At 46.5% G+C, this 144,179-nt stretch overlaps 1 protein-coding gene and 1 long non-coding RNA gene across 5 annotated transcripts; one reads left to right on the forward strand and one right to left on the reverse strand.

Moving 5' to 3' along the window:
* Positions 1–4,858: 4,858 nt before the first annotated feature.
* ZHX2 (zinc fingers and homeoboxes 2) lies at positions 4,859–72,706 on the reverse strand. Of its 4 annotated transcripts, XM_083823815.1 has the most exons (6): positions 72,481–72,695; positions 44,405–44,473; positions 22,631–22,716; positions 21,279–21,412; positions 10,153–12,854; positions 4,859–5,068 (listed from the first exon to the last, which is right to left on the reverse strand). In XM_083823815.1, the coding sequence occupies exon 5, from the start codon at positions 12,653–12,655 to the stop codon at positions 10,157–10,159; it is 2,499 nt and encodes an 832-aa protein (XP_083679941.1). In that variant the 5' UTR covers positions 12,656–12,854; positions 21,279–21,412; positions 22,631–22,716; positions 44,405–44,473; positions 72,481–72,695; the 3' UTR covers positions 4,859–5,068; positions 10,153–10,156. The 4 variants fall into 4 exon arrangements, with proteins under 4 accessions (XP_083679941.1, XP_083679943.1, XP_083679942.1 ...); XM_083823817.1 differs by lacking the exon at positions 22,631–22,716 and having other exon boundaries at positions 72,481–72,706; XM_083823816.1 differs by lacking the exon at positions 21,279–21,412.
* A 23-nt stretch (positions 72,707–72,729) lies between these two features.
* On the forward strand, positions 72,730–113,864 carry LOC310894101. The gene is made up of 4 exons (XR_014579558.1): positions 72,730–72,807; positions 102,960–103,141; positions 109,730–110,285; positions 113,329–113,864. It is a non-coding gene; the product is annotated as an uncharacterized lncRNA (long non-coding RNA).
* The last annotated feature ends 30,315 nt before the right edge of the window (positions 113,865–144,179 follow it).

The following is a 144,179-nucleotide window of genomic DNA, read 5'->3' on the forward strand; positions in this document are numbered from 1 at the left end:
AGAGGGAATGGCCTCAAGTTGTGCCAGGGGAGGTTCAGGTTGGAAATGAGGAGACATTTCTTCTCAGAAAGAGCAGTCAGGCATTGGGACAGCCCCTGCAACAACTTGGTTGCAAAATGAGTTTTTTATATGTAAGCAACGGATTTGTGAAAAGCAATGTAATTTAGGCTGCAGAGAGATTTATAGGCTGAGATTTCTGCTCTGAAACTTTCCTCCCTCTGAAGTTCTTGACTCTGCGGGTAGCAGATGGGACTGTGTTTCCTGAGCTCTCCTGCACGATGTGTGCCAACAAAATGTGTCACAAGTGATTGCTGGGGCCAGTGATGCCTGGTGGCACGTCGCAGCCTTGCTGCGTGTGTCAGCAGAGCTTTGGTGGCTGCCCAAGGATGGCCCTCGGCTGAAGGCAAGCACGAGGTGAGAGGTGTTATCTTCATCGATTCCTAGGCAGAACTTCCAAAAACTACAAAATCCAGTCTATGAATGTTTGAAATCTAACCAGTGTTCAGATTCAGGGCAAAATTTAAAACTGGCGTTGTTATGCTTGGGTGAATTCACAATGTATTTAGCGAATATATGCACACAGTCTGCAAAAATAGGGGAAAATGTAATTCCTCGGGGAGCAGGGCAAACAGGGGTTGGAGGATGCCATGTGTTTGGCACCGCAGCGAGCAGAATGGGGAAGGGCAGTGTGGGGCTCTGGGTGGGTTTCTGCATCATCACAAAGGAGATGTTCACAGCACCTGATCTGTGCTCCCTCCAGCAGGAAAACCGGCTGCTGGTAACTCTGAGATGGGAATTTCCCTGCCCAGTCTCCAGATCAAGTGTTTGTTAATTAATTAATTTTGACACATGGAAGACTTCAGCCAAAAAGCCCTGAATTACTTCCATAAAATCAGAGTAATAAATTCTGCTCCCATGAAAAACTTCTGGGGGCGTTGATTTAGGAAAGCTCTAGTGCCCTTCAGGGAAAGGACATTAGGAGGAAAAGGGCCTGTACCAGTGCTGCTTTTCATCACCCCTAGGAAAATGCACCCAAATTTGGTCAAATTATAAGCCACTGGTAGCAACAACAAGTTCCTATGTGTTATATGGCTGAGCATATAGTGGATTGCCAGGGATTTTGTGGCATGTGTTGACGGGCTTTTGTGTGGCCAACTCCCTATGGGCTCTTCGTGCAGTCTGGCCACCGTTGTCCCATGGACTCCTGCCAACATCCCCCAAATATTCAAATTTGGCTTCTGGTTTCCTCAGGCAGAGCTGTCTGGTGACTGCCTTGCTGAGGGCCGGTGCAGAAGATGAAACTTGGCTGTTTTTGGTCCTCCTGCCCAGTCAGAACCGCAGGGCTGTGGGCGAGGAAGCAATGCCGAGAAGAAGGTGGACTCAGGTCTTCACACCCTCCACTTGGCAGTGGTGGCCGTTTGGCATCAAACTTTGGTGAGATGCTCCTTGGTTGCTGGATGTGAACGTCTATGATTTGTTTTGCAGGCAAGGTGAGCGCTTGAGGTGCAGCCAGGATCAGTGGTAACCTCATGTTATACACTAAAAGGGCTAGAAAAGGCCAAGCCCAGCAAAAACACCTGCAGTCCTTGGCTGTTTTCAATCACGTTCCAGTACTAGGAGGGCCTGGAAATGTCTGTGCTTCAGCTTCCCCGCTACAAGAGGGATCAAGGCCCAGTCACACTGCTGTGAGTTATTGAGGAAGCTCTGTAACGGTGGTGGAGTCCTGAGCTGCTGAGACATCAGTTATAGAAAAAAATAATAAAACAAAGAAATCTATTTTTCTACGCAAGGCCCGAATAACGACAGCAAGAAGCAAATGGTGTCTCATTTACTGATCATCTTATGGACCAGGCAGGGAAAGCCATGTGTGCATGTAACCAAAAACCATCCTCTTGTCAGTGCACAAGCAGACTAAATTAGAAAAGCACAGTCCACCTAATTCAAGTTCCTGGCTTCTGAGTGATGGATTTTTTTTTCCCCAAGCAATATTTTTTAAAAGAAGCACTGCACAAGTGCCTGCCCTAGCCAGGCCATGGAGAGGGGAGGCAGAGCTGTGCATGGGGAAAGTCAGCATCAGCAGCCTGTTCTCATCCATGCGCAGTGAAACCCCGTGCCCAAGGCCGTCCCCGATCACAGCGGAGCACGAACAACGTCCTGATTGTGCCTCGCCACTTGGCCTCTCCTAGAGCTTCAGTCACCGTGTCGTTATTAATTACAGCAAAGCCTGCTCGCAGTGCCCTCTCTGCAAACTTGCTCAGGCATCCCCCCTAAAGCAACCTTTGTGTGGCACTGGGGTGCTTTTGCGTAAAAAGGAAGTGGGATTGGTTTTCCAGGAGGAACCGTGGCACTCGGAGGCTTGCCCCCATCCTCAACCCATGGCCGTGCGGCCGGCGCTCCCGGCCGGGGCTGGCAAAGCCCTGCTGCTCTTCTGCAAGCATGTTTGTTTGCTCTGGGAGAGCTTTGACTTTATTATCTCTGCAATAACAAACTCCAGGGCTGCCGCTATTGTTCTGGTTGAATTGCAGTGATCCTACTGAGCCCCAGTCCCCAATCCCATGGCGGCTGGTGCTGTGCAAATACAGGCAACCCAGGTGGGTCTTGTTCTGCCGAAAACTCCCGAGAGCCACGGGAGCGCTGCTAGTTAAACAAAGTAGGTCAGCACTCCAGACACACATACTTACACGCACATCAGCCAGAAGAGACACAAACTGGAATATTAAGCTGCCAAGTGGCTGTTAAAAACTGTGCACGAGGGCAATTAAAATATTAGCATCCTTTCATGTAAGCAAAGCAGGCAGAAGTGGCAATTAGCTTCAGCTACAAGTTTGCAGCCCTGGAGGAAAGCCATCAGACACGTTGCCTCCTGACACACACATCCAGCCATCCGACAGCCCATGCAGGGGGGACAGAAGGGGCTGCACGGGACATCGGGCTCCATGCAGGCAGGATCGCCCCATGCAGCCTCCTGCGCCGTCGTGGTCAATGGCACAGCCCGTGTGCGTGCTCACCGGCAGGCTGCAGGTGCTGGAGGAGCAGCTGGGCTGCTTTCTGTACCTTTTGCCATCAGATTTTGGTGTAGGATCAGGGTGAGTGCAGCCACTGCAGTGCCCAGCCCCAAAAGGAGATGGGTGCTGGTTCAGCCCCTTTCAGCAATGTCCTGGACAGCTTTATGGTAAGAAAAGTCACCGAGTCCTCCTCCCTACTTACTGTAAACGGCCCTTGATGTTTAAATGTCATGGGCAAGGTTTCTTTCATTCGTTCCTTCCTTCATTCATTCAGGTTGTAAGGGCAACCGATATAAAGGTACCCCTAAATCCATGCATGCCCCATGCATGGGGCAGGGGCTTGGTTCCCCATTCCCAGGCACTATCCGACCCCCTCACGTGGCGTACAACTGTCTGACACCAGGAAAATAAAAATCAGTAGTGGACTGAGCTGTTCATTTTAATCTGGTTAGCGTTTGCCAAGCCGATTACTGCAAAACCAGTTCCAACCCTAATCGCAGCTCTAAAGCCCCTGAGCTCCTCTGCACAACGTGGAGCTGGCGGCGGCCGATCTTTGTTTTTAATTAAGAAGATTAAAAAAAAAAAAAAAGAGACAAGAAAAAGGTTACCAAAATGTCTAGCTTTTGTTTTATTGAGTTACAACAAATGAGCAACAAGTTAGAAAAATTGGATTTATTCAAACTCCCTAACGCATTGTGTTTGTGCAGTGTACTGAAATATGGGTAAGGTTTCAAAACGCAGCTGGTCCGAGTAACCGAGCGGCCGGCTCCTGCATCCGCACGCATGCTCCAGCTCTCCCTCCTCTTCTTCCTCCTCACACCCGCACGTACAGACACCTCGCACAAAGGAAAATGAGCGGTACTTGAAAAAAGTGCACTCAGGAATCTAGAACTGATCTAAAAATTTAGTGGCAAGGGTTAATCAGAAATTTCCGTTGTGCGCTGCAACATCTAAAGCTGGCGGACAGGCTTGTGTTTATGCTGTCCATCCTTGTACCAGCCCGAGAAACGCAAACAAGTTCAGATTACGAAGCATCTTCATTTTCTCACTCCAACCCCTCCGGGGGTTGCGTGTTCAAACAAAAAGTGCTAAAACCAAACAAACAGGAAAAAAAAAAAAAAGGCATTGTAGCGAAGATCGTCAGAGACCCACGGTCTGGCCTCGTTTGTGAAAAGTGAAGTACAGGAGCTGGAGAAGACTCGCTTCATAGGAGCACAGGAAAGCACAGATTTAAATATTTCAACCAGTAGAAGATGGCCATAAAACAAAACAAAAAAGTCAAAACAACAGGGAAAAAAAAAACCAAAGCCCCAACCAAGGCAGACCGCCCCTCCCCTCCCCAAACCCAAACTGCATTGCGTGGGCTGAAATGTAAACGGCTGCTGGGGCGGGAATCTGGGATCGGATGTCGATCGGCACCAAAGAGATTCCTAAAATTGCAAATCTTTCTTCAAACACTTCCGAGAGGTTGTAGGGTCTCCCCTGGAGATCTTTAAAAGCCGCTTGGACGTGGCCCTGGGCACCCTTCTCTGGGCGTCCCTGCTTGAGCAGGGGGGGACCAGGTGGACCCCAGGGGGCCCTGCCAACCTCAGCTGTTTTGTGATTCGGTGATTCGGAAAAAAAAAAATCTCCTCTTCCCCCCTCCCCACAAAAGACACCTCCCTCCCCCAAAACCAACCCTAAAATTTTGCCATGGTGTTATATGCAAGAATAACTTGCACCTATTAAAAAGTTAACAAAATTTCCACGTCGTACAAATCTGTTCCAGTACAGGAAGAGGATGGGCAGGAAAGTGGGTGGGAGAAAAGCGAAGGAGAACCCTATGTACAAGGACCCTTTTTTCTTTCTTCCTTTTCCTTTTCAATGCAGTAGTAGGACTTTGGCACTATAAACAACCCCATGACGGTGCTCCACAAGAGTATTTCTCACTGTGCCTCCGCGAGCACGGTTTGAGACTTGGAGTCGCAACACGCTATCTCACCCCAGGCAGGAAAATAGATTTTTGTTCTATTTTCAGGCAGAATTCCCCTTCATTGTCAGGACAGTGCAGCTGATGAGTACCCCTGCAAAAATTAAAGAAGAAACATATTACTTTTAAAGACACCACGATCAGCTACTTGGGCTGTTGATTAATGCAGCACCCGATTTACATCCCTGCAGCTGCCGTGGCCCTGCATTTGGTACTAACCATCCCCTGAAGCCTGTCCCTATCACTGGTGCTGCAGCAGGGTGCCAGATTTGTTTTGTTGTGCCCAACAGCCAGCTAATACCCCCTACAGACCGCTGATGGGGACAAACGGCCCAGCCTTGACTCTTGCCGATCGCTCGCTGCTGCGAACACCTTGGGCAGAGCCTGCACCGGCTCGTGGGTGACACCCGAGGGCTGGGGGCAGCTGCTTTGTGCCCACAGGAGAGATGGAGCTAAAGGCAAGGAGACTTCAGACCTTTCTTCCACGGCAAATCCTCTCATTATATGGCACGGATTTAGAAAAGAATTATACAAACTCGAAACCAGCCCTCGAACAGCTGCCTGCCTACACACGGCCCTATGAACAGATGGGGACACAGGGCGAGGGCGCTCCTACAGGGAGATGGCAAGGGATGTCAGCCCTACAGGGATGTCAGCCCTACAGGGATGTCAGCCCTACAGGGATGACTTCCAGCGTGGTTTTCCCCATGAGTAAAGTGTGAGAGTGCAGGAAGTGTGAGCACCGGCCCAGGCTGCAGCTGCAGGCGGCAGCACGGGGTGGTTTCTCCTGCACCAATGCTCACCGCAGCCCTTATTTCACACCTTTTACGAACGTTGCTACTAGCTCTGTCGTTTCCCACAGAGGCACTGAGCTCTGTCTGGCATCTGCACCTCAGAAAGCAAAGCGGCCCAGCCCAGCAAAAGAGCGTGGGTTTGTGCCAACACGAAAGGAAAAAAAAAAACCCTCGTCCCTGCAGCCTTTACTCAGACAACCTCTCCGTGCCTTCTAAAGCACTGCAGATTTGTAATTGCTGCTTTGGGTTTTGCTTCTCCCTCTGAAGTCCTTCATTGCTGGGTCTCCAACACAGCTTACTGGTTTTAGGGGAAACGGCGAGTCCCTAAAATGCTTCAGTTCTGCAAAAACCGCTGGGAAGTCCCACGCTGCCTTCAGGACGGGGGCCGTGGAGCCCACCGTCGGCAGCAGGCGCTGCAGCCAGCTTCACGGATCGAGCACCAAACCACAAGAAAAATGAGAACTCGAACAGAAAGGAAGGGAAACCCCGGTGCTGGGAGCTTTCACCAGTCTCAGACACCGAGGAATGTGCTGGGCCACCAGCATCCGACTGATCTCGGCTCCCACCGCGGTGTGAAAGGAGCTGAGGGCACCGGGAGGGCCCAGACTGCTGCTGATGCTCAGCACCACGCAGCGAGCAAGGCCTGGCTTCTCTGGGGCCTTCTGGTGTGCAGCTCCCAGATCTTGGCCTTCAGCACAGCTCGGCCGAGCTCCCTGGGCTGTGGAAGGGCGTCACAGCGACCCCGGGGAGCGTTCGTGGCCCTCGAGAGCATCTTCTACCTCGGTAGAAGGCCTCTGGGCCTGAAATGGAGGTTGTGAGAGCAACCCTGAATCAGAAAGTTTTCGGTGGAGAAAGTGGTGGTGGGGAAAAAAAAAAAAAAAAAGTACATTTCTGAGAAAAGACAAAAGCTCTGGTCTGAGGAAATCTTGGGAAAACCCCCCGGGGAGATAATGCTGTGAAGAAAGCCAGCAGAGGCTGCCAGCCGCTCCGGCATGCTCTGCTCCTGCTCCCGGGGCTGAGCCGTGATGTGCTGCGTTTAATTCGAGGCGGATTTCTGTTCGTCAGGCTTGCGCAAGTGGTGACAAGAGACCTGGTTTTGACCCACGCTGTCGGAAGGCAGGAATCTCGCCACGGATGGACAGGGAGCTAAGGCTGTGCCGATACACGAGGGATGCAAAGCTTCGTCACGCAGCAGCCGGGGCATTTTTAGTGAGGGCTTCTGCGCGTCTTGCAGCGGCCACTCAGCATCCCGAAGGTGCCCTACGGGGACAAGTCTTGAGGGAGTGTTCAGGAAACCTGACTCTGCTCCGTGGAATTCATCCGGTTTTGGCAAAAGCTTCAGATAGGCAGAAGCAGGCTTTATAACAGAGACCCCATTAGCCTGCGGATGGTGTGGCCAGGAGGCCACGGAAGTCCAGCAGAAGCAACTGAAAATGCATCAGTTTTGAAGAACCCATTTTCTCAGGCACCAGGTCCATCGAGGCTGTAATATGAATACTCCCTAATGGTTTCAGGAACTTATAAAACTACCTGGGGGAGGCAAAGAGGGATCTCAGAAGTTCTGCAGCACTTCAAGTTTTGCAGAAGCTGCACAACAGAAGTACGGGGACTGAGCGCAGAAAAATGTTCGCTTTAAAGCGCTCATGTCAGGCTGAGAAAATAGCAACAGCGTGAATATCAAAGGAGCACGTTTCTGCACAAAGTGAAGCGCAGCAGTGGAAGTTTCACACCGCGACTGCAGCTGTGCAAGAGCCAAGAGGAGGAAAAGTCCCTTGTCAGCAACTCAGCGCTTGGCAGCGCCTCCTGTGTGCAGCCAGGATGGTGACACGGCCCCTCGAAGGCACCGAGGGCTATGGTGTTAGGAAGAATCAGACTTTTTTACATGAGAACACGCAGAAACAAGCTCACCGTCAGGTCTCACACGGTCTTTGCTTTTGAGTCACACCCTGGGTGTCACCTCGGGTAACACCTTGCTAGCTCAACTCCGAAGTTTCAGTTCAAAATCAAACAAGATAGCCAGCCTTCGCAAAAACGAGAGCGACAGTTTATCCTGAAGGACAAAGAAGCTGGGATTTTTCCACAGGTCCCATCAGTGCAGGGGATAAAGCTCCTGGCTTTCACGTCACCACGGCTGTGACAGCGCCTCCCACCCAGGCACTGGCACTTCTGGGCTGAGATGTGCCGGGAAGACGATGTGGAACAAAAGAGAGAAAGGCTTTGGGCTTTTGTCAAGTCGCCAGGTTGGGATGCTGAGAAATAGGCGAAGTTTGGAGGACAAAATGGTCGTCTGATCTTCCGGAATTGCAGGGAAAGCCCTGCTCTGGTGCATCTTTTCTCAGCTGGTGTATTTTACAGCAGGCCCTTGGAAGGTCCTCACGAAAAGGATAAACTGGTGAAAGTTTATCTGAGAGTAAAGTTCCTATTACAGTTCCTCTCTGATGACCCTCAAGCACCTCCACAGCTGTGGAGCTTCGAGGGCAGCAGCAGGGCGTGATGGCAGAAGTTTCACCCCAATTTATCCTGCTAGCACTGCAGTGCAGGCACCAACCTGTCCCTTGGGAAGAGGGCTGAGGCAGGGCTCGGTCTCACAGCACGAGAGAGTTGTGAGAAAGTGGTGCCAGGTCCCCTTCCCTGCTATCTGCCCCCCATTCCCCCTCCTCGCCCACAGCCTGCTCCCTCCCCTCGGTTACATTAGGGTAACTGTTTGTAGCTGGAACGGCAAAATGATCTGGAATGACAAGCCCTGACAGAAAAATATAAATCCCATGGTGCACTTTTACATTGCTCATGTGATCAGATCCTGGGTCTGGTTTCGTACGTGGCTGCAGAGCCGTGGCACCCCTGTGTGCCTCTGCAGCAGCCACAGCAGCTCCAGGTGATGTCCCCAGCCCGTCTTCCTCCAGTCTCTGTGCTTGCCACAACCCGCTCCTCACACCCCCAGCCAGCAGCTTCTGCAAGCACAGCCCAGGACAGTTTTGTAGCGCAGCCTGGAGCTTTAACATACTCCGTGGTACGGACACAGTGACATCTCTTGAATGCCCAAACTGTAGTTCAAAATGCAACCACTGCAGGGTTGGAAACCCTTTTTGAACTCAGAGTGTCTAGCAGACTTTTGCATATACATGCAGCACAAGGAGAAACCGGAGGGTTCTAGGCTGGCCAGCAGAGATTGCTAAGAAAAAACCTGCACTTCTGCAACACGAAGCAGTTCAACCTGAGGCCTGCCAGCTGCAATAGCAAACGTCCTTAGTGCAAGGGTAGGGACTTCCTCTAGTCCTGGCTTTTGTATTTCTTTTTTTTTTTTCTTTTTAATATTTTAGCATATTATACTTATTAGACATCAGAGGTGCATTAATTCTGTCTAAAATCCAAGTTCTCTAATTGTTTGTCAGTGCGTGGTGCTGTGCTTTCTGTTGGGTAAGTTGTAGCATAAAGAGACTCCAGCTCCGGAAAGACGGGCTCTGATCTCGGCTGTACCATGCACAGAACGTTAAAGGCTCTGGGGAACTCAACACGCAAGTCAAGAAGCCCCGACAGAGCTTGCTCCAGATTTATACCTGCGTAACTGTGATCAGAAACAGGCCTCAGGTCTCCAAACAACACATCCTCTCATGTTGTGAAAGCTCACATAACTCCCCAGCCCCCTGAAGAAAAGACCCTGCAGCTTGCTTTTAAATTCAGGATCCTGTGAAGAAGAGCTGCTAAAACACCCACACAGCTTAGTCTGGAGCATTTCCTAAGCCTCTACAGTGAGCAAGCAGAACAAAGCAAGGCTGGAGACAGTTCTCACCTGCAAGAGGAAGAGAGCACATTTACATGAGCCGCTTGAGGCCCCACAGCATTTTTTGCTTGCTGTTGCATAAAGAAGCATCGCTGGCCCGGGCCCTTCCCGCAGAGAGCTTTTATTCTGCTGCAAAGGAAGGAGCCGAGGTGCAAAACCAGGCGCTGCGGCCTCTGTCCGTGGGAGATCAGTGATCTGTTAGCAAAAGGGCTATCGGGAACTAGTATCACCTATTATTTCTTTGCATGGCTCCACTGGTGTGTTTTACATCAGGCTCTGCAGAGGTTACACGGGTCATTTAAAGGCAGAAGTTCAGGACTTAAGCACTTACTGCAAAAAAAATAAAAAGTAAAATAATGCCCTTAAACGGGAGTTGACCCAAAATGAAAGGAGAAACCTGGCGCACAGCACTAACCCCTCCCTGGCAAGCAACTGCTTCAATTTACAACCAGGACAGCTCTCCCTTGTGCTCAGGCATCCAGCAGGCACCAGGATCCGGCAGGGACGGGCTTTTTGGGATTTGCACCGAAAAGGGGCTAGGGGATGCTGGAAGCACACCCGGCCTGAGGCCGGCCCAGAGAAGCAGGGCACCACCAGCATTACCTGTCTATACGTGGGCATTGTCTCCAGATATACTTTCAGAGTCAAAGTCCGCCAGCTCCGCCTGCCCTTCGGGCGCCGCCTGGCTCCAGCTGTCCGTACAGTCCGATGCGGCGTCATCCTCGCCCACCGTCACCTCCACCCAGTTGACCTCGGTCGGCTCCTCGTTCTCCTCGCTGCCGTGGCCGTCATGGCTGTTGCACTCCAGCCTCTCCGCACCCTCCGCTTGGTTCCCCAACAAAGAGTCTTTCAATGGCTCGCAGTCCCTTTTGGCTCTCACCACCATTTTCCCCGCGTTCTCTTCGTTCAGCTTTTTATGCTCCTGGTAATGCTGCCGAGACACCTCGTTACCATTCTTTGGACTCTCCGTGAGTTTTGATCCCTTTTTCTGGTTTTGCTCGTGATGGCCATCAACAGCGTACTGCTGCTGGTACTGGTCAATCCATTTAAGCGACCCCGTTCGTAGCGAAGACCGGTTTTCCTTGAACCAGCGAACTATTTCAGTTCTTGTGAGCCCAGTCTGAGATGCTAACTGGTCATACTCCTGGGGTGATGGCCACTGAGTTCTTGCAAATGTGCTTTTCAGTAGATGAATCTGCTCCTGGGTCTTCTTAAATGTGGCAGAGGACCCAGACAAAGCACCGGGGAGCTGGGAGCTATTCAGCAGTTCTGCTTGGCTTATTGCACCGTTGGGAGTTCCTTGTTCTTTAATTTTTCTGTATGATCCCATTGAGTCCAAGACAGCTTGCTCCATGCTGTCCCTTATCTTTCTCCGCTCAGAGAACCACGAATCAATCTCCCTCCTGCTCAGCTTAGTCTCCACTCGAAGCCTGTCCAATTCTCCTTGGGTCGGAAAAGAGCATCGTAGGAAGCTCTCCTCAAGGGCCCTAAGCTGCTCTTGGGTTTTCTCTTTGAACTTCTGGGGTGCAAAATCTGCATAGGGGTGGAATGAGCGGCCGTGCCGACCCAGTGAAGGTGCTATTTGATCTTTCCCTAAAGCATCGCCGGTGACGTGCACAATGCCCCTCTGACTTCGATACCTGTGGTCGCTGAACCACTTCTTGATCTCACTCCGGGAGAGACCCGTTGCCTCTATCAGCCGGTAGACTTCTGTGTCGTCGGGAAACTGGCTTGCTATGAAGCTGGCCTTCAGCTCTGCTATCTGCTCCTTCGTCTTTTTTCGCTCGCTGGCTGGCGTCAGCGGTACGGCGGTCAGCTTGGCAGGACTCTCGGGCACCTGAACTACGTGAGGACGCTTGGCCTCCGGGACACTTGCTAGGGTCTGTATTGTCCTCTTTTGCCCCTGGTTTGGGGCAACAGCAAGCGTAATTGGTGAACAGGAAACTGCTGAACCGTTTGACACAGGGGTTAAAACCAGACCAGTCTGGCCCAGTATCTGACAGGGCAAAGCTGTTTGGATGATGGGAGGGGGGATTTTTGCCGTTGCTAAAGGAGCTGGCAGGACGGTGATGGTTTGGGGAACTGCCTGGATAGTACCGTTGAACATCTTCTTTCTCGCCTCCTCCACTTCTTCAGGAGACCAACTGATGCCATGCTTCAAACGTTGCGTAGCAAACCAGATTCGGATCTGTTCTTCTGGATGTTTTGAGGCTGCTGTCAACCATGACAATTCTGCTTGCGTCGGGTAAGGGAATTTATTAAAGGAGTTGATCATGGTTGCGTTAGTGTCTAGTGCAGAGTTGTATTTGGTACTATTCAGAGGTACCGGGACCTTGGGGACAAGGTTAATATTTGGCGGTAGCTGTACAGAGGGCATAACATGAGCTAACACGTCATGGAGGAGGTCTCCGTTTATACAAGCAATAGCTTCAGTGGCTTCAGTTATGATGCGGGGGAGAGCACCATCCACGTGGTTTTCCGTAACTCCCTCTTCTGGCTTTTTGGGACCCTTCTTGGTTTCCCCCTTAGGCTTTCCCAACTTCATCATCGGCGTTTTACTCACACTAATTCCCCCATGAAGCGAATCCTCACACTCTGCATTTTCTAGCCCACTGCTCGTGACAGTGACATCGTTAGTGGTGGTCTCAATGGACTGCTCTAAAACAGTCTGGTTATTCCGTTTAATTAATTTCAGTTTAAAGTTACTCTCTCCCGGGTGGTATTTTGTGTTGTGGTCAGATAAAGAATCATATTTTTTGGTTGTGAAATTGCATTCGGCACAGACATACAGGGGGTTGAGAATGACATTTGGATGCTGAGTGTCAACATGCTCTGTAAATTCATTTAAGTTTTGTGTAGAGTAAGGGCAGTATTTACACTCATAACCGCCCTGGGGTTTCTTAGACTGATTTTCAGCTGGGGGCTTTGCCTCGACCACTTCACAATCTTTTACCGAGCTTTCTGAAGGCCAAGTTTTTTTAGCGTCCTGCTGCGGTGTGCCAGCCCCCTTCTCTTTCGGAGTTTCTACGCGCTCCGTGACTTCCTGTTCCACCACTTCAGAAGTTCGCACCATACAGGGAGTTGTTGACTTTCTTTTGCTAGCCATGGCGGCCGTTTGCAGCAGGCTGTGGTCCCAAATGGTGACTTTTTTTTTTTTTTCTTTTTGGCAGGGTGAGCAATAAACTCAAAAGATCTTGCAAATGGCTCCAACCTTCCCAGATTACTTGACTGTTTTGTTTAATAAAGGATTTCAGCCCTGGCTGTGACCATCAGCTCGGACGGCAGACCCATCAGCTGCATGACACCTGTGAAACAAAGCACACACCATTAGGCACTGATCTGTAAAACATGGACTGAGCAGAAAGCCACAGCTCAAGATATATACATTTAAAATAACGTTTTGGACAATGCTAAACTCTTCCCCTGCTACTCTCCCCATCAACTTAAGAGGCAAAATCTGCCCACAAAGAATAAAAGCAGTGGATAATTCACAATGAAGTGCACCACAGGTAGAAAATGACTTTGAAACAAGGAAGATGAACAGACAGGGGATTTTAATCTCCACTAGAGTCAATGCATTTAGCTGGAAAAGAAAGAAGACACTGCTATAAATACTGTACCTTTTTATAGAAGCTGCAGTTTCTATTAATTATTATTTTGAAGCATGCAGATCTGAAATTGAGTGTGATTTATATTAAACTTAATTACTTCCCACTGTCACTTACCTTGTAAATATGTCTACTAAATGATTGTGGTTACTAATGATGGGTGATTTCTAAATAAAGCTATAGGGACTGCCTTGCTTTTAAAAGTAAAGGCAGAAAGAATAGTTAATGCAAGTCAACATTTTCAAAGGTCTGTGTTTTGATGAGAGGTGGGTTCAAAGAAACTGCAGCAGATCTGTGGAGGCCTATCAAGTCTCTTCTGGAACAAAAGTTTCCTTAAACTACCACTTTTCACTGAATATTGATTCTAAAGGCAGCTAGCAGAGGTCACAGGCATCCTTAGATCCCTTTTAAACAGGGTCCCTTCTTGTGACCCTGCTGATATTCCCATTGAGTCCTGATCTGTGCGCTTAACTGCCTACAGAATTAAAAAAAAGAATCACTTTAAAAACACGATTCACGTGGTGAAGTGGTTTTGGAAGTTCTCAAATGTAAGAATTCCATAAAAACATATGCATTTTAAAAGGATCTGAAGTCAACATCAGTCAGCACAACCACAAAAAAAAGAGAAACTACACCAGCTGTGTTATAATCTACCCGTGCTCATCGGGGGGGTGTGTGTGGGGGGAGTGGAATTCCATTGTTATAACAGTTTCAAGAGGAAAAAAAAAAAAAGATGTCTCTTTCCTATTTCACAAGACGCCTTTTCTAATCAATTCTTAACTTTAATTTTGCTACTCTTCTTGATCAGACGGGCTCTGGGTTTGTAACGCTTCCGGACCTGATGCGAAACTCATCGTTTGACATCAAGGAGTCCATGGGATGGGATGTGGGGGGCACCAGGGCTTACAGACTTGAGGAGGATGGAACGCGGGTAGGATCTGTGTTGATTTTTGTAGAAGCACATTAAATGGAGAATCTGAATTAGAGATCTTATCTCTAAAAAAAAGGCAGACCTTTTTGTAAAGCTTGTAAATGATGAGCAGTGACTGGCACCTAGCAGAATCACCAAAGTGAAAATCAAATGAGGTAAATCCCACTGCAGTTCCCCCGGACACATCCAACACCAGCGGGCAGTTTCAGACCACCTCACTGCTGCCCCTGAACCTGCTCTTTTCACCTCTGCATTGGCATGAGAGCCAGAAACAATTTCTGCTCACGCAGATGCTAACTGCTTAGCTCTGTTTGCAGTTTATCAGTACTTTGAAAGTCTCTAGAGCATAATCCTGCTAGTCTGCCCATTGCAGATCATACCCCTACTGCATTTACGGAAACCTAAAGTGATGTACTGACAGAGGAAGCAGCTTTGTCTGAGGATAAGCACAGGGATGGCAGCTTCCAGCTCCATCTCCCCAAAACCCAGCGTGAAGTGCTTCTCTGTACATCACTTCATGAAGCACTTTCGCAGGTAAGGTTCTGCTGAAATGTAAGCTGTGGAATGGCAAAGATGCAGGATGGAGGAGAGGCTGTCCGGAGATGTTATTTGTTACACTGCAGCTGCCTCGGCCTACACGCGTGGTGCTCCATGCTCACGGCCACCGCCAAAGGCCTGACCAAGACTGGGGGTGCTCCTGCACCCTTGCTCCAATTTGGTGAAGCGCTGCAGCATCGGGTTGATGCTTGAGGGTGCATTTAAGCTCTGGGAAATGGCACATCTTCACTCAGCTCAGTGAAGCATGGATTGGTCTGTCCGCAGCATGATCTACCTGAAAGGAAGGTGTGGGGAGCTGGGGGGAGCTACCTTCTCACAGGTAACCAGTGATAGGACCAGAGGGAATGGCCTCAAGTTGTGCCAGGGGAGGTTCTGGTTGGAAATGAAGTGACATTTTTTCTCAGAAAGAGCAGTCAGGCATTGGGACGGGTTGCCCAGGGAGGTGGTGGCGTCACCGTCCCCGGGGGTGTTCAAGGAAAGGTTGGACGTGGTGCTTGGGGACATGGTTTAGTGGGTGGCATTGGTGGTAGGGGGGTGGTTGGACCAGATGATCTTGGGGGTCTTTTCCAACCCTAATGATTCTGTGATTCTATGGCCATGCCTTAAACATCTACCTTGGTCAGGATGACATGGTGACATCTCCCTCTGACCTGGGATCATCAACACTCATTATCATTCCCCAAGGCATCAGCACCTCCGAGCCACCCATGCCTTGGGTTTCCACCATCTCTGTTGCTTTTTTTTTTTCCTTTCTCCCTTTTAATAATAGGCAAGCAGATGAACAGTGGAACAAATGATGCCTGGTTTTCTGCAGATTTGTGCTGACTGACCTTTAAACTGGATTACTCTGAATATTCTCTGTTATTTCCACATATTCCTTCAAAATTTCCCTCTATTTCCCTTCACAATCATCCTCCCACAGAGTATTTTGTCTGTGGTCTGTCACTTGCTGTGTCCCACTGCAGATGGGATCAGAAGTTAGACACAAACACACAACTGTCTGAACACCCAACTTCCTGGCCAAGCATTTTTAATGAAGCTTGCAGAGCATTAATTATCCCGGAAGCTACTTTGCTATATCAAAACTGGTTGAAATGGGTCAAAAGGTGAGAGAAGGGGGTGCAATCGGCTGCCTAAGCCAGGCTGCTGCTGGAAACGGGGTGAAGGTAATGGGGTCACCTCACACTGCCCTGCAGATCCCACTGCACTCCTGACATTGATGCTTGCAGATGAGGGAAGGGAGGTGCAACGCAGCACCCTGGGAAAGGCTGGTGGGGATGAGGATGGAGCCACAGCTCCCCGATACTCCTCTGCTGCTCTCCCTCCCTGGCCACACAGCTTCACTTAATGGTCTGCTCCTTTTCTGATGTGTGACCTTCTGCAAAATTCATGTGGCAACATCAGCAAAAGGAAGGAAATGAAAAGACATCAAAGACAGGGAAAGGCTTACTTATATTTCACTGAATATCAATCCCCCTCTCCCCCAAAAAGGAAGAAAGGGCTAAGAACAAAAAGATAAAGGAATGGGATGGGAAAGAAAGCCTGTAGAAAGAGAAACATCTAGGTTACTACTTTGGATCAATCAAATGTTTCTTAAAAGTCAGGCTAAATGTCTTGAATTCCCCATTCTCTGGAAGCACGGCAAGCTCTCTGCCACGTCGGGTTGCTGTGCCAAACTCCCACCTCTCACAAGGATGCAAGGATCAGCCCCAGGCACGGATGCTCTGATACAGAACGTGGGCCAAGGTATCTCCAAAACATGTATAAGTGGGTGGATGGATAAAAAATTCTGTCCGCTACAATTTTACTGGGTATTTTTACATATCGCTTCTTTTCCTCCGTTCTATTTCGCAGCGTTTTTCTGTATTTCTAACCGCTGCTTTGTGCTAACTCTACACATTGAACAGTTTTTCTGCCACACAAGAATCCCTGCACCCTATAGAAACCAACCCCAAGTCAAATGCGGCTTTTTGGAGGTCAGTAACAAAACAAATGAGTTTCAACCCAAGATGTGCTTTTTTTTTTTTTTTTTTTTTTTCTTTTTTTTTTGTGGGAGACCACAACCAGCGAGGGACCCTCCTTGTCCCTTTGTCCCAAAACAGGGGGAGGAAAGCGAGGCGCAGCAACTGCGTGTATGAGGGGTTTATTGGGACCTCCAAGCCACTGCTCCTCCAGGACCTCGGTAAGTGCCTCACCCAGGATAAATATAAAGTTGCTAAGGCATTTCTCGTGCCCTGGAGCTCCCGGTCACTCCTCACAATGAATACAGACCACCCATGCCACATCTCTGTGAGACGGGCAGGGGAACACACAAACCTGACTGCACAAACCACCGGCTTTTACCTGCAGGTGGCTGGTCCTCCAGCCAGCAGCGACTCCCCAGATTTGGTGATACCCCTCAGCAACAACCAAGGCTCAGCAAGCAGCATGCTGAGATGGCAACATAAGTCACACTTCACCAAGCCGCTGTTCAGCTTGTTCCAAGGGCCAAATTCACATCTAGTGCCAGACAAACAGGGCTGCACTGGGTACAGGCTTCTCCTGGCACATACACGATGATCTCTGTCGCTAAAGCCAGCCTCGTTCGCTGTTTTTGTTTTATTATGGATGGGACCTAGGACCACTGGCCTCCATTTGAGCTGCTGTCACCACCATGCATGGGGTGCAGAGGCGCTGCTGGCAACTGCCCTGCGAGCAGCGAGTGCCCAGGCATGTGGGAGAAGGCAGCCCTCACCCCTGCAGCTGACCTGCCTCGTCTCCTGCTGGGCTTGCCATGCTGCAAGGGGGGAAAACAGCAGAAAAAAGAAATATTTGTTATGCTTATTTTTTATTTTTAAACGAGCAGATGCACAAAGCAGCCAAAGGCAGCCAGGTTAAAAACAAAAGCGCTTGCCTCCAAGCAGACAGCTGCCTCCGTGAACCAGGTCCAAACCAAACCACAGAGCCCGTCTGCAGTAACAGGAGCTTTCGATTTGCTTTGCTTCTGCAAAGCAATCAGGACGGGAGCACGCAGGTCAGAAGCAATGTGTTCTTTTCAGCATCTCTGCTCAAAAGTGCATCGTGGCAGTTATGAGAGAGGCCCCAGCCTGGTTTTGTTTAATTTCCAAGAGCTAACGAACTAACCCAGCCACAGTCCTCTGATCTTTCAAAGCCCTGTTCAGATGGCTCTGGAGCATCAGACAGGAGAACAAAGTGGCAACTCATTTGGTGACTTGGTGCATGACCAGGGAAATGCCAGATTCCCTCGCTGCTTGCTGGCTCCCAGGCTGGGAAACTGCAGAGAACTATGCAGGGAAAATAAACCATGTTTTTAGGTCTGGCTGTCCCTGGAAAATGTTTGCTTGGGTAGCAATGCCACCTTCCAGCAGCAAAGGATAATTCCTGCCTCTATAGGTTTCTCAAGTGAAGTAAGTTTGGGCAGTGAAAACACTTTTATGCTGGCAAAGCTGTAACTATCCTGAAGCACTTAGCAGTTCAGAGCTGTTAAAAATAAAGCTCCAGGGCAGTCTGTGCCAGTGGTACTAAGCTGACTAGAACTGCTCGTGTGGACTGGCTTTACAAAACAGCACAGTTCAAGCAAAGGGCTGGAAAAATAAATCACAAACCTTTCTTGTGCTGAATTTTGCCATCTTTTCACTTTCTCCCATTTTTCTTTTGTGTCCATAGCCAGTGTTATACTACCTCCCAACAAATTAAAAGGAAAAAAAGCAAATATTCAAGTAGAGGCTGAACTCCCTGTCGCAGGACTCTTCCCCCTGGGCTTTGGTGGCAGGGTCCCCAAAAACATGAGGAAGTTTGGGAAAGGTTGTCCAAAAGCTATCCCAAACATAAGCGATGTCAAATCAAAAATACAGATGGAACCTTAACTGCTGCAGAAACGGAAAGGCACACCAGAAATGCCACTACTTCACACTGCATCTCACTTCCAGTGCAGAGGAGCCAGGACTCAATGAAATGGATGCAACAGAGACCCCGAAGGGGTTGAAACCCCCACCCAGTGCAAATGGATCTTTGCTTTTCACAGATATACTTTTTTTTTTTTTTTAAACCAAACAAACTGTAGCGACGCTAGTGTGATTTGCCAACAGATTCCTCTATTTTTCATCTCACTGGAAAACTTGCTCTGCCCTATGCCAGCACCTGGCTGCAGCCAAAAGCAAACAAAAACCCATGTCTGAACATGACGTTCGCTATCACAAAGGTACCAACTACTCCTCGCAGCTCTCCCATTCCCCCTCCCCAGCCTGGGGACACAGCAGGAGTGACAGCGCAGCACCCGCAGGTGCTACCTGGAAAGGACTTTTTGGTCACAAGCCTTTCTGTCCCTAGGTTTCGGGATGTTGCCCTGCTTTATCACACAGCAAATCAAAAAACACTTGACTCCAACCGAGATCATGCCCACAGCTTGGTTCTGTGCAAGAACCGCTATTGCTGGATGACCCTGTAACTCCCCTATGCCCATTTATTCCTCACCCATGGAGGTAGCTGCGGTGCAAAGATGCAGAGTAAAGCAGAACTGCTCTCCTGCTCCCTATCAAAGAGGGCAAACTCATGTTCATTAGTGTTGTGGCAATATTATTCTCCTACAAATGCAAAGATGAGAGGTGATAGATACATTTCATGGTGCAAAGAGGAACACGCCTTGGGTGATGTTTTTCCTTCCTTACAACTGTTTTTAGCATGCAGCTGCTGCAGCAATATCAAAAAGCACATCAGCTAGCACAGCAAAAATGCTGTTGCTCTCCACTGTGATAACACAGTTAAAAACACTGCTTAATTATATGCAGGAGAATAAGCAGAAGCAAACCAGGGCAAATAATTCCTACATGATGGATCGGGACTGCAATGATTTACAAAGGGAAAACCACAGAAAGAAAGGAAGGTTTCTGAACTGCAGAGTTGAGCTTTTAAACAACGTTTAAGTGAGAGCAGCCAAGAGCTCTGACTCCCTTGCTGTTCTTTGTAAGCTGAATAAAGCAAAATTAATGGGGAGGTATACAGATTGCCACAGCAATAGTTTTCTGAGACACGAAAAAATAAATTTGAAAATGCTGTAGATTTTTAATTCACATATGTTGATGGAGACATTTCTAATTAGAAAATAACCATGCAGATGTTTGAGGCCCATCATGATGGCCTGGCGCGTGATGGCCATGAATTTTTGTCTGCATGGAAGAAGCAAAGTGTATTTTTTTCTTTGCTTTAAGAATCAGTTGCTCACACCTTTAACATGCGAATAGCAAAGCAAAGTGCCCCCAAGACTCCTGACCCGCATCAACATGACTCGTGAAGCTGGGTGCCAACGCCTCTGCGAAGCAGGGCAGGAGCGGCCCTGCCTGGGAGAATCCACGCCTGCAGCACGGCCACCAAGAGGCAAAAGTACACACATAAAACACCGATGGGTGGTGGTGGTGGGGATGAGCTGAGGGTGGGATGAAATGCAGTGCTCAAAAGGTGCTAAGAGTAGTAGAAAACCCCAGAGAATGGTGTGCTGAAGCCAATCCACACGAATGCTGCCTCTTTGCATTTACAGCTCAGGGTCTACGTGATCACGGTGTGGAGGAAAGAGATGGAGAAATTTATGCTGGAAAACACAAGTGTTGTGAAAAAAAGCTCAACAGGCTTTACCAGAGTGAGCTATGTCAGCCAGCATCGCACACTAGACGTATTTCAGAGTATATTGCTCATGGTATGTTCTTTGAACTAAAACGTTCTCATTCACACCACTGCAAAGCCAAAGGCATGGTAAAAGCTGCGGGTTTTCTGTGCTGCTGGTTGTATGAACACTAGTGGCCAACCCCTCCCAGAAATGGGCAAGTTGAACATTTTGTGCTGTGAATTTTCTATTTTAAGTACTCATCTGCAATCACTGTTTCTGTTTTTTTTTAAATTCCCTATTTTAAATGCAGGTTTAAGTTTAGTGGCTAAAATGAGGACTAGGAAAGTGATAGAATAACCTACCCAGAATGAAAAGCACCACCTTACAGACTGATTCAATACTTGTATAGCAGCAATGGCTACTTTCCCAAACAAGAGAGTGGCCTTTCCCTCAGGAAAGGCCTCACAGGAATTGTCCCTCTCCAGCTCCCGAGGGGATGGGACAGGCCCGGGAGAGGCAGGCGAGCACCAGTGATGTGCTCGGGTCTTGCACCTGTGTTGGAGATGGGGACAACATCCAGGTTTCCTTGCTTCCTGGCCACTGCCATCTCCTCTGGAAAATGGGTTGGCAACCCACAGCTTGAAGACCAAATGGGGCATGTGGGCAACCACCACTGGCACAGAAGGGCCGTGCCTCCCACTGATTATGAACTTGTTTCCCTCAAGGTGTGTGCTTCTGCAAGATGCATCTGCCCTGGGGTCCTACTGAACACACATCTTGCTGGTGCTCTCTGATAGCAGGGGAGAGGATATCCCTTGCTTCCCACACGCGGAAGGAAGGGTTCCAAAATCCCTGTGGTGTCTGCAGCTGCCCATGCTCAAAACTCAGAAGGTGCTGGTGGGTGTTCTCCTGGGGCCTCGCTCTCCCGCTGGGGAGGGAAAAATGCAGTGTGACCTCCTCCAAGCAAGAGGATGGATGAATCACGCCCCCCCCCCCCAAACCAGTGGTGGATGCATCAGCAGTTGTTCAATACCTGCACGGGGGTTGAGCCTCTTCCCAACACCCTCCATCGATGGCTTTCAGGGGCAGCGAGTTCCAGAGATTAGTCACGCACCATGTCAAAATTATCTCCTCTAATCAGCAGCATGTTTACTCCTAGGGTGGGTACTTGCATGTTCATCAGAGAGAAATAAAGACCAACAGATTTCTTAAGAGAGAAATAGAAACACTATAAAAACATTCATTCTAATTAGTTTAATTACTTGTCTGTGCAGCTCACTGAATCCTCATCACTGGAGTGGATTAAAGTCGCTGGATTTAAATAATTCTTCATATTGAGCTTTTATGTAGAACCATGTGGTGGGATGACAAGAGATTCACAGACACAAAACAAAAATTATCTGTACACAGTACCTTCAACTACATGGCCAAAACCTGGATGTAGCCACATTTGATTTTACACATTAAAACCAGTTTGTTTTGTTTTAATATTCAGTGAGTTATTTTATTTTATTTTATTTTATTTTTAGGTATGCCTTTAAGGAGTGAACAATTCCTAGGAGGGTTAAAAGTGGTGCTCTTTCCTCTAGTGACTTCTGGAAATCATTTCCCATTCGCTGGGAAAAATAAACCACGTTTTAACAGCAATGTCTGCTCCCCTTCTTCCTTCCTGTGATCCTCCACCTAGGCAGGGTACAGCTTTATATATTGATATATTCCTATATATTTCAATTATTATTATTTATTCTCTCTGTTCAGACTTATGGTTATTATAGGGACACTATCAGTTAAATGCCTGCAAAGAGGAAGAAGGTGGGTGATTACAGAATCAAGGCATTTGACTTCTTTACACACTTGCAAAACTTAAGCAATAGCACAGAAGTTTTCCTGCTTCAGGACTTCTCACACTGCTCGTTTCCCTCAGCAGTTTTTCCTGCCCTGGGAACCACAGCACCCATCCTTTAGTCAGCTGAGCAGCAAGTTTTTCAAGTAAAATTAAGGCCCTCACAAACACTTTTGAGCTGCATAGGGCAAACAAAAATCACATGTGCATACTGGGTGTTCTTCTTGCGTGGCTTCAGGACAGAAATAAGCTCTAACTTTCTCAAAAAAAACCCCAAAACAACCAAAACCCAACTTAATTTCTCTACAAGCAGCCCCTAAATCTCTCTCCTCCTGACACAGGCAGCACACATCACAGCATGAAACACCAAGCGAAAAGTGCCCAGAGGACTTGATGGAGGGGAAGGAACACAGGCTGAGGGCAGGAGACAATTGGTGACCGCTTCTCAGCAGGGTTTAGATTTGAGGGAGAGGAAAAGGAGAAGAAATCCAGACAACCAGAGTGCTGAGCCTGAACAACAGAGGCAATACAGGCAGACTTACAGGATGTGTGGCCAACACTATTTGTCCGACACGGGGAGCATCCCTTGCATCAGCCTCATCCAACACAGCAGCAGCACTGGAGGAGTCTACGGAGTTCCCAAAAGAGAGGAAGGAGCTCAACAATTAACACAAAACATTAGTAACCTGCGTGTCTATAGCTGCACACCTCCCCCTTTGACTCATTCAAGATGTGGTAGAAAAACGCAGATGGTTGTGATTTACAACGCTGGTGAGTCACTGCACCTCTTCCCTTTCCCCCCACCCCCAAGGGCTTCTCTGTGTATCTTCATGTTCCCAGATGAGGAGTACAGATCAGAGGAGAAAACACCACAAACAGACTGGTGTCACATCTCCCTCCCACAGCATGGTTTTAACCTTGCTCCCCAGACCCTCCTGTTCTTCTCTCCTGCCCCCATTTCCCTTTCCACTCATCTGTGCTCCGTTGAATTGAATGGCTATCACTTCTTGTCATTCAGATTGACACTGTCTATGAAGTCTGAACCTTGGCACCACCAAGAAAAGCTTCAGAACACAGTAATTTCCCATTTAAAAACATTAGGTCTGGCTTACAATTATAATACCTAAAAATATTCTCCATCTGAATGGAAAGGCCTGAGCTACGGTGCCATAAACTATCACAAAGCAGGGCTTGGGGTATGAAGCAGTGCCTGGGGGCCCACCACACCGAAGGCTTGCACAGCAATGTACAAAAACGTTCACCTTGAGATTCCCAGAAGCAGGAACTTCAACACACCTTCAAAACCGAACCACCCCAAAAACTGCGAGCCAGGTCTTCAGATACCTGGACACTCAGCGTCCCCCAGGTGAAGGGGGGATATCAGACAAACCTGGTGCCCCACGCACTTCAAGACAGCTCCAATTTTAAGCAGATGAAGAGTCAGCCTTTGGCCTAACTCACATGGTTCAATACCCTGATGAACTGAGGAGGCAAACCTGAGGCAAAACCCCACACTGAAATGCCACGTGTTGGTCTGGGGGTGCAGACAGACCCCACCACCCATGCCACGGCCGGGTCAGACAGCGTGTTGCAGACCCCCACGCTCGCCCATGCTAGGTGTAAAACCAGCAGGTCACACCTCTACGTCCCCATTCACAAGAAAGTCGATGGCTGCTGGTTATGAGGATTTAGGTGCTTAAAAGAAGCACCGGCCTACGCAGTGCTCCGCGTCCATCCACCTGACCTCCTTGTCTCCGTCCAGCCCTGGTGCTGATGGTTCTGCTGAGGGCCTTTCTGAGTACCTGGGTGTAAAAAACTCTCATCCTGTCACGTTTTAAATTACATTTTCTTGTGCTCTACTTCTTTAAAGTTCAAGAGCGGCCTTGCCTCACGCCATGAAAAATGTAGTTCCCCATTCAGAGCCGTTTCTTCTCTGACAGCAAACACATGATGTCCACCGAGTGTGTAAAACAGGTAGATTTTTTAGGGCCTTTCTCCTCATGTAGGAGCCCGCCTTAGGTAGTTAATGACCAGCGGTGTTCAGAGGATCCCAGCAGCCCAGCATCTGAAGGCTTTATGGCTGTTGAGGCACCTATCCTCACAGCAGGGCTGTGAATTAAGGCAGTGCCGTTATCCCCATTGCTCAGATGGGCAATTAAGGCATGAAGAGATCGTGGCTGAGGCTTCATTAAACGGCCAAGCCAATTTACAGCTTGCTGCTGCCAAATGGGATGGAGTAAAGACGATGCGAAAAATCATGCCCTACCCACCACGGTCACATGGGAAGTCTGCAGGGCTGGAAATTATATCCAGGTGGTCTGTGCTCCAGGCTACTGCTCCGTCCTCCCATAAATTCAGATTATCCTCCTGGCTCATGAGTTAAAAATATTTAACAGCCAGTGCAGAAGGAGCTGGGACTCTTAGTTTAGGTCCTAGTGAACAAGCGCTGAAGACGCAAAACCACCACAACTCTGTGCAAAAAGCATAAGTCTGAAGATCAAAGGCCCGAACTATCTGCCTTCCCTTAGAAATCACTCATCGGGCCAGGCTGCAGAGAAGCCTGTCTCTGCACGTAGGCTGCAGAGAAGCCCCTCTGCTTCTGACATCCCTCTGTCCTTACAGAAGCTCAAAGTTACCTTCCTCTGCAGCTGCAGCAACATACATTGCTAGCAAAGCTGCACCAATTCCTCCTGGTCTTCCTTTGCTTGAATGCTACAGCTCAGTAATTCTCCTGCCTTGATATATATTTAAAACATATAAATAAATATATAATAAATGTATATATGCCTAAATTCTGGAAAATCCAGTATTTTAGGGAGGTTTTCCATGTGTTGAAGACCTTCTCATGACAACCCCCTCTCATCCAAAGCCTGTGGGTACTGCCAATATATTTGTTCTTTCTTGCTGGCTCTGAAGGCTTTGGAAGTCCTGTCCCAAAGCTGCTCTGAGTTTACCCACACTTCCCACATGCCTTTCAGTCAAGGGCAATTGAAAGGGCTCCTGCAATTACTGTTTAGATCACCTCTGCACATCATTCTTCCCTTATATGCTTCAATTTTTATTTAATCATTTTGTTTTCAAGGTGTATTTAATTATCACTCTTTTTCTTAGTAAGCACCCAGACCTCATACCCATATAAAACACTTTGCTTTATATAATCCTATGGATGGTACGGCAGAAGCAGAAGACCTACCACATGTTCAGCAGAAAAGGCAAAGAGACAATAAACAGCAAGTCTGACAAGACCCTTGGAAACATCTGCACGCGCCCCTTCCACTGCAAGTCACAAAACATTTTCCCGGCCTTCTGGGTATTTAAGGCATCTCATACAAGACCAAAGCCACCAAGCATTCGTTATCCATCAGCAGAAGCATCACTGATGGTCCTGATGTCCACACCATCTAAAGTCTGAAATTAATAGTAGCTTGGAGATAAAGTTATTCACGAAATAACACATTATCGTTCTGTACTGCTGTTCTAACTTCTGTCATCCAACTAATATGCAACTAATACCCTAATATTAAATATAAATATTTACCTTCCTTAGGATAATCACAGATCATACATACAACTTTTTTAAAGAAAACCCAAACACACAGAGTTAAAAAGCCTTTCTAAACCATGCCGGCTTATGGGGAAAAGGCCCGTCTTGCTCTGCCCTACGCTGAGATTTCAGGTGGGTGTGCAGGTTACAAAGCGTCCCTCCTGGCGCCTACTAGGCAGGATGGCAAACAAATGCGTTTTGCCCTGGGGATCTCGGACCAAATGAGCTCCCTTTTCCTCACCACATCACCCTTTGCTTCTCCGATTTGTCACAGGGCAGAGCCGTTGCCCTCTGCACACAGTGACAGCTTTGCTGTTGGGAGAATTTGGCAGGGCCACAAAGGACCTTTGTTCGTGCCAGGACCTGGGTGCACAATGCAATCCTTCCCCCTTGTCACACACTGTCGGGTTTCCATGGCTGGGCCAGAAGCACTCCCCCGCTACCGCAACGTTACCTCCTTCTTCCCACAGCGAGTACTGCGGGACAGAGGAGACAGAGGGGAGCCAGTCACTGCTTTTTGGGGCACGAATTCCTGCAAACTCCAACCTGACTAGCAGCACAGACAGCAGATCCGAGAGTGTCAGAGCTCTGCCTCCAGCTTCTTCGCAGGACTTTCGCTACCTGGATGCTGCAAAACCTCCAGCATAAGGCTCTCTGATTTCCAGGTACATTCTTGTCCTCGAGGCCAGAAACGTGGCAGATAGATGTGATGTAACATTATTCCTCCGTGCCACATTTCTCCGTTTGCTCTAAATCTGCCAGCCTGTGTGTGTATGTCAGCACAGCAGGGCTGGAGCAGGGCTTTGAATCCAGCCTGTCCCACCTTTCCCTGCCCTGGCTCTTGCAAGAAAGGTGCCTGGGTTGTGGATGGGAGCTGCCAGCACCTGGGAGCTCCAGGAAAAGATGCCAGTGGTGGGGCAGGGGATGGAGGGTGAGCACAGCCTGAGCGGCTGCTGCTGGAGAACAGTGGGACTTGGCAGGACGGAGTGTCTCCGTATTTTCATTTCACCCATGAAATACACAGAAGAGATGATTACTGGATCACTCCCAAATTATTTAATATCCCAGTTTGAAAGAAACAGTGCTTCTTTTTGAAAAAAGCAGAAGAGAGTGAAAAGCATCTTTGGAAGTAAATGAAGTTTCGTAAGATCTGACCACGTACTAAAAACAGCTAAGCGACACCTAAAGTATGATCAGACTAGCCTGATCCACACCTTTGCAGACTTTTGCCACAGAGAGAGCCACAAAGCAGGGCACATTTCGCTTCTTCCATTTCTCATTTAAAACATCACGGGACGCAGAACAAACCAGTTCCCATTTCCAAAACCGAGTCTGATTTGGAACACACAAAGTTCAGATGCTTTGGCATCTGGCTGGAATGCCCCTTACACTCCCAAACCACAGAGGGACAATGTTTCACCCAGACAGATTATTACCATGCCAAAGAATAAACTGCCAACGACAAGAAGAATTGGCAAAACCTTCCATTCATTTCTTTCTTACCAGTGTAACCGTTTGCCATCAGGACACCTTAAAACACAACGAAGTGTACTTGACAGTTACCTCCTCCTGTCTCCTCCCACACATTTTTAATTCGGGCATACTCACTGCTTCCTGCACAGAGCCGGAGTCATTACAAGCATCAGCCTTTTTGTCTCCCTGGATCCCCCTCCGGCTACTTCATAGCATGTCCAGATGAACAAACTGTAACAATGGCTCTTGAGCAATACTTCAGAAATGCAGAAGAGAACTGCTCGTTACAACAGTGTCTTACTGAGGAATATTTGTCTAAATCCTTTTTTTTTTTTTTTTTTTTGAAACTGGGTTTCTTCTCCTCCCGTTTCTGGTGAGTAGGAGGGATCTTGGTTGAAAAAGCCAAGGCTGGTTTATACACATAAAAAATATCTCCCTAGGGGAACACGTCTTAGTTGCCTCTTACAAGGTCAATCAATTATTTCACGTTGCCTTTTGGTATGTCAGAAATCTTCCATTGAGCAATTTTGCTCCATTAAAAAGTATCCGAAGGAATGATTTTTGAGTACTTTCTTATACATAATTGATTATCCCCCAAAAGCAAAAAAATCTAATCACTATTCTCCAAACGAGACGACATCAGAATGCAACGCAAAGAAGCCATACGAAGGCAGAAGCACAAAAATAGGAATCAACTCAGAAGGCGGCTACTCTTGCTGCTATGTAGGTCAACAGAAGGAAAGCAAGACCTGAGCTTGAGTTCGTAACATCCCATAAACCTCATTACTTCGGTTTTCTCCTTATTTTCTATGATTCGTGCTCTTTCCCAGCCCACCTCCCCCTCCTGCTTCAAACCCCGAAGCTCTCCCTTGCCTGCCGGTCTCATGGATTATCTTCTTGCTGAATTTTTCAAAAAAAGGCGAAAGAGAAGTCAGAAGGAAAGTGTTAACCTGTGCCCATGCCCTGTGCGGGATGCAGGCTCCGGTCCCGTCCGCACGGAGGGACGGGATGACAGAAGTGCTAAGTCTGATTGTTTCCGAAATAACCTGTCATTTGGCTGCCTCTCCAGCCAAACTGAGCTGGAAATCCTGCAAAACCCTGAGCACTACGAGCACAGAAAGCAACGGCTCATGAAGCGCCCGTGCCAGAAGAACCCCAAAATTTCAGAGGGATCGTGTGGTGCTGGCACAGAAATAATCTCCACTCAGCCCATGCATGCTAAGAGCGAAGTTTTGCGAGAAGTTCGAACTCACATCTCCTCCGACACAGTATGTTACTAATCCACGGTGCTGCCTGCCAGGGCCACGAAGCGCGAAAAGCACGAAAATGGCCAGAAACAGGTCTGCAGCACAGCGACCAGAACATGCGCTCATCCCCGCTGACTTCAGCAAACACTCCTCCCCCCTTTCCTGTGTGCTGCAAAATAGGCTCCAACCAACCAGTCACCGACATCCAGCGGGACACTAATATTCGGGATTTGTTTGCCAAAACACGTGCGCTCCTTCCAAGGGAGGAGAGAAAGAAAAAAAAAGACAGATTCTTAACTGCATGATTTCAAGAACCGCTGATTTTGTGACCAGCTTGCGTTAATTTAGTTCGTCTCCCAGTTTTACAACGTTTGTGAAAATTTCTCTCTCTTTAAAACAAATAACCAACGAAAACCCTGCTATGAGCTCCGTGCGATGTGGCAGCTCTTGCCATGGCAACCCACCAGCTCCGAGTGCGCTTTTCTGCATGGACCTCGCTGCAAAATGAAGGAGGGCAGGGAAAGAGCGTGCTAAAAACCTCCACTGGCCAAGTCCAGCCTGGTGATCCTACCACTAAGACACCCAAGAAAGCGACCTTGGCTCAAACCATTAACCAGCCACTTGGTCATTTGCAGGTTGGTTGGTTTGCTTGTTCTGTAAAGCACGTTCAGTGTATTTTGTTTTCCAGACGTCACAGAAAATTACCTTTGCAGCCCCAAAAATGTTCTCCGCACCAGGAAGGAGCAGAATTAAGGCAACTGGGCCATGTTCCCCGACGGTCTCCGCATGCCACAGCAAGGAGCTCGCTGGGGGATGTCCCTTGGCTGAGGACACGGCCGGTGGTGTGGGCAGCCGAGCCTGCGAGCAGGCTGCTTGTGAGCTCCCTCGCTGCCTCCGATAGGCATCGCTGGAGGTTGCACCCCGTCTTCTGCTAGCACCGACCTGCCGCTGCTGCAGCACAATTAAACACGGGCTGCGCCTTCAAACTCGCCTTCGCAACCACAACTTTTCCTCTGAAACAACCCCCCCTCCCCAGTCCTTTAATGAATACTTCAGAAATTCAGCACCCCCAGACATCTGTGGGAGCTCAGTCCTCCAGGCATGCCTCATCTTTGGATATTCTTCAATCTAGCCATGTAGCCAAATCCTTTGTGATCCTTTTTGAACCACTCAGGATCCAAAGCTGACACTCAAGCCAACTCCCAAGGACTTCGTCCCCCTTCCTTCTTTCCAACAGCATTCCCTCTCTATCTTATCACCTGCAAGACTCTGCCTTAAGTGCTCCGATTACCCAGGCTGGAGCCATCCAGGGTTATTTCTCCCGAGGCTTTATGTGAAAGTTTAGTTGCACAACAGTTTCTGAGGTTTAGGAAAAACTACGTTCCACAGCTGAACAAAAGCAAGAGCTGATGTTGTTATCTGAAATCACCCAACCCCAAAATCCAAATAAGGTGGGAAGAAAGAGACAATAGTCCAGCGGTTAAGGCTGGGGATGGCAGAGACCTGAAACCACATCTCCAAGGAGTGTTCAAACCATTCTCTCTCTCAAAGCCAGTATGGGCTTCAGGCAACTTTCCTGACAAAAGCATCGTTGAAACATGCATTTATGTAGAAAGGTTCAGCTCCCCTAGGTCAGCTGCCTTCTGGCACTGAAACACTTGGTCAAAAACATTTCCTAAAGCAACTGCTGTCTCAAGACTTCTGTGATGTTCAGGGGATTAGATCAAGGCGTACTGCATGTTCCTCACATGAAAGAGGACCCTCTACCCCCCAGTGAATTCTTGAATTACTTTTTATCTTTTCTTCATAAAGTTCCTTTTCTCTTCATCATTTCTTTGTCTTATGGAAGAGATGCTGAAGAGGCTACCCAAAGAAATTGTGGATGCCCCATCCCTGGAGGTGTTCAAGGCCAGGCTGGATGGGGCTTTGGGCAGCCTGGTCTGGTGGGAGGTGTCCCTGCCCATGGCAGGGGGGTTGGAACCAGATGATCTTTAAGGTCCCTTCCAACCCAAGCCATTCTATGATTCCATGACCTGCTTCCTCCCTGATGCCTTTTGCCTTCTCCACCCCCACCAAAACACGAAGGGGGTTGAAAAGCTCAGTCAGAAGGAACGGGACAAACTCCTCACGGAGCTCCTGATCTGTGTGGCCTTTAGCAATACTGCCGAGTCTCTGAGGAGGGAGGGTGCTCCTGCCTTGGGAAGCAATTGTGCCCGCTATGACCTGATGCATTCAATTCCCCTGGTGTCTCCTGTGGCCTCACAACAGTAAATTAAAGGGTAAATATCAGAGGAGAGAGGGAACAAACAAGAAGCCTTAAAGCCGCTTCCCACTCACACAGGCCCGGGACTGGGTGAGCTGTGCCTCTGCTCTCTTTTTGGAAGATTTCAGCTCCAAAGAGAAGTTATCCCAGGCGAGGTACTGCAAAATGGGAACGACAGCCACGGAGCATGAAAAGGCTACAGAAATGTAATGAAAAATCCTCAGTCAATCGCAGACGAGTCCTCTCATAACACTTATTAAAATAAAGGGAATATGACAAAACATAACACAATTGCAAACAACACTGCTGAGAAATTGGATCTGGCTGCTGAAATCCGCTCCCAAACCTCTTCAGACACACATCAGTTCACATCGGTCAACTGCATCCAAACCACGCCAGGCCAAGAAGGGACAGGCAAAAGGAGGTAGGTCACCAGAACCTGAGCCATCTGCAGAACGGAGCTGCCACCTAAATCTTTGCTCGCCTCTTTTGTCACTTGCCAAGGCTCAGACGTGGCATCTCTAGCTGTTTTCTAATGACAAGAGGCGGCACTAAATAAAAGAGTTCAGGGGCTATGTCCATGGGACTTTTGTCTTAGCTGTTGTTGCATGAGTGAGTGAGGAGAGGAGCCTTAATATTAGATCTAGGAAGGTGAGTGAAAAAAGGATGCTCTGTTTTCTTCTCATCATTTGTTTTTAATTCTAGATCTCATTCTTTCGAAATTGAATTTAAACAAGAACAGGACAGATTTTACTCCTTTTGTGGAATAAATCAGCCTGACTGCTGAGGTCGGTGTTTTTGGACCAGTATAGACTCAGCCAAGGAAATTTGGTGCTGTCAGACTCATCCTTTAGGAAGGATGAAAAACAGCCACCCTGGCACTTCAAGTTTCTTCCTTTGAAGATGAAACAATTTTGAGTTGGTATCAGATGGCAGGAACTGAAAACTCTCCTTTTCCAGACTACCCGAAGATACTTTTTCAGTGCTTCAAAAGCTGAGCAAGGGCATGGCCCACGCGGCCCATCAGGCACACAAGAAGCTGGGGCTGTGAAAGACGTCCCTGCTCTGCCTCCTGCCCCAGACGTGCAGACAGGGACAGGGGCAGGAAACTGAGGAGAGCCACAAAACATTTAACCCACCAAAAGGAGCTTCTGATGGGATCCAAGGCCGATGTTTCAGAAGAATCAAAGCACAGTCTGAGGCTTGCATAAAAAAACAATCCCCAAAACACACACAGAAAAAAAAAAAAAACACCAAAAGCATACTAGGAGAGAAAGAGGGGAAAGGAATGATTTGAGGTTTTTTACCAGATCTAAAGCAAGAAATCTATTAGTGAAAAATAAGTCTTTCCTCCACGGACAACCCAATTTCAACATGCAGGCACATACACACACGATATCTATCAAACTATACAAGAACAGCACATGCCATTGCTGTTTTTGTAGGGAGTAAGTACCACCAGGAAAGAAACACCTTTGAACCCAGACCTCTGTTTGCTTCCAGTCCCAAGTGACCCAAAAGAAGGGCTGTCTGAAGATGCTCAATAGCGGGTCAATCTCTCCCAGTAGGTAGGAGAGCTATAAATCAATTGCTTTAAAATAAAATAATAATAATAATAATAAAACAACAAAAACCCCTGAGGCTTGCAGGGAAGAAGTAAAATTTGGGGAAAAAAGGTAAAGATGAAAAGAACCTGTAATCTCTTTAATGTGGCACTGAAGTTCTTATAAAGAGAAAGCACAGAAATGATAAGAAAGGGAAAGAAAGAAAAAGAAAGCAGCCCGTTGACACCAGCTACAGATTTTTTTTTTTTTTAATGGGCATTAGGTCAGCAGGGCAGCTCCATCTGCCCTGCCTAAACCAGAGCTTTGATGATATTACATGTAAGATTTTACTACGGATTTCATCCTGGTGGGCTGTAAGTTTATCTTTGTGTGTGTATGCATGTATATCACGGCATGGATGATAGCACAGGGTTTTCCGGAGGGGAAAAAGGGTGATTTGTAAGTAATAATGAAAACAGCAGGCGTTGGGTTGCACCTCAGCTGTCTTTTTTGGGTTGGACAAGGGGACAAGGGGACAAGGGGACAAGGGGACAAGGGGACAAGGGTCGGCCGAGACAACACTGATAAAAGACTTTTCTCCACTACATTTTCACCAGTGATTTGCATCTACACGTGTATGAAAAGAGACCTCAGGCATCCTCCTCCAAAAGGACTACAAAAAAGGAAAGATCATGAATCCACATTGCTTTTTTTTGAAATTCCACAGTGCTTTTCCAACCTAATTCAATAAGGACTGTGTAAACAGACTGGAGCCTGTAAGAGTTCCCAGTAAATGAGTCGCCTGACTAACACCGATGAAGTTAGAGAACGTTTGCTAGGAGCTGGAGTCAACGCTTAAAACACAGACTGGAGACAGACCGAGCAGATTTGGAGCCTGGCTTTCAGAATACCTTACCCTACAACCTCAGCAATCTCTTAAGTTTATCTAATGCAGTTTAGCATTAAGTTTAGCATAAAGGCAGGTTAGCAATAATTGGACTATACCTTCTCCTAACACGCGTAAGATCCCTGGAGAACATCCCTGTTTCAGCCAGAATAGATTCATGGTACACTCAACTGCACGCAACGCACAACTACACGCAACGCCTTTTAATCGAATAGATCCTATGAAGCCAAAACAAACCCAGAGCACATTTGTACGTCCATTACAATACACGCAGCAGCCATGTTACCCAAAGTGGTCACCGCTTCAGGAGAGCACAGATGGCAGACGCGAAGGACAAAGCAGAAGACACCCAGCACAGGCTGGGCCGCGCAGGGACAGCGCTCACGGATGTGCACAGACTCTGCCCTCGGGCAGGCGAAGCTGGGGCAGAAAAAGGCTCTCGAGACACAATAGGAAACTTAATATTCACAAGTTGCAGCAAGAACAAACAAGGGGTTAACGATTTCTGGCGGTTTTATTTTGCAAGGGGCAAGATAGAAAGGGGGATACATTTTCAAATTTAATTTTACAATCCCGGTAGATTATATTCCAGGAAATTACTCTGTTATGTGAATACTGAATGACATTTTGGTCCCATTATCTCAGACTCTTTTTGGCATGTATGTCAGATGTGATTCACCATATGTTTAATGACATGCAACACACTGGTTCAAATATATCCTACTAATGCAACCAGCCAAGAGAACCTTTATTTTCTTATGTTTCATGTTACAACTTAACTCAGAAATGCCTCAGTTAGTCACACACTCCCCCTCCAATTTTAAGATCTCCCATGTAGATTTATGGAACTTTAAACAACAAAAGAAAACCTCCCGAGACAGATAAAACTTCTTTTCATAAATCTGAGAAAGACAGGATACCATTTAACTGTTAGCACTGGAGATGTCCCGATCCCAACATCTTCTCCAGCATTTTTGAGCTATTCTTGTAAAATGGTTTCTCTGTATGATAATTAGATAGGATTTCTATAGTGAGAATGTTTTCCCAGACCAACACTTCTTCCCCAATCCCAACTTCAGCGCTACAAAGACAAACAAGCGCCAATCCCTGCCCCAAAGAGTTTACACTGTTTCCTTCCTCGAAGAGGAGTTAGGAGGATTACTAGCTGTAAACTGCTTTGAAGATAAAAAAAATTAAAAAAAAAAGCAAGTGCTAAATATTGCTGTCCCCATGAGTCAACACATACTCCTCAAAACTCTCTACTAACCATTTATACCATGACAAAAATAGTAATTTTGAGCAATAAGCTCGATGCTTTACAATCGGTGGCTCAGGAACAACAAGCGGCATCAAGCGTTACTGCCTGTGCTAATAGCTCCTCACAGGCAACTCTGTTTGAAGGTTAAACCCAACGAATTTCCACTCGTGCAGTCAGACAGATTTTGTTCAGCCCCTTTTGGCCCAACGAAGGCAGAGAGGTGAGGGTGCTTCTGCCCTGCAGAGAGCAAAGGGCAAGAGGTGTCCACCACAGCGACCTCCGCCCTTGCTGAGGGGAAACCCTCCTAGATTTCCTACCTGCTCACCTCCATCCAACTGCTGCTGTGCTGAATTTCCACAAAACAATTTGGCACCGAGCTTCTACCAAAGAGGCTTTGGGGCAAGGAGTGGCCGAGAAGCACCAGTCACCCCCAGCAGTCCCCGTGAGAAAGGATCCACAGGCGGGCAGTGTGCGTGGATCAGCCGTGCCGTCTGTCAGCCTTTTTGACTAAATCATAACGGAAACCAAACCCCCAAACTCACTCCCAGGAATTCACAGCCCCCCACTGCCGGGCTTCTGATCACCTGGACTAAAATCCAGCATTTGCAAAGCAGCCACAGACTAACTTGCAGATGGGGCCAGGATCCAGGTCTCCAAAACCATTTGATGGGACCCCCCAGGAGTTCAACGTGCTGGAAAAAAACTGAGGTCCTCTGCGTTGCATACAGGTGTCTGACAGAGCACTGCTGCAAATATGCTGACCACGGCGGTGTCTGGGTCTGCACTGCTACCCCAGCCAAGGCTCCTGCAAAGGGGGAAGAGCCAGGGAAAAAGCCAGGACACACACCGAGGTGCTGCATGGTCTCGCTGAAGCAAACAGGGCAACGGGCTCCTTCACTCCAATAGATCCGATAATTTCCTTCTTAGATTATCTACGAGGGAAAGCGCAGCTAGTTACTCGAACCCTTTGAGTATCACTGTCACACCCGGACCATCCTCTCTCTGCAGATCTCAGGCCTGAGCGTCGGAGGAAAGGCAGAGAGCACAAGGAGCGGAGTCCGATGGTGTCAGCGGGACCAACCCTGTTAGAGCCGCCCGGAAAAGAAAATGAGCTGATCGATAACAACTGATGGGTCTGCAAAAAAGAAGGTGTTTTCCCCCTCGAAATGGGCCTGGTGCTGAACAATCGCTGTGATCACACAAAACGTGAGCACACGGTAACAATCATCACACGCCAGGAGACTTTGCTGGGCAGACATCGGCAAGGCACCAGAAACAATGCTGTGGGTAGGGATGGCTGTGTTGGGAAACCACTGCTGGTTGTGAAATTCCTGGGTCTGACAGCGCCGCAGAAGCAGCACGCTTTAACGGAGGGTTTCAGTGACCAGGTTGGTATCAAGTCGCCTCCACGCTCCAGATGTTGTAAAGGAGACTCGGATCAGGGGCTGGGACAACAGACTGGGGGTTTCCAACAGCTGTCGATGCTGTCCATCACTCAAAACTCATTACTGAGGTTACCGTCACTGTATTTGCGGCCATGTGCTTCAGGTGGACACGAAGGAGGCCACTACACCTGAGCCCAGTGCTATGGATACGCCACAGAGCACAGTGAGGTTTTTAGGAGGAGAAGCAACATCTTTAGTAGGTATCTGTGGCTGTCCAGAGACCTGCTGGGCACAGCAACGCACCGGCTGGGAGGTAAGAGACACACTGCGGAAAGGAGGTGTCAGAAACAGGCGCACAGGGGCTGTGATTCGCGGGTGTATTTCACCAGCTCAGCCTACCAGGATTTTTTTATATGCTGTGAAGACCTCCCATTAAACCCACCAGGCTGAGGAAGCGATCACATCACGCGCAGGCAGGATGAGAGGGCAGCTGGGTTGCCAAGAAGCGGCGTGCAGCCAAGCAGAAGGGGATCCGCAAACGCGGCCATGGCACGAAACGGTGGCTGCAGGAGGGGCCGACGAGACCTGACTGAGACCCCGTGCAGGAGGGGGGCTGTGGGAAACCCTGGCCATCGCCGGAGGCACAGGGTTTCCTCCTGGAAACCCAGCTCTGTGGAGGTCACCGTCTCCCTCCTCTCCCTTCATCACATCCCCGCCTGCTTCCCAGGCTCAAAACCCACCTGATAGCCACCAAGATGATACGAGGTGCTGTAGGCTCTGCTAGCTTTGCACCACTTTTAACACGCGTCCCTCCGACTTCCCCGCCACCTCAGGACTAGCCCAAGTGTAACGCCGCAGTCAGGAGTCGATCCAAGTAACACAATTACTCAGCCAGACGTGGCTGGAAAGAGATACTCAGCCGTCCTCGTGACACGCACGAAACGCACCCTCAGGTCTTCACAGACAGGGAACGAAGTCGCTTTCGGATCTTAGGAAGAGCAGCGGCACGATTTCTGCAGCAACACAGCCACGCACGATGTATGGCTGCAAGAGGCAGGGCTGCACGGTACGCTGCAGCTGCAGGATGCTGAGGTTTCTGTCCCTAATGTGCGCCAAAAGGCATGTGCTCAGTACAAAAGCAGCCCTTACCAAGGGTGTGCTGCCTTCCCCCACCCCAGGCAGATGCAAGCTGCTTCTCACCTGCTCACAAGTGCTTTCTCCTAGTGCTGCCCAAGTATTTTTGAAGGGGCTGATCCTGGCTCATTGAATTCCTCTGAACTTTCGCTCCCGGCTCCACCAGAAGCAGGGTCAGAGGAGGAAGCAGCTCCTTACACTCCTTGAACACCAGAGAAATGGTCTGGCCATGGTCACTCAGAGGGCTCTTTTATTTCAGAAAAAAAAAAAAATAAGAAAAAAAAATGGAGAATAAGGCTGCACCAGGAATAGGGACCACAGAATATTTTAGAACAAAGCTAAAAAAAAACCAAACAAACACAAAACCAACAACCTCTTTGGTGACAAATACGCTTCCCCATGCCGCAGGACCTCGAGCCTCCTCCTGGAGAAGCTGCCGGGTGCTGCCCTTGCTCTTCCTCCCCCCCCCCCCGCTCACTGTCCCGCCTGAGACCCAGCTGGGGCTGGACCCGTCCCTCGCGAGCCCGGCCGGGTGTCGGGGAGCAGCACGCGCAGCTACAGCCCGGTCTGAGCACGCTTTGAGGAGCACAGACAGGAAACGCGCCGGGTTTGTTTGCACCCGAGCCGTGACTAACGCTGGCAGGGAGAACTGAGACAGCTCAGACACCAGCGCAGCGCTCGGCGCGTACGTGATGCTCCTCCTGAGCTCCGAAAGCAGCGAGATGGGGCCTGAGCACACACCACCCATGCAAGTACCACAGCTGCATCGCAGGCAGCTACTTGGGATGCAAACCCTGTGATACTCACCTCCGTTGCATGCGCCGGGCTGCGAGACGAGGGCGTGCTCTCCAATACATAAGCAGACTTGCAGATTTAAGTGTTCCTGCCTTCGGGGTGCCAGCTCCCTCTGATTTCCAGCAGACCCCGTAGGGAGCAAGCAGTCCCCGAGAAGACAAGGCTACCAAAAACCTCCCGCGGCAGCTGAGGTGGGGGGACTGCATCCTGGGGAGCACAGGGAGCTCCGGGGAAGTTTATTGTGATTTTTGTCACTTCCCACCTGCCTCCGTGCAATTTACCTGGCTCTCTACTCCATCCCTTGTTGTTCTCACTTACCAGGCAGACATGAAGGTAGCAGCGTGGGTTTTAAATCAACCGGGACCAGCGGAGAGGAAAGGAAGCAAACCTTGGGCTGGCTTTAAGCATGGGGAGTGAGGGTTTTGGGGAGGGGGAGAGACTCCAGGGTTGGTTAGATGGGGATTTGGGCCAGATTACTGACTTGCAATACGAAGTGTGTGCAGAGATATTAAACCTTCGTAAGGACGGAGGGCACTCGGTCTTGCTTTGGTCTGCCGGAGGTCATGCTGTGCCTCCCAAAATGACGTGCCAGTCCGAGCTTAGTGTAAATTGAAAACCTACATGGCACCTTGCACTGCAGCTCACCCATGGCCCAGGTGCTGAAGCTCTGCTGGGGAGCAGTTGAACTCTTCCACTGCAGTCTGTGTTTGTGGCACAGCTTTTATTCCCCTGTGCCAATCCCATCTGCCTTTTCAGGAAGACTCTGTGTGACACATCTACCCAAACAAAAATGAAGTTTCTCTTCCCTATTTCTTCCCTCCTAGAGAAACTGATTTTTTCCCACCTCAAAAGCTGTTTTCCAGGGCGGATTGAACGAGCTGGACCTGCCGCACAACACGATGCTTGGAAACATCATGAAGTCCCTGAATCACTCGCAGCCCAGGTCCTGCTCCTGGCCCCGGCACCCATTGCTCACCTCTGCAGCCACCTCCACCTGGGCAGCACCGTGCTCCCCATCATGCTGTCCCTGGCACAGCGGGACCTCCCTCTATTCACCAGCGAAAGTGGCTCTGGCTGATGCTTTACAAGCCACGTTGAGACCCATGCTTGCTACAAAACCAGTCAAATTTGATCTTGCAGCAGGGAAGTTGCGGTTCCTTAGCGGTAGGATACAGAGCTCATTCCTCCCCAGAGCCCACAGCAGCCAGCAGCTGACCAGGGTGGCTGCGAGGCCTGTCACCTCCCCTGCTTGGCACTGTCCATCGAGGGACCCTGTGCTAATTACAGCTCCCACCGCATCCCAGGGTCACCTCTGGGCTCCTCGAGGCGGCCATCAGCTGACAGAGAGGTTTAAACAGAGTCTTAGACACTTTGCCTGCCACAGAAATGTGGGATGCAACCCAGAAGAATCCTTCAAAGAACTGCCCAAAGCACTGTTTGCAAGACTACAGCAGCAGTACTACAATTTCTGTCGCAATAGCGTGCCTTCAGCACAAATAGGAAGGAACGCCTTAGGTCTCAGAGATGAGCCATGCTACTTGGAAGGGGGAAAGATAACAGCCCTGTGCCAGCCTTCTGGGAACTGAGGGACCTGGCGAGACATGATGGTGATACGTGATGGAGGCACCTCTAGTTTCAGACTCTTCTGCGTAAGTCAAAACACTGAACAGCCTCCCCACCCTCCCTCCCTCCCTCCCTCCAGGAAATAAAGGTGTTATTTCCAAATAACATTTCGGTACGAGATGAAGCGATGCGATGAGAATGGAGACGAAGTGTGCAATACTGGAGTTAATCACAGCAAATAGGGGTTGTGAGGGAATCCCACGAGACCGACACGTTTATTTCATTATTATATCACAAATGACATTAAGTATCCACCGAGTCCCTCAAGGCAGAATTCCTGCATAAAAAGCATCCCCGCTCACCAAGCACGGCAGAACCTGCAACCGTTCTATAAATAAAAGGTATTTACAAAAGAGAGCTGTTAAATATTTATTTTCCTCTTGAGACCGAGTTCTCTGTTCATTCGTCTCCGCCGCAGTACCGGGGAGCGGACGAGCTCACCTAAAAAAAGACCAGGAATGGGTCCAGAGCCCGGTCTGGCCCCGAGCACCAGCCTCTACAAGCTGGCGAGGGAAAAAGCATCCAACCTGGCACGGAAGCAAACAAAACGGGCATGATCTCACCCGGCAGGCAAAGGTAGAGCGAGGAAGTCTGGCGACAAAGCAGCGCTTAATAAACACCATCAAACCGCCCTGTCCCGACAGAGCCAGCTTGGCACCGGGCATTCAAAGGAGCGACAACCTTCGGTTGTCAAGTGCGGCTGCAGATTTGCATCACATTTGCTTTGTGTCTTGGGAACACGCACACGTTTCTCACAACTAATGAATTACAGTGATTTATTTTTTTTTTTTGGCGAAACTGACAGATCTGGGAGGGGGGGAAGGAAAAAAAAAAAACAAAAACCCACACAAATCAACCACCAAAAACCACGGCTAACCCTTTGTAGTAGCGATTGTAATAGTTCCTACCCCGGCTTGCCAAAAGCTGAGTTTTAATTAAATATTAAAAAGCTATTTGTTAAAATAACGTTGCCGTGGCAACTAGAGAAAGCTAAAATACCCCAGCATTTCTGACTCACGGCATATTAATCAACCTCCAGCTATTATATAATGAGCCCCCCCCCCCCCGCCAGCGCCTGTGGCCCCGGAGCTGGGCAGCGCTCGCTGCCGGCCTCTGCCCCCGGCTCAGCGGGGTTGGCTCCTGACCCTGGCCAAGCACAGGAGCCACGAGCTCACGGATTTTGGGGAAGCCATGCTGGGGGCGTGCACGTCTCCATGGGTGTCCAGGGCCGGGGGGGGGCTTGGTGTGGGCAGTGTGGGTGGTGGCGGTGAGGGGGTGGAACAGCCCCTTCCCCGCCAGCCCCCTATTTCTCATCGTGCCACCAGAGCATCCACTCCCCATCTGTTCCTGCCAAGGGTTTTCAGAAACCGGTGGAGTTTTGTCCTGCAGCGGGCGCCTTCCGACCCTCAGGCCAACTGTGCAAACTCCCAAGAAGAGGAGAAACCTTGCAAGCACAGCGCAGCCCTGCCCCTCACCCCAAAATCTCTTTATTTTACAGATTCAAAACAACAGACGGGCACTTGCTGCCCTGGGAGGCTTTTCCCTGGGGACACCGCTCGCATTGAAGGCACTGGGACTTTCCCTGTTGCCTTCAGCCGTGCCACGGTGCCACCGCCGAAGGGAATCGCTGCAGGAGGGAGTCGAACGTCGAGGTCCCAGGGCAACGCTGGTTTGGGGGAAGAGGAACCAGAAGCAGAAGTGCAGCTGCGTGGCTCAGAGTCAGGGACAACCTTCCCCTTCGCAGCGACTTCATTTTGTTCTCTTAGCCCCCCCACTCCTTTTTTATTTTTTATTTTTCCTAATGGAAACTAAATACCTAATCACGTAGTTATTAATCGAAAGGAATGTGGTGAATATTACCGCATTTGTAGGGCAGCTTGGTTTCCTGCTGCTTTGTTTGGGTGTCACAGGCTGTGACTATGACAACCGCAAGCAGTTATTGGACTGATGTCATTAGTGACATCATGCTTAATGGAAAAGAAAAGGAAGAAGAGACACTACCAAAAAAATACGAAGAATGGAACAAAACCTGCTTTCTTCTCTTTCCTCATGCCTCCCGGACTGGGTCCTCAGGGACAGCCACGTTGGGGCTGCTGGAAAGCCAGGCAGCATCAGCCCTGGCCTTAGCGAAGCTCAGGAGGTGCTGAGCACTTGGGAAAAGCTGTCCTCCTCCCTGCCCTGGCCGCAGGACAGAGGTGGACTTGATGTCACACGGAGGAAATCTCCTCACCCTCTCCTGGCTGGGGGCCGAGGGCACCATCCAGCGCCTGAGCGCTGTGCGTAGCGCTGGTATTCAGAGGACACCCCGCTGTCAGAGCTTTGATAGAAAGTATTTGTCAACTCATTGCTCAAGCTGCAAATAGCAAAACCAACCCAAACCAAAACAAGCAAGAACAACAAAAAAAAAACCACCACCACCAAAAAAAGCCTGAAGTCCCCCAAATCCAGCCAAATCGTATCTGGCAGAGAAAGGTCCCCCTGCAACGGGAATCTCCTTCACAGTTACACATCTGCGAGTGCTGACAGAAAATGGGTAAGATTTCCAAGCTATCTTTTCCAAGCTTTTCCAGTGCATAAAATGTGCTTCTCTGCCCTTCGTGCTCTCCTGCCAGGCCTGCCATGTCTCAGCAGCCCAACGTTGCAGCTTGCCCTGGTACCACCTTGTCCACCCTGCCCCCCCCAGCATCCTGGCATAAGACAGCAGCCACACCACTGTGATACCGCTGCTGATGCTGCTCCTCAAGTGGATCTGACCCGGAGAAAGCTCTCCCGCTCCATCCTCCCAGGGCTTGGTCCCTTCTCTCCCCCACAAGAACAAAACCCCATGGAGGGAACTTGCCCGGCAGAGCAGCTCTCCCCTCTCCCCATCGCACCTCTCCAGGCTGAATGCCTGCTCCTGAAGCGTTTTGCAGGACAACACTGGAGGGTAATGCAGAGAGCAGATGTTCCACCTCCGGTTTCTCCTCTACCTTCTACGTGTTGTTTCTCATTTGGCATTGCCCTGCTGCAGCCATCTCACGCTGCCCAGTTCTTCTTGGCTTTGGTCAAGCAGCCTTTCACATGCCAGAGCGTTAGAACACAAGTAAATGGGAATTTACTGTCTCCTTCCACCGCTGAAAAATGACTACCTCTCACTGCAATAATTTCAGAGCCATCTGAGACCGTACACGAGTTACCTGGGCAGCTTCCAAGCAGCCTGCTCTTCTGTTTTATCTCTCACCCTCTTAACACAGCCATGATATATCAGAGCCTCCTGCATCGCTGCTTTGCTTTGACTTAACAACACAGACAGCATCCACCTTGGGCCAGCGGGCTGCCTTTCAAGAGTTGGAGCACAGCACGGGCAGGTCCCCGTGTTTACTCCTTCTGCAGCAGCGAGCACCGCATGGGTGCATTAGGACACAGATTTGTCAGGGCTTCAGAGGTGCTTGCAGAGCAGAGGCCAAATTTTAACGCTGCCTACTTCACAGAAAATGAAACGCTCATCTCAAAGAGAAGGTTGCTTGAACAGCGTTTCTAATGGATGGATATACTTTGAGAGACACAACGTGTAACGTGGCACCTTTCTGCTGAATTTATTCCCCTACACCAGCTCCCTGCAGCCAGCACAGCTGTAGAGAACAAGGCCAGAGCCCCTTCTGTGCCATGCTTTCTAAGTGACGGACAAAAAAATAAACCCCACAGCTCGATTAGCAGGCCTCATGTGGCACTTTAAACACCAAGGAGTGGGGAGAAAACACTTTTGATTCGAAGGGAGACTACAGATGACAGAACTTACTGAGGACAAACCCAAAACACCATCACAATCTCATGACATTTTTCTCCCAGTAAAGGACTTTGTGCTGGTATCCCTCACAAAAAGCTGGAAGCAGGATTCCCTACTGCTGGGCTTCTGCTTACCAATTTCTGAATGCCTGCCAGGTATTTATTTAGCAATTTTTACCACGTCTTTTTTCCGAACACTGATGGACTCGGTTTCTTTCCTCTTAACATAACAAAGCCCTTTCTTTTTTTCAGGCTGATTTCAATTTGGGGTTTTATTCTGCTCTAGCCCAAATAGATTTGTGTTGGTGTAACAGAAAACAGGCTGTATGCCACTGAAATATAAATGGAAACAAAATTCTGATTTCCAAGTAACCATAGATTTGTATCACCACAGAAGAGGGTAAAAATGGAATGGGATTTGGGCTGCTTTTAAACACCTCAAAAAACCCCAACCCCTGTACAGCTGCTCTGCTAGGAAAACTTACAGAAAAGCAGTGAAGCCCGGAGCAGTGGTACCCAAACACTCAAATCTGAACCCTGTTCCCCCACGGCCTGGAGGAGCTGCCCTGAGGCACGGGAAGTTTTGTCTTGTGCAGCCCCAGCTCTTCCAGCTCAGGAGCTGCAAACCAGCCCCGGCTTCTTTGGCAATGCAGGGGAAAAAGCCACGGTGTGGCTGCTGCTTAAATATATGTGTATATGCTCATCATCATAGAATATCCCAAGTTGGAAGGGACCCACAAGGATCATCGAGTCCAACTCCATAAGATATTGGCCAAATTGCTTTGGAGCAACGGAGGGAGCCAAGCCTGCAGATACCTCAAGTGGTGTAAAAGCGTCTCTGAAGTTATTTGACCAGATTAGGGAAGAGCTAGATACTGGATCATTTTGTGTTCTGGTGACAGGGCTGGGAAGCTGTACACACACACACTCAAGAAGCACCTCACGGCAAATCCATGTTCTTCTCCCTTTTCAAAACACACAGGCTTTCTTCCTGAGGAATTCCTTGCCTCAACTCTCCAGCAACGTTTTGTCTTTTAATGGCTGGTAGGGCTTGAAAATAACAAACAAGCTTCAGATGGTGCTAATGGTCCATTCTGCTGACCATATTCATAGTTAAATGCATTCATGTGGTTCATATCTGTAGTGAGATAATTACTCAGCCTATGTGGTAATACAATGCTGACTATATTTTGTGGGCTGCAGAGGTGCCAGAGACACACAACTGGTTCCAAAGCACTGGAGTTGCTTGCTGTAAACAGTTCTAAAAGTGTCTTTTCTTTTTTAAAAAAAAAAATAAAATTCTTTCTATGCTTCCTTCTGTTTGAGCAACCTTGGGGTTCTCACTTAAAAGGAAAATAGAAATAAAACAGCTACTCACAGCACTGTGTTCCTTACATCCTGGGAATTCAGTGCTTCTACCTCTGAAGGCGAGCAGAACTTCAGATACCTAAAAAAGAGGGGGAAAGTTCTGTAAGTCAGGAAGAAAAATGGGGAGAAAACAGCAAAACAGCAAACAACCCTTCCACTCTCTGCCCACAAGGAGTTTTTTTGATGGGACCTGGGAATGCTGACTGACAGGAACTGAGCAATGCGTTGTCCACTGACCACCAAGATCACGTGAAGGTTTGGTGCTCCAGCACGTCACAGTAACACCACATACCTCGGGGGCCTCTTGGGAAGAAGAAAATCCACATTTCTGAGGCCAAAACGACAGCAGGGAGCACTCACAGAGGGATGCCCTGTCCTCCTGCCCTGCTGGACTGGAAATACCCACGACACATCTGCTGCAGGCATGGGCCAGAACCAGCTCTGGCTACTGGGAGCTCCGACAAAATGTGTCTGGCTCATCACCCTTCTCCTTCAAGGGACTCACCTGTTGGGTCCTAAAGCTAAAGTTTGCTTTCTTTGGTTTTTCTTCCTTTATTTCTTTATATATTCCTCCCCCCCCCAAGAGCTGGTAGGGAAGGGTCTGGCAGTAGCAGCTGTGCATGTGTGCACACACACATCTGAGAAACATCCTGCCTGAGGGGCTGCGAAGAAAAGGTGAGGGGAAAATAAGTGGTCACAGGACCAGGCTGAAAAAGAAAAAAAAAAAAAAAAAGCAATACATCCAGCTGCAAAAGCAGTACATCCAGCCAAACACCCTGCTCGCGAGACAGCAGCTCATCGATCGCTTCAGCGGTGCCCACGGCACCGCCTGCATCTTCAGCTCGAGCTGAGGAATTTCAGCTCGAAACTTCACATTCTCCGTGTTATCTGGACAGAGGAAGGCTGGCTGGAAAACCTGACGGCAAATTAGAAAGAAATAACTTGGGAGTCTTTCGCTCCTTCCCAGCAGCAGGTCAGGTGTTTTTTGGCTCTTTTCAAAGGAAGACGCTATTTGATTTCCTGAAGGGATATCAGAGCTACTCGAGGAGCTGGGAGGCCAGGAGCTGTTACACAACCAAAAATGTTTTTTAAGAGCTTAGAATAGAAGAAGCTGCATGTTTATTCATAGATAAAAGGGAAACTGCTTCCCATTTTGCTCTGTCTCAAAGTAAGGCAAAATACGAGTTTCACTGAATTGTAACAGAGAAACTGATGTTTACACCTCCACCTGCTGAAGGGACAGAACCTGCTTGGGCACCAGAATTTTGGGTCGAAATCCCCCAATTCTCCCCTCCTGGGCTACAATCCTGGTGCCAAGCAGTTTCTGTATTTAATGGGCTTATTCTGGTTATCTTATACTGAATCCACTCTCCGAAATCCTGCCTTTTCAGTGCTGTGTCCAATGCATAAACGTGGCCTCATGTCTTCCCAACAGGACCAAAACCGCCCCTACAAATAAAATGCTTTCAGCCACCAACAAAATTGCCTGTAGCACTAAGTAGCCTCATTTCTAACCTCTGGTTAGAGAGTCAGTTGAAATAAATACATTATATAAAGTGCCATCGTTTCTTAGGACTGCATAATGAGCCTCACAATTTTTGGTGCTTTTCCTAAAGACTCAGCTAGTGAAGTTTCTGTGAGGATCCCAGCTTTAGGAAACATAAAGCGAGAGGAAATCTCCAGGGTGATTAAATCCAGTCCCTCACTCTTGTGCCGCACCACGCAATCCTCTTCGGAATTCACGGAAAAAGTTTCTACCCCTCGTGGCTATGAGAGCATGATTTAAGGCAGCAGCTCAGAAACGAGTCGGTAATATACATATATACATATACACGCACACATATCTCAGATCTTACAAACAACCTCACGGTTCTGGGAGATCTGCTACTGCTTTTGAAAGTCTGGAGTTAGGCGATCGTGGAAGAAGTAGTCACGACACATTTTGCACAGAAATGCAAAATATTTTTTTTTGCATCCGGTAGGTAATGGCTAACACAAAGAAATGAGGTCTTGCCCAGCGTTGTTCAGCCTGAGCTCCCCTGCCCGGGCAGCTACACCTGAATGGCTGCTCCCGAAATGCTTCTTGCGTTACTCCAAACCAGCGCAGGTCAGGGGAAGCCGCACTCATTCCACAAAAACGTGATTTCGCAGAAGTATGTCGCAGCTACGGGACCAGGCGAAGGCAGAACAGATCTCTCCCGTCCGCAGGCAGGCGCCCGTGCACGCGTAGCCACACTGCCCTCGAACCACAACCTGCCTTCTTCTACGCGTGCCACGTACACAGCTGCGTGGTCACGGACAGGAACGGCAGGGATTTGTATCTGCTGGCTCCAGCGTGGTGTCCCGGCGGGCACCCGTACGGAACAGGTGACGGTGGTTTGTGAATTGCCACGCGCCACCTGACTCACAGGAATCGCCTCCGTGTGCTTGTACTTGGCCTGCAGCCTAGGGAGGACAACTCCAGCTCCCTCCTTCTCCGCCTGCCAACCAGCAGGCACAACCCAACCACCGGCCCCAAGCCCCGCTTCGTCATTCCGGATGCTTTCCAAAAAAAAAAAAAAGAGTGGCATCTCATGTCAAAACGACAACAAACAGAAAACCACAAACAAACAGAAAGACTTTAAAAAGTGTGTCACTCTACGAACATCAGCAGGTTTCTGCAACCCAAACATCACAGTGGTAACCACCTGAAAATGGGATTATTTTTCATTGTTCGCAAGAGATTTCCCCCCAAAAAACAGATCGTTGAAATATCTTTACTGAACTAAAATGTAAATCCGGAGCTGCCATTAGGGCAGAGAAGAGAAATAGCTGTACTTTTTTGCAGCTTGACAGTAAAGTTCCTTTGAGACTCTTTCAACCTAAGGAAATTATCAATTTTGCAAAAGAACACTTTACAAAGAGAAATGGAGTTGGGAGTCCTGAAAGCACTTGCTTTCCCCAGCTGCACTTGAGTCGAAGAAAAATAAAACCCAAACTCCTCCTCAACCTCTTTTCCTGAAAGATGCCAACTGGGTAGTTTAATCCCCACTGCCAGTCTGCCCGAAGCATCAACGTGGAGCAGGTCACACCTCCAACGCCAACCCTCCACCAGCTGCAAGCAGCCCCACGAGGCTTTGGTGACCCATCGCCACGCTCCCATCTCTGGCTGCCCCAAAATGCCAGGCTTGGGGGGTCCTAAGGGTTGGGTAAGAGAGATGCAATGGGGAGGAGTCCTCATCCATCCATCTGCCTGGTGGCTTTTGGCTTCCCCCATCTATTGGCCATGCCCTGCCCAAGACATCAAGGCCATGGGACAATGAAGTCCAAGTCAGCTCCTCACCCCCTGGTGTCTGTATCCCAATAGGCATTTATTAACTTTTCTGTCTAGCTTATATCTAGATTTCCCTAAAAAACTACCATGATAAAAATTACAACCTCAGTGAGCCGAATTACTTTGAGCACTAGAATAGAAATGCCTTCTATCAAATTAAATATTCACAGCTGTGTAGGAAATGGGTGGTTTACAGCCTGGAGATTGCAGACTGTTATTATGGCATGATTAGCAGATACAAGCTTTCCTGGAAGTTGTCTGTCTCGGTGTGCTGAAAATTCCCATTATCCTGGCGGGTCCCGAGCTCCCCAGCAGCTGCTGGCTGGCGGGGCACTGCTGTGTGCTGCTGCTCCTCCGCGGAGCTCCTCTTCCAACGTTCACCCAGGTCTGGGGACCCTCAACGAAAGGGAAGACTGTGGTCATGACGATCCTTCACTTCTACCCACTTTTATAAAGCTGATGTGTGCCCATACGATCTACACGTGCTTAAATAATGTAAGAATAGCACAGTTTGAGCAAAGACATGGGGATGGAAACACACGGATAGTATTCCTGGCGTAGCCAAAGTCCTGCCACTGGCCAAACCAGACCACCTCACAGTTTTTCTGTTTGCAGTGCAAATAACGAATGCAGAGCTGGAAGGTTCGGCGTAGAGTTTAATTAAACCATCCCCACCCCTATCCCTAAGACAAACCCATAACAAAAGTCCAGAGTTTCCATCAAATAACTGAATATGCAGTGAAAAAGCCGTTAAAACAATGACAACCACCAAACCACGAAACAAAACCCCACAGAACCGCCCGGAGGTCTCCGTAAGCACATGCACCACGTGCCGCACCAAGCGACTGGTGCCTGGGGATGTCCCTGCACCTCTTCATCCCCAGCAACCCCGTCCTTATCCCACGGGGCACTCGGCTGCCCTTCCCCAGCACTGAAAGGGACGGTGAGATACGCAGCAGGGGCTCCGCAGCCTCCTCGGGTGCGACGGAGGTGAGGCTGGGAGCGGGAAGGCTGCCGTAGCTTCTGGCACGGCACGGGCAGAGAAGGAGGCTCCTGCGAGGGACCCCTCCACCTTGGCAGCCTGACAGTCACAAGCACAAGGTCCTGATCCATGCCGTGTCTCCACTCAGGTCATACAGCCTCTTTGCACCTCACCTTGCCATCGTTTTGTTCAGTGGGAACCAAAGGACTGAACCCAAATGAAGAAGAATGGGAAAGCATTGCTCAAAGCCGATTACATTCGCTTTTCAACACATCCCCTAGCTGTGGATGTCAGCACAAGAGAAAGACGTATTACTTTCTTTTCTATTTTCTTAACTGTTCCTAGTTTCCCTCAACAAATCAAAGCGTTTTCTTGAAGGGTGAGAAATCTCAGTTTCGTATACTATTTTAAATTGGCAGCAAGGGCTTTAGAGCAAAGAGAAGAATGTTTGTCTGTGTAAGAAAATTCAGTGATGTCCTGTAGCAGAATGCTTCCTGGCCAGGAGAAAGTTCATCATTAATTTAGTTGGCTTTTAGTAGAGTTAAATTATTTCACATTACTCCTCTTACCCCTTCCATTTCAGACTGCCACCCTCTGGATAGTTACCTCTGAGACAAGCCAGTAAAGGCTCGCCCAGAGTAACAAATGCCTTTGGAAAGCGGTTGTCCAACTCTCCTCTGCCAAAACCATGACTGATAACTGTTTTCCAACACAGTGGTTGCTACAGTAGCCCTGCTGTAGGACACTTTTGCTGCCCAGCATAGGTACGGCAGTAATTTTTATTTGAGTTTTAAACAAATGAGCTGTACGCTATCAATCCGCTACTCAGTTTTCAACTCCAAGGGATGCCGAGCCCTGGTGTTGAGATCCATCCAGGTGTCATCAAGCGAGTTTGCTTTAGAGACACAGAGAATGTCGTACACGGGGGACCCAGCCAAGAACCACACGCTCCTTCCTACCCTCCACGAATATTTAAGCTTTTAACAATGGCGGTGCTAAAGAGGAAAAGATCAACAGAGAAAAGACAACTGAAGTGAACAGAAAGCAAAACTACGCTAACGCATGCCAGACCTTACGGTTTAAACACACGCGCCGATTTGGAAAGGACAGGGGTTATCATTCGAGATTGCCTATAGCAGGGATCCCACAGGAATGCACGGCAAATGATGCCGACAGCAGGCGAGCAGCATCGCTCCCTGTGTGTACAAACCTATTGGACTCAGACTGCAGCCAGAAACATCGCTAGCTGTTTTCACCACTTCGATTCACCGTCAGAATGACACATTTTAAAGCCACCCAGTACTGTTGGATTTGGCCTGGTCTCTCCAGTTTCAGCCTGATTTCCTCACCAAATGAGGCTCAGCCATGCAGCAGACACTCTTTCTCCTGCTCTTAATTCGTTCCTCCTTTGTTTCCCTCAACTCCCAAGCTGAAAAGAAAAGAAAGGCAACTTAAAAAGAAAAAAGGGGGAAAAAAAACAAACCAAAACAACAACAACAAAAAACAGACCAAGGCCAGCCAGCAACTACATTTTGCTGCTATAAAAATAAATACAAGAGGAAGGGGTTTCCCTTTTCCGGCTGTTTAGACCATTCCTACTTTTGGCTGTAAGCATCGATGTGTTTGCAAATTCCTGCCAAACACAGCAGCCGTCAGTGCAAAAGTGGTACGAGAAACAAAATGAGCATAGGGTGTAAACATAAAGCAAGAAATCACTTCACTCCTTTCAAGTAACGGTGTTTGCGTTTCATCTACTGTTGAAAACTAGCACCAGTAGGTGTTGTTGAGTCTCTTATTTTCAGTAAGAGCATGTATCAACATCTGGGAAGCTGCAGCTGAAGCACCAGTGATGGCACATCAGTGCCCCTGCACTCAATGCCTTGCAGAAATGCTGTGGAAAGCAGAAAGCCTGCACACACCAAGCACCAAAAAACAGCATCTGAGGGAAAAAAATAAATTCTGGGAAAGACGAGCTTAACAGGGCTAGCATCCTCTGGCAGCACAAATCCCTGTACTGGTGTGGCTCCCCTAGGCTTGGTGGGCGCTCAGAGGGTCTGATGGCTCTGCTCACCCCTAGGACTGAAAGGCTTTTGGGAAAACTCATGCAGCAGTTGCTTTTGTGGACCTTTCCCCCCATCCGGGCAATACCCAGCACAGCCTGGGCACTGCATCTGCGTATTCTGTTAGGAATCAGTAACTTGGGGCCCATCCTTTCCCTCCAGCTAAATTTTTTTTTTTTTAAGCAGAGAATACAAAGAGATGGAACAAAAATTTATCCTCACAGACCGCCAATTTTTCAGCCCCACAAATTGGTCCTATCCACTTATCACCCTCATGGCAGTGACGGCTGTATTGAACATTGATTTGTTACACCTCCAGGTCCACACCTCCGAACACCCTCAGGCATTTTTGGAAGCCAAAGGAATACAGGTTCAGACATTGGAGCTTTTAGACATACATTCAGGCAGGAGCTTTTATACACTTCCACAGATCTAAATGCTGTATTTGAATCAAATTAAGATTTGGAGTCTTGTGCTGGAGTACGTCAGTAGCAGCCGATGCTTTTTACAGCCTTCTACCTGACTCAGGATCCAGGGCATAATTACATTTCTGAGAGCAAATCCAGCTACTATTTAAATACGCCTTTGCCACACACTCCGGTAGGAAAAGGTTCAAACCAAGGAAGATAAAGTGCAATTCACATCCTACTGTGAATAGCTGTTCAGGAGAAACACGCTTTCACCACTTAAAAATCAGACAAAAAGGGATTTCATACAAAATTTATCCAATCTTTCAACATAACCTGCAACATGACATTAAGTCCTTCCTTCTCACAACATATTCAACAAGGGAAAAAAAAAAAAAAGCACACATGCACACCTCTTTCTCTGGTGCTCCTTGTTATTCTTCCAGAACAATTCTTCAAAGCTGCTGAGATCACTCTGTGTTACCTCCTTTTTGAAGGATCAGATACATTGCATCAAAAAGCATGCAGGAAAAGTTCTAGGGCATGAAACCAATTTCTGCACACTTTTATCTGGGTCAGCTTTTCTATTGATTCTGCAAATACCATATCATTTTTTTAAGCTTTTTTTTTTTTTAGTTTAAAAAGAAGAAAAAAAGAATATCAGAACTTAAGCCAAACATCCACCTGAGCCAAGGATTAGTTTTGCTGGGTGACTCCAAATCAAAAAGGTAGATTAAAAAAAAAAAAAGTCTAATAGCAAAAGAGCATCTGGATCAATTTCTAAATTCAGTAAATGCCGTTTTCCCACATTGCTTCTGTTTTTATTATATACTATTTAATATCTTTGCTGTTACATGCACAAAACTTAGACAGCTGACAATGTGTAGAAAAGCTGACGTGAGAAAGCACAAGAAAAACACTCACACACACATTTTATCATTAATTTATCTCTCCATTTCTCTGCCCTCTGTCAAGTCTTGCTCCATGGTTATGAACTACTTGGCACACTCTTCAGTTTTGCTTTATGTTGTCTCATCAACCCCAATGTCTGTCTTGAGGTGCTCTGTAATAGAAATAATAAATAAGAGCTGACCTCAGGTGACAAAAAAGCTGGATTTTGATTTAGGATGAGGTGACCTGTTGCAGATGTCTTGAATTATCAACTCTATCTGCACAAATAGGTGGGAAATGGAGAAGGGACACTTCTAGGACAATGCCTAGCAACAGGTAACAGTTTGTAGGAGCAGTGACTCAAAAAATTGCTTGCGACTCCAGATGACAGCTGAAAAAAAATTATAAAGTATTTCGGAAGTCTAATTAACTCCTGGTAAAAACAAAGAGCTAATGAACTGGCTCTCAAGTGCTTTTCCAGGACGCAGTCCTTTTAATTCTGAGATGCTTTTTGCATATTTTGTTGGTGGTGCAATGCTGGGAATAACTAAATGTTGCCCAAGAGCCTGATCAGCAAGCTTGCTTTCGCTGGAAGCTGGGCACACGCTTTGGCAAGACCTGGTTTTGCAGGGATCCAGGCACATGGCGAGTGGGGACATTTGCACGCGCACTGTGACTTGGAGCTTGAGAGGGATCTGACTCAGCTGAGCAACTCCTTCCTGGCTCTGGGACACCACTCTGGCACTAGAGGATCATCAGGATGGATCCCTAAGCTCTGTCAGGGTTGCATTTTTACACTCCGTTTTCCTTGTCTGGAGAGTTGAGATGGAAAGATGAGTAATAGTTTCCACCACAGCAATTGTGTAACACAAAAAAAACCCCAAACCCAACCTAACAGATGTACGGTTTCTGATACACGAACGACTAAACTCCAACACCAGGCTGGTGGTTCCCTCTCCCAAGCACCTCCCTGCCACACCGCGTGCTCTCCACCCTGCTCCAGCACCTACAGCTCCATCTACTTTTATTCGAACCACCTCCACCATCTCTCATTTCAGTCTGAGGAGCCTCATGAATGCAGCTCCTGCTCAGGAGGCTCACCCAAGGAGGTGCTTCTCCAAATCCTGCTTGCCTCCTGGCAATAAGCTCAAGGGGCTGGATCGCTGTCTTCTGGGACAGGCTGCCCCTCTGCTCACAACCAAGCCATGCTGAAGTGCAATTTTTAATACACGTCTAATTGCAGAATTGTTGCTATATTACACCCAGACTTCTGCCTTCCACTGTGCATTAACTGATTGCTCTGAGCTTTGCAATCTTTCAAAGAAAATGCCTTGAAAAATAAGGCTGGGGAGAGTCCCACTAAACAGGGAAATGAAAACGCCTCCTTAGCTGCGCTGAAAAAATTAGGCCAGGCTTCTCTCCACTAAATCTCTAGGTATCACTGAAGCAGTAACAGTTGGCACAACTCTTAAAATATGTACAGGTTGTGACAAGGCTGGCTGATTAATGGCCAGCTTACAGTGCTTGGTAAACTCAAAGCATTAGTAGTGAATTTTAAAATCAGAGAGATACCGTGGTTTCAAAAAAAAACTTCTCTCCACCCTGGGCTGCACATGGTGTTCCTCTGCTCCCTGGCTCCCACTTCATGCAAAATGTGTTAAGATCATCCTGGGAGAAGTAGAGGTAAAAAACTTGGGATATCGGCTCAGATTCCCACCAGTGACCATTTTGGGGTTGCAATGGGCTTGCTCTGCGAGGCAGAGGAGAGGAGCAGGGCTCCTGTCATTTCTTTGCCAGGCGATGCGGCAGGGATGGTGGAGGGGTAGGCCGAGCACCAGGCCACCCTGCCAAACGAGGTTGCTACAGAGCATATATTAACATAAAATTAAAAACCTCCCACACACATATCCTACTCTAGCAGGACGCTTTCCACAGGGAGAAGTTTCTTCTCCCGAGCTCCAGAATAACCCCATGTGCCACATTCCCATCCTTCTCCTGCTCCACTTAGGCTGGAAACACCTGGTTACCACCAGCATCCAACCACGGCAGTGGACTTAAAATGGGAGGTATTCTCATTCCTTTATTACTGACGAGATAAAGCAAGGCTGATTGAAAATTTGGCTTCATCGTTCCCAGTTAAACCTCCCATGTTCCCCCAGCACAAAGCACTGCCTTGCCATGGCCCCCAGAAGGCCCCAGTTGCCATCTCTGGTGGCCACAGGCCTGGACACCCCTCGCTGCCCCGCATGTCTCACACCCCTGGCTGCCTGCCCAGCCTGCCTATGGCCTCTGTATTTAGATATTTAGGCCACTGTGCAACAAATACAGCCACCTTTTATGCCTGTGCTCTGGCACGTGAACTTCAATAAGCAAGTTTCAGCCACCGTCCCACGGCAAGTCACCCTACACAAGGTGGTCGCCACAGGTCACCTGAGAAACAGACTGCGGATGCTCAGATCTACACACTACGTCTCAAAACATGAAATGGTGGCTTGGAAGTACCTGGTATCGAGCAAGTTAAGTAACTTTGCCTTGCTATTAGTCTCCTTTGTGACACTTTGTGATGATTTCCTAATAACTGTGGAGCGGCAGTGACATTGACCAGAGCAAGTCACCAGAGCAACCTCTGCTGTGCCAATGCAAACTGTACAGTTTCGATTTAACTCAGGCTTTGACTTATTTGTATTTTTATGCTAGCATTTTCCACATTAACAGTGGAGTCTACGCAAAAGCCTCAGTCAGTGTCTCCACTGCCTTGATCCCAACTCAGCCGCAAGCTTTCACATGTCCCATTGAAAGGACCAGGACCTTACTTGAGCCCAGAAATACCTTTATTTAGAGCTCTTACCTCTACAAATAATTCTGTAATGCTCTGCTCATAGATGAACAGCAAACATTTTATTCCTGATGGAAGATGTATTTAAAATATTTTTCTATTGTACTCAGAGGGGTTTCACATTTTTTCACATGTGACAAAGTAAACATGGGTTGCAAGAAGCTACAAATCATGTCTACACAGCATTACCCAACCTAGAGCATCCTGGACCAAATCTGACTGCTGGAATCAAGATGTTCAAATCACCTCTGGTGCTAAAATAAAGGCAGAATTCATTTCTGGAAGATTGAGGTCTCTCCTTGTTTTGCAGTAGAGTCGAACTAGAAATCTGTCCAGTTTCTAGTCCACACCTCAAGCTGCCTTGTCAGGTTGTATGATCTGTAAGCAGCAGCCAAGGTAGGGTTTTATTGTCAGGGAACATAAACAAATAGCAGGCAGTGCTGCTGATCTATCTCAGCTCGGTGCATATAATTTTAATTAAAGCATTTATGTAAATACAGATGCAAATTAGGCTTGGTATAGCATCTGGCAAATTGCTATCAGAGGCCTGAGGCTAGTGGCAAATTATCAGCATGAACCTCCACGAAGCAAAGGTACCAGATCCAGTCTTGGCCCAGGCACTGTATATTTTATTTGGCTTACACTGGCAGTAAAACTCCACATTGGTACATACATAAGAAGCTAAATAGTCTTCCGTTTGAAAAAGAACTCTTAGGAGGTAAACCAACATCATTAAAATCTGTCCTTTGGACAGCCTATGTCTAGCAAGAAAAAAAACACAACACTTTTGCATTTCTGCAACACCTATCAAAGGAACTCAAAGCGTCTCTGAAATGTTAATTAATCCACACTCTCCCCAAAGGAGATCTATTTTAAAGATTATTATATGCAGTCTGCATTATTCTCTCATTTGCCAAAGGCTCACAAGAGGGAAAGCCACAGAGATCAAATCTGGACCTGGGAGCCTTGACTGCCTGCTCCTCCACGTCCTGATCACAAGACCTCCCTCCCCAAAAATCACAAGAACTCACTCACACCACAGAGGTGCGAACCTCTTTGGCCTAGATATCACTGCCTCAAAGTAGTGTTAACTTCAAAACCTTGTTAAAAGTACACCAAGGCGATTACATGACAAGAAAAATAAGGGAAAACAAATCCCAAGGGGAGATTTTTTTATTTTTTATTTTGAAAATCGAAGGAATCTTTAGATCATGCTGAAAGGATTTTATCTTTGGAAAATGAAAAGGTACAGCCAAGATAATGTTCACAGCATTACCTGCATCAACTCTGGCTTATTATTTCTCCCCTCAAGGTGCACTTCCATCTTCACAACCTTGTAAGTAGAGATCAATTCCCCTTCTTTCAGAACCTGCATTAAGACCAATGCTTGGAAAGAGGCAATAGCTCCTAAGGCTTAAGTGCACACTTAACTTGATCAACATCAATGAGGCTTAAGCACACGCTTAACATTTTCCTTGCAATACCCTTGCAAATTTTCCAGGGTATGAATTTTCCAACAGTACTGAACGAAGTGAAATCACATTTCCAATTTATTCGGAATGGATACAGATGTATACTGGAAACAATTCTTAATACTTGTGGCAAAGAATAGGACAAGAAAACACAGTAAGTTTTGTAGTCATGTGGATACACTCATGATGTGATAAAACGTGATGCATACATGACATATCATTACTATGACAACATTGTTTGGAATGCATTTGCAACCAGCATTTTGTAAGCATATGGTCATATATTGGCCCTTTCCTGTGCTCAAAATAAAAAACTAGAGGGAGGGTCAGGAGCTAAAAACATCAAGCCACACGCTGGCCTGTTTGCATTCCTTTGCCCTGATATCAGTTATAATAACTGCATATTCATTTAAATGCTTTGCTCATTGACTTATTTGTCTTTAGTGTTTAGCCTCAAGGAAAAATAAAAAATAATCAATAAACAGGTAAAAATAGTGAGTGTTGTTTTTGAGTGCTGAGGTGCCTGTATGCATCCCTACAGTAACAGTGAGTTCCGGGTGGAAGAGGGAAATGAGAAGTGATTAAGGATATTACAGTGAGATCCTGTGCCCTGTGATCTGTTGGGATGGGCTAAACACGAGCACTTAGTGCCCCAGGAAGCCAAGCATCCCTGCTTTCCACAGCTGCAAACAGCACCAGCATATACATGTGGGAAACTCGCTGGAGAGCAATCACATTTCAGTGTTTCAGACCCAGCTCCTCCGTAGCGCCTTTGCATTTTGACTGCATTTGCTGTAGCAAAATCATTTTTGGGTCTACTTTGCAGAAAGAAAAAATGCTGATTTTCACTGGATCAGGGAAAAGACAACGAAAGATGACACAGTTCCCATTCTTACTCTGGGAGAAAAACAAGCCACAGTCGCAGCCTTGCCACATATTTGTTTCAAGTCAGAACCCACGTTCCCCATGGAGACCAAGTTGGGGATCTTAATGTTTCCTTGTTGATAATCCCATCTCAATACACCGTTATCTGATCTGAAATTTAGCTGGGTAATGCCAGCAGACTGAGTTATTGCACTAGCTTTGCCAAAGGTAACAGGTAAATTAAAAACCACAAACAAACATTAATAAGAGGTTTGCAAGTCTGCTGAGGCCTTTGCCATCCGTCGCACTCAATTGGCACATCCTCAGGGACCTGTTTGGAAATCAGAGCCTCCAATATTGTACTGAGAAACCGAGCTATTTGCATAGTAACTCGCAATGTGGGGACATGGGTACACTGAAGGAAAAGGACAGGCAGGAGGGTAATGCCCTAGTGAGGGCCATGGGAAGAGAGATTTTAATTCCCCATGGAAAAATGTACATACCATTTTTATTCCTCGCTGCTTCTGCACGTAATTCTTCTAAGAAAACTTTTCTGCATCACAAACACATGGATGGAAAATATACTAACAGCTATCAGGAGCTTTTTTTTAAAAACAAACAAAAAAACCCAACCCAACCCAAAAAAACTACAACACTTTATTTTTTTTAAAAAAGAGATGGGGTTAAAAAACTTGAGGAACTGCTTTTTTCTCTGGTTCCCTAATGACGCTGAGAACGACCTTGATTTTTTTTTTCTCCTCAAGCAAAGAAATGTGTAACTCTAAAATGCTGGGGGGAAGAAAGGCACAGTACTTCACCAAAGGACCTGCAGTAGCAGTGTAACAACATCAGCTCTTGAAGGAAGCCAAAGACTAAAACTCTGTGGAAAGATGGAGTAGGTGATAAAAACTCAAAGGAGTTATCTGTTCTCCAGGATTCAGGGGGTAAAGCTGTGCTGGGAAGAGGGAAGGGAGATGCTCTGTCCAAGAGGTAAACTGGTGCTTTGTTTCCTCCGTCTGCATATTTTTCCACTTTTTATTTTTGGATCTTGCAACCTTATACAGTATTAAGTCGTGCGCAGCCAGAATAACAGCTGCTGTGCCCTGCCCCAGCGAGCGGAGGGACACCAAAACCAGCCACCCAAAGACAGCCGACAGCAGAGGACCTGCAACATTAAGATGTGCCTTTCACCTCCGATACTGAGGAGGATGTGAAAACATCCCTTTAAAAATTTTGTAGGAACCAAGACCCCCCACGACACCAGAAGCTCTTCAGCAACAGACGAATGCCCACATAGTGCTGTCAGAACGTTATGCAGTAGATCGAGCCATTGCAACGAGCCCACCTTCCACAACAGCGCAGCAAAACCAGCCAAAAAAAGGGCCGAGGAAGGATGGTTTTTCCCAGCGCAAGCAAGCCTTGCCTTGGGGCTGTGCCAGCATGGCTGTGTCACTCAGGAATCACACCTCTTCACGCTTTTGGCCAGTACAGCTTTGCTGGCAGAAGTCTGCGCTGTAGGCATGCCTTAACCCCAAGCTATTTTCAGAAGACAGCGAGATGCGATCTAACTCTGCAGCGCGCATTACAACCTGTGTTCTACAAAACATAAAGTTCAGCCCTCGTGCCTTTCCCCGCTGAGCCCCTCCGTTCACGGGAGCGACTGTCAGTCGCTGTAAAGCAAGCGTTGAGATGCTGATGCGGTGAAATACAAGGTTTTATTAAAAAGCCAAACAGGAGAGTTTTCACTGATCTGTGAACTCCAGATTAGCACTGTTTCAGGAAAGGATTTGGCATGCAGGATGAAGCTGTAACACTCACTGTTACAGAGAGAAACTAACACATCTCAACGAGCGATTAAAATCCTACAGGACAGCTTCATCCCAGACTTAACCAGGACCCACTGTATTTAAGCCAGCTGACCAGCTCTTCCATTTCCACCCATAAGCCTGCAGCTATGAGGCTGATTTTATCCTTTCCTCCTCTTAATTTAGGCTTTGATGACGTTTTCCTGAGTAAGACTTTACTGTGCCCCAAAGTGGCTGCTGGTTGGAGTGCCCATCGACCTAAATGTACATCAGGCTTCGTAACAATTTAAGGTAACACTTCAAAACCTGGGTACCCACCCGGGGACACAAGGCAAATATGGATCTAGCTAACAAACGAGGTCTTTTTTTGTAAAAAATGCTGGAGAACCACAGGTCCCAGTGACCTACTGGCACCCCAGTGATCACTTCGATGCTACGACATTTTAAAGGCTAGACTTCAGACACCACTGTTTGAAAATGCGAGCAGTGGTTTTCATCTTGACAGAGCATGACAGGAACACAGTGGCAAAATAAAAAAAGGAAGATGAATGATGAGTTTCAGCTTCCTCCAAAGTGTGGTCCAGTCCTCAGCCTGAAGGCGCTGAAATCAGGAATCTGCCTGAGAGTGCAGACACACGTTTTCCTTGAAGTGTCACCCGCAGCTCAGCAGCGTGCAGGAGACACATCTGGAGTTTTTCTGGCTGCTGGCGGCTCTCTAAGTTCAAGTTATGACACCAAGATCCCAAAGCTGACACTCGGAGACGCTTCCCTCTTCCGCTTATTTCACAGGACGCCGTAAGCTTCTGCTTATTGGAAATGCTGATCATCACCGCGCTTTCTCACGTCATCGATACCTGATCGCTGATGCTTCTGGCAGGGACAGGACACAGCGTTTTGAATTACGTTGGTCCTCCCTCTGCTCAGGAACAGAGATGTTGCAACATCCTTCACCTGTGATTCAATGCGAAATTGAGAGAGGAGCAGGGTCTGTTTTGGGATAATTCCTCCTAACCACCAAGGAAGAAGGAAGGAAAGGGCTCCCAAAACTTAGGAGATTTATGCCCTTGGGTGGGATGACAGGGGAGATGTTTCAGAAGGAAGAGAGCAGCTCTATAGACGGAGGGGTAATGGCACTACGGGTAACTAAAAAAATTGACCAGGATCTGCTCTGCAGCCTCCACTGCAGCTGCCCCTGGACGAACTGCACCAGCAAGAGGGCAGAGACCCAGTTTTTGCATCTATCCATTTTCCAGTATTATTTCAATACATAAGACTGACGAGAGTCACTCAAAATCTGGATGCTAGCTGCAGAGTCCCACAAGTCTTCCCAAGAGACAACTATGCTGGTTTTGAGGTCAAAACCAAGCTGCATTCAGCACGCTGCTGGCGTGTTCCCGGAGTCTGATGCGACAATGGGGTCCCACCAGGGCCTGCTGCAGTCATACGGGGCACGGCACGACCACGTGCTACCACGAGCTTCTAGTTACCACCAGGCTACCTAAGCAGGCTCTTCACCTTGTCCCAGCAGTACAAATTAAGGTGTTAAGCTAAACCCTTGAAGACGACGCTGGTGAAGGACAGGACTTTGGAATTCCATCCCGGATCCATTTTAACTTTGGTCCATCAGCTATAAGTAATAGTTCCAGGAAAAGAACCAAGCATCCCTTGTCCTTTCATATGATGTGGGATAAAATAGTGACACTCTGTAAGAAGTAGCAACAAGAAAGTTCTACCATGGAGTACTCCTGATACGGATCTGCCTTGCTGCCTGGCTCCACACCAGTGCTATCTGTAAGTCCAGAAGCTTGAAGAGCACTAAAAGCTGGTCATTCCTGACATACTCTCCATCTTCCAAACACACCGGAGGCTTTTTACTCTAAGGGGCAGCTGCACGTGGAAAAGACATTAAAATGACACGCTTCTTGGTACTGGTGGGAGCTAAAACAACTGGCACGTTCCCAGGGAAAGCACTACTCGGTGCTTATCTCTATGATCACGTAGGAGCTCTGTTTGGTATGGGACAGGAATGACATGTAGCCATGGCTTCAGATGAGGCTTGGTGATCCTTGTGAGGTTCCTGGCTTTGTTTCACCTCCCGTTTGTTTAGGGACAAACTCTTCCCTAGCCTGAATCCTCCCTCTTTCACACTAACCAGACTTCAATTAAAAATACCATTACAGTTTGCAAAAACATTTCCATCCTCTGCTGGCTTCCCATTGCTTGGTTCCAGACAAATTGTTCAATTTTTGCACCTCATTTTCCCCATCTATTAAGCAAGGGTAATATAACCTCCCCTGGATGTAACTTTTACACCTTGGGGCTTGTCAAGCACTGTGCAAAGAAAAATACCACAGGACCGACCGATTACAAGTAAAGCAGCCAAAACTCTGCTAAGGAGGCAGAAGACCAGACACAAGAGTAGGTCAGCCTGGGTATGAAGCTGCCTGGAGTAACAGAGCACCAAGGGACCAGCTGAAACAGCGATACTTCAGCGAGCGCCTGCTGTGGGTCTGTCCTACCCCTGCAGCCAGACACACAGTGCAAGGTTGGCAAGCCAAAAAAAAAAAAAGAAAAAGGAAAAAAAAAAAGAGAGAGAACCTGCCAGCTTCTTCATATTCATGAGCTCTTTAATAATGCTCAACAAAACTTGGAGGCATGTTCTCTGCTGTTGCTCTTGCCCTTCTGCATAGTGAGCAAGTCATAAATATTTCAGGGGAAGAGTCCAGAAAATTTGTGAGATTGGTCCTAGCCTTTTACAGCATTAATGAGCGGGTCATTAATAGTTAATGAAACAGCTGCTGGTGATCTCAGAAGCAAAGGCAAGACGAGAACAGAAGTGTTTGCCCATTCACTACAGTGTGATAATGCAAAGGAACGGCTTGATCCTTTCACCAGATCCTTCCCGTCAGGACAGGACCCTGGGGCTGGTCACAGACCTCCAGGAGAACTGCACGCAGCCTGTCTGCGTGTGGTGGCAGCCAGGGGACGGCTCCCTTGTGCTGGACCCAGCAGTGGTGGGTCCCAGGGACGGAGACTGCTGCAAAAAGTCTGCACGGACTGTCCCGATGCTCCAGGCACATCTGCTGGGGGGAGAAAAACTCAGGACTATGTCCAACTGAAACACTGTCCCGAACGCATGTCCAGGTAGGAACATGCAATGCGTGTGTGCAAGTATGTGTGTGCCCTGCAGAGGGATGTATGTAAAAATGTCACTAAAAAGAGCAGAGGTCTGGGGCTTTCAAAGGCTTCAGCTACGTGTTCAAAGCTGTGCCTTGAAAGCCAAATTCACAACACAACTAGGCAGCAGACTTCAAAGAACGGCTCCTATGATTTCAGCCTTGCATACAGCGACGACTTCGGTGGAAAGGTATTTTTGCTTTGCTTACTCTTTCATGCCTCTGAGTTGACATCGCCTTGCCTGCACGTTCCCAGCCGGGAACGCAGTGAGCGTCTCTCAGCCGTCCCTGTTTGCTAACTCCACGTACAGAGAGCTTCACCCAGCGAAGCCTGGAGCAGCTCCGGCCTTACAGCCAGGGAAAGCAGACAGGGTGAGGAGGACGGGTCCCCACGAGCAGTGCCGTTCAGGGAAGGGGACGCAGGTCCTGAGTCCAATCTCAAGAGTCAAATCCATCGGAAAGCAGCCTACGTCAATCCTGCTGCTCCCACAGTCAGTCTCGTGGATTTCAGCTCACATCAGAACTGGCTTGGCGCAGATGAAGCTCTTCCTGCTAAACAAATGATAAGGGTCTGCAAAGAAACCACAAGCGTCTGTAGCGCAGAGACTCCCTGAAGACCCCTAGGTGGATAAGAAGAGCACAGACCCATCTCCTTACCGAGCAAGCCCACGAACTGTGCGGTTTGCAAGGTCTCGACTTTACGTAAAGGCCTCAGAACAGAGCACAAAAGTTTGCATGTCATCTGTTTAGGCTGTACCACTCACAACTGGCAGTCAGGAGCCTTGAATTTATTAGGAAGAAGACAAGGAAAAGGAAAGCTTAATTTCAAAGCTGTAGTCTTAATCCTACCCTCCAGAACGGAGCTGCAAAGCAGTGCTGAAGTCAAACACGGCTGCAGCACTGGGCCCCTTCGTCAAACCATTACCTACAATTTGCCTAATCTATCTGCTGGTACCTGCTGAACGGACAAAAGGCTTCTCTATCCTCTAACACCCTGCTTTCTCCTAAAGCCTGTGCTTCCGGACAAGCACCTCCTGGAATGATGCCTTCTAGTTTTTAAGAAAACTGGTCCTTGGCTTCGCTTGCCTTCAAACAAGACTCTGCCTGCCTAATTTCAATGCAGATCAAGGGTGGCCTTAACAGAGCCTCACTGTATGAAGACCTGTAAAATAAGAGTTCATTAAATTCAATTTGAAGCAATTATTTTATTCTGTAATTTGATTAAAAACTATCATTTGCCAAACACGCCTCAAAAAAAAAAACCACAACCTACTTGGACTTAATAAAAAAGTACATAATTAGCAAAGAACGTTCAGTGCTTCCTTTTAAAACACATAGCATGTAACATTCCTTCCTGCTTTAACTGGGGAGCATCTGAAAGCTGTTATAAACCTTGATTTAATGACTTTAACACCTTGAACTATTTAAATCATGTTAAGGATGAAACTTCATGAACGGAGAATCCTGCCAAACCCAGCTGTGCATTGGGCTTTTCCTCATCTGGCATGAACCAGATGTTTTAGATAATTTAAGAACGGATACTTTAAAATCACTGACTAACCAAAAAAGGTTAATGACTGAAAAAAATACCCAATTGCAAATGTTTGTTAACCGGGTTTCTACCACAACCGTCTCACTGCTTCATGAAAAACAAAACCAAAAAACAAGATTTGTGATATTTTTCCTCCTCTGCTAGCTACTCTAAAAATTTCAATACTGTGTTAAAATTTGCTGATTCCAAGTTTTTGAGTGCTTTTCAACCAATTTTAAAGCACAGCAGAGGCACAAGGACCATCCCACTGCCAGCCAAAAATTCACCAAGTTGCAACCTAACCCAACCCCAGCCAAGGGGCCACGGCAGAAGGCGACCAATGTTTCAAGATGAGTATCTGTGGGTTGTAAAAAAACATGATAAACTGTGGCAAATCACAGGTCTTTCCTCCGTCCTGCAGACCTTGTGAAAGGGAGGTGAGGAAGGGTCCTCCAGTGGGGCTGAACCAGCACGAGGCGATGGGGAAGGACGCAACGGGTCCAAGGCAGCAGACTTCAGTACATGATCCAGCTGTGACCCCAGAAAATGGACAGACAGGAGACTCAGGTATGAATTCAATAATCAACACACTCGTTTTCTGTGCAAATACACCCTTCTCACAATGCAGCAAAGTGCACCTTGCACTGCTGCACACAAAACATACAGAAGAAGTTAGAGGGGTGGCAGAGATGGATGCTAACTCCCATCCCCAAGCTGCTGCCCTATACCTTCTGTAAGCAAAGCAGACCACAAACAGCCCCCAAAGCTTGGCCAGCAAGTACCACACACTATTTACCACATCACAACCAATCTCTGGAGGCAGCAGCGCTAGCACTAAACACCCAATATCCTCCTTGCAGTGCAGCTCGCACACTTTCCGGGGGGTGCTTCGCATTCAATAGCACATCACCGAGCAGGTCCCTCGCTCCACCGTGCGCCACAAAAGCTTTTTCCCTGCCACGGTTTCCCCAGCACAGAAGTAGAAAGCTACTGAACAGACTGCTTATTTAAAGACAGGCACTGAATGATGCTGTGCCACCGTGAAATGTGGCCTTTTTTTGGTAGGTGGAATTATAAAGAGCCCCAGACCGCACCCCACCGTGAATTTTCAAAAGAACTTGGCTCATATTTACTATGGAAAAAATCAGCTCGGGCCAGCCGGCAGCTCACAGCTTGCTGCTCCCCGAAGCACAGCCTGGGACGTAGGGGACGAGGGCAGTGAGCACCCTGCCCAGACAGCACCCTGTGCCCAAAGGGATGTGCTGCCCTGCTATGGGAACGGGGAAAGGAAAGGAGGGGAAGGAAGAGGATACTGAAAATAAAATAAAAAAAAAGCAAAACATGATCTAAACAACATACTTCCTCCTAAACTGCGGAGGGGATGAAAGCAGAGGTTTGTGACTTTATTATTATTATTATTATTACTTTCCCAACAAGCACGTATAGGTGCATCCCCTGGAGATTTTGCAGCAAGGTGCATTTGGCTCCGCCGGGAGCTGGAGCTGCTGGCCCTGCTGAAAGCTCCCATTCTTAAAGCACTTGCAGGTGCCTTACGGGGAGAACAGGAACTTCCACTTGCAAAGGAGCTAGAGTGGAGCAAAAAAAAATGAGTTCAGATTTCAAGAGATTACCTTTAAATCCACCACCTCGGCACTCTGATCTTCTACTAAGTGAGAAGAGACGGGGCTGGAGAGCTAAGACCATCTCTATGGTCTAAAAACATCTAAAAACATTTAGGCTTGAACGCAAAACGCTTCAGAAAGCTAACATTTTTTTCCTGCATCTGATTAACCGCAGATTTTGAAACTTGTGTTTGCCTCGAGGAACGCTTCCCAAACCACCTCTATCCCCCTGCCATAACCACGGGGCGCACAGACGGGACTCCGGCACATCCGCAGAGGAGAGGAGCCCTGCATAAACCGAGTTTGAGCGACGGCAAAACTTGAGGACGCTAACTCCAGACAAAAAGAAGATGCCAAGTAAGGGTAGCTGAAGAAAACAGCTCCCTCCTAACTAACACATTGCTCTTCCTTGTCACTCTAATTGCTTTAAGACACACGCAGAGCTTATTCCTTCCTTAGGCCAGAAGATCCCAGACAGGCAGAGGGAAGAGGCTCCCTAAGGAAGCAGTTTCCTCTGAAACTACCCACAGATCATGATTTGCTCATCACCAGCTCTGCACCTGGAAGCCTCCTTGCAAAATCCTGCAGGCCCACAGCACCAGCCCCGCACGGCTGTGCTGTATATCCCATGCAGCATCCCCAGATGCTGTCTCTGACTTGGAAACCCCACATGATGCTTTTTCAGCACTTTATCACCACTGACTTCTCAAAGAAAATTAAATTTAACCCTCAAAACAGCAGCAGAGTGGAGCTGGTGCCTTCCTGACAAGATGCTGGTACCTGAGCCCAGGTTGGAAAGATCAGGAACTTTACTCAAAGCTCATGTAAAAGGGTTTCTGGCTCTCATAGCCTTGAAAAAGGCTACGCTGTCCCGGGAGATAAGGAAGAGATCCCTAAAATCTGTAACTGTGAGGCCACAACTCCTCCCAACATCTAGCAGTGCCGCACGACAGTAATGACAAGCGGCATCGTCAACGTGTCAGGCTGCAGGAGATGCCCCAGGAATGCCTGACGGGGACAAGGGAACAGATGCGGGATAAAGGACCGCCTAACCACCTTGGGCTGATCTTCCATGGATTTCAAGGAAACTATAACAAGGCATGGAAGGCGACAAGCACTGAAGCCTGCAACGGCAGCGTGCTCCGAGCATATCATTTAAATAAATCACTTTCTGGAGAGACAAAAGACAAGGAAAAACTCCCTGCAGTGCCTGACAGTTCGTGCTGGAGAGGATGCTGGAAAAAAAAAACACAAAAACACACACAAAAAAACAAACCACAACAAAACATATTTGCTTTAGAGGTGGGAGGCAGAAAGAGGGGTGGGGAAGGCATCTTGTCAAAAACACTTCAGGCCAGAACCATCAGGACTCTCCTTTATTTCTTGTGAGAGTGAATCAGCAGCGCTCCTGAGCATGGCAGCAAACCTGGGAGATGCCAGTGCTGTCTGCTTCGACCTGGCATCCCCCAGCCAAGTGCCCAAAACCCTGCAGCATCCGAAACAAAGCAAACTTATGACCTCAAATTAAAACAAAACAAAACCCAACCAAACAACAACAAAAATCCAAGTATTTTCCCACTTCTGCTGTCTGAATGAAGTGTAACATAAAGTAACTGAAATTAATAAGCATGAATTTAGGTTGAGAGATACAAAAAAAAGACCTCCAAAGCTTGGAGGAGAAAAGGGAACACGTAGATTGAAGGCAAAGAGACGGGGCACAGACTTCTTAGGAAATACTAGGATTTTACTGAACTCCTCTGATGGTGCCTTTAGCAGCCGCTCAGAGCCTGCTTCTTTGGAGTGCTATTTAAAAACAAAAACCACAAGATGATTCCATGTAAAAAGAAAGGAATCACATTTTTTTCCCCTATAAAGCTCTGCTGTAGGAGATACACATCAGGTTTCTGACTTCTTCCTCTACTCACCAGGCTGTACAAGAGGTTGAATAATTCTGAACTTGAGGCTTCCTCAGTTACGGTCATTGACTCAAAACAGGCAAGAAAATCTCTTTCCATTTAGCTTTTTTTTTTTTTTTTTTGGATCCAGCAAGTCAAATATGCAGTTTTAGCACTTAATAGAAAATTGTGGGAACAATAGACAATTAACAACAACAAAAGAGATGCCAAAATCCACAGGTAACTTGAGGTTGCAAGTTTAAAAAGCACTTAGTATCTAAGAGGGGAAATAAGGTCAGGACAGGAAGACTGGGAGAAAAATAGGCAAGGAAAACTAAGCCTTCAGGCCCATGATGGCCTAACCTGGGCACAGAAGCCAGGGGGAGAAGCTCCCAACCCACCCCTCCCACTGTTGACATGAAGTTAATTGTCCTCGCTGTTGGTGCCAGCTGGGACCATGCCATAAATCACATCACTGAAATGCTGTACTTTATATATGTATATACACATACCACTTAAGAAGCTTCCTACAGTGCCACAGACATTTGCCACAATGCTGAATCAGCCCAGGGCAGCACATGTCCCACCAGCAGAAATGCTTGTATCAAAAGCAAAAGGGCATCTTGTGCTTACGCAGCTTGTCCAGCTCCCTGCCCGGCTTTGGGAGGATAAACCCGTGATGAGTAAACTCGAGGAGCAAATTCTTGGCATGGCTGTAGGATGCTTACCCCACCAAAGTGCTCATGCCCACCTAGGCCCTGGGTGCCCTGCTTAAAGAGGTTATAAGCAACCTGAGGAGGAGACCTACATCAATTCAGAGCTTGTCAGTGGTGTGGATGGCAACCACGTCCCTGCTCAACAGTGCTGACCACAGCTTTTTAACCCATGGTTTATGGACTTGTGCAATTGACACCTGAAATGTCTGCAAAAGTTAACTCCAAGGGCAAGCTGATGGTCAACAGGCTCGGCTTTGCTAGATCATGTCCCTGCTGGGAAGCCTGCCCAGGGGTCACAGAGAAGAAAAGATGTAAGCAGGAGGTGGAGCTGTGACGAGGAGGATCAGTACCGGCATGACACCAAATTGCTTGCACAGGCCTTGCTTCCACCACCCTGGCACGGGCCGTGGCTCCTTGCAGAAAGTTGTCACAACTCACTGAAATCTCCCCACACCCACTAGGTTAAATCCCCAGGAGGACTTCCTACAGGTCCCCTCCTGTTCACCGACCCTAAACCAACAACAGAGGATCTTTCACACACCTCACGCGGACGCCCTACGTGCTCCAGTTGGATCAGGCCTCCCAGCTGCACCAACACGCTCACGGTACTGGCTGGCTTACATAAAACAGCAACTCCTGCAGTCAGAGACCTCAGTTTTCGTTTCAGAGCCATTTGGGGGGCTCACAGTTACAGAGAACAGCCTACACAAACAAACCACAACAACACCCACCCCCCCCCCCCAACCTTACGATCTGTAAAGCCATGGTGGTTTTGGGAGGGAGGGCTGGGATGGCGATTTCTGAACTGCCTTAGGACAGCAATGCTGGAATTGAACTCTCTTGGATTAATCTTTCAAGGGCCCTGTTCACATCATTCCCACCTCGGGGCACCACACTAACAGATACTACCGCGTATTAAAAAGTATTTGCAATGTTCTGGAAATGGTCAGCTCTTCTAGCTTTTACCTAAGAACCCCCAAATTATCGCTTACTTCCAACATCACCCTACAAGGACATCTACCGAACTCTAGGCCTATGAATTTTCACACGGGAGATAAAATAAACTAACACCGCACACATTTGTTCCAGCTGGCATGACACACACAAACACACCTTGACAGAATCCCAGGAATTATTTAATGGATTTAAGTTAATGCCTTTAATGCTTGATTTCATTACTTACTTGGAATACCAACAGATACCAACAGGGAGCTGTGCCATGTTACAACTCCTGGTTTGCAGTAACTGTTAGGTAAAGAGCACACTAGCTGGATCATGGTTATGCTTGAAAGGAAGTTAAAACTCAAATTACACTGTCCACATAAAAAGGAAATGCAGCTTTGCTGCCGCTGACAGCCATGCTACAGTCTCAGGGAAGTCAGTTGAGACCACATCCATTTCTCAACAAATTATAATCAAAACACTACTTTTATTTATTCTCAGTGGACGCTTTCGTTCCTTAAGATGAGCGGACACACAGAAAAAATAACTCAGATATGGGTCAAAACGTCCCAGCCGCGAGAGACTTCAAGTGATATCCCTGAGGATCACCCTAGTTAGAGCGGAGCTAAAAGGGATAAAACCGGAGGATGTCGCACATGCAAGCACAGTGATGTCATGCCTGGCATTAAAAGCCTCATTTTGTATGAGGACGAGCAAAACCTGCTGTATTCCAGTCTGCTGCAGTTTGAAACTGGTTTGAAAAAGTAAAAAGAAGCGAGTACCTTTGCTATATTTAACGCTAGTTTTCTCCTTTGGGGCTTTTATTAAAATACCATAAAATCCACCTCCCTGACAAAAAGAATCAAAACGCGACACTGCCAGTTTGGGATGTCTCCTGCCATGAATTATTGGTTTTACAGCCCTGGAAATCGTGGATTGTCCCTGGGGTGGAAAGAAAAGAAAACCGTGGTACTTGCAGAGAAAGCAGCTGAGGGAGCGCCCTCCTCCCAGACACCTACAGCAGAGGTGTGCTGCAGGACGAAACTCTGACGGGAGAACTTCTGTGGTGGCCAGGCAGGAAAAACGTCATTTTATGAAGGGTAGTAATCGCATGGACTTTGGGCTGATCGCTTTGAGCTACGTACATCTGTGAGCGCTTTCCGGGACCGAGTTCATCACAGGTACAAGAAGAGAGGACAAACAGAGGAGAGCTTGTGGCCATTCGTTTCTGCACGTGCACGGTGGCAGCTTGAGAGGGGATAAACACGCAAGCGGCCGCTGAAGAAAAACAAGGACCGGCCAACAACTTTAAAAATGCGTGGGCTTTTTTTAGCCTTTATACCCTCCCAACCTGCTGGCCAGTAGCTGGCTTTCACCGACCCGGAGATCAATTTGCAATTCTGTGTTTCAAAGGGTTGCTGCATCCATCCTACAGGCTGAAGCCACATCTACATCAGAAAGGCTTCACCGGGACAGGAATATATTACACAGGCAAAGCACTTCTGTCACAGATACCTCTCAAACAACAAAATCACTCCTCTCCCGGTCTCCTAACACCACCACACCACGCATCCAGCCGGGCTCTGGGAGCTCCCAGCAAGGCTACACGCATGAGGTTTCTGCTGGAGATGTCCGAGCCTGCTCCTCGCACCTATAAAACTGCCCCGGCTCCAGCCAGGGGACGAACCGGCCTGAAGTTTAATCCCTAGTTTTAAAATAATCACAGCTCTTTGCAGGTGAAGTGGATGAAGCGGAGAGCAGCAATGATTTACAATCATTTCATGAAAATAATATCGTAGAGGCATTTGACGTGTTAGTTTTCAGCTCCAAGTTGGAAAGAGAGTTTGCTGGAGTTCCTGTCATTTCTCCTCTACAGGATATGCTAAAACTTCCCGAACTGGGATGCTGGCACCTGCATTGCCTGAATTGAGGCGGGACACAACAAACACATAGGAGGTACTGGCTCTGCCTCGCTGACATCCTCGTGCTGTGCCCCCAGCTTTGCTGTGGGCAGAGGTGCAGCCCCGCAGGGCTCTGTGTGCTCCCCCAGCATCACCCACTGCTCCAGCACCACTGGCAGGAGCTGCCGGAGCCTCGTCACCCAGCAAGTCCCCCCCTCTTTCCTCCAGCCCTGCTTCTCTGGATGCTTTTTCCCCTCCTGCTCTCCACTTTCCAATCCCCCAACAAACTTTTGCTGGGTTCCCTCTGTACGCCAGGGCCCCGGTGAGCTCCTGGGGTTTAAAAGGAGCTCCTGCCCTCAGGGTGGGGATGCTCCACCGGGGAGGTGCCTGGGGAGCCCAAGGAGGGGGGGACGAGGGTGATGCCCCCCAGCAGGAGGGGGCAGAGGGACCCCCAGAGCCAGGCAGGTGGAGCTCCTCAGCACGTCCCAGCTTCGCTTGCAAGTTTTATTCCTAGCAAAGAGGGGACAAAATCCGTGCCTTCTGCTTTCACCCTCGTCCCGGAGACGAGACGGAGGGAAGGAAAAATATATATAATAAGCAGACAGTTGCGGGCAGGCTTTGGGAAGCTGCTAAAACAAAAGAGAAAGTCACCCCCTCCTGAGGAAAAAAAAAAAAAAAAAAAGTAAAAAAAAAAAGTGGATGCAATGTGCCAAAGGCCGAGTTTCCCGAAATCTCCCGATCCCGTTTTGGGAGAACTCAACGCCCCGGCGAAGCGGGGCCCTGGGCAGCGGCTGGCGCGGGGCGGGCGGCTCCGTGCCCCCGGGGGGGGGGGGGGCTCCGAGCCGCGGCCTGGCGGTGCCCCCTCACCGGCAAAAAGGGGACAAGGGGAAAAAAAAAAAACAAAACAAACACCGCAAACAAAACCAAAACCAAATCACAACCCCCCCAAACCCACCGAATCGCAGCCGAAGAAACCCCGGCCAACTCCGGCAGCGCGGCGCGGAGCCCGGCGGCAGCCCCGGGACCCCCCGGCCCGTTGCCTGCAGCCCCCCACCCCCCCCGGGCTGCTTTTTTTTTTTTTTTTTTTCCTCTTTCTTTTCCCCCATCTCCCCACCCGGGAGCCAGCGGCTCCCGTCGCGACCCCGCGCCGCCAAAATCGCCCTGCTCGCCTCTACGTAACGCCCTGTCGAAAGCGGACGCCATATTTTGTGTTGCTGATGTCGACATAGACAAACGTAGACATGTTTTTTCCTCCCCCCCCCCCCCCCCGCCTTCCTCCTCCTCCTCCTCCTCCTCCTCCTTTCCCCCCTTTCACCCGAACTTGCGATCGGGAGGCACAGCGGCGAGCAGGACCGGAGGGGTGTATGGGGGGGGGGGGGGGGGGGCAGGGGGAAAGAAGCCGCATTGCTAAAAAATAAAGAAGCGATCAATTAAAAGCCCACCCCCAGCACCCCCCCCCCCTCTAGGCTCCGGCACCCCCCCCACCCCCAGCCCCGGGGCCGGCTCCCGGAGCAGTTTTTTTCCGGGAGCAAAAGTTGGGTGCGAGCGAGCGGGGCGGGAGCGCCCGCAAGCGCATGTGGGCAGGGAGGAGGAGGGCGGCCGAGGAGGGCTCGGGAAGGAGAGCAAAGGGGGGGACACGGGGACGGGGACACCCCGCCCGGGAAGTTTCCTACCTGAGCCCAAGGCGGCGTCCCCGGAGCGTCTCGGGGGGAGCGGCGGGGAAAGCTCCGCGCGGCCGCGGGACCCCGCGCCCCCCGCCCGCGGCGCTCGGCCCCCCGCGGGCAGCCGCTGCGCGCACCCGCACGCACCGCCCCGGCAAGAAGGGAAAGGGAGGGAGGGGAGAGAGGAGAAGGGAGAGAGGAGAGGAGAAAAAAAAAAAAAAAAAAAAAAGAAAAAAAAAAGAAAAAAAGGGGAAAAAAAAAAAAAAAAAGCCCTCGATCGGCGGGGATCTACGCCAAAAGCCACGTGATCTCTGACGTCAGCCTGCGTATTTGCATACGGTACCACCGCCGGGGCGGCCGCCGGGGTCCCTGGGCTCGGAGCAAAGTTGGCAGCGGGGCCGTGCCCCCCCCCTTACCGCCCCCCCCCCCCCGGCCCCGGCCCCGGCCCCGGGCCCGGCCGCGTGAATTTCCCACGCCCCCAGCGCCGCACGCGTGGGTTCCGCCGGTGGCGCCCCGCCGGGGGTGGGGGGGCTCTGCCCCACGACGGGACTCCCCCCCCCCTCCCCCTCGTAGCATCGCCCCGTGGGGTTAGGACCCCCCCCCCCTTTCCCTGTCCCCCCCCCTCCGTGGGGCTGGAGCGGCTGGATGGGGCCGTGCCGCCTCCCTGAGGCTGCCCCTCGGGACACCTGGGGGGGCGGGGGGCATTTCTGCGGGCTCCGCTGGGGATGGGGGGGGGGGATTTGGGGGGGGGGGGCTGCAGGCGGTGGCCGTTTGTCGCGGGGGGGTGGTGGGTATTTCCGAGGGATGCTGCGATCCCTGCCGCGTCGCAGGGAGCCTGCCCCCCCGTTTAAAACTGTCGTTAAAACTCCTAGCGTCTCTTCCCCTTCCTACCGAAGACGCGCAGACAGCCGGGACCCGGGCTGTTTTCTGTTGGCTACGATGTTTTAATGACGAGAAATAATTCGCCGAGCCTGGCTTGCTGCCGGCTGGCAGGTCTCGCAACAAGTCCGGGCTAACAGTCCCCGTAACTTCGGGGACACGCCGGCTGCGATGCGCTCCCTCTGCCGAGGTGCCCTTAAATTCACGCCTACATCACGCACCTCGACCTCCCGAGGCTCGGAAGCCGCGGGGGGGGGGGGGTCGGCAGCGTCCCAAAGAGGGGACAGAGCCGGGCTGGAGCTCCCCCCCCCCCCCCCCCCCGCAGGGCTCAGCGACACCCCCGGGCACCGCGGTGTCCGCAGCCTCCCGCGGGGACGGGACCGCCCGGCATCGCTCGGAGTGCGGGGAAGGGGAGCCGGGAGTTGTCGCTACTGGAGGGAAAAAAAAAAAAAAAAGAAAGAAAAAAAATCGCGTGAGAAAGTAAATATGTCAAAGCAATGTCAAGAGATTTCTTTGCGGGGATACCCTGAGCTGAGTAGGCGTGTTTTTGCCTGCCTGCCTGAGTGCAGTCTCTGCGAGCTCCGGCTGCGAACGGGACGGATCCCTGCCTCCCCCCGCTCCCAGCGCTTCGCTTTGGCTCCTCGGCTCCTCGCCAGGAGGGAGCTATTGGAAAATATTGGAAATATTGCCGAATTTGGAATGCTTGGCGGAAAAAAAAAAAGAAAAAAGCTCTTTTTGCTGCAAAAATCCCCCCCCCCCCCAAGTTTTTTTTCCTAGTCTTAAATAATTTTCTGTGATTTGGGAACTGAAAACAAAGAAGAGCCAAAGCGTTTTAGCTACACTTATTAATGTAAAATATTCTTTACAGGGCAGATCAATGGAAAGGCAAGCGAAAAATCGTCTCCTTGCGGTTGTCCTAATTAGCACTTTCTTTAAGGCCTCTTTAACTTTTTTTTTCCTTCTTTTTTTTTTTCTCTCTCTTTTTTTTTTTTTTCGCTGCCGAACGCGAAGGGCTCTTTGCCCGGTTAGGTGATGCTGCCGTCAAACGCCGGCTTTCAAGTGCAAACGAGGGCTGCCAGTGGGAGCCGGGTGCCTTGCCCGGGGGCAGCCTTTGGGGACAAAGGGCGCTTCCCAGCCCAGGTCGGGGCGGTCCCTGCGCTAAGTCAGGGCCCTCGCGAGGCTCCCCCAAAACCTACATGACGTCGTAGCAATTGGGAGCTGAAAAGCCAGTAAGGATGGAGCGCGGTTCCTCGGTTTTAAGGCGAGGAGGGTGTGGGTTTTAAAATTGTGCCAGTTTGTTCCACGTTCCTGCAAGGCAACTGCGGAGATTGTGGGGGTAAGGCTAAGGGCACCTGCTCCTCTGCGACTTCGCGTTTTCCCACGTGGAAGTGCAAACCAGAGACCTGGTCTGGCCATCAAATTCCTCCTCTGTTTGAATCTGGAGTGGTGGGACCAGCAATCTGCGTGGCACCTCTGCCCACATGCTCTCCTTTAGGGAACTTGTGGTTTGGGGGGGCCATCTCTGACTCCTGCCCTGTCAGATGTAGGATAGGATAGGATAGGATAGGATAGGATAGGATAGGATAGGATAGGATAGAATAGAATAGAATAGAATAGAATAGAATAGAATAGAATAGAATAGAATAGAATTAGAATAGAATAGAATAGAATAGAATAGAATAGAATAGAATAGAATAGAATAGAATAGAATAGAATAGAATAGAATAGAATAGAATAGAATAGAATAGAATAGAATAGAATAGAATAGCTCGGTTGGAAGGGACCTTCAAAGATCACCGAGTCCCACTACCTGATCTCTTCAGGGCTAACCAAAAGTCAAAGCACACTAATGAGGGCATTATCCAGATGCCTCCTGAACCCTAGCAGGAATGAGGCATCAGCCATCCCTCTCAGCAGCCTTTTACAGTGTTCGACCACCCTCAGGGTACAGAAATTGTTCCTGATGTCCAGTCTGAAGCTCCCCTGGCGCAGCTTTGTGCCATTCCCACGTGTCCTGCCATCACCAGCACCTCCCTCCCCACTGCCCCTCCTCGGAGCTGCAGGGAGCAGCGAGGTCGCCTCTGAGCCTCCTTTTCTCCAGACTGGACAACACCAGCGTCCTCAGCCTCTCCTCACAGGACATGCCCTCCAGCCCTTTTACCAGCTTTGTTGCCATTTAAATGAAATCAACAGAAAGGATCAAAAATTTGCTGGGGGATGGGAGAGCAGTATTTGTGATCAGGGTTTATAATTACAAAAGTCTTAATTCTTTGGGAAATCGGACTAAAAAAGAAGTATCTCTGGTGAAAGTGGTGTAAATACTCTCGCTAACTCTCTGAATGTAATTAATTTATAGAAGCCTAACATTAAAATGATGCAGGGCAAGGTAAGGAAATGGAAATTGCTTATACAGTATATGCAAAACGGAAGTTTGCAATTATTATTATCGCTGTATGTTGTATTTATTTATTTATTTATTTTGCATAAAGCCTCTCTTTTCAGTTCCTAGCACAATGGAAGCCCCACTGCTCACGGAGTACCGTGAGTGCGTGCACAATTTCCCAGGGAAGCAAGGGCAGAACGTCGGCTTGCTTTAAATCCAGTGCCCTCTTCATTTCCTCTGTGCACTTTTCTAGATTTAAGGTGACGCCTGCTCCATAAAGACCTCAGATAAAGTTGCAGCCTCCCTGTGAAATAGCACCTTGGTCAGAGATAACGAACCGTGTGCTGATACGCGTGTCTCTATACCCTTAACGGCGAGGAGATGAGCGTCTGACATATGTATTGTCACATATGTTTCCGTCTTATTGAGCGTGATGGTTCCTTTCTGACTGTTTTAAGCCTGTGAAATCGCAGGCTGAGTCAGCGTTACAGAGCTCCTTCCCCCTCGTGGAGGTGCAGCTCAGAGCTGCGCTCCGAGGAGACTCCGTGTGTATCCTCGGAGGAGCCGAGCATCCTCTGGAAGCCAAAACAGAGGCACGGAAAGAAACGGCTGCACGTTGCTCATGTCTCTGCTGGCCTAGCGCTGTGGCACCAGGAGGAGGCTCGCGCATGGGATGCGGCAGCAGAGGGTGGGCTGGGAGCTTCAGGATGCATTTTCCACCCCCCAGCAGAGTTTAGCAGCTCTGGGCTGGGGTCCCGAGCTGCTTGCAGGAGCAACCAGGCTCAGCTACAGCTGCTGATCACACAGCTGGCTCCTGGCTCCATTCCACCCTGCTCCTCATCACCCACACAGGTACGGCGAGGCCACGGCTCGCAGCTGGTGTTTTAGTTACAGATTGGTGCTGGAGTTAGGCTTTCGGTGTGGACAGCAGTAGAAATTAAGGTAAAAACAAATTGGAAAGAGGTCAGCAGATAAACACTGCTGTTTCTTCCCTCTCTTGTGGAGATCTTGTTCTCTGTGCTCATGGCAAGAGAGGCGCTGGCATTGGCACTGTGGTCAATGACCAGTGAGGAGGAACAGCGCTCTTTCACCTCCTATGTTTGCCATTCATTCCCCAACCTATATATGTTTTCCCCTGGCGAAACATCTACGAAAATTAAGCTTTCTCCCCTGCTAAAGTGCTTTGTCAATCCTCTCACTTTCCTCAATCGCTGAGCTGTACAAACACAAGCTGAGGTGGAGAGCACCGATCAGACGTGCTGTCTGCAAAATGAGATGTTAAAATAAATGCGCAGAAGAGCAAAGCGCTGCTGCGGTCTGATCCAATTATAAGGGCTGACCTTATGATCTGTAATGCCCTTAAGCTGGGGGAGGCTGTCAGGAGGCAAGATGCTTCCCCTTCAGCAGGGCTGATGGGGAGGATCAGCTGCTGAGCCTGGATGGAGAGAATCCCCTAAACACAAGCTCCCGGCGCGCCTGCACTCATCGCCTGAGCTTTCAGATGGGTCCTGGCAAGAGGCACGCAGGCATCTGTCTTTTTCTGTTTTAAAAACTCCAGGAGAGCTGATCACTTATCACGGGAACCATCTGGCTTATTCTTCGAGAGATCAACAGTTAGTCACCGAACGAGCAAGGAACATGCTGCACCGAAGTCTGCTCTCCCCATTAAATACGAGGACTCAGCCCAAGGTCCCCGAGATGCTGCGTGTGCTGCCTGCTGCAGGCGGAGGAGAGATTTAATCCTGCCCGGAGACTGCTGAGCAGCTGCGATGTGGAAGAGCTGCAGCTATGGGGATGGCAGCATCTCTGCCATGAGCCCTGGTGGCTGTAGGGATGGGGACCTAGAGCTCGGCTTCATCAAGGTCACCTCTGCTGAGGAGGGGCAGCAGGGCTGGAAAGCTTGACTTGGTCTGCTCTGCCCCCTCGATTGCTGGTCCCCCATGTGCCGGGGGGCCTGCTGCTGGTCCCCCATGGGCCAGGGGGCCTGCTGCTGGTCCCCAGTGTGCAGGGGGACAGGAGGAACTGGGCTCAGCCCCAGAGATGCTGAGGATGAAGGGCCAGGCCAGCGTAGGCTGCTGTACGGGTCAGTGCGGCTGGGCTGGGAGGCTGGGGGCTGCACTCTCCTCTTGGGGGTGACGCTTCACCATGTCCCCGCAAAGACAAGAGCACATTCCTGGGACTCCAAGCTCCTCATTTTCTGCATTAAAAAGGGCCCTGGGAAGATGTGAACCAGCTTCTTGCTAAGAACTTGTGCACCCAGGAGGACACATCTCCCCTCCGCCGGGCACTTGGTGCTTTAACCCAGCCCCAGACCTGCAGCATCCTCCAGCAGCCCTCTGCCTTCCCTACCAAGGGGGGCTGGCCCCGTGCTTTGAAATGTGCTGGTAGGCAGGGGGGGGCACCTTGCAGCTGGGCAGTGACCCCAGGGGGGGAACTGGGAGCAGCAGCCCCTACTCCCCCCCTCCCCGCCTGCAGAATTCATTACCCTTTGCTGAGGCTGCCAGTTTCGGGGATATTTTTTTTTTTTCTTTTTCAATATATTTTTTTTTTTCCATTGCTCTTGCTAATTACTAAAGCAATTTTTAAAATTTAAATGAGGGCTTCCTCCCTCACAGCCCATCTGCTGTGAAATCATAGCACGCATCCTTCGGTGACAGTTCAGGCATCGCCATGGCAACGCGCTGTGATGTGATCAGCCCTGAGTTATGACCTCACCGCGGGACCAGGCAGGCCAGGATGCTTCAGAGGAGGAATCAAAAAGCGGCTTCTGCCTTAACAGAAGTGGGGTCTGTGCTGCAAGCCGGGGGGATTTGCCCTGGAGTTGAAGGGTTGAAGCCTTCCCGGGGGCTTTCTGCCCGACTTCGGGGCTTGGGCTGGGGTGGCATCCACTTGACAAACCAAATATGTCTCTCCGTAGAGAACATCGCTTTCTTTGAAAAGTCATTTTCACCTGTTTATGATGCTAGTTCAATCCCTTGGAATTTTTTACACCCCCCCTGTTCCCCCCCCCCCCCCCCCCCCATACCCATAGATTAAAAGCTCTGGAGGCCAAACTCCCTGTTTCCTGTTGGGAAGCAGGTATTGCATGGCCGGGGGCAATGCATGCTTCACCTCTGCTCCCCCGTGGCTTTGCCCTGACCCCATCCAGAAGATAACAGGGCTGGGGGGAGAGTGGCTTGGCTTCCCAGGGCATTCATCTCTCACCTCCCTGCTGAGCCTGGTGGGAAGGGTGACAACTGTCGCAAGTCTTTGTGGCCAACTGGAGTGGATTAGTGACCAAAGGCTGCCCCGCAGGTGTCACAGCCTCTGTTACCCATTTTCAATTAACCAAAGACCTGAATCACAGCCCCCGGTTCAAATTAGTTTTTTTTTTTTTTTTTTTTGTGTGTGTGATTCCTGTGGATTTTGGAGCCAATTTTAACCATCAAACTGAGTCTGCTCCTCTGGGAAGCTATTTACACATGTAGCTAGTTCACCGAGACAGCTTGTATGTTTGTCTGTACTTTAGTACGAATTTTCAGGACGTGCCTTTATCTGTCCTCTGGACTAGGATGTAGCTCGTTTAAACTGATGGTACAGAGAGAAATAATGGGGATATCTGGCAGTGCAGGAATGCAGGTGGACGGGTGGCACCATGTGCCACCTCTCTGGGGAGCTGGAAAGTGAACAGGCAGTCTGATTTGGCTCTTTTAATCATTGCCAAGTGGATACGGTGCTGTCTACGAGGACTTAAACAATATGTGCCTATTAAGTGGTAAGTGGTAACAAAGCTGAGTGTGACAGGAGAGGATTTTTGGGAAAGGGGAGGGGAAGATCCAGGAGAAACGGCACAATTCCTCACTGTGCAGCAGAATAGATTTTCATATGATGGTGATCCTGTATAGTGGTAACATCCAGGGGACCCCACTGGGGCTGCTGTGCCAGGATCTGCATAGTGACATAGGATCACACAGCCTTTAGCATGCTATAGGCTCCCCTGTCCCTTATGGTGGAGCTGGTGTACAAGGCTGACAGGTCTGGTGCATCTGTTCCTCCCCAGTCCCTTTTTATATGTATATAATCCATACAGCCTGAGTGGATCACTAGTCAGGCCGTTTCAGTTTGCTTTACCTCTCTACCTGGCAAACGCTTGCTGCAGCTTCGTCTTTAAGCCATTTGGAAGAGCTGACCTCAAAGACCTCCATAAATTTTTAGGCTCACAACCAAAAAGGAGTGAAAAAAAAAAAAGATTCGGATACAATGATTTTCTCCTTCCAAAACTGACTATAAAAATATTCCCTGGCCCAGCCTGTTTATGCCATTTTACAGCCTCCAGCAAGTGTTTACAGCTGAGCCATGTTCCAGCCCCAGAAACTGCGGTACAGCCCTGGAACTATTGAAGTGCAAATGGCCTGACCCTAATCTAGGAAGATTCCAGAGAAACAGGTCAGGTGTTGCACTAAACACTTATGGCAACATGTTTTAACAGCAGGAGGAGAGAAGAATGTTTACCCTGGACAGATTTAATGTGAGAAGATTAATATCTTCTCTTTTCCTAAGGGGGATGTAATTAGTTTATTGGTCTTTGGCTGTGTACACTTAAAATAAGAGTACTTATGTAGCGCTGTCCATACCAGGGTCTCAAGATGCTTAAAAGATTAACGTGATGAGCGTTACAACACACCCATACCATCAGCCCATACGGTTATCCCAAAGTGCTGGTGTGAAGCTGGGGCCTGGGGGAGCTGGGGATGAGGCTCTCCAGTGCCTTTGGCTCTGGGCGAGTGGATATAAAAATCAACACCAGAATTGGGGCTCTTGTGGCTTTTGCCAGCATCATGAAAAAAACCTTTGGCACAGCCGAATCTCCTGAGCGTAAACCCGCTGGCTTCGCTCCACAGCCATCGTTTGTCTCCATGGCTGGTCCCAGCAGGAGCGCCCAGCTCTCGGCTCACCGCGCGCCGCGGTAAATATTTATGAGTGGCCTGTATCTTAGCAGTGGCAGCAGGAATTTTCCTGCTTTCACAGGGAAGTGTGCTTGTATCACCGTCAGAAATACAGAAGCAGTACTGCTGTGCTTGCAGAAATAAATTGGAGCCTTTATCCTAGCACGGCTCAACCAGCGGTTCATAATGTCCTTTTAGTGCACGCTCTGCCCTTAGGTCCCAGCACACAGATTTTCCCTGCGTGCTGGGGTAGCTCCAGGATTTTGTTTCGCCACAAGGCCATGCTAGTCATATCTCCAGGAGGTTCTGGAGAACTGGGTTTGAAAAGCTAGCTGCTGGGGAACATGCTAAATTTCAGGCTAGGCTAAGTGTATTTATGACAACTAAAGGGAAATTCTTTTCTGAACTTGATGAAACCCAGAAAAGCAGCTCTCTCAGTGTAAAGTATTTTGTCACAGTAGCCACCTTAAATGTCACCCTGGTTCAGTGACAAATTTGTGGTGACATTTTTCCACAGAGGTGGTTAAGCTCAGCTCAAGTGCTGCCTGTGAAATACCGACTTCCCCGCACTCCGAGAGCGGCTGGGGAAAAAATGATACTGTATGTAAAATCTGATTTATAAAAAGCTGCCTGTTGCTTCAACCTCTGGGCGCGTTTGTATTACAAGATGCAAATTAAATTTAGCGTCCTGCTGCCATCAGCTGTGTGGCGTCCAGGGCTGAGCAGGCGGGGGGGGAGCGGTGATGCATGGGTGGCGATACAGGGGAAAGCAGTGGGAAGACACGCGCCAGGAGGGCAACTTGTAAAGGCATACACCTTTATAAAGATGTGAAGGTGCATTTTGCTGGCTATGAGCTGTATAGAACCACCTGTTTTCAAAACTACAATTTTCAATATTAAAACAAACCAGAAAAAAAAAAAAAAGAAGATAAAGGATCCCTCACCCCCAGCCCCTTGAATTTATTTCTACCTGGTTTTGGGAGTCAGAAATAGGATGAAAAATAAGTGTAAGTTGTGTTAAAACTATCCATAATGTTGTATTGCCTTGGGGCATAAGGGTCTCTCTTTGTCCAGGTCCTATTCACCACTCTTACTTACGTTTCACCACTTTGATGAAATGCATTTCAAAACAAGTGCAGTGCTAAGGATGGTGTGGTGGGTACTGAATTTGATGGATAGTGGTACAAATGTAGATAAATATTAATCATATCTGTATAATTTAATGAGGGATATAAAGCCACCTGCTGCGTGGTAAAAACAAATTACTACCTCTTTGGTTATTTATTTTTTTTACTCTTTCTGGAAAGAATATGAATTTTGACTATACTAATTTCCCTTTAATGTCATATAGATGTAATTAAAGATCCATGCGTTGCAACTAAGCACAAGTCAAATCACACACAGGGGAGGCCTGCAGTGTTAACCCACCACTTCCCAGCTGGTACCGCACCCTAGCACCTCCTCGTTTGGTTGAGGACCTAGAAGACCACCTCCCTGCTTTGTTACAGGCGCAGAAGAAATCCCTTCGGAGACAATAATGAGTTTTTATTCACAGGGAAGTGCCAGATGGAGATGTATGTTCATATGGTTAGCCAGGGCATGGCACCTGTCCACCTCCATCCTCCGAAGGTGGGGATGCCCTATGGGGCCAAAACCGAAGCTGTGGTGCCTTGGAGAAGGCATCTGTGCAGGTGGAAACAAAATGAGTGCAGACCACATTATAGAAGGCACTGAAGGCAGATAGTTGCCTGCACCTGCTGCCACTGTGGGCCTTTTTGAGGACTTGGCAGGGTTTTTAGCTAATGGGTTCTTTCTGCTGCTCTGGAGCGTGCTGTGTCTTCTCACATCAGTTGTGCCATACCTAATTGCCTAGCTAATCAGACTTATAAACATCAGGAGCAAAACAACTTTGTCCCCCAACAAAGTTAATTGAATGCGATTTAATGTTGCCAAGAGATTTGGATCGCATCTCTCCAGCTCCAGGAGACTGGGCTGCCGCACAGGAGGCGCTGCGGAGGGGATGGCGCAGGGCCAGCAGACGGAGCTTTGTCGGGACGATATGGCAATGTTTGTGTGTACTGTGAAATTAACAAAGATAAGGGCGGGGTGGTCGACTGCCTCATCTGCTTCTCTGGCACAGGGATTCCCACTGAAGCGAACGGTAAAACACTCATGCTTCCACAGTACAGGCAAGTGATTTCAAACCAGCACGACTGCAATGGAAAACGGATGCCTAATGGAGCCAGTCCACCTTCCTCTGTGGTCCGAGCAGGTCTTGCACGCAGAAATACTTGTCTTCTGAGAAGCCCCAGCTGAAATCAAATCTGAATTGTTGTGTGCTGGAAATACATGGGGATGGGTGTGAAAGGTGTTACACCTCCCTCTACAGCTGACCTGAGTCCTGCCAAACCCTTGAGTGGTATTTCCGTCTGAGGACAAGCGGTATGTTCAACAAGCATGGTCTATTGGTACCATATCAGCAAAGCATAGCCCGTGGTTTCCTCATCACATGAAATCACCAGTACCTGAATAGAGCATGGGAGACAGGGGGAAACCTTGGAATTTCATGGGTTGGGGGACAGTGCAGTTTCTACTCAGAGAGCTCAGCAATTTCAGCTGTGATTTTAATGCAAGAGCTACAACCCTCTCTTACTACCAGTGAACAGGTAGGCCGAGGCTGTCCAGCTGGCACTTTTTTTGTCTTCCAGTCTACCACCTTTCATAAGCAATTTGCCTGAAATCCTGGTCCCAGTGAAGCAAAACGTCAAATAACCTCATTGGCAATAGTGTGATAGTGTGATAGCTCTCCCAGCAGCGTTACGCACTGACTCCATGCACTGGCTGTGCTCTGAATTTACTCACCCAGAAGTCACGTACGCATAGGTCATGGGAAACCTGCATTTTCTGTATAAAGAGAGTACAGTGTGAATGGTTCATCTGTGTCTGCCTGGATTTAAAAGGATTTACACATACGGGATGTTCCCTCTTTGCCAAGGCATCCCCTGGCATTGGGGTGAGGTTCAAGGGTGACATTGGTGGAACACAGCTGGGCCACAAGACAGCCACTTGCTGTTGGCATTCCCTAAAAATGCTCAGGGAGAGAGGGACAAGGAATGCACCAAGCATTAATGGCTTTGCCGCTGTTAACTGGGTAAAGACAAATATTTGTGCAGTGTTAAGGCCTGTTATCTGGCTCCAGGAATAAAGTCGTGATTCAAAGTGCTTTATCACTGATACACATCAGAGGAGAACTGTATAGAAAGCTTATCTCAGGGCTGTCTTGGCTTTTGCAGATCTGAATACTTATGTGGATCTGATTAGTTGTAAGTTTTATACTCCTTTAATGAGGCTTTTCCATCTGAATAGTTAGCTCTTCGTACAGAAATCCTCTCACTTCACATCATTTTCTGTTGCCCAGGGGCTGCGTGTGTCTAATTCATTTTTGTAGCCCAGAAATGGTCTCTCTAGACAGATTCTGGGGATCCAGCCTGAGCCAGGATGTGCAGTGGGAGCTGCCGTCCTATGCTTTCCGAGTGGGGACGCCCCGGTGGGCAGCGATTCCTCAGGTCGCAGTGAGCTCTGTGCTGTAACACAGCAACGGGAACAGAAAGGCTGCAGCTAAGCCCCAATTCATCCTGATGGGGAGTTTATTATCGTGGATGAATTTGGGTTTACCTCCAAACACCTCCCAGCAACACAGGAATTCAAGTGAGCTAATTCTAGCAACTTTCTTTAAATGACGTACGGCGATCTTCACTCCAAAAGCCTTTTCTCCTGGTGATTTTCTCCATTCTGGTGTCCTTCCATGCTCAACTGGCAGCATCAGCAGAGAGGGAGGAAAATAATAACAGCGGTTACTGCCAGAAAGAAAGTGTGCAATCTTATTTATATTGTCCAGAGGGGAAAGAGTATGAGCAGGGAACTTTTGTGCTCTGTTTAATCTTGACACTCCTTCCAACACCCCCTGACGTTGTATATGAAAAAGAATCTCTAAAGTGGTGAAAACAGCTGAGACTGTCACAAGAAATGGTCTCTTGAAACCAAAGCTCTTGGTTCCTCCCTGGTGTGGTGGCTTGGGAAGGGTCTTTGTGGCAGGGGCCCTTGGTCCAAGCCCTATGCTGAGGCTTTGTAAACTGGGGGAATGGGGAGAAACGGGGGAGCCGAACCTCCTGCTCCTCCATCTGACTTTAATGTCACTTGTGAAGGAGCTATCAGAAGTTCTTCGTTTCACATTTTGATCTCATCTTCCATTCGGCATCTTGGTACAGATGTGGATTTTCTGAGCCATCTGATCTGTTTGGATAGTAGAAGCCCATGAGGTCTTTTGGGGAAAAGCCGACATATAATTGCCAACATTTTTGTAGATGTTTTCCAAGTGCAATTTTCCAACTGAACCCCAGAGGGTGGGCAGGCCGGGAGCTTCTGAAGGGCTGTGTGCTCATTTTGATTCATTTTTAAAGTCCTTAAAAAAAGAAAGAAAGAAAACAATGCCCTTTCCTTGTGACCAGCTTCCCCAAAATGAAAGTTTTTTTTTTTTTTGTACCGAAGAATTTCTTTTCTAACAAAGACTTGATTTATATCTTTTAATCTAGGTTTCCATTTTTCTGCCAGAACATTAAAAGGGCAGCAATCTTTTCCCCATCCATGTAGTGATGAGAGGAACTCACATGGTCTGTATCAGGAAAAGCATATAAAAATCATATATACTGTTTTTTAGAAAGCACTTAGAGCTGCCAGTTGCCTGTGAAATTTGTGGTGGTGGTAAATTTGCAGCACCTCTAGAAATAAGGGCACGAATGCTAATCCATAGGCTTTCAATGCCAGTTCCCTTTCCTGCATTTTATGGGCTTCTCCTGATGGATCAATCTTGTAGTACCGCATCCACCACCCCAGTAAGCAGCCCTGGAGCACGCTACGTTCATCTGGTGGGACTTCAAGTGGTGATAGGCTCTGACCTCTTTGCTGGCATCTCTGGATACGCTTACCGGGTAGAAAAGAGTGAGTATTAAGAGTGTGTGGACTCTGAGCTCCCTGCTGCTGGGATGCTCTGTGATCTGGTTCTCAGGAGACCCAGAGGGTTTTGTGGGGACCATACCCAGGACATGGCCTGAAATGCTCTGGTTGCCACCTCACAAACCTGTTGTGGGATGGGTATTCAGCTGAGGGATGTACTCAGGTCCTCTGTGCTGCACACCTGCTTCTCACTCCTACTGTTCTGAGGACTTCCAGTCTTCTCTGAGAAATCTCCTTTCCTTCTGAAATTGATCCTATCCTTCCCAGGTTTCTTCTCTTCCTTTGTTTTCTGGAGTTCTGCATTATAAAGAAGAGGAGCATGGATTTCTTCCTCATCTCTCCCTTCTTCTTTCTTACAATACCTGCTTTTGTTGAAAGTGCAAGTGCAGTCTGCTGCCAGCTCTTCATTACTACTCTTCATGAGCTGGAGGACTTGCATGCAAGGCTTCATACACAGGTCTGGAAGTGAGTGTGACAAAGTGAATCCAGGACTCAATGACAGATTTTTTTTTACAACTAATACTCAGGACCACATTACTTTATGAAGCTGTGTGCAGTGAGATCCATCAGAGAGCTTTCGTTGACCTCTGAAGGTGAATGCAAACCTTATCTCAGTAGAGCAAATGGCATAAAAGTAGGCCTGCCTTCTCCAAACTTGCTTAGTTTCACCACTACATGAGCTTGAGAGCCTTCTGTGTCGTATTGAAGTAAGATTTTTTTTTTTTTAATTAGAACTTAAGCTCAGGAAAGAAAGAAACTTTAAACAGCATGGAAGAATACTGGTACAGGTGACCCAGATGTAATTTATAGAGGGACATTAATCAGCACAATAGCATTGAGGATCATGATGCTCTGGCCCTTTTTTCTTCCCCGAACTGTTCAGTTAATGGTTGGTCTAATTGGTAGCTGTCAAGCTTGTGCTGAATGTACCGAAGGTTTCTGTGATACTGCTCTGTCCACTTGAAGACGAGCAGTAGAGTTTGCATTTCAGAAAAAAAGTGAATTAGAAAGCAATTTCCATGCATTCACAGCTTACTCAAAGTGTTATAATTTTGCCTGATGCTTTCCATGCTGCTCAGTCTTCTGAAGCTGATCTATTTATTTCTGTTATCTGCTTGTTTGTCAGCTCCCAGGGAACAGACTGTCTCCTTTATCATATACGTGCAAAGTGCCCGCTGCAGCCTGGCTCTCCTTGCTGGGGCTCCAAGGTGCTGCTACAATTAATGCCAGGATGGAAAGTTTGAATAAGCTCCTTGTAGCTGTTCTGAGTGACGAATGTGTATGAGGAAGTCTCCTGGGATTTTTTCCTATAGTAAAGTATTATTTTTTCCCATTAACGACTCCAAAATAGCTGAACTTTGACTTGGTGTTTTCATTGCATGTTTCCCAGAGTATGCATTTGCTGAGCTGCTCTGCTACTGAGGGTGAAACTCTGGCTCCAGGGAGAAGCAACCAACCTGGCTGTTGTTTGCTGCTGGATTCTGAGGAGTGGCTTCTTCTTTTCTTTGCGCCTCTGTAAACTTTCAGATCACACTGTAGCTTGAGCATATCCCTTCAGGAAGCTTTAAAAATACCTGGTTTTGAAGATGCATCTCACCAAAAGTTAATTTTAGTTGGTTGAAGAAACAATTGCTTATTAAAGGACAATATTCTTTCTGCGGGTATGTTGCAGAGGTGGTGATGAAGGGATAGAGCTGGTTCAGGTTAGTGGCTTGGTTAAAGCGTTATTGATGCAGTCTCATTGTGCAACGCATTGGGTGTTTCTTAGAATCACAGAATCATTAAGGTTGGAAGAGACCTCCAAGATCATCTGGTCCAACCATCCCCCTACCACCAATGTCACCCACTAAACCATGTCCCTAAGCACCACGTCCAGCCTTTCCTTGAACACCCCCAGGGATGGTGACTCCACCACCTCCCTGGGAAACCTGTTCCAATGCCCAGTTCTTCTTCCTGAAAATGTTCAATAGAGGCGGGGGCATTCGAGAGTTGTGGATGTCCATAGAGTTTGTTCTCAGCACCCATTCAACGTTCCTAAACTGTGTCTGGATCTATCTTTAAGGCCATTGTAAGAGGTCCAACTTACCTGCAGAACCACAGCACTTTTTACCATTTCCCACCGAAAAACTGAGAAAAGCTGACTGAGAAAATATCCCTGTCAGTACAAGACACAGGTGGGGGTGAAGGAAGCATCCTGAAAGTCAAATAGTCCAGAATGTCTGGAAAACCCTGGATTAGACTAGAGGCTGTTGCTGGGATAGCAACATCTGTTAGCATATGTCCAAAATAGCCACATGTGAGGAGGAAAAATTGATATGTAGTGATGGCTTCCTTTGTTTTTGACTACTCTGCAGGACTCCTAAAGTTGTAGATGATCACGCAAACTGTGTGTGGTGCAGAGAGGACAAATCTGAGTTACTGGAAGGAGACATTTGCTGTTCCTGGGCTCTGGGGTCAGGGCTCTTCACCCAAATTAACTCAGAGATTTTTTTTTCTTGGTCTAGAATAAAGATTATGCTATAAAAGCCAACAGATGCTTAACTGTCGTGTTATGAATGGCATCACTGTAATTAAATGCCTCAGCTTGTTGCCTTAAACAAGTAGTTTCTTTGAGAACTCAGCACTGCAGAAAAATGAATGTTGTGTTTTGGAGAGGGCAGAGGGGGAGACTTTGCCTTCCTTCCTCCCACTACTAATTCAGCACCCCAAACTACCCCCTACCCTTAGCAGGAGCTGCTCTCTCATACATAGGTGTGAGGTGGGAAGCTCATGTGTGAATTCAGCACCCCAGGCTCCAGCCTCATGCTCTCTCAAGATCTTAGTAGAGTGGAGTGAATCCTATAGTTCCTATTTACAGGTGGATGTACCAAGACAGGAATCTTCAGGTTCAACACCAAGACTCAAACGCCACATCACTGTGTACCTGTGAGCCTTGTTTTTAGGTGACCTGCTGTCCTGTGAACTCACACCTCCCATTTGGGAATTCATTTTGGGGGTAGGAGCCTGAGTCTGGGATTCACAGACATCCTCCTGGCTGGTGGAAAATGCCAAGATGTTGAGTTGTGCTCTTGTGAGAAGCCTCTTTTCACTCAAACCCTAAGCAGCCCAAAATGTGTATGCAACTCCATAGGGGAATTCCAGACCAGACATTTCCCTCACCTCCTGCATTTGCAAAGGGCATTTTGGCAGGAGACAAAATACCATGCATGGACAGGACATGGAGCAATCCAGCTTCAGCAGGGAAACTTTCAGGGAAGGCAAGGGCTGAGCGAGTGCCAGGAGCACCTGAATGTTAGACATCACTGCTAAAAGGTAGGTGAGAACTCTCATTTCTTGCAAATTTATACCCAAAATGACTACCCAAGGTAGGAAAATAGTTAGGATCAGGGCTGCTTACATGTGCAGAACAGCCTCTTGATTTCCCTCTTCCCACATTTTGTCTCACTCCTCCTTTTTTTCTGTCACTGCTTAGGGCTGGCCCTAGTTCAGCATGCACCAAGGAGCCTGTCCAAGGGCTCCCATGGCCTGGACAAGGTGAACACACCTGCATGGTTGTCTTTCTGAGCTTATCCACTGGGCAGATTTGCTACATGTTGAATACTAAGCCAGACTGGAGTGCTGGATAATGGGGAATTTCATCCTCATTCGTACCAAGTTGTGTTTGAAAGGAAATTCTCTCTTTCCAAAATTCATTATTCTTAATGGATTGGCCTTAGTTGACTCTTTTCTTCTTGACCCTGCCAGTTGAAACAAAAAGGTCTCAGGCCAAAGAGCTCAGCCTGAGACCCTCGAAGACGTTTAGACTCCCAGTGCCCAAGGTAAAGTATCAGCAATGTTATGCTTGGGACAGAAGGACTTTGGCACAGGAGGCAGCTAAAACTTTGTGTGAGAGGCGTTTAAACACTTGGATAGAATCCTTGGGAGCACACAGCTTGAGGAAGGGCCCCTCATCTGCAAGTCCCACAGCTGGCCAGCCCAATTTCCAGCCTCTCCAGCCCCCCCTGAACAGGAGCCTGCCCTCCAGCGTCTCACTCCCTCCCAGATTTGGTACCTGCAAGCTTGCATATTCAAGTCCCATCACGCAGGTCATTAGAGGTGATGTGAAGGTCATTAGAGGAGATGTGAAGAGGAGACGTCTTATTGTCCTCTTATCCAACCTGTATTGCACCAATCTGATGTTAAGGACACTGTAGGAGACCACATCAAAGGCTTCACAGAAGTTTAAGGTGTATACCATCCTCAGCCCTCTCCTTGTCCACAGTGCCAGTCACCTCATCAACAAAAGCAGATTTTTACTGGCTCAGGCACGGTTTAACTTAGACACAAGTTCAGCCAGCTTTGTACTGCCCTCCCTCCACCCTCCAGGATGTGGTGTTAGCGTGGATCAAATTAATTCAGTTTATCTGTGTCCTCTGGAGTTGACATACCTTTAACATATGCTCATGCTGCTGCAAAAACAATTGAACCCAGTCCTGAGCAACTGAGTCTCAAATACTCCCTCCAATTATCTAAACCACTTGTACTCTGGGAGAAAGTACAGACGATGACATTCAAGATGGAATAATTACGTAGTGGAGTCTTGTAATATTTATGTGAAGGGTTACCACACCAGAGCTCCAAATGTTAGCAAAATCACCCCAAGTAAACAACACGCGGTATTTGCATCTCTGTCTTCTGCTCTCATAATGATCGCTCATCTTTATGTGCAGAGTTATATGGGTTTTTATTGCTAATGTCTCTCTCATTAATAGCCTGTTTGAGTTTTATGGTATACCTTTTTGGCACAAAATCAATTGAGAATTCGCAATTACGTTTCTGAATAGAAGATGCAGTTTGTATTCTGTTGCTCTTTAAATCTTGGACAAAGAGATCTATGTGGGAGCATCATGCATGGTGCTTGGCCAAAGATACCAGAGGTTTATTTGCAGGATGTCTATGGCCAAGAGGACAGAGTTTGCTGCTGAGGTTACAATACCGTCCCTCAGCTAGACGCAATGGGCTGACCAGAGATGCAGAAGGGGCAGGAACTTCAGACAGGGTTTGCCCTGAGGCTCTGCAGGCTGGGAAATGCCCGGGCTCCACAGGGTGTCCGTGTTTAGCTGGAGAAGGGCAGGAGCATTATGGGCAGCGATGTCAGTCCCATCTGTCCTTGGAGAGGTAGGACCTGCCTCGGAGCAGAGTCTTCCCGCGCACTTGCGAGGCCTTGTATGGGCACACTTTGTGCAATGTTAGGCAACATGCCACATGAATCACTTTGCAGAGGCTGGAAAAATGTAGCAACATATGGAGCTGAGTTTGGGGAAAGAATTGAAAACAAACCTCATAACTCGAGCGGTTTCCTCCCGTGGCAGCTGTTCACATGTGCTCTTGATGGTTGATTTGGGCCTCCCTGCTCACTGGGGAGATACCTGGAAGTCGTCAGAGGACTGCTCACTCTCCAGAAGCCTTTCATCACCTCTGTGTGCAGCTGCCTGGGATGAGGAGTGAATTCTGCACTGACCTGTGGAAAACGCAGTTGGCTGCCTCCCCACGCCAGCTACGGGAACCTCTCGGACAGCATCTCAGCAGCCTCTAAGCTAGATCACATCTACACCCAGCATCTACTGAGCAGTCTGCACTGTGGGTGTTCAGCATGGCGTGATGAAGGACCTTATAACCAGGCTGGAAGAGTTTCTAGTGGACACAGCATGGCCATGTCCACATCTGATTAAAGCACTATAAATCTAATGCAGCCCAAGTCAGCATTGCTCCCACCAGGAGATTCAGCTCTTTCACCAGCAACCACAAAACCCTGCAAGCTGAGCAGAAAGCCAGTGAGCGGCAGTCTTTGCTCTAAGGTGCTGTGAGGGTAAAGGTGGGGAGGAATGGGTCGTGCCTCTGCTCCTGCTACAGACGCTCACATGGCGCTGGCTAGCTGGTCTCTTTGCACCTCAGCTCTCCAGCAATAAAAAGGAGAGAGGGTGGTGCTCCCTGCCTTTGCACTGCAGCTTTGACAGCGGGCATATGGCCAGGCCCATGGACATGGTAGTCTTACTCCTGGGATGGAAGCTGCAAGCGAGTTAAAGCAGCTGAAAATAAAACTTCAATAGAGAAAAAACTACACAGGAGTTAGAATAGAACAAACTCACCTGAAAGCAGGAACTCGGCAAGAGTTTGATGGACTAAAATCGCAGCACTGACAACATTAAAGGTATATCCTGGTTAGGGCTGTCAAGCTATTCCCGCTGGGGTGCCTCCTTTGGTCAGGTTGCCACCCAAGCTGTGGATGCACTTCTGCTCATCCACCTCCAGCCTGCAGCCCTGGCAATCACAGAGGCAGTCCCTGTGCCGCAGGAAAACCATGGCTAGGCATTTCTTTTCTTGGCTGATTTTTGCATCCTCTCTCAGGACGTTGGCATTGAACTGGGCTGCTTCTCCCCCCCACCAGTGAATGGGGCTGTGGGTGGTTTGTTGCCCTCTCTCACGGCCACTTTTGGGTGTGGGTGTCCTTGGGAGCGGCACATTTCAGGATCAGTGACTCAGTGTCCACAGGATGTCCCTGTCTCCTCTGTGGGAAGCCAGCCCGGCAGCTTCTCAGGATGTGGATGCCGAAATGTGGCACGTGGTGACGCCACTTATCATATCTCTGTCAGACGGGATTGAGAGAGGCCGATTTTGGGCCAAGGACTGGGGAAGGAGACGAGGAGGAGGGTGTCTCCACCTCTGCTGGGTGGGCAGTCCCAGGGGGCAGAGGTGGCTCCCAGGCACTGCCGTCATCTGGGAGCCCTCTTGTGGAGCATCTGCTTTGCACATCCAGGGACGGGATTAACGCCCATTTGGGACCAAGCTGTCTGGCTTCTCTTGAGTTTCAGCCCGGCTTTTGATGAGAAGTGGGAATTTTTGCTCAGGTTGCTCCCAAGAAAGAGGTGGGCCAGCCACAGCTTCGCAGGGCCCAGTCAGGGCTTCCCATTGACCCTCATGGCTGGGCCAGGTTTCAGCTTCCCCATAAGGACCTGGGGGGGTGAGCCCTTGTCTTCTGCTGATAGGTGAGAAGATTCATCCCTTAAAGACCATGTCTACCCCAAACTGGCCTCTATATAGTCAATGCTGCTCAGCCGGGTATAGGATGCATCGTGCCCTCTGCCAGATAGACCTCTAAAGAGATCTGGTGAAGAACGGTTCAAAGGCACATTATTTCTCTCCATAAAGGGATTTTAAAGTGATGAGCAGATGTCAACATCTACACTGGGAGTATCTGCCATTGGGTAAACTTGGCTCCACCACTGTGTCTGAGCAAACTCCACTCCTGGTCCTACGCTGGACAAGAGTCCTTCATGCGAGGGGCCCTGCTACAGGGAATTAGGTATCGATTTTGTTGGCAGCTGCTGTATCCATGCTTATTCTTACTCACCAGGGGCCCTGCTCTAGCAAAACTTGAGTGTTTGTTTAATGCCTAAATGGAAGGGGGATAATTATGTACTTAAAGTTATTTAGTAAATGCTCTGCTGGAGCGAGGGGTGCACAGGAATTAGCTGCGAAGTTGGTTGCAGTAGACAGAAGCCAAGGTGGAAACTGGCCAGGGATTCTCTCACTCATTTCCGTATCCCAGAGCACTTCACGGAGCTTAATGGGCAAAATATGGCCAAGACTATTTTTTCCGTATTCTGAGTTTTCAACTGCAAATATCCGTATTCCAGGCACTCTTTCCTGTAATGCTGATAGATTATGCCTTCTGCCATCTGGGACATGTACAGACCTGGTAACTCTGTTTATGGTTGTTATTTATTTTCCCTTGTTTGTGTCAATATAAATCTCTGATTTTTTCCTCAGTCACTTCCAGTGTCTGAAATGTGCATTTGTGCAGGAAGATGTTTCCCTGTGGCATTTTGGGATAGGGCCAAGCTGGCAATGGTCCTTCTGGTGTCCTGCTTATTTTCAAACATTTACAATGGTTCCCATCCCATCACTTTTTTTGCAGGGATGGCTCAGCCACCCGTGCAATGGCAGCTGAACTGCCATAAACTACAGCCCGATATACTAAAGATTCCTGAAATCAAAACCATTTTACTGTAATACCCTACTTGTAAATGGTGGCAATTCATTTGCGACAACTTGTGAAGCAGCTCCCAGAGTTTCATGTTAGGACTGTGGTTTGCTACCAGGAGAGATGGTTCTGCTTCTACCCCACGTCCCCAGCACAACTGCCTGTCTTGCACTGCATGCGCAGGGATTGCTTTTCTGATGCATTAAAAGTCACCTCAGACACATCACAAGGATCATGTCTGATAAACACCGAGGCCTGCTTTATTCTGGTGAAAGAGCCGCCCCTGCTCCTGGCAGGACCATGTTGGCCTCAGGTGTCAATGCTCTACTGGTGTAAAATGTACAGTTATTGCACAAGAGGCCTTCAATCTGCAAGTGCAAATGTGACATAAATGGGTCTAATGTGCATGGGGCTTGTAATGGGTGACAGCTTAAGAGCTGCACTTTGAAAATATGGTCCTCTGTGTCCCATTCTCTTTACGTGGCTTTCATTTACTTTCTCATACACGTGGGGGAGATTAAGAACAGAGCATTTACTACTCTCCAGCAACTGTGCTTTGCGGATCCCTCCTTTTTCTATGCTAAAAAGAGAGCAGGGGCTATTACAAAGCTCCGCCATGGATCAGCAGGCATGATGCATGAGCAGCAAGGAGATGTCTAGCCTCGTGCAATGCTGCAAGTTGGATCAGATGAGTTCTATCATCACCTGAAGTCTGCATCTACAAAACAACAAGGGCAGACTGTGCAGTTTTGAATGGTGTTTTGCATATTCGACTCTGCCTCCCCTTACGTTGATGTTCAAGCAGCAATGTAGGGAACACTCCCTACAATGTAGGGAATCAGAAGGGCCAGGTATATGATCTGCAAGGTTTTTTGAACACTGGAAACATTCTTTGCTCTCTGCTCAGCATCTTGCAGCAGGCACATGAGAAGACTGTGCTTTAATATGCATCTGGAGACATTTCACATAAGGAAGGGGAAAGAGTAAAGTGCATTTCTGTGAGCTCTGTGCAGGTGTGAACAAGGTAAGAACAGTGTTTAATTGTTCTTGTCCTCATTTCACATACCTAAAGTTACTTTTCCCTTTCAAAGGCATAATTTCAAGCTGTCACTAGGTGCACTTTCCTAGGAAGACCAATTTGCTGAAAAGATTGAAGCTATATAGTGCCTTCCCACTGATGCCAGAATAGCTGTTTCTCTGATTGCCAGTCCTTCCCCCTGCCTTTTCTTCCTCACCAAAACAAAGACAAATATTACCAGCTCATATTACTCACAACCAATTGAGACAAATGACTTTAGAGGGGTGGTACTGCTTTTATTTTGCTGTACGTTTCTTCAGGGAAGCTACCATCCTTCCCAGTGCAGAGGGAAGCCTGGATCCATCCAGGGAAGTTTTTATTTCAGAAATTCTTCTGCCCCTGCTCCCTGGGACCCATTCAACCGTCGAGCTGTGCAGTGGGTCAGGCTGGAAGAACAATCTGTGTGTGTGGTCATCGAAGCAAGGGGCCATGAACAAGTCAATGGGGTGAAGTTCTGGAGGTGTCTAGTCCAAAGTCCCTCTCAGAGCAGGACAACTTTAGCATGGATCAGCTGTGGCTTTATCTGGCTGAGCCTTGAAAACCTCCAAGGATGGAGGTGCCATGACTTCTCTGGGAAGTATTCACCCATGCTGCCTACCTGCCTAGCGAAACACTGTCCAACCAGCTCCTCCCAAGCCTGTTACCCCTGTAACTAACCATCAGGTAGCTGCTGACCTCTGTTAGATCATCTTTTAGACTCTTTCTGATCAAACTGAAGAAGCTCATCTCTCTCAGCATCTCTCTCTAGGTCTTGTTCTCTAGTCTCCTGAGGTAGTGAGGCTGCCCACTAGTATGTACCCTCCAGGCTGTCCACATCCCTCTTCAACTGGAGGGCCAGAAACCAAAACTAGTAATCCAATACGTCAAGGACGATGAATTCCCTTGACGCGCTGGCCTTGCTGCTCCAAATATAACCCAAAATGCAGTTTTCCCTGGAAGAACACATTGCTGGCTCTTAGTCAAATGGTGTCCACCATAGCCCTTGGGTCCTTTCCAGCAGGGTGCTATTGCTGTCCAGCTGAGGATGGAATTGGTCACAACATGGACATTGCCACTCAGCTGAACTGTGGCCTCTGGTTGTGCATGTGTTGCTGGGACTCCTAAACAGAACTCCTGATAGAACGTGCTCCAGTAGTTTAAAATGTCTGTCTTATGTCTGAGCTGCTCCAGAGCTTTAACAGAAATCAAGGGTAGGGTCTTTGTATTTTTTTTTTTTCCCCAGGAAGGATAAAGTCCTAAATACCCTTTTGCTATAGGAAAGCAGTAAGCTTATATATATTGAGAAACCTTTTGCTACTCTCACTAATCAGGTAGGGGACAAATTTGTGGGCTATAATCTGACATAAAATCTGGAAGCAAAAATGTTATATGATTTCAAATTTTTAGTCAATTTTGTTTGGCCTAGTATGGACAAATAACTACCTGCATCTTCCTGGTTTAGAAATTAAAAACAAATCTCTCTCTATTTTGTTGTTGTTCTTTTCTGCTCAGTAAAACTAATGTTATTCATTAAATTTAAACAATGGTTAACTTGCCATTCTCCTCAGTAATTATCTTTCATCTCTTAGGAGTACATAAACACACAACATTTGCAGTGTATAAAGGCCCATGCCAAACACACATAAGTAAATAAAGAAAAGGAGAGTGTGAGCTGCTTTTGTGATACTCTTCATGACAGAAAGACTGTTCTTAAAATACTTTCCACTTGTAAAAATATCAAAACTGGATCTTGCAATGTGGGTTAGGTATTTATGATAACTTCTCTTCCTGGAGTATAGAATTTGTTAAAGTGTCTTAAATTATTTATTTACAGGTTTCAGTTCAACATTGAAATGCCCATTTTGATGAGCTGGTGATGAGATGTCATTACTTGTTCCACTTCCATTCAATAATTAGCCATCCCACTCATTTTGTCTTGATCCTATCAAGCATGTATTCACTTTGATTGGATAGAATATTCATTGGTAAAGGCTGTGAGGAGGCACGTAATTCTATTTATGTTCATCCCTTAATCTATTTCTGAAGTTTAGAGGATCTAATAATTCCAACTCTTTCACCCTTGATTGTAAATTAATTTAGTAAATTGAGATGTTATATTTTATAAAAAATTTGAAGAGTTCCATTCCTGAAATGGGCTGTTGCGTTCTTTACTGATGGGGAAGCATTCTGCAGAACTAAAGGTACTCACAACTTTTTCATGGTTAAGGATATTAAAGTTTAAATCAGCCATGCAAAAATCACCTTTTCTTTTTGGTTTTATAAAGGAAGAATAACATTCCCCAGGAAAAAAAAACCTGTAATGTGAAGAAGTATTTTCCTTGGGGTGTTTCTCACCTGACCAGATGAAGATGTCTACAGCTAATGCCTGTATCAGCTCATCATCGAGAGTCTCTGTATACTCAATAAATAGCAATAGATGCATCTGATGTGATTGGTATCACGACAAAGGGGCTGTAAAGGGATATCTGTTGTCCGTGAGTACGCACCAATTGCCATTTCAGATGCGGCAGTGCATTTAGCACACCTGCAAGGGGCTGGCAGATATGGTGTATGACCTCAAAGAGACCCTTCTGGAAACGTGGCTGGAGCCAGGCATCTCTGGTGGCACCAGGTGCCTGTGTTAGGTGACTGAGTCAGTAACAGCCTGCATGAGCATGATCCAAGGCTTTTAGGGATATCAGCTTAGGAAATCATGCTTGGACTCTGATGCTGCTCAGGGAGGAACTAGGCTTCTCTTGGTACAGTGCCATCTCATCCAGCTCTGTGTGGATCTCTTGGATCCCCTGGGGCATATAAAGCAACATTAGGCAGTTATATTTGTCCAACAAAACCAAGGCCTGGAGCTGACTGCAGTGTGAATTTATGCTCTTAGTGCACATGTGGACAGCTAAGCTCCTGCCTCTGCCTCTGGAGATCAATTCTGCCCCCAAAGTTAGGCACCTCTAATTCCCAATCTTTATCACAGCTGGTTATTGTTCAGGACCAGCTATGAATGAGATCATCCCGTTGATCTTACTTAAGTAAGTGGCTGTTTGCTAGTGGAGCTCAATATGACGTGGTGTTACTGACATATCTTTTCCACAGGAGAGATGCCTGCAGTCATTCTCTGGTGGTGACTCACCAGAGAACTCGGAATTGCCACATCTATGATTATTTGTCTGTTCTAAGATGAAGATTTGGAGTTAAACATACTGCAATAAGAGCATAATTTTTCCCTTAGGATCTGTTGGAGGCTCTTGAATGCAAAGATATACACAAACAGTTAGCTTTGTCCCATGCAAGTGGTCTCTGAAGAGAGGTGGACTATACCGTAGGTGGCCCTGCTTGAGCAGGGGTTGGACCAGATGACCTCCAGAGGTCCCCTCCAGCCTCAGCCATTGTGTGGTTCTGTGATTATACTGAGTTGGACTCTGCCCAACTGCACTGGGTCAGTACAGCTGGGGTTCAAAATTAGGTATCCAGTGAGTACCCTGTGTCAGGATTCATCCTAGTCTGGCTGAAGTGGGATGCAAAGCTGCTATGAACTGGTGTAGGAGGAAGAAGGTTGTAAGAGCTGTACCTGGCTTCTCTCTGGGTGCTGAGATCCTCCTGATTTCACTGAGATTTCTGTACCTCCAGAGCAGTTAGGAATGCAAATGCTTCTTTGGATCTGGATCTGAGATGAGAAAGGAGGACAGATGGAGCTCACCTATCTCCCGCTAATACTATCTTTATCCATCACTACTAAATTAGTTTCTACATTAAAGCTATTTTAGCATTTATTTTTTGCTCTGAGATTTTTGCAGTTTATTACAAAGTCTCGCTCTTTTGGGATAATTCCATCTCTAAAAATTAGATTTAACACTGAGCTCTAATGCAGAGTTTAGTTCAATCTGTATCTAACCATTGTGCAACATTTGAAAAGCTTTCTTCTGAAGTACATGGGACTTGCTGTGTTAAAAAACAACGAGAAAACCAGGATAGTGAGCTACATGAATCCCTGCTTTGATCCAGGAGAGCAACCCTAGGACAATTTTTGGCTACCCCACTAAACTCCCTTATATATCACCATTATATCTTAACATAAAAACGTGACTTTTATGCAGCTCTGTAACCTGTTCACCACTTTTGATTAGCACAGAACAGACCCCAAAGCCTCAGCCCATCTGTATATGGTTCACAGCACTTTGCATGGGGTTAAAACATGGGGTCTGGGTGACCCCTTGGGGTAATTAATGAACAGATTGAGAGATACCCAGGTGGCTCCAATGAAACAAACACTCAAGAGATGGAAACAACAGAATAGCTTTGTAAATAAACTCTTATTCTCTCTTAGAGACAAACCTTCTAATCTAAACAGGCATTAATATGCAAATAAACAACCTTTTTGTCAATAGAAGGGAGCTGAGAATAGAACTGATGTACTCAGTGTATTTACTCAGTTTTACCTGATATCTTCTTGCATGATAACTGTTTTAACATTAAAAACAGAGCCTCAGACAGGAGCCAAAGCCAGATTTAACGGAGTCCTAGCAGTAGGTGCTTGTGGGTGGGATGCTCTGCCAGGACAGGGAAACGGGCTGCCCGGAGAGCTTGTAGAGCTGCCTCCACCAGGGACTTTTCACAAATAGGTCAGATCAAGATTAGCTGGGAGGCTTTTTAGGCAGATTGCTTCTGCTTTAGTCTTGTGTCCTGTGGGTTCCCAAAGCCTCTCCCAGAGAGTCTCTCTGTGCAGTTTGCATGAGGGTATTTGAACTGTGACATTTGTTTGAATTGGGGTGTTCTGTGGTGGGGGAGCCTCCAGAATGACCACTCAATGAATGCCAGCATAGTCTGCTTCTAAGTCCTGTCACAGTCTCAATGTTAATGAATAATAATTGACTTAAACGTTACGTTTCTCTTCTTCTCTTCTCTTCTCTTCTCTTCTCTTCTCTTCTCTTCTCTTCTCTTCTCTTCTCTTCTCTTCTCTTCTCTTCTCTTCTCTTCTCTTCTCTTCTCTTCTCTTCTCTTCTCTTCTCTTCTCTTCTCTTCTCTTCTCTTCTCTTCTCTTCTCTTCTCTTCTCTTCTCTTCTCTTCTCTTCTCTTTTTTTCCTTTTTTACACCACTTTCTCCTTCATCCTACACTAATGTGATCATAACACCACACTGATGACATTTTTTGACTTTCAAAATTAGGATCCAAATATGAATATTTAACGGAGCTGTGAATAAGAGTACAAATGTGAGCAGACCCACTGATTTCAGTGGAATGGGTTAACACTAAGCACATAGGGAGCACAGCAATCATGTACTGAGCCTGCAAGTGCATCGACCTCATGGTCTGAGCCTTGTCTGTGGACTCTCCTGCTTGTGGGGATGCAGTGACTCCATGGAGATCCCACTGGGATGTGGGCAAGGCGTGTACGCCAGGCTGCAGCAGTGACGAGGAGAAACGGAGGGAATAGTTCCTCTCTCAGACAGTTGTGTTCAATTTTCAGCAACATAAAAAATTCACTTTTTTTTTTTTTTTCTGAAAATTATTCAGGCAACAAGGGGCAGCGACTTTCCTTTGCAAGCTGCATGCCCTTTCCCCAGCATGTGTGCTTAAGGCTTGCTTTCTTACCTTCTCACAGTGGTGATGTTTTTTCAAGCTGTATCCTTTGCATTTCTCTTTCCTTTGATCTCCCTGTTTGTCTGTTTAAAATATGCATGTGCACTGAAGAATAGCAAGTAGAAACTTTTTGCCTATGTGCTTCTTTTTCAGGTGATGCCATGTGCCCTGTGTAGGCTGGAGGTGGCTATTCTTTCAGCTGTCCATTCTCATGAAGGACCCTGTTTTTATTTTTATTTTATTACAACTCCTAGAAAATCAGTGAATCATTTTTAGAGACCTTTTCATCTCACATATAACACTGAGGTTAAAATAATCAATATTGGCTTGTATATTGAAATATACAACAATATAAGAATTTTTAATGAAGGCTTTTCCTTTTGTAAACCATTTTTTACTAGATTACAGCTACTATGGAAGTTAATATACCTAGTCCCATGTATATGTTTTAAAGCTTATTTAAGCAGTATAATAAAATATAATAATGCTGGGGGTACCTTGGGATTTGCATAAAAAATCCTCCAGCACATTCAGTTTAGGAAGTGGTCACAAGCCTTAGATTTATTGTAGGTGTTTATAGCTCTCTGGGAATTTTGTGGAGGGAGGGAGGGAGGAAGGGAAGGAGGGATGGTTAGTCCGGCTTTGCTGACACTACAAAATGTAAAACTTCCTCGGGGTTTTGTAAAAGTTCCACTTCAGTGTTTAAATCATTCCTAAGTTGTGCGAGATGTAACGCTGAATATTTCGTTTTATTTCATTATTCCTTGGGACTCTCAGTTTGCTCTGATTGTCACTGCTGGAATTTCCAAAGCTGAAATTACAGAGTAGAGAGAAATATGCACAGTGCTGAAGGGATGACAGATTTTGCTCTGACTCATTTAAAATAATTTTCTTTGCCCTAAAATCTTAGAGCGATTAAAAACTGGTGATCTAGCTAATTCTCCTCAGGAACTGAAATCACTGAGCTGCCCTGATTTACACCTGTGAGAGATCTCCGGTGAGCATCTGCACGGAGCAAAAGGCAAGTCCTGCCATCTGGGATCAGCTCAAAAGCAGGCTGCGGCGGTTTGTTATCATGCAGCTCCAGAGACAATCTGGAAGTCTCCCCAAGTACATAAATTTTCATCTGTTATGGATGAAAGGAAAATATTCTTGAAATTATCTGGAGGGAAAACCACTGTCCTTCCAGTCTAATCAGAGAAATCACTGACTGCAGAAGAAGGATCAGTGATACTAATAAGGTTCTTGCTATACCAAGACTGGCTCTTCCTCTGTTAACACTCATCGTTCGACAGTCATCAGCTGTCTCCTTCAACCAGGACACCCTGCCTCACTTCGTCATCTTCAACCGCAGCCTCAATTCAAGCTTGGTTTTGCCTTTCCAGTTCATTTATTTAGGAAATACAGTATAAAGCTATCCTGTAAATAATAATAAAAAAGCTATGTGGAAGTCTGACTGCAATGGCATCAGTTTTGGCTTGCCTCTTGTACATTTGATGGTTGTTTTTTCACTATTGCCTTGTTGGTTAGCTGGTTTTATTATGGGCCTATGACAATTTCTCTAACTGGTTTCATTTCTTACTCTTCTGATTTTCACTTCTTTCCCAGTTGCGTTGTGTATGCTATCCAGAACAGGCCAGTAAACGTCCTACTGACACGTGTGCCGCACTACATCAGAAGACAGCTAGAGCACAGCTTTCCTGCTTTTGCATTTAGTCAGTGGTTAAGTTTGCAGTCTTAGATTTATCTGTACTGTTTCCATGTAAGTGGCTCACTTCTGGCTGGAAAGAGTTTATTCTGCCAGTTTAGTTAATGGAAGAATATTTGTTGACTTCAGTTGTGTAAGATCAGTGTATAAGAGGAGGTTTGATCCTCAGTGCAGTTTGGAGGCTATCCAGTGGATATTTTTTCTCTTAGAGACATCTTCCACCTCTCCTCTCTCAGGATAACATGGATGATTTCCTCGCTCTTGACTTACCATGTGGTGTTTTCTGCCTCGTGCTGCCTCCTGTTTCCATGAACTGGAGAGAAGGAATGAGCAGGACGTTGCAGCTTCTGGTTCCTTCTTTGTGGACACCAATTTGTGGAGTTTCAGGAAGGTGAAGTTTGGTCCTCAGGGTTGTGTCTGCACCGTGGCATGGAAGTGGGACTGTAGGGCCTGGCTGAGTGCTAGTCCGGCTGGTCCAGAGCCCTGTAGCGGTGACAGGCTGCAACGTGAGCTGCTGGGATGGGGTCTGGGGGGGGGCTGCCTCTGTGGGATTTGCACCCTGGCTCCGTTTCACCCACCAAGGAGCTGAATGACGTCAGGTGATTTGTGTGAGCTAAAAAAACAAGTGTCAGTTTACTGCACGGCCAGTGGTTAAGTATTCACATGTCCCTGCAGGGAAAGAGGTATTAAGAAAATGAAAGGGTACTCCTTCATGGGACAGCTGTGCACCCAACCACATCCCTTCTCCTCCTTCTTTTTTTAATTAATTAATTAATTCATTCATTAATTTTATTTTTTTGGTCAAACTGCTTTCTCTCCAGCACTGGTTCTACTTCTCCATTTGAAATTTTAGGCTCATGGATGTGTATTGGTCTTTTACCTATTTATTCCTTGTTTTCCTTCTGACACGCAGTTTGCTTGTGAAGCTCAGGAGCAGGACAAGCCCAGAGCAAGCAAAAAAGCTGCAGCAGAGAGCCTGGGGAGCTGGGTGGGGACAGGAACTGCTCCATCTACTGGAACTACAAAGGGAAAACTGCTGTGCCTCTGCTTCAACGAGGAGTTGGCAAACATGCATATTTCTGTGTCCATCACATGGTGAGAAGCCCTGTTTGGTCTGTTTTTAATTGCAGTAATGGAATGCAGAGAAATAACCTTTATTTTGCATTAGGAGGATCCACATCAGGACAGAAAGTCCCATTTCTCACAGGCAAAGTACCCGCCGATGGCCTCTATCCATGGAGCCATTCTGTCGAGGTCTGGAGCAGGCAAATATCTACATCCCTGGCTAGCATGAGTTTGCAAAAAGCTCATTTTATTCAGGCTGCTATTTAGTTTTGTTAGCCTCAGATCACGCCCCACGACAAATGCCGACCGTGTTAATGCATCCCGAAGCACTGCCGATCCTACCCATATGTGCAATTAGAATTCATTATTACAAGCTAGTACCTTGCTGACTTGTCCATTTGTAGTGTCACACACGATGAGGATTTTGAAAGACAGCAACAGCCCAGCTGGAACGACATGAGAGCTGCTTTCGCAGCAGCACAGCTGACATAGCAGTAGTGACACAGCCAAAATTAAATCACCGCTCTGGGAATACTTGGCAGAGCAAGCCCAGATTGGAAGCGCCCAGCAGGCCTGGTGACATCACGGGCACTTTTTTTCTCCTCCTGAAACACTTCAGAAAAATGCAGGAATCTTATTTCGTAAAATGCGGCGTTCTTCAAAGTGTTCTCCTGTGATTCACTTGCGTTGGGTGTGGTAACAACCCTCTCAGTTCCCTGCCTACTTACACGCATTAATTTTCTCCCACTGGAGATTTCCTGTCTTCCTTGTAATTATTTGGGGATGGAAAAAAAAAATATCTGATATGTCACCTAATAGGATAAGCCCTTACTGGGTGAGTAAGGAGAAGATTGAGCCCACAGTTTCGGCACTGTGTTCCTGATCCAACGTCTATCCCTATCTGTGAGTCCATTAACCTAGTCGTGTAGTGGATCCAACCTTCTAAACTGTCTGGGTTTAAAAGCCTCTGTGATGGCTCTAGGAACTACACTTTCAGGATTCTGGTAAAAGTGAATTTTGGAAGTGTGTCTTTATGCAATGTGTTAGAGTTTCATCACATGAAAGGAGAAATGATCCTGATCCAGCCACTCTGCTTGGAGAAATTTTTTAGGGTTCTGGATCACACTTTCATTAAAGCTCACCAATACCGACCCTTTGCAAAAGTTGCTTTCTCCTTCTGCCACTGTTGGAGGTGATCAATTTTTTGGTGCCTAACTCTGTGAAGGATAAATGTTACTTTCTGACCTGCTGGTTGGTCTGAGGGTCTTCTAATGGGGGAAGCCACTGGGGAAAACCTACCACTTGGATCCACTAGCTCCACTGTGGGACTTAACCTGATCACAGCAATCATAGTGCTATTTCCTCTGTGTTACGCTGATGAAGCTTTGGGCTATTTTGATATGGTTTTGATTATTTGAAAATCCTTTCCTCATGTTTATAAGCACATGTGATGGCAAATGGTATGGGTGGAGACCAGATCTTCTGTTTCAAGGAAACTCTGATTCTCCATTCCCAACTGGAAAGGAAAAACTATCCTTTCCCAGTAAGTGAAATTCCAGGAAGGCAGTTAAATGAGACAAAATGTTTGGTCTTAATTTCCATCTTTTAAAACATTGCTAACTGAATTTTGTTTTGAAAGTCCATTTCAGGAGAAAGAAAATCAAAACTGCTGTTCCAAAAGGACAAAATAGGATATGTGAACTTCACAATGTGCCAATTATTTTCTTTCTAGGGCAAATGCCATCAAAATCAACAGATTTTTTTTTTTTGAAAATGCATGAATTATGACAAAACCAGATCTTTTTTGGCCCCCCAAATACTTTGATGAAATCTTTCCAATCAGCTGCTACCGCAAGAGCACCCTTGGGCTGTACATCCAGGCAGATCTGGAATGGGCTTGCCAAAGGCACCTGGTGAGTCTGAAATCAAAGCAAGTGAACAGTAGCAGAGTGTATTAATAATTAAATGCTTTAATATATTAAAGCAGGATACTTTGGAGAAAAAAATAAACAAACAAACAAACAACAACAAAAAAAACCTAAACCCCCACTGTTTTAAAGGTAGTTCAGCTGCTGTGAAGGCTGGATCTTTTCTTTCCATTTGTACTTTTGGAAATTCTCTTCCTCTAGTTCCCTCTTGTAACTCACTGAGCAGATTTATATGGCTGCAGTGGATTAAGGATTTTATGGGAACTTCATTTAGATTGAGAAATGGAGATAGAAAAGTTAAATAAGAAAATGAATAATTCAGTTTCTAGGAGAGCAGGCCGTGTCTCTTCTTTGTGATGTTGTGTGTGATGTATAATGCACTGCCTGTATAACTCTATACCTGGATTTTGGTGCCAGGTACCTCAGCTGGGATGTCAGAAGCCAGCATTGGGCTAGGAAACAGGAAACGGGGGATTTAAGTCACCTGGATGAATGCAGTCAGTGCTTTGTGCTGGACACAGTGTTTTGGGTGTGCTGAAATTGTGAGATAGAAGTATGCAACTTGATGGCTTCTTTTTATGTTATTAATAGTGAGAATAATATCTACCCCCTCATGCAGGAAATATAACCTTAGGAGTATATAAAAGCCAAGACCGTAGGTCCCTTGAGTTTCTTATTTTAGTGCCAGAGTTATCCAAATTTTCTTCATGTCTGTGCATGCACGTGTATATGACTGTGAACTACATGCAGAATGCCGGCAACAGCAAGCCCAGACTTTAGCTTCAATGATCAATTTGGGAAATGATTATTTATTTGATAGCACCTGAAGACAGAAGAGTTTCTTTAAAGGAAATTGTATGGAAAAAAGAGATTGCAATGCAACGAAAGACTTGACAGTTCAGTGAGGAGAAAGAGTAGGGAAGAAAATGGGTTATGGAAATTGGAATATGTGGTTACTGAAGTTAGTGTGGGTGGTTAGAAATAATTTTGCATGTGAAGTGTATGTACATCCTTTTTCTGAAAAGCATGTGAAAGAAGTGATTTTTTAATTTCAAGGATAAAGGTTTCTCTTAGAAATGTTACTCGGGATCTGCAGATGAACAAGAACCCAGAGTTATTATTTACTGAGGGACGGATTTTTGGAAACAGCCAAGCAAAATGCATTCCTGATCACTCATCCTTGTGAGCTGTGACTCTGCAGCTTTTGTCTCTTGCACTGACATTTTCCCTTTCTTTATTGGACAAAAATACAAACAACGAAAGCCAGTTGGAATATTCATTTGGAAATACTTCTTTAAAATAAATCACTTCGTTGTCAAAATGGAAACTGATGTGGAAAATTCCTCTTTTTATTGAAAAACAAACAAACAAAATAATGCAAAAGCCAAACTATGATTTCTGTTTGGTTCATGACAACAAAAGTCCCAAACATTTTTGTCTGCAAATTGGGTTGAGGGCCAAATATTTTTTTTTTTCAGTGGATGAAACCAGAAACTTTTTGGATGAAACTTGAAATTTTTTGCACAAAACAAATTAATCTTTTTCTGGACTATTTGTGAGGGTGTAAACATTTGGCTGTCCTAGTGCAAATTCTTATGCATCCCCTACAGAAATGGGTGGACATGGCCATGCAGACAGATTGCCCAGGGACAATTGTGAGTTCAGAGTTTGCCCAATGAATGCACAAATTCCTCTACTAAAAGACTTGTTTTGGATGCCATAAAGGCCATAAAACATGGTACAGAAATGCTCTGTCATGTCTTTTACAGTTTGGACAAGTTGAAGTGGCTTTTGAATCTCAGCGGGGTGTAGGAAAGCAGAGCTTTGTGTGCAGAGCTCTCAGATATGCCGCACAGGTCTGCTTGGGCCAGATAATGTTAATTGCGTGTGAGGAAATTGAGATTCTTTGCCCATTTAGAGATCATCCATCATTTTCAGAATTAAGCATCTGAGCGGTTCTCACATGAAAGTTAAGGAAGGTAAGGAGTCTCAGTGTAATAGTATGCGATTGCCAGGTAATGAAAGGTGCTGGGGCTCATTACCTAATTACAAGAGGTCCGTCTGCCTGCCTGGTAGGGAAAAATCTTCAGCACCCATAGCTTTGAGACAGATTGCCTGGCCCAGGAAGAGTAATGCCATTCCATCCATCGGTCACAAAGAGCCCATGTGCCTTGCTGTTAACCAGACGAGAGGCAGGGGACACCTGTCCCCAGGGGACTGCCAGCACTCTGGCACTGTCCTACACCTGTACTGCTCCCAGAGAGCAGAGGAGCCCCCCTGTGAACCAGGCATGGAGGTGGAGATCAAAGTGGAGATCAAGGTCTCCAGTGTCCACAGTCTGCCGCCTTCAACTCTCCTGCCGGACAGAGTGAGCTCTGCATCGCCCCTTGCAGCCAGGCCAACGCTCAAGAAGTGTTAGCACATGGTGTCTTTGCTATCACTTAATAAATGGTGCTGTGGGGATGAGTGCAGGGAATCTGTACGCTGTCTGCAGAGAAATGGTGAGCTATGTGTGGCACCTTGGGAAAGGGCAATGCTGGGATGAGACCAAATCAAAAGGTTTTTCTCACTGCTGTCATCCACAGCGAGAAGCTTTTTGTTACTTCTCAATGCATGTTTTGCTGACACTGTTTTAACAGGTGCGATCAAACTCCACTCGCCTGAGACTGAAAAATGCGCATTGGTGCTGCAGGTAATAGGGTGTAAATCTGTAGACTGTGATGGTCTTTGTATCACAGCGCTGGGGCAGCTTTGGGAAGGACTAGTGATGGCTTTTTCATCTCTGTTATGACTAGCTGGCTCTCAAGGGAAAGAGACCTTGAATTCTGGAAAAAAGCACATTACACTTCATCACATCTGGACATGAAAGATCTTGAACGGTGCTCACGTCTCCCAGTAACTGTAAAAAGCAGTATCGCTCCCCATTTGGGACACAACTGATGGACCTGAACAAATGAAATAAGAACGAACAGAGGTTATTAAAAACAAATAGGGGTATCAGGGCCTTCAAAAGCTGCACAGAGCACTGACAGCTCCCAACACCTTCTCACCTGGAGTTCTCTGTCCAGAGCGGGGTGAGCCCCCCTACCCACTGCAATGTGTAAACCATGGAATCCTACAGCCGGCCGCTGGAAGGACCCAGTGTCTGCACCCACACCTGGGACAGGCTTCCCTTGGCAGCAAGAGGGGGAAGCTGGATGTGGAGGACCGAAGCCATCACTTTCTAGGGCTGTGTTTTAACCACCAGATCACATCGACCCCACAGTAAAGCCAGGGAGAGTTAGGGATGCCCATCTGCTCGCCCTTCATTATTTGCAGCCAGAAAATGAATCGGTGGCCAACCCAAACAACGTCTAAGTCTGGAGTACTGGTGAGGAACATCAGACACCAAATTGTCTTCTGGGAGTCACACCACGTTTGGCTCTTCAGTTGAGTATTTTTGCCTGTATAGCAGCTGTGTGACTGACCATTTCACTCCATCCACAGAAGCTGAACTGGGAACCTTGCTTGGGTCTGTGAATCATTAATGAACTCTGCCAGAGACACTAAAATGTGTGTTAATTGAATAGAGGGATGCTTAAGTACCTGGATGACAACTACGTTTCACAGTCACATTGATACTTTTCCATATACTGTCAAGTTCTGCCTACAAAATGGTGAGAGCATCCTAACGGCTCAGTCTGTCATTTATCTGGGTGCAGACAGTGGCCATGGCTTTCCCATGTCAGTAGGTATCAAACAACCAGACCGAAGTCATAAATTGTAACCTAAATCACACCAAGCTATTGTGCTCACCGTCATCCCAAAGGTGTCAATGAGGAATTTTGGTTTGTGCTTTCTGTTTTCTCAACTTTGGATGTATTTGAAAGCCTGTTCTTTCCCCGTGATGAAAAGAGGAAAGGATGTGGGGGGAAACAAGGAGTCAGTGTAAGTCAGGAATTATTGAAGAGCCGAATACCTAGGGGCTCCCTGGTGTCCAGATTCACCCCATCTGACTGCGGACTGGTGGGATGCATCGAGGAGTGGGAGCACTGTATCACCCATAGAGAGAGGCAGGAGGAGGTAATCCTGAGCCCTCTGATGTGCCTCTCTGCTTTCCACCCACCTCCCCACAGACAAGGACCCACTCTCTGTTCTCCCAGGTCTGACAGATCCCAGCCCTCCTAAGGGAGAGCCCCTTCTACAGGGCTTTTCTTACCTTTCCCTTTCAAATTAAAGGTATTTGCATAATTTCCCTATCTGTCATTTAGCAGTTGGCTAGGAATTTTTGAGTTCTTGTGGAAGATGAGCATGTCCACTTTTCCATGCGAGGGGAATGCAGGTTCTGATGCAGGCTGCCCTGCCTGTTGTGCAGAGCACTGGTTAATAACCAAGGTTTTTATATGGGTTTTGTTTGTAAAATAGTAAATAATTGAGTATCTTCTTCTGTTGGCCTTGGATGGAGTATTAATATGAACAGAATAACAACTGTTGCACTTCATCGCAGAGCTGGCTGCATTTTAACAGCCCTATAAACCCAGGGTGTATAATGCAGAAGTTTTATTAGTTACTGAAGAGACAGTATGAAAATTAAAATATTTTTTGCTATTTAGTAAAATATGCTATTTATCTCATATGTAAAGTGAAGGCTTTAGAAAAACTATTCATGTAACAATAATCTGATTATTCTGTTCTTTTCTTCCCTGTTTAGTTTCCCACATGGCTTCCCAGTGGTGCTTAAAATGGGCTGATTTTGAGCATCACTGGTGTGCTGTTCTTGTTCCTGCTGCGGCTCCAGAGAATGACACCAGTACCTGACCCTCCTTCTCTTCACCCCATACCTCCAACTGATGTAATCCAAGATTTTTTCTCTTCTTCCTGACTGATGCTATTGTCACCAGGACATCTATCTGTTCTAATACTGCAATGTATAGACAGGCATATATAAGCATTTTAAGGGTATCAACAAGTGAAATGACTTCTCGGACAATGCAGCTGTAGCAGGGGCAGGTAAGAAGTCCAGAGTTCTTGAATCATTGCACTGTGCTTAATTCTTTCAAAACATAAACCCATCCTTGTAATCCCAACTAGACCTCATCTCATAGGCAGGGGGCCACGAGTCTCATCTCTGAGTTGGAAGTGAGCTGTGCCTCTTCGTTGTGAGCTACAGGTTTATTATCACCTTGGGACCAACATTACCGGCATTGGACACGACCACATTGCAGTGCTGGGTGCCAAGTCCTCTTCTGATCTGCTTTTGCTGACAGGTACTCTAACTTCATCTCCGGTTATCTCATACCCAGTCTGTGGCAGTTTCTAGCCCTGAAATCCTGTCAAGGTATTATAATATCACTGCAACAAGCAGCTTTCTGCTGGCACTTAGCAGTGGAGCACATGCCAGAGATTCATGTGAATCATAGGGAAATGGTTCCCACTACTGAGTACATTAAGTTAAAGGAGAAAGCTATTTCCATAGTAACCACATATGGTAGGTCAGATGGTGACTTTCCAGATTTACCACCAGTGGTTTTGATTCTGAATTATTTATACAGTGAATTTAGCTTCTCCGGTCTGCTTGGCTGGTTGCCTGTGAATCTCCATGTTAACATGTGGGAGAAAAGGGAAGTTTTATATGTAGTGCCAGAAATGCTTAGGCTTGATGTTTTTATTCATAGATGAAACATTGCTATTCTCATGGCAAGGATCAGCGCAAATAGCAGTGGAAACACTTGGGCTCTCAAATCTGTGTTTTACTAGGGACAGTGTAGTATACATTAATTTGAACATGTTATAGGTGGAGCTGGTAGCAATTGCTATGCCTATATTACCAAACATGTTTCCTCTCTAAGACCCACTTTTCTCACTTGAAACTCCCTGAAGCTTAAAATGTTTCAGCTGAAATCCGTCAGTTCTGCTGTTTCTTTGCACGGTGATTTTTGGAATATTTCTTCAGACAATTGCAGGCTGAATTTAGGGGAAAAGTATTGCTTTGCTCATGTCAAAATTTTCTTAAAATTCTTTTCCTCATAAACTCGAGTACTTTTTGTATTGGGAGTGAGCACCTAAAATTGCACAATAAAGCGATCTTAACACTGCGATTTGTCTTCATTTGTTCCCAAGAATTATAGCCAAATGTGGTGAAAGTATAAATTTTTGATTAATTTCAGAGCAGATTTACATTATATGCAACTTTTCCAACCCTCTGAGCTCATTAGGGCTCTGCTGAGCCCAACCTTACCAACCTCCTACTAACAGACAGACCTAAGAGAATGAGGGATGTGATATTTCATAACCGCGGACATCCCTTGTATTTCCTGGTGTAAAACAGGACTGGAACATCTCTGCTGTCAGTGATTATTTCTAGCTGCTGGAGTAGGAGAGAGCTCAGCATGGAAAAGAAGAGCTCCCTGCTAACGGGTGGGTATGGTCGAAGTCTTTGTCCCAGCCAGCCTAAGGCATCCCCGCAGCTCCCCATTAAGGCACTTCATTTTGCTGGCTAGGAGGTGTTATTTCAGTAAGGATTAACTGTGAGCAGTTCTGTCACAGGGCCAGCAACAGGGTGTTCAGCATGGGTTCATAACCCAGGGCTGAGAAGCCTTTCAGCAGAATTTGGCCTTCTTAAGCAGGGGTTAATTTTTTTTCATATACTTTGTCCTACCAAACACCACCCCTGGACTCATTGCACAACTTTGGCACACCAGTCGGTTCCTTTCCCCAGGAGATTTTTGCCTAAGGCACACCCAGACAATCTGCTCTCTTTTGCACATGGAAGAGAGGAGAAGTCTTCCCCTACAAGGGGCAGAGGATGCTGGGTCACGCTGGATCACTCACCATCATGGGCAAAAGTAGTGCAACGACCATGGAGATCCCACAGAGACAGGCAGCAGTGGCCGAGGGATGGATCAGTTTCTGCCAGACAGCAAAGCCATGGGCTGGGAAAGTCCTTCCAGGGCAGGTACCCTGCTGTGAGGATGAAAAGCTGTCCTGGTGGGCTAGGGATCCGTGGTGTGACCCCAAGATACCGAGCTGGCAGTGGCTGGGAAATGTGTCTGCAAGGGTGAATGGCTGTGGGCTAAGGGCTAAGGCAGGCTGATGCCGTACATCACAGGGGAGTGAGCGATGAGGTGGCAGTAAAGCCATCAGGGTAATGGGAAGTAATTGCAAGCAGGAGGTAAGCATGAAGATATACAGCTCACATGGACATGGACTTGCATGGACATAGAGCTGCCAGGAAATCAGCGAGCCTGGCGCCGTGCAATCATGCCTCTCTTTCTAACTGGTGCTCATAGTAGTGTTTGATGCCAATGCTGTATGTGGTTACCAGCAAGGTCTGTGTGCTGCATTCTTCCCCTTACCATGGAGCTGAACGGATTAGGGCCTCATGGTAATCTTTTAGACAGCAGAATTAGCTTAAAATCCAAGTTCTTTGGATGGGGAAACTGTGCTCAAGGCACACCAGCTTCTCTATCCAGGAAAATGATTGGCAACAGATTTGCTTATGCAAAGATCTGGCACCCATTCCCCTAATGCTTGGCTTCCGTGTTATGTTCCTGTCCTTCCTCTGATTTCTCTTGTCTTGATGCTCTCCTGTTGCTTTGTGTTGAGGTTGAGCCCTGGCAGGCAGCCGGGCACCACCCAGCCGCTTGCTCGCATTCCTCAGGTGGGATGTGGGAAAGAATCAGAGAGGTAAAAGTGCGAGGGCTCATGGAATGAGACAAAGACAGTTTACCAGGCAAAGCAAAAGCCACACACACAGGCAAAGCACAGCAAAGCAAGGAATCCCTTCGCCCCGTCCCACCAGCAGGCAGGCGCCAGCCACCCCCAGGACAGCAGGGCTCACCACGTAGCGGTGCCTTGGGAAGACAAACGCCACCGCTCCCAGCGCCCCCCTGCCTCCTTCTTTCCCCCAGCTGCCATTGCTGAGCATCCCCGTGGTGTGGGATGTCCCTTTGGTCATTTGGGGCCAGCTGTCCTGGCTGTGTCCCCTCCAGCTCCTGGGGCACCCCCAGCCCCTCGCTGGCAGGGCAGCACAAGGAGCTGGGAAATCCTTGGCTCTGGGTGAGCGCTGCCCTGCAACGACTGAAACAGCGGTGTGTTACCAGCATTACTCTCATCCTAAATCTAAAACACAGCATCATACAAACCTTTATGAAGAAAATTAACTCTATCCCAGCCAAAAACATGACACTTTGTCACACACTACAAGTCAGGGCAGATGGAAAAGGTCCACTGAAGTTGCTGTGTGTTATTGGTCTGGGGGGCTTAAACCATCTGTATGCTTAGCCATGCTTTCATTCTGTCTCAATGCAGGACATGGTGCCTTCCCCTCTCCCCTGGTTCCCATGCGATGGAAAACCAAATATCTGTATGATCTGGATGAAGGCCTTACTGAGGAAGACAAAGGAAGCTGGCTCCTATCTTTTAACCAGCTATGGACTCTCCCCTTGCCATGGCAGGCATTTCTACTATTGATAAGCAGTAATATTGGTCAGGAAGCCCTTGGCACTGAGGTACCTCTGAGTATTTTGTTCCTGGGTCCTCACATTTGGAACTGTTTTGAACTCTCACGTATCAGGTCAGGGATCCCATTATCAGATCACTGTGATGCTTTGGGTAATTGTGTGATTTTAAGGACTGAAGCTCACCTACTAGGGTGTTAAATGCACTAGATGCAGGTGTTCAGCTGCTCAGTGATGTCAGATGGGTCTTTTTCATTGCCTAAAATAAAAGATGTGTTAATTTGATTAATCCCAGCATTTTTTATTCTATGGCAGAAAACTTCTCTTTCAAGGTCATGTTGTGAGCCCACATTACTGCTTCAGGATGACCTGGGTAGGGAGCTCCCGTCCCACCACCTCCCTTATTTTCTGCCTAGTTTCTGTTTTGTGGTTTTGGTTGCAAAGGGAGATAGAACATTTTTCTCTTTCTGTCTGGAGCTGAGCAGATTTTTGTGTCAAAGCACAATCCTGCTGTCTGCCTGTTTCAGTACAACACACAAGTGGTATCTGAACAACTTGAAAGCAGAACGAATGCTCCTAGATCCACAGGTTTTCCTGTTGATGGCCCAACATCATCACTGCTCCACAGTCTTACAAAGAGAGTGCTAACACTGCCCAGCAAAATAAGGAGCAGCTCATAGCAATGTGCACAGAAAAGTTATCAGTTACTTCTTTCTGCTCACCGCTCTGCCAGCTTTTAACCCTTGGAGCCACAACTTTTCAACAGGAACCTGATGAATATTTTTTGAAAGGTTTGGTTGAGTGCTCTTGTTGCATGTGGGATGAGAGGATGGCACCACGTTCAGCCTCTGTCTAAGAGGAAATATCCATGCAGCCATCTGTCATGGACAGCCAGCCCCTTGCTCTGGAGAAAGGCTTGCTGTGCTCTCTGGGCTGACCGCTGTGGAAGCCTGCCCGCATCAGGCCATAAAAATCTCAGTTTGGCAGCAGAGAAATCGGTGAGAGCTTTCCATTTATTTCAGTGGAAACAAAAACAGGCCTGTAATTCCTAACAACTTTATGTAGTCATTAAAAAAACAGAAGAACTAAGAAATAACCAGCAAAAAAATAAACACGGAAACCACCCGTGTAGCAAACATGTTGCCAGCAATTTGTTTTCCAAATGAACTTAACCATTTTGCCACTCTGGCTGTGATGTAAAAAGCGTTAACTCTCTCCCACATCCCCAAATCCTTTTATTTCATCTCTAAACACAAGTGTCCCTTGTTATGTGGCATGTAAGAAGTGCTCACCGGAGCTGCTGAATTGCTGATGAGAATCTGTCAGTGAAGAAGAAATTAATCCCACTCTTCTGTGTTTTACCTTCTTCCTTCAGTGATGAACAGATAAAAGGTGTCTCAGAATGGGTCAGGACTGGGTGGCCAGGACTGCAAGTACCTGATATTAGTGGGGACGAATGCAGATGGACAGTTTTCCTTCAGATGCTGGCTCTGTTCCATGATCTCAGATGTTGGATCAGTTTCTTTCTCTAATTTCTCACATAGCCACTGCTCCTTTTCAAATTTTTCTTTACTAAATTTTTTCTTTACAAAATTTTCTTTACTAAAGCCAAGGCCCAGATGGGTTATTCAGTGAGTGAGAGATGCAAAATAATTTGGGTTGAGAGGAACTTCTGGGCATCATCTGGCCCTGCCCCTGGCTCAAAGCAGAGTCAACTTTGGAATGAGAGCAAGTGGCTCAGGGCCTTGTCAGGTCAAGTTTTTATTTTATTTTATTTTATTTTATTTTATTTTATTTATTTTATTTTATTTTATTTTATTTATTATTTTATTTTTTATTTTATTTTATTTTATTTTATTTTATTTTATTTTATTTTATTTTATTTTATTTTATTTTATTTTATTTTATTTTATTTTATTTTATTTTATTTTATTTTATTTTATTTTTATTTTTATATCTCCAGTGCAGACATTCCCCACCTTTCTAGGTACTTTCTTCAGTGCTGAACCATGCTCATGGTGAAATCTTTTTCCTTGTATCTTTTTAGAGCGTTACTTGTGTCTCTTCACCATCCACCTCTGAGAAGAGATGGACTTCACCTTCTCTATGCCCTCCCATTAGATAGATGTAGACAGAAGCAAGCTCTCTCCTGAGCTGTTTCTTCTCCAGGCTGAACAAGCCCAGTTCATTCAGTTTCTCTTCCTACAATGTGTGCTCCAGACCCTGATGCCCTTTATAGCCACCGATGGGACTCACTGTGGTCTGTCAATGTCTGCATTGAGTCTGGGAGCCTGAAACTGGGCACAGTTTTCCAGATGTGGCTGCGCCGGTGCTGAGCAGAGGAGAAGGTTCACTCCCCTGACCTGCGGGCTTCACTCGTGCTAACATGGCTCTGTATGAGGTTGGCAAGGGTGCACTGCTCACCCAGGTTAACCTGGTGTCCACGAGCTGTCTCTCAGTACATACAGCTGCATGGCGGTGCTGCTCCATCCCAAAAATGAGAGAAAAGCGTGGAATATCCTGGTACATAGCTGACCAGGGGCCCCCTCCTGTCCCTCAGAGTGTGGGGTGCTGAGGTTTGGCTTCTGTCACCACAGCAGCTTTATCTGTGTCGAGCTGTGGTGTGATCTGGTTTTAAAAGGCAAAACGAAGGCACAGACACCCCATCAGTTTGCAGACTCTGTGGCTCCGTGTCGCACGCAAATTTTGCAGCAGTCCTCGGGCTTCTTTCTTTATCCACTAGAGGGACCCAAATGCAAATAAAAGCTCTAATTTGTCCGCTGGGGAAAAGTGTGTGGGGGGTCAAGGATATTAGCATTGCATGAAAGGCAGTATTTTCTCCCTGTTATTATTTGTGTTAAGGACTCGATTCACCTTTCATTGAGCTCGAGGTTGAAATACTCGGAGTCTTTAAGCTAAGACCTGGAGTACCTATTTCAGAACCATTTCGCAAGGCTTGAACACTTCAGATATTAATAGCTAAAATAGCTGCAAGCCAAAGGCAAACCTTGAGTAGTGAATATTTCAGTTTCCATGTGTATTTTACCAGTGACCTCTCTGCTGTGGCTCCCTGGATGGACACTGCTCTTTTCTGCCAGATGACGGCAGAACACGGTTTCTGTTTCAGGGGAAGGATGGAAAAAATTGCTGCTCGTCACTGTGTTTGAAACCTGCTAGAAACAAAAGTGCAGTGGGATGGGGGTCTGGATCTTCTATCCCAGCCCTTCGGAAAGAAAAGCAAAAGAAAAATGTACTGAAGGGAAAAAGACAGTAGCTGACAGTTTGGGGGTTTTATCGTGGAAAAACCACAGGATTCCTTTCTCCCCCCCCCCCCCCAACTTTCTCCACATCAGGATTCACTTACAAAATCTGCTTTAACTTCAAACTACTGCTGATTAGCTCCAAGTCAGCTGAATAAATGTCCTGCCTGGAAAACCAAATCTGAAGCAGGTACCAGGTGAAGACGAGAAAAACCTGTAACAAAAAGCTGAAATCTGCCCCCCCCCCCCCTTTTTTTTTTCTCAGTTGGAAAAAGAAATAACTCAACACATAAATGTGGCTTAATCGTATGCACCCACTGACTCTACTGAAACCCAGCCTTGAACATGTAACTACAGAAGTGTTTAGTAGAGGAACAAAGCTTTACGGCTGTCTGGGCTGCACAACCAGTTTGGCTGCAGACATCTGTGACCGTCTGTCCTGGTACAGCAGGATCACTAGAGGTTTTCCCTTAGCATATGATCCTGCTCTGAAACAGAGTTATTCTTGCTGGAGGACAGGACCAAAGCACTCCGGCTTGACCGGGTTTAGTGACGAGGCATCCAAGCGAGCATAATGGGAGGGGAGCTGGCAGATAGGCTTGTAGGCACTGAATATTGGCACTGCTTGGTTTGTTGTGTCACTCATGATTTGCTTTTCTGCATTGCGAGTCTCATATCTTTCCCTTTCTCACTCTCCTGTCTCTGGCAGGTTTCATCCCACACACTTCTACTTAGAGTCTTGCAACCCAGCGACTTCTCCACCCAATCCTTGTTATGGTTAAAAGGGAAGGGCTGCCAGAAGTAGGCCCTCCGGGCTCGTTTCTGCCTGTCAGCCATGTTATTAAAACCAAACCTCCTGACTGTCTGCCTGGGCAGGTCAGAGAAGTTAAACCAGATGAGAAACATAATGAAAGAGAAAGGTGCTGGTCCTGGGACTGGCAGTCCAGGACTTGGGAAGCGGGAGAGAGCGGGAGGCCTGAGCGTATCTACTTGGTGGTCAGGCATGGCTCCACCATGCCTGTCTTCACCTGCCGTGTTTTCCTTGCTCATGGACAAACTCAGACTGAACTCAAATGTGGGAACTCTCTGAGGGAAGGAGGGTGGGTGGTGCTTTCACACAGCCCCTGCTCTTCTGGGCTGAGATGTAGGCCGCGGCCCTGCATGTGGGAAAGACTGGTGGGATGGCCAATTTAGTCAACTCTGGATATAGTGAAACAGACTCCACCACCACCAAAAAAAAAAAAAAAAAAGGTATTTTTGGTTTGTATAGCTTTCCAAAATTCCTGAAGCAAAAAAAAAGCTGTAGCTGTTACCATCATAAAAATGATTGCTAGGGCTCTTGCCAGAGAAACGCAGTAAGAAAGAACAGCACCACTAGTTGATATGACTAAGCTGGCGTAAATGCCAACTGGCGACCAGACCCACTGCTCCTTCTTTTGTTTTCCTGCAGGTCTTTGTATTTCTCTCCTGCCTTATCGTTACCTGTCCTGCACACTTCTCTCATAATCTGCCGCTGACAGTTTTCTATTAGGCATAATTTCCTGACCATCTTTTCTATAACTTAGACATGCTGTAAATTTGGAGATTTATATGGAGTTGTATGAACTGTGCTCTTGAGACACTTGAAAGAAAAACACTGAAATGAACAATCTTGGCAGGAAAAGTACAGTTGGAGAGCTGTAAGACCAATCCATAAGAGGTAGTTAAAGCTAGTCAGTGAGAGTTGATTAAGATGAAACAGGCCCTCAGCTTTGTCACTACTTGGGACTGAGCCATCAGTGGCTACAAGAGCTGTGATGTGGACTTGGGTCGATGTTAGAAAACAACCCTCCCCGCTTGATTTGCACCACATTCCTGTTTGAATCCCACTCTTATCTAGAAGCCAGGTGAGCTTGGAGAATCCCAAATAGCCAACAGCAAAACAACACAACTAAAATACCTTTGAATTATGTGAACTCTCCTTTTGAGGCATGCCTGCCTTAAAACTGTATCCTGTCTGTTCATTTTTCATTTTTCTTCTCTGAAAATGTACTGGTGTGCAAAAGAAAATAAACTTAGCAGTCACTGATGTACAGGCAGCCTGACTCCTCAATGGTAAAAACAATCAAGTCATTAGTGGTTTGGAGATTGGGCTCATAATCTTGATGACCCCAGATCTGGAGATTCATTTGGTACTGCATTTGGTCTAGTACAGTTTGGTACTTGTACAGTCCCAGCTAGAGTGCAAGGTCTGGTGTTTCCTGATCTTACAGTTAAACACTTCTCTTGATGCTGGACTGTCTCAGCTCTTGTCCAAAGTACCTCTCTGCTACCAGCTTTGCTAACCCAGACAGGAGAGAAAGCAGGGAGCTGATGGTGCCTGCAACTGTCTTTGTAGTCTCTTTGGACTACTCAGGTGCACATGAGAGCAGACCCCTAAAGGGAGGAGAAAAAAAAATCAAATTTTAAAGAGGAAAACAAGTAGAAAAATAGATCTCAAAATGCAAAAGCCATGGCCATGTATGGCCATTCATTCCACACAGCCAAGCTGGCACTTGTGCTCCTGCAGAGCCAACATAAACCCGGGTGGGAATAAGGGAGGAGTCCAGTGATCCTCCATCACTGATACTTGCAGAGCTGACAGAAATACGAGAAAGACAATCTGGTGTGAACCTTGGTGTGAACTCTAGGTCAGTTCTTACACATGAAAATATAATTAGAGGCTGGCAGAGATACTGTAGGCACAGAATAAAGGCTGAAGGTTGTGGCCTCCTATTTGATGTAGTGTAATTCAACAAGGCAGGGCTATCTCTGACTTTGCTGCTGCTTGCCCTTCACCAGGAATGTAATACCTGAGATACTATTTCTCTAGCCTACTGTAACATCTCAGAACTGAAGCTGAAAACAGTTTTGCTAATTCACTCAAAGGTTTCAGCTGAAGGTAGAGTGTACTGATATGTTTAAAGGCTTTGAAAACTTGAGGTGTGTTATTCCTACTTAGGTCCATGTAATGGGTTAAATCTTTTGAGTAATTTTCATGCCTGTTGTGAAATTGTCATGCTGCTGTTTCATTTGCAGGCACTTGGCTGCAGCGGGAAGTTTTCTAAGGTTTATAGGATGATGTATCTCTTTCTCAAAGCTATTGACAATATATGCCTTTGAAGCTTTAGAATGTTAACTTCAACATGTGACTGGTTTGATATTATGGTGCATTCTTGTCATGGACAGGAGTTTGGCTGTTTTTTTTTTTTTTTTTTTTTTTTTTCATAAGGATTTAGGTGGCAACAGACCTCTTTACAGCATGGAAGATTCAGAGCCATTGGACCATGGAAAAAGCAGCAACTCAAGTCACTCTAAGCATAAAGAAATCAATGTTAAATTAGCCAGTTAGTAAGATGAGCTCCATTGTCAAGTTGCCCATCTTTTAGAAGATGCATATCTTATGTTAAACCTCGCCAGTTCCACAATGGATGATCTCCCATAGAGAACAGCAAGAGCACGTCTTGGGGGAGGTAGACAACCCCAGAAGAAGCAAGCAGGAATCACCATGGTTAGATTTTCTAACGTTCATCAGAAAGAAGCATATTTATAATGTCATCGATTGCCATGAACTTACATTGATTTTTATTTAATGTGGTTACTAGTATTCTCTCTTTTTTTCAAGGGTCAACAAATTAGAAAGAAATCCTTATTTTCTCTTTTGTTGAAACCATTTGTGAACTTCCCCTTGATCTCACTGAGATCAGTGGGTGGGGCCAATATTAATTCCATGTGATAAATAAGTATAAGAAGAGAGCTATCAAAATCCTTTTTTGAGCTGGCATTGTTTTGGAGCTCTGTCAGAAAATAGTCAATGGTGACGGATGTGTTGAGGTCAGGATCATTGTATGCTATTCATTATATTCCTTATTGCCAAAAGAAAGCACAATGGTATTCCTGTTCTTGAGATCCTTTGCACCTACTGTTATTTGTAGAGCAGGAAAAATTATTGCAGCTTCTCATAACTGTATGCCAGGAGAAATATCAGAAATTTTCATTTTGTTGCTGCTTTAGATTACAGAACAAAATTAGTTGCATATGTAATAAGGCTACTGATGCCATGAGAAAATGATTTGTGACTCATGAGAAAACTTCTTAGCCAAAAATACACAAAGCTAATTGGGAAATGATTTTTTTCCCCTATGTGGCAAGACATGTCAGCCATATATTTCTCACCACATAATTGGCAGAAAAACAAAGCAATTTTATAGTCTTGTATTGTGCTACGATACGTTGGTTATTGTAAACCTTTGCAATCACCCAATTACAAGGTACCAAAGAGAAATGAACTAATCTTAACAATAATAGCTCAGGACTCTACTCAGCTCATAAGTACCTATAAAGCTGTGAAAGTGTCCCGATGTTCCCATGCACACATCTATTACTTTTCCTCCACTCTCCCTTCTCCCCCACCCCCACCTCGACAATGGTCACACTAAAAGCCCTAGGTCCAACTAAGATGTCTTAGTTTTAAATCTGCATGCTTAGGTTAACTCAGTATCGTGTGTCCTCTGTCTATGTGTCCAGAAATTTCAACAGATTAAACAGTAGACATTCAGTAGACAATAAATCACTTTAAAAGTCCTAATCTGTCACTCAGACATCAGGTGAGTTTCCCATATTTTAGTAGAGTAAGAGCAGCCTAATCTACCTCTTGGTGGCAGCTGGCCTCTTCTATCTGGACGCAGTACCAGCTCAGTGCTAATGTTGCTAGTGTTTAGTTGAAGCAGGAGGCTTTCTCCTTCCTCCAACCTAGGAAGTACACTTGGGTTGTTTTCCTGGCATTGCAATGCTTTCCTACATGAAATGATGGCATTTTCTATCATCAGGAGGATATTCTGATGATTAGTGCCATAGAAATGTGAATAACAAGTAAATAAGATCTGTACGATGCATGTGTCATAGTGAAAGCTCAGAACTTAATGAGATATTCATAATTTAAATTTACAATAAAACTACTCAGTTTGATGGTTATGGCCAACTGCGGTGACAGAGCAAGTCTGAAGTCCTCAAGATCATCTGTTACAAAATTCAAACCACGTTTTCTCTTATTAGGATAGACGTACATAATTATTTAATCTCACAGTAATAAAGCTATAGTTCTCTGGACTGGTTGACAAAGGATCCATAATAAAGGAGAACTAATCCACCCTGGGATAGTGAGGGTGAGCAGAAAAAGATTATGCCGCATCCTATATTATTTCTTTCACAGGATCCTTGCTACACACAGTGCATAGGGTGGAAAGTGTTAATTCAGATGATGTGGGAGTAAGTCCACTGACTGTAGGGTCCCAGTCTCATTAGCTGCAGAATTTGGAAAGTGTGGAGGGAGCAAGTCAAGGGATTTCAGAAAGAGAAAGTGTGGCCTAATGTTTAATGCAGTCAAGTACCACCCTGAAGAGCTGGATTCTTGGCCAGATGCTCAGCTCCTGTCTGATGCTGAACCAAGATTTCCCCAGAGTGAGGAAGTGGCACTGCTTTTACTGTAAGAGTTGTCTGGTTGTTTGCCAGGAGATGGGATACTGGGGCTAGGGTCTTCCTGCTGCTTGGGAAACCTTAAAACTACTTTTCTTTCTTTTTTTTTTTTTTTAAAAAAAAAAAGGAGGAAAAAAAAAAAAAAAAGGAGCATCTGTCTTGCTGACCCTGAATCAAGCAAGGCTTCAGGACTAAACACTGGGGCACTGTTTAGGTAGGGCTGGCATGTCCTGCTTCTTAAATCTGGACAGCTAATTGCTTGGCGTATAGGCTTCCTGCATTGCCTTCCAGGGTGTCTGATTCTCCCCAGTGATACCTGGGCCCCAGCTATGGTGATCTGAGCCACTCAGCTGGGCACAACTTCCAAAACTTTAGATGTTTTGACACCCAGAGCCACCAAGACCTGTTACAGCTCTGGGCCAGAGAAAATATTTGGCATCTACCTTCGTTATGGCAGTAGCATCCCATCACCATCCCTGCCTCCACCCTGGTGTTACACTGGAATCCCTGTAACTTGCTCAGGACTTTTCTTTTGTTATACCATTTAAATACAATATGTAGCAAGACTGGCATAGAGCACCTCAGCCTACAGACATGTGCAGGTGAAGAGGACATGAATCAATGTGCCAGAAAACCGAGGAAACACAGCTTACTCCACTCCGTGGTACATCAGAACTGGGAACTGAGGTTAGATTCCCTAAATTTTCTCAGAAAGGGCGTCCTTCCTTTCCAAAAAATGGCCTGTGACCATGCAGCACTTGCAGTGGGCTCAGGACTGCTGGTACTTCACCCCTCACTACTGACACAAGTCATCTCCCACCTGACATAGGACGTGCACTTGAAGGTTGACCACTGGTACATCTGCAAAGCACTCTGCTCTGAATTCTGCTTCATTCATCTGGGTAAATGGAAAGTGAGTTCCTCTGACTGAATATTAATTAGGCCACATAAATGCAAACCAGAAGGGAAACGAAAAAAAGGACTGCTAGTGAGCATCATCCACCAGTCTGTGGTTGTATAATGTGCTTGGAGAGCACTGCTCTCTTAAACGAGTTAATGAAAGACACCAAGACACCCTTTGTGACTGTGGCTGTGTACCGAGCAGTCAGCAAGCTCCTGTTATGATTTATTGGGGAAAATCCATGGGAGAGGTCGAGGGGGAGGGAAAAAAAAGAGCAGTCTGTACTTCTGGTGCCAGAGCTTTAATACGTTCATATCATCTCCAGGAGTTTTCTGGCTGCCACTGGTACAATTCTTTGAATATCCCCTGATGTTTCTTCCCTCTTAGCCCAGGATCATGGGCCTTGTGCCCATGTCCTCCTGCCTATTTTAACATGTCCTCCTGCCTTATTTTCACACCATCGCTCCTCTGACTTCTACCCTCCTCCATGATAGAACAGGCCTCCTTAAACAGAAAGGTGTTCTTTTGTGTTTTTTTTTTTTTTCTTTTACTTAGCACTTTTTACCATGACCCTGCTTGTCCTGCTGAACTCAGGTGTCACCTCATTTTGTCTTCCAGGGGATGTTCCTTCTCCAAGAACCAACACACTTCATGAAAGCTGATACACTTCACATTAAATCAGGCACCACTGTTGGTCTCATGTCCCATCTACCAGCACCTTGTACTTAACTCAGATGCTCCAGGATGCTTCCATTATCAGAAGATTCCTGTGAGTTGAGGTGTAAATCTTGGCTGATGATGGTGAGATTTGAGACCTGGCACCTGCCTTTAGATGTCTGCATTCAGCTGTCTTATTCTTCAGATGAACTTTATGGCTACTGGCTGGGCATCTTGAATAGATTCCTCAGGAACCAAAGGCCATAAAAGCTGGCTCTCCAGTGACTTTAATGGTGGCTGAGACTCTTGCAGACATGACAAATACATGCAGGCACCTAAAGTTGTGTCTTACTCTCCAGCTGAATCCCACCTGCATCTCTTGGTGTATTACAAAGATGATGAAGTTCAGGGCTACAAGTATTTACCATCAGAACCCCAAGGGCACTGACAGCCCATACTGCACATGACCAGTCTCCTCTGGAGCGTAGTACCATTCCTGCCCATGGCCTAGGAGCCCCATTTTGGTGTGGTTTTGGGACCATCAGTTTCTGCCCCCTTGATGCTGTAAAATGCTAGTGTCCAGCTCTGCCACAGCCCTGCCCTGCCTGGCCATGGGCTCCGCTGAGACCAACCCTGTCCCTACAGCTCAGTCTGGCCATCCCATGGCTGTGTCTGACCCTGGTTCACCTCATGGGGCCTGATCCTGACCCCTACCTGCAGCCCAATGTCCCAACCTGGCTTCAGACGTATGGAAGTGCCTGATGCCTGGGGCTGGAGCCTGGTCCCAGCTGCTTCCCACAACCTGCCTTGCTTCCCCAGTTAGTCTTTGCTAATGACTTCTTGCAACCTTCTCCATGGTTGGTTTAACCAATGTTGGGGTCTGTGTGGCAACGAAATAGGCTGCAGTATAAATGGACTGTAAGTATTAGCCTCAAGACAAGTATCATAATCAGCTTTAATCACAAATCACACTCAGTGGGACCACACAGAAGCCAAATGGAGATAAACTGAGCAACTTTTGAAAAAATAAAAAAGCCATTTCAAATACAGCAGCTGATTTATTATTACCCTTTTCCACGTACCTCATTGAACAGATTTTTGTTTGTGAATTCTGTTTCAAATATTTTTCTAATATTGGGAAACAGGCCTGACCCTATCCTTATATTCCAGCATTTCCACAATTTAACAGTGTTATGAGTCTGATTTCTAGTTTTCCGAAAGATACTATCTTTCCAGTGTAGGAAGCCAGTATTCCAGATTCTTAACCTTGAAGTGTTCCAAATTTGGAGCCAGATTTGAATGTGAATAGTTTACTTGTTGTCTTTAATAGTTGTCTTTAAATATATATATATATGTAAATATATATATATTTTTTTGAATATGGCCTAATGAGGTGTGATGACTCATACTTTACTGCAAGGAAAACAGACACTGTCAGCTATATGTTGGATTCCTTCTTCAGCTGAAAAACTCTGGTTTCACTCTACAGGTGGGATCCAGTCAAGGTGAAGGGCAGGGCTCAGTTTCAGAACTTGGGTGGTGCTCTTGAGTACTCAAGATGCCTGGATATATCTGGAAAACACAGTCCTAGAAGAGACTCATGCCATTCGGGAGTGGTGCCAGGAGGTTGTGTGGAATCATGTGGAGTCTAGGGCATCTCTAAATGCACCAATGGGCATCTCTAAATGCTGAGCCCTGGATCATTACCAACTGTAATTGAAACTCAGATGCCTAGTGCACAGGTATATGGGGACATTAATCCTATTAGGTGCTTCAGTTTGGAGAGGAATCTCCCCATTTGTGCTGGATGAAGTGGTTTAGCAGGTCACAGATTGGGCTAACTCGTGATGCTGCACAGTGAATGTCCAAGGAGACAGCCCAGGTGTGGAGGTGAGACTGTGGGAGTCCCATGCTTGTCATGCAAGACTTGAGAGGCTTGTAAATCACTGCTGTCTGGTACGAGGATGGAAATATTATTTGAATCTGGGTTGTTGCAGCTAGTTAAGGAGACTGTAATGTGAGTGCAAGCCAAGCAAAAAAATCAAGTGATGTTCAGATGAAATTGATAAGCCATTGAATTGTCTCTTCCTGTGTCTCGAATGAATGAAGCTTAACAAATATTTTTTTAATGGGAAACATAACCGTACATTGCATACGGTTCTGAAAATTGTCAGGCTGGAAGCCAAGCAAAATAAGTTTTAGGATTTTCTCAGCTTCGTAATTGTGTTATTACATTGTACCATAGAAATTGGTCTGTGGCATTAATTCTGCTCTCCAGCATTCAAAAGAAGAGGAAGTATTTCTTCTTTAATTGACAGCTAGAATTTCATTCATGGGGTATTAGCAGAATTAGCTTTTTGCCTACCGAATTCTCTTCTATGTTTCTGATAATATGATTTAACTTTGGCACTGAGGAGCTCTTTTATTTGTGAAACACTAATCTGTATCAAGCAAAGAAGAGGAAAAAATCACTTATGTGAGGCAGTGAAGAACTCCAAAGTTTTTAAACTGAAGTGAGAAATTAACTATTTACATGCTCAGAGTGAACTATCTCTATCCTATCTGAAAATCCACTTTGACAAAAGCTCTGACCTCTGCAAAAAATATTTGGAAAACTCCCTAAATGCCCTTATAAAGGCTACTGGCATTGTATGCTCTCCTCAACACTGGATTCAACTGCTTGCAGGTGGCCCTCAGGAACACAAATGTGTGGTTGCAGGGAAGCTAAACCTGTTCAGCACTTCCCTGACATCAAGCATAAGAAGTCTGCTTGCTTAAAGGTCATTGCTGAAGTGGTGCATATATCACTTTCCTCTGTGAGCTTGAATCAGTGTATCCATCTATTGCTGGTACTATCACTGTCTTCTTGCCGTCATAAAAGCCTATGTTTGCAGTTTTACTTTGGCAATGGGAGAATAACACAAATGGGTAAGGAATTTTCTCTTTCTAGCTATTTACAAGAGTAAGCAGAGGTCTCCGGCAGGAGTCATGGGGGTCTTCGTCCATGAGTTTGGAGAATTTTGGCAGACTTCTGTGAACATTTTGCACAATTTCAGTGATGGCAGGAGGGTCAAAGCACCTTGAACTAGCCAGGGTAGGTCTCATCTGCTAAGCACGAGAGCTATGGGAGAACCTGGATTTTCCTCCACTGAAGCCTTACTGATGGCCCATCCTTCAGAAGGCTGGCCAGGGAGGTCCTTCCACCAGAGGCAATGGATGGAGAGTCTCTCTCACAGTTGATGCAGTGGTGTTGATGGGTTTGGTGGGGAGCTCACTTCTGAAAGATGTTGCTAGCACACTGAGGTTACTGTATTATTTTGTGAGTGCAGCAAATTGCTCTGAAGATAGAAAAAACAATTGTCTCTTTCAGCCTTGGACTGAAAGTAACCTGGAACATCAAAGTAAAACCACTGGAGCCTCCTGGCTAATCTTGTTACCAGGCTGATTCCCTGTGTTAACCATGAAAGCTGTTGTTGATTGATTCTATTTCTTGCTCTTCCTCGTCATGATAAATTGTCCATTAAAAGGCAAAAATGCACATAAGTGCATTACACTGATTTCCCTTTGCAGCACACTGGCTTGGGATAGTGGAGAAGGGTAGTGACAAGTTGTAGAGCATCTGTTCTTGTTTACAGGGTGCTCAATTGCAGCTGAATAGCTTCCAGAAAATATGAACTATAATCCATGCAACTGAACAAACCTAGAAAAAAATACATCATCATTGGTGCTGTTACTCATTCAAATATAGTGTGAAGGTGAATCAGAGCTTGAGGCTTGTTTACCATTTGGTGTCCCTATTCCTCTCCTTTAGCAGAGGTAGAGACAAATAATTTAGCACGTGTTTCAAGGGTGTGCGTACAAGGCAAGCATTTGAACATACTGTGCAGATGAGCAAAGAGCAATCCTGGTTTCTGATGGGTCATTACCAGATTAACATCTTTGTTCTGACCCTATCAGGGGGTGTGAGAGCTTTTGAGGTGGTGCAGAGTTGTGTTCTTCATCACTCTTGGACAACAAAGATATCCCAAGGCATTTTGCAGGGAACATTAGTTCAGACCCAATTCAAGAAGCATGCTGCATCTCACTGCATTTTGCTGTGCTGTGTAGTGTCTGCTGAATTTAGAGAAGCAATGAAGTAATGTGCAATGGTGTGCAGGACTGAAAATGGAAAAAAAAAAAAAGTATTTCTGAATTGCGAGAGCTTTGTATGAGGTGTCAAAATCTGGAGTTCAGTCAGTAAAAGCAATTTTTCTGCTTCTCGATCAAACCGAGAAACCCAGAGTTCCTAGTAACATCTCTGGGAGTTGCTGAGCTTTGCTATTTAGGTGTACTGAATTGAATTGGGAGTCTCTTTCCAGCCGACTTATTCTGAGAGAAACGCTGACGACGGCTCTTCACAGCGAAACATCACCACAGAAGGACAAGCCAAATTCCTGCAGTACTTCCCATGTCTTATCCGAAACTATTTTTTCCTTATTTTCTGTTTGTGGTTAAACAGCTGCCAGGCTTTACCAAAGAAGAAACCGCCAGTTAATGCAGGGGTTTGTGATATATATTTAAGTGCTTGGGGGGTCTCTTTTACTGTAAAGGACATTGAAATACAAGATATCGTATCTGGTTATAGAATGGCTCTGAATGTAAATTAGTTGTTCTCTAGGACAATAAACAAGTAACAGCTGGTGGAGTTTTAAAATGGTCATAGAGAATATCTAATATCTTAAGTATTGAGGACGAAGGTGAGTGAAAAGCCCTGCATAATTTTGTTACATAAATTCTTACAAACAATAACAACAATGCCACATTTATTTTGATTAAATGCATACTGAAATTGAAACAGTAAGGTTTTGATGTGGAAAAGGGAAAACTGTTTTCACCATGAGGACAGTTAGGTGTGGGAGCAGGTTGCCCAGTGATGTTGTGCCATCTCCATCCTGAGAGGTGTTTTCAAGACCCAAGCACTGAGCATCTGTCTGGTCTTATGGCTGTCTTTGCTTTGAGCAGGAGGTTGGGCTACAGACCTGCTAAGTTCACTTCCAACATGATTTCTCCTCTAAGTCTATCATTCTCTGTACTTTGATGGGGCATTAAGATTTCAGTCAAGCGGGTCTATTTATGTTGGTGCTGTCAAAGAGGCTTTCCACTCTAGATGGATCAAGCAGGTTGTCTGGTCTGGAGTGTGAGATACAGATTGGCAGGTTTGTCTAATGGGATGCACAATGTTCTCAGTCCTTATTATAGCAGTTCTTTCCCACAGCTCTCCGCACACATGTTCACCAGGTTAAAGACCACTGGATGCATGCTGGAGGGATGGTGGAGTAGGACTTCAGGGGTTGTATTGCACATTTGATTGGAAACTTTTCTTGCTTGTTGATGACAGGGTAGAAGACTATGTGAAATACGGAGTTGTGAGTCCAAAAAGCTCTTTTTTGTTGCCCTTGCACTGAAATAGAGCCATTAGAGTTGGTGGCTCTGGACATCTAAATGCACGAGTGCACTAAAGGGCTTCCTGGAGGAAAGGGTGCTGGGGCTGTTGCCATTGGCAAAGCCTGAGTTGGAACTGAACTTGCAGTAATGGAAAGGATTGAAAGGATAGGACAATATTTCGGAGGACTTTCAAAGCAAGGGGAGAAAACTTGTCTTTGATGAGGAAACAAGGATGAATATGGCTGGAGAGTTGTAATAGAACAACTGGATGAAGAAGAGAGATGATCTTCTTGGCTGTAATTTGAAGCGTTTCCCAGAAATAATAGTCAAGTGTAGCTGAATATAGCAGAAAAAAATCCTGCTGGCCTCTTTTTAATTTATGCAGCTTGTGTTTTTGGTGCTAGTCCTAGGAAAAGAACCCCAATGTTATCTGAGGATAAATATCAGGCCTCAATAAATCCCTTGAGTGGTGTCAACATACCCTGTCAGAAATAAGCCACCACATCAACAGCCAGAGATACCTCTGGTGAATCCTACACTCTCTTGGCTGAGATGGTTTTTTTGTTCACTTGGTTTTTCCAAAGCATCTTTTTAGTAGACCAGAGAATAAATTATCACCCTCAGATGTTTCCATTTTTCTCACAGTTTCCCCATACTCCTGCCAATTCCTAAGACATAATCTAATTTAGTATTTGCAGTTGTCAGTTGAAATTCTTCAATATGTTATATCTGAAGCCAACACCAAGGTGTACAGTCTGCCGAGAAGACCTAACTGATTTATTTTCCTGCTTGGCCTTGCATTGCCATGTCAACCTGAGTAAGGAAGAGCCAGAACAGGGAAGACGCTAAAATGGAAGCACTGCAGAAGACATAGTGGCTGTGATTCCCTGTGCCACACAGTTCCCTTTTTCTGGTGAGTTCTCAAACCCTTCCTATTCACTTTCCAGCTGCACAACACTGTTCATTGTCATCTAATTCAGGAAAGGTTGGCACAGTTGGCAAAACTTTTTCATATTCCTGCAGCCCAGATGGATTGTCACTTTTCTGGACTATTTGGCCAATACAGTATTTCCCATCATTAGAGGTAATTTGGACAGTATTGCAATGACAGTTATCAGCAAGTGCTATTAACAGCCCTTTTGGTTACGAGGAAAGATAGGTGAAAATATTAATTTTAGTATTATATATATATATTTCTTCTTGCTTTTAAAATTAGATGGCTTTTTTTTGCAGTTGGTCAAAAATGCTTTAGGGAAGAGGTGCATATCCCTTTTCTTGATTAGATTACTCAACATTGAAGAGAATGAGGCATGGAGAAATCCCCAGGACCCTCTGAGAACCAGGAATAAGACCCATCTCTCAGGTCTCATTTGAGACCTAACCAAACATGCTGCTGGTGCAGTCTCCAAGCCTCCTTGTTGCACCCAGCTCCCAAGCAGTTCTACAACGTCAGTGGATCCACATGCATAGATCTCACCAACAGAAATAAGAAAGCCCATTCAAAGGAGAGATCTTACATTTCAGATATTTCAGATTGCTCTCCGATAACTATTTTTACGTTTCACATTCCCATCCCAGCTCTGGGTCAGGTTAGAGTTCTGTGCTCCCCTCAGGAGACACAGATGGCTGTGGCAGTGGTTTTGCTTTAGGCCCTGCTCTAATACCCATCTATTTGTGTCAGTTTTCACTGCTTGCTAGTACCACGTGTTACCTATGGAGCAGGGAGCTTCAGATACCACTGGAAGGGTGCTGAGATCTGATTTGCATTTCTGTGGCCTACAGCCAGGACAACACATCAGTCTGCAGCTTTCTGGAGCAGATCCAGGGGGAGAGCTCTTTGTGTAGAGATGCTGCCCATTGACCAGACAAGGTCAATGCCAAGGGACCATGCCTACACCCTTGCCTGGTGCTTGCTACCACAGCCCTGGTAGTCCCCATGTAGCCGCACACAGTGTGCGGGTGCAAGAGCTGAGAACTGCAGTTGCCTGTCCCTGTCCCTGCCATCACCACTGTAGGAGGGTTCCCCTCTGATACATTTGTGCTTCTATCATCCCCATCAGGAGCATATCCAAGGGCCTATACCCAGCATATCTGCACAGTGGTGGGAACACACACCCAGACAGGGAATGTATAGGACACAATTTCTGGGGGGTTGTTTAGGGCATGATTCAAAGCCCAAAGTGTCTCAATAGAATGGATTCAGTAGTTGCACTGTTTGTGATTGCTTGGTGCTGCTCCTAAGTGCCTGCTGACAATAAATACTTGATTTATTTATTTTTTTTATTTTATTTTATTTTATTTTATTTTATTTTATTTTATTTTATTTTATTTTATTTTATTTATTTGCCTGTGCAGGATAAGCTTAGCCTGAAAAATACATTCCAATACAAAGCTATTCCTTTTTTCCAGCTAGCCTGCTTTGAATTCACTACTGATCGTGGACACAACTAATGCATACAGTTCTTTGATTTCGTTCCAGATTCTGGTCATTTACCTTGACCAACTTCAGAAGAAGTTCTTTCTAAAAATGAAGGTCAACAAATCAAAAACATATCCCTGTACATTAAAATCCCTCAAGCACAGTGTTGACTGCCAGGCTGACTATGAGAACAGCACTGGTCCTTGCAGTTAACTGGACAGCTTCTTCCTCACTGATGCTTTTCCAGAAGAGTATTAGCACAATGTAACATGTGTTGCTGGAACACATAAACACTGAGCACCAGATGCAATGGGGTTGCTTGATTTTTCTCTCCCCCAGTGTGTCCTGATGTGTTCAGAGTGGGATCCAGTAATTTAATTTGTGATGCCTTTAAGACCACTCCAGCAAATCAAAAGTGGTGGACAGAGGCAAATAACATTTTGCAATATATTTATTGAATGATAATGCAAACCAGAGAAATCTATAATGAAGGGAGGAAATCATATTCCCTGTCTGGGAAGATACTGAACTGAATTTTAAACCAGAGAACCGGACATGGCTGAGACTGAGAAGGGAAGGAGGGGGAGTTGTCCTGACTTTCCCCTTAAGAAATAAATTACTGGAGAGACCACACAATATTCTTCCAGTTTTCAGTCCTTCTGATCTCCCTTTACAAGTAGACATGCTCACATTTTGGTGCTTTCACCCATTTTTGGAAGTATTGCCCTTGATGAAGGTTTACTTAGGACTCATTTATTTTTTGCCCTGAAGGATGATTTGTTCTTGCAGCAGTAATCCCTTCCAGAAAGTTCTATCCTCTCATTGCTTCAAGTACGTGGAGAGTAACAGGACATAGAGACAGTGAAGCTGTTTTCACTCTGTGTTAGGCAGCAGTTTCCCTTCGTGTACCACCATCATTGCTGAGTAGCATGGAATAAGAAAAGACTCAGTCTCTGTAATGAAGTCAATAGCTCCTCATCTGTAGAGTAAGAGGGATTTCAGCCAAGAGAGCAGAATGGCTTGCTTTCTCATTTCTCATTTTAGTTTCTACTCTGTGTTCCCCAGCCTCTACATTACCCTTTTTTTGCAGTCACTGGGGAATAAAATAGTCCAAGATCCTGCTTGCCATTACTTCACCACTTATACTATTTCAGATCAACCTATACTTAACATGTAACCTATACCCCTCCTGAATTTGTCATGAAGATTTCCATGGGAATTGTGTTCTCCAGACCAGATTCTGCTTTGTTATTTTAGATTAAAACCACAGGAGTTCCACTGAAACCCTGCTGTTTTTTTATCTCCATCCACATCTATGAGATTTGTGATTCCCTGGAAGTAGTCTGGATTTGCTGTGCAATAACTAGTAGGTTGAACACGGCTGTAAGCAAATTTATTGTGAAGAGTTATGGCACCAAACAACCTCACCAGTTATAAATCTTTTAAATTTCGGGTAAAATGAATTTATATTCTGGTAGTGGTATTTGAAGGCACGAGCTTTGGAGTATGGTTTCAAAGAGATCTCAGGTTAATCTACCTCATGTTAGGTAGTTTTCATTTATACTTTGATTGTAATAGACAGAGTAAAACTGTGACTTCTGAAATTCATGTCTTAAACACAACCGTATAGAACCCTTACCTTTGAACAGAGTGGGGCCTCCTTGATGATTAATTTTATAAAAGAGTTCCCCATTCATTTTTCATATAAATGCGTTCAGCTAAAGTCAGATTCAGTCAGACTAGTTTGAGTAGGCATATTTTAAGAGTAATGCCTGTATTTTAAAAAGTTGTTATTTTCTCAACAATTTGAAAAAAACCTTGGACAACAGAATCAGCACTCTAATTCTAATTATTGTATACGGTATCGTCAGGTATAATAATTGGTAGTCATTTGCTTTAATTGCTAGTCTCTTTTAGGACAAAAGGTATACTTAGGCATCTGCATCCTTAGTGTGTAATTCTGGGGAAATTGAATTCCTGGAGTCACGGTCATTTTTTGTGTTTTCGGAAGACAGCATGAACTAGTTCTGGTGAAGATGATGGGCTCTTTGGTCCCAGCCCTGTGGGAGCAGGGTGGTTTCTGTGTCCCTTGTTCTTATTCTCTAGGTATTGTCCCTAGCTTTTGATTCAATGCTGTGCTTGTCCAGTTTCTTACTGTAAGGTGCATCTGTAACTGGGAGCAAAGCCTTGCTATGTTAATTCTGATCATCTAAGGTGTAGACACTGTGGTTGGTGAGATACACGCCTAATTACACGTTTTGTCTCATTGATTCCACATAATAAAATTTAAACATGCCTTTAAGCATTTTCCTGGGTCTGACCTAGAATGCTCAGCCTTCTTAACATCTACACCCATTTCCTACTTCTTGTGAGTCACAATGCTCATAGCTGGTACGGACTGAAACTACAATGATCTTCAGGTCGGGCATGAGTCACTGAGAGGAGAGGTCAGAGAAGACAGTGTGGACTTTGGAAGTCAGTCCCCTGCAAGGACGCTCACACTTGACTCCTCTGCCCATACAGCACTGATGTGTTTGAGCTCACACATGGGTGAGCTCACACAGGCTGTACAGGTCAGTCATAGAAGTGCAGTGGTCAGGGCTGAGCTTTCTTCTGCTGTGGCATGGTGCTGTGGGGCTGAATGACATGGTGTCCTGCCTCCAGCCCCTTGAGCTGCCCGACAGCATGGCCAGGCAGTGCATCTCCTCACTCCATGACGGGAGGCACCATGTTACGTGCCGTTCGATTTCACAGTGATGAATAGATGTTCTCACTGAGGAGAAAATGGCTGGATGATCCAGAGACCAATATGTGACAAATACACATATGCAACCTCTCTCCTCTTCTTTGTCTACTATTTTATAGTAGGATGGCCAGACAATAGTCCAAGAATACTTTTTTTCAAGTCCAAACATAATCTGCAAATACAGGTCTCTGACTGAAATGATCTGGGCACCTCAAACTCTCCTATATCTGCCAGCAACAACTCTATTTCCAGTTTCTCTTGGAAATACTCTGTTTTCAGCAGGGCAACTGGAACCCAAAAGCTTTTTCTGAAGCTCCTTGTCCCTTACAGCTTCTGGTTTTCAGCTACAGATGAAGGACGTTGGTCACACTAGATCCAGGCCATCGAAATCCAGCATCTGAATCCTCATTTGCTTCTTGATTTCTCTCTAGTGCTGGAGGTTCCTGTGCTGAGTCAAAGGAGTTAGATTACTTGGTGTCTAGGCTCAGACCAGTAGGCCACAGGCTGTGGGAGGATGTGGAGTTAAACTACTTTGCTTGAAAGGAGCCTTAAGAAATATCTGCATATCCCAAGACAAGATGGGGGCTAATACTATTGAAGGCGGTGCTAAGTATAACCGAACGCAAATTGTATTTGAAAACTGACTGTCAAGGATATGTCCTAGAAACCAATGAAAGACGTTCAAAGTTTACCCTTTGGCCACTGGGAGATGTTCAGCTGACAGCACAATCTAAGCACAGTCCCAGAAGTAGTTTAAGTGCTTTTTAGACCTCCTGTCTCTGGCATGGCTTGGAAGGAGCAATAAAATTACACTCCTGGAAATGAGAAGGTGACCTGTATTAAGCTTGCTTTGAAAGTCCGGTGCAATAAGAGTTCAGTTTCTGAGAATATATTTTAAACAGATCCCACCCCTAAATTTGTCTTTCCTGGTAGAAAAAAATGGCAGAATTGAGTGGGATTTACAACAAAGTTGTGTGTTAATGTAGCTTAAACTCCTGAGGGAAAAAAAATCTTTGCAAACCCACCCTTGCAGAAAACACTTCTCAGTGCTCCATTTCTGCTATTGAAGTGCAATTGCCCTATATGTGGTTAAAAAAGTTTCAGAAAGGTACAATAATCATGTAGATTAGCAGACAAGAATGAAACAGTTGTATGTTTGCTTGTGCATGAAAATGTTCCTTTCTGAGAACGGTGCACGTAATCTTTTTAGACATGGCAGAAACAGGCAGAACTGTAGCCTTGAATCAATACCTGTGGGAGATGATGACTAACAGACTCAACAGAGATTTTTGTTTGGAGGGGAACACTTAAACTTTCGGAGTTGGTACCAGCTGTTCCTTTGAACAATGCTGTACTTATGATTCAGACCAGGGTGGTTGTGTTGTAAGCAAGCAAAACTGATTATTTCCCTCCGTATGCTTACTAAAAAAATATTAAAAAAAAAAAAAAGAACGAAACTTTAGGTGGGCCTGAAAGATAGAGGAGCCTCTAAAGTACTTGTGAATCAGTTTTCCTGGTGTAACTGCATCCACATGTGAATTTATTGAAAACACATGTGAGTTTGATAAAAGATTACATTTAAAGAAGGGGCTAGAACTGGGCTACAGACAACAGGGTACTGTGTTTCATCAAACACTGAGCTACACATTTTCAAATGTTTCATGTTAAGAGAAAATGTTTAGATGATTTTAAACAGTGCACTACTCCATTTCCATTGGCTTGCTTATCACATACCCCTTATGAGTGTTTCTGTTACAGAATAATCCACCAAGGCCATTCATCTGGTTGCTTGCTTGGGGGAAGAAAATCGAGTTACAATGTGTTTACTCTAAGGAATGGTATTATGTATTTGTAAGGTTTAGGGCTGGGTGAGCCATCTGGGAAGAAGAAAGAGCAAGCACAAAACTTGCCTGAGATTCATTATCATCATTAGCTTGCCCTGCCTTTTCAGTGTACAAACCGATGATAACTAGTATGTGGTGCAATTCATAATAACCAAATCTCTAAAGAGGAGCTGATATGAATTCAGGCAATTACGTATTTAAAAACAGATGAGATACTTTCAAAGTAATTAATAGACAATAGAGAACATGATCCATTTCAGGGAAAAAAAAAAGATGTTTCAGATAACCAAAACTCAGGTCACGGAAACTGCACTGTAAATTGTATATTAGAGTTTATGCTGCACTGTATTTTTACAGCACAAACAAAAATACACTTGATGCTGGGTTCAGCTTTCCCTGTGTACACAGAGTGCTTTAAGTATATTATATATAGCTAGATTCCTCCTGGATTGCATGCTCTGTAAATTCAAAGTCTCTCTTCTGGCAATCTGAATTTCATAATGAAGTTTAAAGTCAAAGTCTACCGAAGACTGTTGGGCTATTATTGATACAGGCAGGCCAGGTTCTGTAACTTACGGCTGCAGGAATAAAGCATGAAATACGTCTTTGCCTTTGCCTTTTGCATCCCAGTCACAAAGTATTTCTTGCTGGGGGCAGTGGTGGTAAGCAGTGCAGTGGAGCAAGGCCTGAACTGCTGACTTCAGTAATGCTGTGTTGCTACTGTGCCCTGCTGATAGTGATGTGTGCGGATATTTTACTCCAGAAATGCAAGATTATTTTAGATTCATGACCAACAGTAAAAGGCCATCAAAATTGTTAGAAAATCTCATGATTTTCAGTACGGTATTTGCAATTTATTCTATCGCCAGAAACCAATTCCCACAACCTGAGAAAGCTCCAATGATCATAAGATGCTGCAGCACTTAAATATCCTAGGTAGCCTGTTCTTCATTTAAAGTGGATTAACCATTACCCAAAGTCCCTGTAAGTGGAGGATTTTTGCCACCTTTAGATATTGCTAGATGCAACTAATAGCAGCAATCTTCTGCCTGAACAGAGGAACCATTTACAGAGTAGTGCTATCTTTAAGCCTCAGGTGATGGTCCTGGAGACAGAAAAGACTAGAATATTACTGGAACTTTTTTTTTTTTCTTTGATTTAATTCTTTCTTTATAGAAAAGTGCTCTATAAATCAATCATGGTGTTTAAAGGAGCTAAGCAAAGGAGACCAGCTTTGTCCTTACAGATTCAGAAGAAATCAGATCCAGCTATGAATGGATCATGCAAGCATCTTAGCAGAGCTTTAGACTTCTGAGGAATCAAGCAGGTATATCATTGAACTGCCTTTTTGTATTTCCCCAGTTAGTTGCTCATCTACCATGTGAAGAAGGCTGAGGTTTAATACCAATGGGGATTCTTTAACGAGACGACTGGGTAGTCAGAGGGAGGATGTCCATAGGATGGAGGACACAGCTTCTGTTAAGCAATGAGTTATAAAAAAGACAACTCTCATACTCATCTGCTCTAAACTCCATAGTCAACCTACTGGCATTTCCACCTGTCATAGTAATATTAAGCATATACTACTCTCTGATTATCTGAACGCAGTGAGTCAAGTGACTCCATGCAGGCTGGGTATCTGCCTCACTAAATTACTGTCTCATCAAAACGGGGTTAAGCATCTTCCTTTGACCTGGACCTGCCTGGATTCGATAAGCTGCACAATAATGCCATGAAGGGCATAATCAGAGTATCTGCATTTCCTAAAGATTTTTATTTTGAGAGTAAGTGCAGATGTAGATTCTCTTAGTAAGGCTGGAGCTCATAATGATGCCTTTTTCATAGTGGGAGATTAATCATTTCAATAGACGTATCACGTCTCAAAATAGACGTATCAACGTTTCAATTACGTATTCCTATGACTATTGTAGGAATGTAATGGTTTTGAGACCTCTTCCTTTCTGTGTGATTTGGCTTACAGGTTCAAAAGGTATTAAGGAGAATAGATGATAATATCACAGCTGAAGTCAGTCTAAAATAATTGTTGCCTAAATTAGATGAAATACAATGAGCAATGTAGCAACACACTGTTAGCTGGTTTGTAAAGGTCTGATTTCCAATAAGAACTGTGACACAACCACGTACAAAAGAGATTTGCAGCAAGAAGATAGCTTTCAAATCCTGAATTTCAGCTTTACTCTGAGCTGGAGGAAGAGAATCATTCATGTATGCAGCACTCGATAAATTACTCCTGTCTGTTTATCATACCAGTTTGGTTTTCAAAAAATGTGGTTTAAGATTATTTGTTTTGGATAATAGTGTAATCCCTGGCTCTTGAAAGCCTCCAAAGTGTTTACCATTAGCAAATATAATGCTCTTTAGAGATCCTTCTTCAAATGAAGAGTCAACATTGCTGTTTTCCTTTGCCAAATGAAGATACTGCCTTCAGGGCCCCCATTTCTTTCACAGTGTGCTTTCTTGGTTCAGTGGGCTTGAGGGAGTTAATTTTCATGCCTAAATAAATAATGTGTGTATAATAGCAGACATTCAACAAAGGCACAGAAACAATTGAAAGTGTATTTGGTGTTGCCATCCCACCCTTCTCCTTAAAGGCATGGAAACAGCATGCTTCCCTTGTGTCTTTTCCATTATCACTGTACCTATCAACATTATATCCACTAGTCCTGACTTTGTCACATCTGCTGAGCATCAGGTCTTGTATCTTTGAGGATCTTTCTATTGCCTGTTATGCTATCCCACTGGTACATTTTGTGACCTTCCCATTAGAATCAGCCAATGTCAGGCGTGTTTCCACATTATTAGATATAGCTGTGCAGTCTTCTGAGTGGTCTCAGCTACACAGTTGGCCCAGATGCAAGGGCATGCTTGTTTGACAAGGACAGAATGAAAAAAAAAGGAAAATTCATCCTTTAATCTGGGCTCTGAGGAGCCTCAAGCCTGCTGTTTGGTGGCTGACAAGCCTGCTGTTCCTGCCCAGAGTGCATGCCCTGGGGGGTTTCTTCAACGGGCTACAGGGCTAGGCAGCTCTTGGCAGGTAGAACCAGGATAGAGAAATAGGTTTTAGCACTGCCTGCTTTATCCCCACCAGCACATGATTCTGTTATTTCTAATTTCAACCAGCCTTTCTAGTGCGTGTTGCTAGGAGATGTTAAAGATCCTGCATGTAATGTAGTCTATCAACAGAGGCTGAGTTGAATTTTTCAGCTTTTAATTGCAGGGAAAATCCTTGCCTTATATTCTTGCTATTTTGTCTATGTCTATACTAGTAACTAAACTAAACAAGACTGGGGCGTAGGGTGAGCAATGTCCTACAATAGCCTGTATTGTGTAATTGTTGGCTTGCCTGTTGGCATGGTGTTGGCCCATGCCAGCTAATATTCTCCCAGACAGAGCCCTGGCATGGTTCAGGAACAGGTCAGGGACTCTTTCTAATAGGAAGCTTAGATTAATTTATTTCTCTCTGTCTCTCTCTCTCTCTTATTTATTTATTTATTTAAAGTGAAAAAATAGCATAGCCGTACGGATGCAGACTGTTGTGCTACTGCATGAAATGCCAGAAGATAAGTCCTTGTCCATTGTTTTAATTTGGATGCATGTAGCTTTTGGCTCTTAAGAAGTAGACAGTCGCAAACTATGGAGCATGGGCCAAACTCTTTTTTGACTTCCCTAATCACAGTGCAAGGTGGTGGTACCAACAGAAACTAGGTTGAATTTTTCATCAAATGAATTTGGAGCAAGTTCTGTCACCAAGAGATACCCACATGTGATGAGGAGCTAGGTGTAATCAAACTTGTACCTAAAGAAAACTACATCACCACTAGTATCTGATCTACGTTTTGTCAGCAGATCAGCATACTCAGTAGTGTGCTGCCCACGTAACTTGTGATGGGTGACATTAAACTATTGCTATATCATAATATACTTTCATGTTGGTCCCCTGAAGGTGTAAATTGAATACGGAAGGTGCTGATTTGCATCAGTCGACTGGAAAGAGTAAGAAGGCACAGCATATTAAAGATACTAGATCTACAATTTCCAATGCATCTGCACATGTGGTAAGATATATCCCATGGAAATTTGGTTACCTAAATGATAGGTGTTTAGCCCAACCTTCTCGCCTGGCAGACACCTCTAGAGGCTGATTTGTGCCATGCCCAGGGAGGCATCAGTGGCAGGAGGAGTGAATGAATTGTGCTCTGCAGAGCTCAGCTCTCTGCTGACCCAGCTGTCTGCCCTGAAGTTGCCAGCTCCTTGGATTGCTTTTATCTGGGCATCATTTATCAGGCAACTAATTGCTTTTTTTTCTCAGTGCTTTCTGTCTTTATGTTCAATAATTTTCTCTTGAATTGCTAATTGTCATGAGCTCAGCTATTTCTTTTCTGTCTTTGTTACAACTCATCTTGCATGGCCTTCACTTACTCGCTCTCTCATAGCCCAAGTATTTGTTTCAGCAAAGCTGAATCAAAGCCACACCAAAACGCTTAATAAAACTGTGCCTTAAGTTGCACAGCACTGAATCATGATCCTCTATAAGTGTAGCTTACAGAGTGAACCTAGAGAACTAACTTAATCATACCTCTAACTTTTTCATGGCTAAAATATCCACATGTGGCCTCTTTCCATTTTCGCTTAGTTTCCTGGATGCTGCCTGGCATGTCAGACCATGAGCAATTCCTTGTTAAAAGTGGCCCATGCCTTCTATTCTACTACAAACTGCCATGGGGCAGTTGACCATGTAATGAAAATAAAGGCTTGTTTCAGGGTCAGTGCAGAATACAAACGGTCTTTCCCAATTAATTTTTGGATTTAGAAACTACAGCTGATTATCAATCATCATTTCATGGGCAGAGCTGTCCTTTGAAATGGGCATTTGCAAATGCTTTGAAAAGGCAACATTTTATTTCACCCGAAAATCTCTCTCTTGAGCAGGGAAGAAGATAGGGTGATAGGACTCTTCCAGCACATGGAAATAGGGAATCTGAAATCTTGGAATTCAAAATGACCTAAACAGAAACATTTAAACTGATGACAGAAACAAAATACATCAGAGAGAGACAATAAGCCTCGTATGGGAGGGTTAAGGAAGAAACCTCTAATATAATCCCATTTTTCCATAGCTATGAGGCAGGGCAGTGAATGAGAAAAGGCCATAAGACAAATTAGTTAAACTGCTATGGCAATTGATACAGCAAGCTCAAAATGAAACTCTGTAAAGTGAAACTAGAGAGAGTCCCAGTACTACTTGGCATTCCCTTTGCTGATTGCCTGCATTTGTTATTCATTTCAGAAAACTCTTTGAATAGAAATGAAAAAAAAAAAAAAAATCCAACAACTAAAAACAAACTATACAAACTCTGCTGTTTATTCCAGCTAATATATAGAAAGTTAGCAGAAGATTTAGGAACAGAATGAATGCCAAATTAGACATTAAATTTGTAGTTTAGTTGGCTTTAACATTTTGGAAGATGACATTTGAATGTCATATTACTTTAATTTAGGGCAGGGAGCCTATATTTACACGAGGGCCTTAAATAGAACATTCATTTCAGGTTTAATTAAATCTCTCACTCCATTTTTTAGAGGAAATAAAGCAAAGCACTGACTATAAATTTCCATTGAATGTATTCTGTTGCTTCTTATTTTGTTAATGCTCACTCTAAGTACTGCTTCTTTCTACTGTCATTTTTGAAAAGGAAAAAAAAAAAAGCAAAGCTTTAATTCCTCAAAAGGCAACCGCTTTAATTTCATCTTTGTTACCAGAGCAGAAGGTTAAAATGAAAGACTGATGACAGTCCTCACTTCTGTGGTTTCTTTGCTACCCCCTGGGAGCGATGGCCACATTTTGCTTTGCTTACTCAGGTGAGCAGACCACCGCCGTGAGCTCTGGGTGAGACCCACCAGTGGTCAGCAAAGAGTTAAGGCAGTGTAAGAAGTGGTCCCGGCACACTGAAATCCACCCGTCTAATGCCAGGCTTCTGCTTTAAATTCGAGCTCTACCTTAAAATCATTATCTGAGGAGTGGGAAGCAAACCTTTCAGCTTGTAAAGCAGCAAGGTTCATTGGAGACGAAATCCAAGCCGCTTCAGTAGGCCCGGTTCAGTTGCTCTGAATCATCAAGTGAAAACAAGCCATTTGCCATCTGGTAATTACCTTGGGGACCGAGGTGTAAATCCCTGTTCCTTAATCTTCCCCTCTTTAAGAAAACATTTTCTCACAGGTGGTCCAGATGGTGAGAGGCCTCCAGACAAGCCATGGAGGTGACCAGTGATGGGCTGCTCCAGCACAGCAGGAGGCCCTGGTGGAGAGCATGCGGAGGGAGAGCTCTCCTGTGCAAATGATTTGTCAGGGTGTGTGAGTGTGAGCGGGTGTGTAAGTGTGTGTGTGTGTATGTGTGTCCATATGTGTGAAAGCTGCATGAACACGCCCTTCCTTAGGTTGCTGGAGACAGGTGGTGAGGGTGAGAATGGGCATCCTAACCAACACAGCTGCTATCCTTTCTCTACCTCTTTCTGAGTATTTAGGCCTCTAAATCATGGTTGAAATGTCTCACCGGTGGAACTGATTAAGTGACAACCATATGGATCCTTCCCCACTCGGTTCACAGAGAAACGCCCTGTTTTCTTTAGAGAGAGGCCTCGTCAGGCGGCCATGCCAGCCATCACAGGAGAGAAGGAACAACATTATTTTAGAAGCTCTTTAGTTATGCTATCTGCAGTGCTTCCCTCTGAGAGGGGACGCCTTCTCCTCTTGTTACTTCAAAAGCAGTCAGAGGCTGAATTGGGCCACTTGAAGAGGAAGCTGCTGCTTCCCAAACCCTGACCTGGGTTGCTCACGCAGTCCTTGGAAGATGTCACGCAGCTCAGTGCAGGTTTGTGAGCCCGTTTTAATGGCAGCTCACTGTGCTGGCTGCACAGGGCTTTACCAAGAGGATGCTGCCTACTCCACCACCGCTCTGTCTATCAGGCAGTGTTATTTCACCTGCTCCAAAAAGGAAGAGAGGAAGCAGGTGGAGCAGGGCCCATCATTTTTTCCTTCCCTCATCTCCCTTGTACACTCATGGCTTAAATTCTCCCCTCCCTGTTTTCTGAGCCGGAGACAGGCACTACACAAACAGCAAAGAAGTAGCATTGGCACAAGCTAGTAACTGAGCTAATGGGAAGGCAGATAAAAGTATTTTGGAGAGCTGCTGCCATCAGACAGGTAATCAAAGCTCCTTGACTTCACCGGGGTGTGGATCAGGCCTGTGACACTGCGGGTGACCCAGCCCTCAGATAATCCACCCTCTTCTAAAAGGACTAGGACTGAAAAGAAGTCATCAAATAAACCTGCCCCCATAGATAACCTCTGGATAACCTCTACACCTCCAGAGATGCTGCACAATATCACAGGCAGGAGCAGCGGGGCATCACAGGGCCAGGGAAGCCCGACGGGAGCAACAAGGGTGACCTGGAAAAGAGGAAAAAGAGAGGGAAGAGCAGGCTGAGGGATGAATTGCTCCTTCCATTTTCCCCAAGCAGGTATAACCCGGATGGTGCAGAAGAGCAGGTTTTCTTACAGGTCTTAGGCCAGTGCACACAAAAGACTTATTTAAAAGCATTTCCTAAAAGGAAAGACCCAGCGATGCCTGCATAGCTTTGATGCCCCAACAACTTCTTTGGAGATGTTGTGATGGGGTTACACACCAAAAGTTGGCTGCACCGTATTGTTTTTGGAGCATTTGAATGAGTTTTGTTGGCTGGTTTTGAAAGGTACATTTGATGCTCAGATAACATTTTTATCATTTTTTTCCCCATTAAAATGCTATATCAGAGCCGTCCATGAAATTTTGCCAAATTTCACCATTAAAGTGCCACACAGGAGCCTCTTCACTTACAGCAAACAAGTCCATTTATTTCAACGGGACATTCAACATCGTTGTGGGGAAATTATTGATTGGC

The sequence above is a fragment of the Anser anser genome (assembly GCF_964211835.1).
Source record: "Anser anser genome assembly, chromosome: 2".
Lineage (NCBI taxonomy): Eukaryota > Metazoa > Chordata > Aves > Anseriformes > Anatidae > Anser > Anser anser.

Bases quoted from the DNA above. Each gene is read 5' to 3' on its own strand.
- ZHX2 (XM_083823817.1), bottom strand. From the start codon at position 12,655: ATGGCTAGCAAAAGAAAGTCAACAACTCCCTGTATGGTGCGAACTTCT.